This window comes from Coregonus clupeaformis, chromosome 2 (assembly GCF_020615455.1).
Source record: "Coregonus clupeaformis isolate EN_2021a chromosome 2, ASM2061545v1, whole genome shotgun sequence".
Taxonomy (NCBI): Eukaryota; Metazoa; Chordata; class Actinopteri; order Salmoniformes; family Salmonidae; genus Coregonus; species Coregonus clupeaformis.
Genome location: NC_059193.1, coordinates 5,162,714 through 5,306,892, shown reverse-complemented (window position 1 = coordinate 5,306,892; position 144,179 = coordinate 5,162,714). Strand labels below are relative to the sequence as shown.

Genomic DNA, 144,179 nt, shown 5'->3' with positions numbered 1-144,179 from the left:
TAACAGTTCAGACGCTATTGACGTTTTCACGAGAAGACCAATTTTCAGGATGTCTCATGGTCTGAAAAACACAGCTTTAGTGCTGCCAACCTTCACCACAGATGCAGAAGGTCGACATCGGCGGATGCAGTGGATTGAGACTCAGCCCATACAAAATAATACATCTCTATCTTAAACTGGCAGATTGATGGGGATTTTTGGATTATGCTAATTAGATTTCGGCGGGGCCGCGGACATCGACTCTAGGGGGTTCTCTCTGGAGCGGGCGGGTGGCGGTGTCAAAGACAGTACAGTATGAAGATAGGCAGAAACTGCTTCTCCAATAGAAATCCCAGATCACACTTGTAGGCGAAGTCATGGCGACATTGCCTAACTAAGATCATGTGCAGAAACACGTCATCGGGTATAATGGTCATCTTGCGCCAAACTACACACGTGCAGGCTGTCAAATCAAAGGCCCTTTGCTATAGTTTTTTTTGAGGAAAATGAAAATGTGTAAGTGTGTCACTTTCACGAGGTTGGAGTAACATGTTCAACTACTTAAAATCCTTGTTTGAAAAAAAGTTTGGCCCAAATCAGATGTTAGGTACGATATTTATTGAATATTATACGAATCCTATAAATTAAAATGCAATCAATTATTCATTTCTCAGAGATCCAGGATTACATTCCAACAAAATAATGTTGCAGGAATGCTAATCTTATGTTTCTAACTACAGAAATGATTTCAGAACAATCTGAGCTGTTGGGTGACATGGCTTGCTGAAATTACATGGAACGACCCTGATATTATGGTCACTGCTATTGCAATGCTAAGCAGCAATATTGTTCATGATGGAGATGCAGCCTGGCTTAGGAACAACGCATGCTACACTACATGACCAAAAGTATGTGGAGACCTGCTTGAACATCTCATTCCAAAATAATGGGCATTAATATGGAGTTGGTCCGCCCTTTGCTGCTATTACAGCCTCCACTCTTCTGGGAAGGCTTTCCACCAGATGTTGGAACATTGTTGCATGGACTTGCTTCCATTCAGCCACGAGAGCATTAGTGAGGTAGGGTACTGATGTTGGGTGATTAGGCCTGGCTCGCTGTCTGCGTTCCAATTCATCCCAAAGGTGTTCGATGGGGTTGAGGTCAGGGCTCTGTGCAGGCCAGTCAAGTTCTTCCACACCGATCTCAACAAACCATTTCTGCATGGACCTTGCTTTGTGGACGGGGCATTGTCATTCTGAAACAGGAAAAGGGCCTTCCCCAAACTGTTGCCACAAAGTTGGAAGCACAGAATCGGCTATAATGTGATTGTATGCTGTAGCGTTAAGATTTCCCTTCACTGGAACTAAGGGGCCTAGCTTGAACCATGCAAAACAGCCCCAGACCCTAATTCCTCCTCCACCAAACTTTACAGTTGGCACTATGCATTGGGGCAGGTAGCGTTCTCCTGGCATCCGCTAAACTCAGATTCCTCTGTCAGACTGCCAGATGGTGAAGCATGATTCATTACTCCAGAGAACGCGTTTCCACTGCTCCAGAGTAAAATGGCAGCGAGCTTTACATCACTCCAGCCGACGCTTGGCATTGCTCATGGTGATCTTAGGCTTGTGTGCGGATGCTCGGCCATGGAAACCCATTTCATGAAGCTCCCGACGAACAGTTATTGTGCTGACGTTGCTTCCAGAGGCAGTTTGGAACTTGGTAGAGTGTTGCAACCGAGGACAGACGATTTCTACGTGCTACAGCACTCGGTGGTCCCATTCTGTGAGCTTGTGTGGCCTACCAGTTCGTGGCTGAGCCGTTGTTTCTCCTAGACGTTTCCACTTCACAATAACATCACTTACAGTTGACCAGGGCCGCTCTAGCAGGGCAGAAATTTGACGAACTGACTTGTTGGAACGGTGGCATCCTATGACAGTGCCACGTTGAAAGTCACTGAGATCTTCAGTAAGGCCATTCTATTGCCAATGTTTGTCTGTGGAGATTGCATGGCTGTGCGCTCGATTTTATACACCTGTCAGCAACGGGTGTGGCTGAAATAGCCGAAACCACTAATTTGAAGGGGTGTCCATATACTTCTGTATATACACTGCTCAAACAAATAAAGGGAACACTTAAACAACACATCCTAGATCTGAATGAATGAAATAATCTTATTAAATACTTTTTTCTTTACATAGTTGAATGTGCTGACAACAAAATCACACAAAATGTATCAATGGAAATCAAATGTATCAACCCATGGAGGTCTGGATTTGGAGTCACCCTCAAAATTAAAAGTGGAAAACCACACTACAGGCTGATCCAACTTTGATGTAATGTCCTTAAAACAAGTCAAAATGAGGCTCAGTAGTGTGTGTGGCCTCCACGTGCCTGTATGACCTCCCTACAACGCCTGGGCATGCTCCTGATGAGGTGGTGGATGGTCTCCTGAGGGATCGCCTCCCAGACCTGGACTAAAGCATCCGCCAACTCCTGGACAGTCTGTGGTGCAACGTGGCGTTGGTGGATGGAGCGAGACATGATGTCCCAGATGTACTCAATTGGATTCAGGTCTAGGGAACGGGCGGGCCAGTCCATAGCATCAATGCCTTCCTCTTGCAGGAACTGCTGACACACTCCAGCCACATGAAGTCTAGCATTGTCTTGCATTAGGAGGAACCCAGGGCCAACCGCACCAGCATATGGTCTCACAAGGGGTCTGAGGATCTCATCTCGGTACCTAATGGCAGTCAGGCTACCTCTGGCGAGCACATGGAGGGCTGTGTGGCCCCCCAAAGAAATGCCACCCCACACCATGACTGACCCACCGCCAAACCGGTCATGCTGGAGGATGTTGCAGGCAGCAGAACGTTCTCCACGGCGTCTCCAGACTCTGTCACGTCTGTCACGTGCTCAGTGTGAACCTGCTTTCATCTGTGAAGAGCACAGGGCGCCAGTGGCGAATTTGCCAATCTTGGTGTTCTCTGGCAAATGCCAAACGTCCTGCACGGTGTTGGGCTGTAAGCACAACCCCCACCTGTGGACGTCGGGCCCTCAAACCACCCTCATGGAGTCTGTTTCTGACCGTTTGAGCAGACACATGCACATTTGTGGCCTGCTGGAGGTCATTTTGCAGGGCTCGGGCAGTGCTCCTCCTGCTCCTCCTTGCACAAAGGCGGAGGTAGCGGTCCTGCTGCTGGGTTGTTGTCCTCCTACGGCCTCCTCCACGTCTCCTGATGTACTGGCCTGTCTCCTGGTAGCGCCTCCATGCTCTGGACAGTACGTTGACAGACACAGCAAACCTTCTTGCCACAGCTCGCATTGATGTGCCATCCTGGATGAGCTGCACTACCTGAGCACTTGTGTGGGTTGTAGACTCCGTCTCATGCTACCACTAGAGTGAAAGCACCGCCAGCATTAAAAAGTGACCAAAACATCAGCCAGGAAGCATAGGAACTGAGAAGTGGTCTGTGGTCACCACCTGCAGAACCACTTCTTTATTGGGTGTGTCTTGCAAATTCCTTATAATTTCCACCTGTTGTCTATTCCATTTGCACAACAGCATGTGAAATGTATTGTCAATTAGTGTTGCTTCCTAAGTGGACAGTTTGATTTCACAGAAGTGTGATTGACTTGGAGTTACATTGTGTTGTTTAAGTGTTCCCTTTATTTTTTTGAGCAGTGTATATAGTGTACTTCAGTCAACGGTCCCCACTAGGTTACATTTTACTGGACTTGTTTTCAAAAGTTAATGCATCACAAGTTACTTGGAGTAGGCAATGAATTCGTTTGGATCTTTGTGTTTGCCATATGACAAGGAGTGGCAAGCAGTGGAATGATCGCAAACAGGTCTGGTAAGCAGGCTAATAATACTACAGATACTGAGAGGAATGTCTGAACGTGAGAGTGTAAAAAAATATATTGTTTCCCACTACAAAACCCCAAAGTATTAGCATAATCAGTGTAGGCTATAAAACTAAGGCTAATTTCACATTGCCCATGACACATCACACAGTCACAGTGCTTAACACAGATTCAACAGAAGGTTCATCTGGGGGTCAAATGTGGGATTCACCACTGATGGAAAAATCCATGGAAGCAGACGGACAGGCAGCAATTGGAAAGGGCTGCTGCTGTGCTTCGTTCTTCAATGTCTACGTCCCAAATAGCACCCTATTCTTTTGTAATAGTGCACTACTTATAACCAGAACCCTATGGGCCCTGGTCAAAAGTAGTGCACTAAATAGTGAATAGGGTCCCATTTGGGATGCACACAAAGTAATTCACAGTCATTTCTCTCAGGTCAGTGAAAATAATAATTACTGTTAATCATCTGCCTCCCTCCATCCCTCACTCTATCCATCCCTCCCTGTGCAATCACAGTGTGACACTGGTTAATTCAGCCAGATGGGTATTCTTCTGTTCACGCCAGGACAACCTTCTTCCTCAGTTTATAACACACAAAGAGAGGGTCATTTCCAACACTATACACTGAAATGTGTTTAATTAGTGATAATAATTAATGTATGAAAATATGGAAGAGCTGGGAATCACGATGCAAGGTCAGTCATGATTATTGATGAGGGAAAATGTATCCAGTTACATATCACAATATTTAAAAAATTGACAATATTATATCCCAAGTAACAATTTGTAAAATAAAAATACATAAAATCATATAAAATCCATATTTTTAAAGTGAGCCAACATGTTTTCAGCACTTTAATTTTTTTTGACTTCTCTCATGGTCTCGGCTCAGACATATAGTGAGCAATATGTTTGGAATATCAAATCACCATAAACATCGCAGTATCGAATCGCAATACATATAGAATCTTAATACATATCACATTGCCACCTAAGTATCGTGAGGTCCCTGGCAATTCCCAGCCCTAGTTGTGATCGAATCAAAGTAGTAATATATTGCTTTTTAATAGGTAGCCTATAAGATTGAAAGTACCTGATAAAGATTGAAGTGGTGGTGGACTTAACTCAATTAGTCTATTAATTGAGTAGCTATGTGGTTTAATTGAGTAGCTATGTGGTTTAATTGAGTAGCTATGTGGTTGGTACAGCAGAGACAGGGCCCTTAGTAGACTTTTGGAAAAAAATCTCACAAATGTATTAATAGCAGACGTGTCACATCCACAGCGGCAGGCAATGTGAACCTGAGCTGTCAAGTGGAGCGCTACAGCAGAGGAGTCTGCTGCACGGATCACGGGGAGAGAGAAGCTGGGAACATTCACGTCGGCCGGCATTGAACAGTAACACTACACAGACAGAGACACACACCTCAAAGAGCTCTGTTCTTTAGGAGTTCAGCTCTGGCATGGCTGCCCTCTCTGACCGATAGAGCTTTAGAGATGGCTGGTCTGGTGGCTGGTCAGTTACAAGCCTATATCCACATAGCCATGACACGTGTACTGGACAACCTGCCAACTTGGCCACACAGCCAGGCAGAATGGAGAGTGGGGTTGCTGCTCAGGGTCTCAGAGTGAAAGGTTACTGTCAAGGTTTTAGGAGGTGAGAAATACCATTGAACCTGACACACCGACATATATCAAGACTCTACTTAGATCCAAGGGGTCAAAGCAAAGAGGGTACACACACACACTAGTACAGACCTGAAAATAGCTTGTACGAAGTGTAAGCCACTTGTATGACTTGAGGCAGTGGTAACTGGGAAGCTCAATGTCAAGAACCTATTGACATACCCTGGTCTCATCCTGAGCAGAGCAGCTAGACTACACTAGACCTGACAGTTCCTCACATCATTAGTGGAACCTGCATTAGTGGAATTAGAACAGGCTGAAAACACGCGCTGAGTGTGCGTCAGGGAGGGAACATAAACATTCCGATTATCACTCACACCGCACACACGATTAGTCCCTACAGATTTATATACGGTACTAGCCTCGTCGAGTCGCCCCCATGGACTCCCCATTGACTTTCATTTGGAAACATTACATCACCATCAGCCCGTCTGCTTTATGGGCCTGAGGCTCATAGAGGATCTGTCCATTTTAATTTATGTAGCAAGGCTGAAGTAACCCTCTTCAATCATCAAATTAAACAACCCTGTTCAACCACTTCACTGTAAGTGGGCTCTGCACATTCATTGCATAGTAAGCCTACTTCCAACATTTAGTGGATTTTTCAGGAGACGTTTGCCATACATTGCCTTTCCAAGAGGGGTTGAATATAAATACTCTCAGCTGATAAAGTCACAGTAAATGTCTTTAAATTGTGTTTTTCAACATTTATATACAACAGGTTATTTCTGAGGAGCAATGTCTAACCATGAGCGGTGCAAGGTCACCAACACCAGTCAGGAAAGCTTGTTCCATCAGATGCTTGGGCCAAATCCCAAACGGCACCCTACTATACACCCTACCATTTGGAATGCAGCATTGTTGTGGCATCATCCTCAGACTGGACTCCGCCTCCTTGACACCTCCAGCACCTACAACACTCGGTTCTGTCAGACTGACCTAATCCTCCTTGACACCTCCAGCACCACAGCCCCTACAACACTCTGTTCTGTCAGACTGACCTAATCCTCCTTGACACCTCCAGCACCACAGCCCCTACAACACTCTGTTCTGTCAGACTGACCTAATCCTCCTTGACAACTCCAGCACCACAGCCCCTACAACACTCTGTTCTGTCAGACTGACCTAATCCTCCTTGACAACTCCAGCACCACAGCCCCTACAACACTCTGTTCTGTCAGACTGACCTAATCCTCCTTGACACCTCCAGCACCACAGCCCCTACAACACTCTGTTCTGTCAGACTGACCTAATCCTCCTTGACACCTCCAGCACCACAGCCCCTACAACACTCGGTTCTGTCAGACTGACCTAATCCTCCTTGACAACTCCAGCACCACAGCCCCTACAACACTCTGTTCTGTCAGACTGACCTAATCCTCCTTGACACCTCCAGCACCACAGCCCCTACAACACTCTGTTCTGTCAGACTGACCTAATCCTCCTTGACAACTCCAGCACCACAGCCCCTACAACACTCTGTTCTGTCAGACTGACCTAATCCTCCTTGACAACTCCAGCACCACAGCCCCTACAACACTCTGTTCTGTCAGACTGACCTAATCCTCCTTGACACCTCCAGCACCACAGCCCCTACAACACTCGGTTCTGTCAGACTGACCTAATCCTCCTTGACAACTCCAGCACCACAGCCCCTACAACACTCTGTTCTGTCAGACTGACCTAATCCTCCTTGACACCTCCAGCACCACAGCCCCTACAACACTCTGTTCTGTCAGACTGACCTAATCCTCCTTGACAACTCCAGCACCACAGCCCCTACAACACTCGGTTCTGTCAGACTGACCTAATCCTCCTTGACAACTCCAGCACCACAGCCCCTACAACACTCGGTTCTGTCAGACTGACCTAATCCTCCTTGACACCTCCAGCACCACAGCCCCTACAACACTCGGTTCTGTCAGACTGACCTAATCCTCCTTGACACCTCCAGCACCACAGCACCTACAACACTCTGTTCTGTCAGACTGACCTAATCCTCCTTGACACCTCCAGCACCATGTTCTGTCAGACTGGCCTAATCCTCCTTGACACCTCCAGCACCATGTTCTGTCAGACTGGCCTAATCCTCCTTGACACCTCCAGCACCATGTTCTGTCAGACTGGCCTCATCCTCCTTGACACCTCCAGCACCACAGCACCCTGTTCTGTCATTACACAGAGTGAGGAACAAACGTGGCAGAGTGACAACAAACAGCCACAGGGCTGGCAGTAGGCTGGAGTGTGTCTCTCTCTCATTGGTCACATTCCAAGAAAAGTGTTCATCATTAATATACACCCACATGCCCAACAGTTTCCTCTCTTTTTTACAATGACTCTTGCTCATTCACATTCCTGGCCTCATGCTACCTCTGGTGTTCTCTGAGCAGTTACAAAAAACATCAGCTGCACACTCTGGGTGTGTCTCAAATGGCAGCCTGTTCCCTATATAGTGCATGTGCGCTACTTCTGATCAGAGCCCTATGGGATTCTGGTCAAAGGTAGTGCACATTATAGGGAATAGGATGCCATTTGGGATGTTTACTCTGCCTGGCCCTCCATCCCCAATCACAGGTGACGGAGGGCGAGGGGGTGAGAGATTAGGATTATTTTTTTTGCCAGGCTCTCTCTCAGAAATTCTGACCAATGGTCCTGAGACAAGAGCCACCAAAACATAACAGTACGCAAGCCAAGAGCCATGAGACTGTGGAGCAGAGCCAATGGTCATAGGTAAGCTCTACTCTCTCACACTTACACTCTGGAGTGCTCACCCATCCCACCAGTCCAGGGCCAGGCAACACTACTGCTGCTGGCTCAATGTTTGTTCAGAGAGAGGGCGAATTTATGAATTAGAGGTAGTGAGATGGCCTGTGACACAGCTCTGGACTGAGAGGCTGCAGGATGGAATATTGATTTGGCAGGGCTAAGCTGGAAACCATGTAGATTGTGTGCGAGGCTTCCACTGGCTATCATGTAGAAATGTGTTTTAATCAACCCCACAATATCAATAGTAAAATGTTTAAATCAGGGCTTCAGTACTAGATGTTCAGTACAAACAAAGGATGGATCAACTGTCCTGCTTAGAGCCGGTGATTGTAACCAGGCTGCAATTAACAGCAGTCAGCCTTCTCTCTTCTCTCTAGGGACCTTCATCTGACGCACAACCATGACAATTACAACACAACACAGGCTGCACACACAGCCCCAGACCTATTACTGTAAGATAAGATGCTCTGTCATTCTTTGCAAAGAAACAACAGTGTGTGTGAGTGAGTGAGTGAGTGAGTGAGTGAGTGAGTGAGAGAGAGTGACCACAGTTTCCTCAGGTTGCAGTTACACCCTACAAGTGTGACAGGCATAGTCAAATAGGGGAAGCAATAATAGCTAACCCAAATGCTTATCAAAAGCATTATCATGCATAGGGCCTATTTTTAGAGATTTTAGTCTTCATAACATTGGAGTATTTCAGACTCTCCTTTCAAATGTCTGGGACAGTGAAATGTTAAAGAAATAGGGTTTATCATAGAATATAAGTAATCATCTTACAAATGATTTGATATGTAAATGCCTGGTTAGACACGGGAAGCTATTGTATAAGTCAGTGCTGCTGCTGTATGCACTACGGTCAGTCCAGTCAGTCCACACAGGAAATCAATGAGCCAGTTAAGTGCAAAGAAACACTCTAGGCACCAACACCAGGAGAACTGGCCTTGTGTATCATAGCAACACATAGCCTGTGGTTATGAACAATGCACATCTAATAGCAGTAACTTGCTTCCCTAGCTACAACATAACCTTGCACTTCTGAAATTGCAAGTTCAAAACCAGCCTAAACCTACATATGTACACAAAAGTAATCCTTTCTAGGCTACGGTAAGGCAATGTCAAAGGTCAGCATACAGCAAATGTTTTAGACTACGTGATCCTTAGCGCTCAAGTCCATGCAACAATCTCACAGAATCACCATGGCCCCATGACACAGGGTTGTGAGCTTGCTGATACGAGGCCATTACCTTGAAGGGTTTTCAACACGTGCCTATTAGACTAAGTGCCAAAGATTACAGCCAGTCCAGGTCAATACAATCAAACTATGACTCTAGGAGGTAAGCTATCTATGGCAGACAGCGTCAAACGGCATCCATCTAATGTATCCAGGCTTACAAGCTTAGATTTCTTACCTACTGCCGGAGCATCGTACTCATCTCCCAGCAGGATCTCTGGGGCAGAGTAGGCCAGCGAGCCACAGCTGGTGGTGAGCTTCTTCCCTGGCTGAAACTTGTTGCTGAAGCCAAAGTCAGTGAGCTTCACCAAGCCCTGCTTCTCAAAGAACACCACGTTCTCCGGCTTGAGGTCACGGTGCACCACGTGCAGCCGGTGGCAGTAGGAGATGGCATGGACGATCTGGGCAAAGTACTTCTTGGCCAGCTCCTCGCTGAGGCCCTCCTCGTGCTTCATGATGTAATCGAACATGTCTCCTCCATCGCCCAGCTCCAGGATCAGGTAGAGCTTGGTCTGCGTGTCGATGACCTCGTAGAGCCGGACGATGTTAGGATGCTGCACCAGCTTCATACAGCGCACTTCCTGGAACAGGTGACCCGTGGCAACCGTGTCCAACTTGGTCTTGTCGATGACCTTGACCGCCACCTTCTCCCCCGTGAAGACGTGGCGCGCCAGTTTGACCACGGCGAAGTGGCCCCGGCCCAGCGTCTTGTCCAGGTCATAGAGCCCTGCGATCTTGCCGTCATACCCTCGCTTGAAGCCTGCCATGGCTGGGGATGGGTTTTAAGCAGTCTCGTGGGTCCAGTTTACTTGAACACGTTGGATGTTAATGTCGTGCCCATGATGCCCGCTTCCTAAGAGTCACAATGAGAGAAAATCAAGTCAGAATATCAACAGAACAAAACTTCACTTAAAAGTGACTTTAAGGAAATAAGGCCTACCGCCTGACTCAAACCTTCAGCTTGGAACATTCTCACAGATTTGTACTGGGGTGTAATCATTACTTCAAACAGTTGCAAAACGTTCTGTTTTGCAACAGAAATTACTGTTTCTATTGGGCAGGTTCAGCAAACAGTTAGGGCCCTACCTGAATCTGTCCAATAGAAATGCTAGTTTTCGTTGCAAAACAGAACGTTTTGCGACTGTTTGGAGTAATGATTACACCCCTGATAGGGTCTAGCAGTGAAGCTGGTAGATACATGAGGAAAAAAGACAATTGTGATGTTGGACATATACCACAGTGTCCCCCGAACCACCCGTCTCAGTCTCCAGTATCTATGCTGCAATAGTCTATGTGCCGAGGGGCTAGGGTCAGTCTGTTGTATCTGGTGTAATTCTCCTGTCTTATCTGGTGTCCTGTGTGAATTTAAGTATGCTCCCTCTAATTCTCTCCCTCCCCTCCCGGAGGACCTGAGCCCTAGGATCAGGACTACCTGGCCTGATGACTTCTAGCTGTCCCCAGTCCACCTGGACGTGCTGCTGCTCCAGTTTCAACTGTTCTGCCTGCGGCTAGGGAATCCTGACCTGTTCACCGGACCTGCTACCTTGTCCCAGACCTGCTGTTTTCGAGTCTTTCTCTACAGCACCAGCTGTCTCGATTTAATATCTGTAACATTTAGCCTTAGACTCACTGAATTACAAAGTTGCAAGGAATTTTTACTGACTGGACAATTGTGTTTAGCCTATTTGCAGGTTATACTGGTAGGATTTAGTTAATGCAGTCATTAACCCCACATGGCTGTATGTATTCAAAGACACCCGTGCCTCAAAGACGATCCTTCATTCATAATCAATGGACGCTACAGTATTTCCCTCTTGAAAATGTAGCCATAACCGACACCACACATTTCTAAATACCTAGTTAGCTACAATGACAATGTACCTATGAATTGAAGCCAATACTGTACTGCTAATGCATGCATACAGGGAACATAACTACTAGTTACAGAAATTGGAAAGTATTTAGTTAGTTAACGTTATTATTTTAACTACCACACAATAGCTAAATAGGACCATCAGGTCAGGTGATTTGGTTGTCATGACAAGCTACAGTAGCTAGCGTACTAACATTTAAAGTGGGTAAAAGTTAGTTAACTAGCTATTTGTCAGAGAGGATTATACTTGGCTAGCTAATGTTTAAATTAGTTAGTCCATGGAAGCAGTTGGCTAGCTAGCTAACGTTAGCTTCCATCATGAGACAGAGAAACAGCTTGATAGGCCCGGTGTTAGCTACGTTACGGTACTAGTGCCTCGTTCATTCACCGAGTAAAGCGTTAGCTATCTAACAGTAGCTAACTAGTTACTTAACTAGCTAGGTATTACTGGGTCACAACATATTTTGACGTTGGATAAACTCAGCTGGCGGCGCCGATTCAATTGTAATTTCCTCAAATAATTGTATGAACGAACGTTGGTTAACGTAAATTGAGCTAACGTAACGTTACATCAAAGATACTGATAAATAACCTAGCTACAAGCTAACAACGGCTGGTCGGACTTACCCCTCTCTCTCCAGTAAACATCAAGACGAAATCCTTAGCTAGCTAGTAGACTGGATAATAAATCATGTCCTTCCTTCTACCCTCGATAAAGTGTATTATTAGCGAATCTTATCCTCCTCCTTTGCGATTACAAACAACACTCACACCATGCCTATGCCCAAACCTCATCAGTGAAACAAGGCATTGCAACGTTCCTGGGATTGAATTGCAGCCCTCATCGAATTCGTTCTCCTCCCAGAAACGGTTGCGGCGGCGCAGTAAGTGTGTTGGGCACATAGAGATAGATAGAAGACTCATTTTTGTATATGTGGTATTATAGGGTATGTGACAGCATGGGCAGCGCCATTGAGACTATCTCCATTTTAAAGTAGTCCATTTCTTCTTCATGATTGGCTGATCCCTCATGGTGAACCTGTTGGAATCATGTCCATGAAGTTAGAAGTTCCACCCAGTAGACTACATTAAAATGGTGGAAGCCCTCAATGGCGCTGCCCATGCAAATAAGGCCTTTTGGCCACTACTAGGCCTCTATCATTCTCTATGGTTGGGCATCAACCGCATTCATTTCTGACGTCAAAGAAACATAGCTTGCTGGAAAGAATCCCACAATGGTCCATACCAATGAAGAGGTCCGCATTAATAATTGTATTTCACCAAGGCAATATGTGAAAAAAAATACACATTAGTAGTTAAACACATCACTACTGAGCACAGTAACGCAGTAATGGACCTCCAATTTCATTAAAATAACTTCACCAGGATAAAAAGCACAACAGCCAACATCATCATGAGGCTGTATGTATGGCTTGGATATTCTGCCGTAGTTATAGCTAGCTGTAGTCCAAAACATGCATGCATACATACACATCTAATACATCTAATATACATCCAATGGGTATGACCATTGTCTTAGAAATTACTTGATCAGTACCATTTCTGCCAAAAAAATCGGGACATTACTGCCAATAACGGTAGATTTCCATAGCTGTTAAATATGAGACTGTGCTGCCCTCTAGTGGCTGACACTTTTTTACTGTAATTTATTATTTTTTGTAGGCTTCACAAAAGCCAGTTAGGCTCTTGCATAGAGGAGTATATAGTCACTTTTTTTTCTCAAAGGAATATTTTAAAAATCCACAGTTTGTGTTTTATAGACTAATGGTGTTTTAGATAATCTGCTGGCTACATAATGTGGATGATTTGTTTCAAGTATGTGTTGCATTTACCTTATGGGAAATCAGAAGGGTAGTGTTGCACTTACAATAAATACACCAGGCTAGAATATAAAGATAGTAGTAGGTGGATAGTTTATCAGGTATTTTACCAGGAAAAGGGGGGTTTCTGGTAAATTGTACCTCCCTCTCTCCCCCAGCTAGGCTATTAGGGCACACACTATATGGTTTGAATTTGAGTCACAAATCGCACTGTACTAAATAGGGAACGGAGTGGCTGTATTACCAGACTCCCCGGACACCTCTACAAGAAAGCTAAAACAACCGTACCTTCTGCATATGTGCTACTTTACACACAAATGTTTTTACATAGCTCCGGTAGCTCCATTGCTGCTTAGCCCTCTGTTCCTCAATTCCAATGTTATGCAGCAAAATATATGTGTACCGTTTTGGAATCTTAGATAAGTTACTTGGACAGTGTCCTTACCTTTCATATTTTTTTCTAAAAGTTATTGTCTATTTGGGGTCTTAGTCAAATTAATGATCTATATACTGCAAAAATGCAACCTTTCATCAGTTCTTGATTTGTAAACGTACATTTGATATTTCCCGCATTGTGGTCGAATGACAGTGCGAGTTTGATTGAATTATTGCGTTTATATTTTGGGCGGTAACTACGGTATGAAGCTTGAGGCTTTCCTTAGTTGAGAGTAACTTTTATTTTATGTTGTGCAGGTGCGTCTTTGGTGCTGACAGTCAAGAGTGGGCGGCTAACCACATTTTAGCTAGCATCTCCCCTATCTGCCAGTGCTGTTCTAAAAGGTGAGGAAACGCAGCGTGCTCAAAACTTGATAAAAACCTAGTTAGTAGGTTTATCTAGTTTGAAGTTTAGCTACCATCTCACATATCAGCAAATTAGCAACATTTTGCCGACCAAGCCAGCATCATGTCAAACGAATTAAGGAGAACAGCTTGCTAGTATGTGTTTTAAACTATTTCATGTTACAAGGTAGTTTCCTAGCCTAACATTAGGTAATTGTCAAATTTTGTCACAGTAGCTACCAACTAAAGTTATGCTTTTGTTCCATTGCAGTATAATTTCGGTCTCCCAATTGATTGTCTCACAGGAATGTATCAACAAACAGACGCAATGACCTCCCCAACAGAGACAATCGTGCTGAAAAGCACCTCAGTTTCCCTCAACGATCGGTGAGACTACCATAAGCCAGTGGTGATGAGTTTAGAGGCCACCTCCTGTACTCCATATCTTGCTAATTGCAAACCCTGTTATGACTAAGTGTCTTTTGTCTTATCAGTCATTCTTCCCCGTTGATACAAAATCATGAGTCAAAGGCCAAACCTGTCTGTTTGCTAGACATCTAGCTACAGCTGGTTAATTGGGGACTTCACCCCATGTACACAAGTGCATTGTATAGGCAGTAAGTGGCTGGGCAGGGGAATGCAACTACATGGTACAGTAGTATGCTAAGTATGTTCTATCCTCCTTTATCCCTCAAACCCTGCTCCTCCAAGCTTCACGACTATGCTGAAGAACAAGCAGCCGGAGCCAGTGGATGTACGAGCCAACATGCAGCAGCAGCAAGTGGCCAGTGTCCGCAACAGGAGACTGGCTCTGCAGATGGAGAACAGGACCTCTGTGCAGGCCGCCCTGCAGCCCAAGGTGAGGGAACTAACCATCCACTTTTCAACTTGTCTAGGTTAGTCTGTTAGATTAAGTGTCAGTGTCACTAATCCAAGGCTGCATTCAGTTCGATGCAACGTTCTGTGACGGTTTGTACTGAAGGGCACGTTTCCCCAAAATGGTGCGCACTGTTCTTCAACAGCCTTTGAGGTATGTTTGGTGGGTGTGGCCTGATCAATATGGGTGTGACCATTTTGAAATTTCAAAACTTGTGCTGCACACACTATACCATCTTTGTTCATACACAATCTCCCTCTGCCCCACCATAATCATACCGTTCTTCAACTGGTCGTTCAGAATTGTTTCCGTTGAATTAAACGTTGAACACTGTTCTGTCGTACTGAACGCACCACAGATCAGAACTACCCCAGTATCACTATTTTTTTTCCTTTTTAAGAAGAGACCAGAGAAATGAAAACGTGGACTAGATTAGAAGCATTGAAGTTTAATTTGAATTTTGAAACCAACGGCGCCACCTACTGGGCATGTCATGTCTTTACTTTCAGTTCATCGATTACATTTTAATGGCATGCACCCTAACTCTGTTGGTACGTTCCGATGTCCCACAGAGCCTGAAGCAGCGCCTGGGGAAGGGCAACGTCCTGACAAGGCTAGGTCGGCCCATGGGGACCCTGATGCGGGGGGCCACCAGAAGCCGAGGGTTTGCTGTAAGGGGACTGCGAGGGATGAACCGAGGAGCATTCAGAGTGCGTGGAAACAACAGATGGGGCTTTTTGAGAGGTGGCTATGCTTTCAGAGGTGGGTGTCCTTTTTGTTTTTCTCTGTATTTGGTGTACTGTGTTGTTCAACTGTAATACAGTTGGAGCCAGTTTAACTTTATATATCCCTCTCTCGTTCAGGTGTGAATCAGATGCGTGCCCGGGGAGGGGTGACTAAGCTTAGGTTTCGTCAGGGCCTGAGGCTGCAAGGTGGCCAGCTGAACAATGCTGGAGTGCTGGTGAGCCGCGGAGCCAGGAATGGACTGGGCCTGAGAGGAAGAGGTGCGAGAACTCTTGCACTCTCTTAACTGTGCATACTCTGCCCTCCCTTCTCCCACTGCCCTCCCTCATGTATTGTCGTCCCTACCCAGGCAGAGGAGCGGGTCTGGGCCTGCGGGGCCGGGGAGGGTTCCGGTGCCGAGGCATGGGCAAACCTGAAAAAATCCCCACCAAAGAGGAGCTGGACAACCAACTAGACAACTACATGTCAATGACCAAGAGCCACCTAGACGCAGAGCTGGATTCCTACATGGCCATGGCAGGCTCCGACTACATGGAGTAGGACCCTGCTGGAAGACTGAGGGAAGCAGCATCAACAAATGCATTGAGGCTATCCAGAGGTGCCCCTCACTGGAAACAGAAGGAAGTGACAACCAGGGTCTCTGGCTTATTCAGAACTATTGTTAGAAGAAGCACTATATGTGGTGGTACATACATGCCCAGAAGCATGTGTTATGTGGCTTAGTTAGAGCTCTCTAGAGTCATACTTGAACTGTTTCACACACTTCAGCTGTTACGTTATTTTTGTAATTTATTAATTTAATTTATAAGCTTAGCTCAGTGCTGAGCAGGGTGGTCTAAAACCTTGCCTAAGAAAGAAGTACGAAGGTCTGCAGGACTTGTTTAAGAAAAAATTACTTGTTCAGTAAAATCACAAGCAAGCTAACCAATTCTCTTTGCTCAGGTACATTATGAGTTCTTATAATATCCCAGAAAGACTTCACACTACATAGATTTGTTGTTTTTTGGTTTACATGGTTTATACTATGCACGGTTTTGTCATGTTTGGCACAATGTTATGTTACTTTTATTTATTTTTTTGGAGGGTGGGGGGGGGTCATCTTTTGTGAAAGACAACGGTACGTACCTCAGCTAGCCAGGTTTGCCTGCATTGTGGACTTATATAGACATGGAAATGTTGATCTATTTTAGCTGACAAATATTGCTTCCATTTGTAATAAGAGGATTAGTTATCCAACCTGTTCCTGTTGGGTCATTTTTTTTCATTCTCAAAAACATTCCCTAACTGTTACGAATATTCTTAAGGGTGTTTGCTTCATTTTTGTTATGTTTGACATTGTTTTAATAAAATTATTTTTAAAGGTGGCGCTACCCAATGATATAAACACTGTCCTGGCATGTCAAGAAATAGAAACATAGCTGCAGTACATTTACATTACATTTTACATTTTAGTCATTTAGCAGACGCTCTTATCCAGAGCGACTTACAGTGAATGCATACATGTTTTTTTGTGTTTTTTTCATACTGGCCCCCCGTGGGAAACGAACCCACATCCCATCCCAGTACATTATTGACCTTCAGTAGAAATGTAATTGTCACTCACAGCATAGACACAAGATCCAGAAAGTTACAAACTGACCTGAATGCCTGCTTGTCAGAGCACTTCAAGCATGTCACTCAGGTCAGGTGACATAGGGAGGAACTTCGATGATTTCAAGATGGCTACAATTCTGCCAAGACAAAACGTTTTAGATGGAAAACGGAAGTTTGGGATGAGTTATAAATCGGTTTTAGCTACTGTAAATATGCTTCTGGAACTCAACTGATAGCTAACGTTAGGCTACTAGCTAGCTACATAATAGCTAACGTCACAGAAGCTACATTATTTTTGCCATCTCATTAGAAGTTAATGACAGTCTGGAGTTCGTGCCCCTCTTACCAGCACAATGAGCGATTCCCGAATGTTCTCGATCTTCACACTGCTCCTGGTAGTACCTGCGTCACTCAGGTGAGTGTGCTGTGCAGCATTCAGCCATGTCACTGACTAAGCTGACGTCAAACCTCTGACATTTATGAATGTGTTGAAGTAGTTAACCAAACCATTCTATCATTTTCTTCCAGTGTCCATGGTGCTGCTATTTGTTAAGTTGCGTCAATTCAAATCTGGTATTTGGGACAAAAGAGGTCAACACGACTTCTTAGATATACTAGTATTTTAATTAATGCAAAACCTTCAATGGTAAATATGATGTTCGTATATACGGGTCCACTGAAATACCACGCAGGGCACTCAGAGAACTAATCCATTGTTACAAGTTCTTCTTCAAATACTCTGACAGAGATATTTCCCGCTCCCTGCTGGCCAATCAGAGTAGAGACTGAGCGTGGTTTAGACTTACTCAGCCTATCCGTTGGCGCACTGGCTGGTCCCAGCCCCTTGGCGCATCCCTGTTGCCAGGCATAAGTTGTTATCATAACAACCTGTAGAGTCAGCACTTTTTTGCAGTACCCATGTCCTTGGACGGTTCACAGATCACAAAGAAGCAGTGTAGTCTAGTATTTTGAGACACAAGTTCTTATCTCATCCTACCCCCTAACGTTCCTCACATGAATCACAGCCTGTTATGTGAAACAATTTATATCAGTATAGTACAAACCTATGCTTATCATTAATGCATTCCTTCTAAGCTATTCATCACATACAGATCCAATTATGAAAAAATAGAACCCCACAATCCCCCTTTTCACACCCACTGGGTGTGAACCCAAAATAAGAAAACACAGGGTTTCACTCATTAAAATACAATACAAACAAAAAGAATCACACTTTTATTAATAGGCAATAATGATACAAAAAAAATAAAAACCCTCAGTCCTTCCATCTACACCCAATTTACAAACGGTTGGCTACCAGTCACCCAGGAACTTCAAACCCTCACATAAGGAAAGACAAACATTCACAATGGTTAACTTGATTAATAAAGCATAAAACACAGGATTAATAGAACACAAAACATAAGATTATTCAAACATAAAACACAAACAGGGAAGTAAATGTTGGCCCCCTTTAGACACCCTCTAGAGTGTCACTCCACCAAGCCTGGTAGGTCATATCCTTCATTCCTTAGGTCGGAGTCCGGGATTGGGCCGTATCTCACCATCTGTTGGGAAACCACCTTCTCCATCTCCTTTTCTCACCAACCCTCAGACACAGGGAATAAGACAACATCCACAAAGAACAAGTATACCCATAGAAGCTATAACTTCACCCAGAATAGTTACAACAATAGTTTTCCATTTACCAAATATGTTATCAAACCAACCGTTTAGGGAACTATCAATACCAGAGTTCTCAGCCAGTTCGTTCGCCAACGTGGTGAGTCCCTCAAGCGCTTTGGTCACGGACCCGTCCAGTGCTGTGTTGTTTGGGGATGAAAGTACAGCACATATATCCGAACAGAACACAAACTCCGCCCCGCTCAGCCAACAGCATATCTAAAGCTATTCTATTCTGCCATGTCATTAAGCTAGTTGCCGCTGTCTGCTCAGCTAATCCCTTTATTGCATCACGAGTGTGGTTTATAAATCTTTGCTGGTTATAGTAAATATAATTTATCCAATCTATGTTTTTATTAATTGTTGACCAACAGAAAAGACTTGATTCAAACCCAGCTGCGATCTGATTCCTAGCTTTGAATTCTTCTGGAACCCCTCGAGGTACTCCTATCCCATCAATATGTATCCTTTCATCAAAGGATCCCGGGAGGAGGTCCTACTTTCTACGTGACAACTCACCAGTCTCTGACACGTTTGATTGTTTGCGTATGTAGGTGAGTTCACAATCAGTTATCACCACACAACCATCAGATGTCAGCACGGGCCTGGTTTTGGTTCCTAAAATCCTCTGGCTGCAACAAAGAGGAGAGATTAGTCATGGTCTCTTTAGTTGTGATATTCTCTGTGTGGGAGCAGGAGCTAAGATGCCCTACCCTGTATCCTATCTTACTAGTCCTAGAAAAACAATAAGAATCCCCTGAGACTTCAAACGGAGGCAACCTAGGTCGGGGTGACTTTGTTATCGGGGGATACAGATAGTGCAAGTTACTACAAGACTCTTTCACCACATTCCCAGGTGGCTTGCATGGGGGATAAACCTGACAGAGAGTCAAAGCCTGTCAAGGGGAACGGAGTAGTTGTTAACCTTGGTTTGGCTGTCCCACAGGCATAACAGTCCTCTTTAGACATAGTTCTTGCCGTATACTGAATCCATTCCAACCACAGGTCAAGATTTCTACACCCCGTCTCCACCTGTCCTACTTCCTTCAGGTCTATAGTTTGCACTATCTTCACCACAGCCCCGGTCTCACTACCTCCCTCAGAGAGGTTTACTCTATAGGGTGCCCCAGTTGAAGAGGATATCTCACTTGTTCAGGTCTGTAACCTGTTTTAGCATAATTCAGACTTTCAGACAGTACCTACCCTTATATGGGTCACACTGCCATTTCTGCCATTTCACACACCGTTCTGTCCCTAAACGGTGTATGGAGATTGACATATCCCCCCCCGCTCGGTATGAGCAACTACATAGTCCCAGGATGTACATGATGACATACATATATATCTCCCATCCTTTACGATACTACCAGCCAGTAGTCCCCAACTCCCCAACTGGTCCGCAAAGACCTCAAAAGGTGATGTCCTTCCCTACAGTCCCTAGTACTTCCCCTTTCCCTACGTCTAGCTGTCTCCTATGCCTTCGTAGACTGTGCTCAGGTATTATTTTATCAACTTGTGTTAGGTTAACTACTACTTCTGGCTGATCAGGAGGATCTGAGTGTGCTAGGAATATGGCCCCCACAATCAGACAGCTACCTACCGTCGGGAGACCTGTGAATCCCCACCCTCGCCCTGAGAACATGTCAGACGCCAGAGGCCAACCCATTGCTTTACCTTCTATCGAACTCACACAGGGATGATCAGACAGGGTAAGGGAATCTTCGTTAAGGAGCCAACCCCCGAGCCCTAGTGGTGATCGGTTCTTTCTCCTAACTCTGTGTTTGTTCACCAGGTGTAACTGGGTTTACCTTTTTGCAGTGTGTGACATGCACCCAGGTGGATCTAATAGGACTTGGTAGGGCCCTTCCCAACAGGCCTGCTTCCGGTTTTTCTTCTTTTAGGGACTGGATGCTCACCTTCTCCTTTAGTTCACCTGTGGGGCACAAAACCTCTGACATACGGGTGTGGTTAATAAACTATCTTCACACATACATGTTCAGCTCTCAATTTCTAATCTTTTTTTTTTTTTTTTTTAAGTATTTTGTCCTCTCCTTCGTATATATTTATTATTTAATCCTACCATCTCCTACCATACCATCCATCCCCCATTTGACACATGATTTGCCCATGTGTCAATATTACCACCTACCCAAACAATCACTTAGGTAATATTGGTAATTCATTATCCAATTGCCATCCCATAGTATACTAAACATGACCATTATTCTAAATATTTCATAAATGTTAGTAATCCCAAGTGTTCATTAAGTCCTCATGACATTCATTCTCATAAGAAATCATATATACCCCAAACTCAGCCAAAACCTAAAAAACTCCATAAAATTCACTGTGCGTGCTCCTCTAAGACCTATCACCCTTGACCTGCTGAAACCCCCCCAAAATTGAAACAACAAGGCTTTATAAACATCATACTAGGTGTGTTGTTTTTTGTTTGAAAAACCCAATTTGAAAAACAACAACCACAAATAGCCAGGCCTCACTTAATTTGGTAGCTCACTTTTATGACCTAAATACTTGTCACGGTTTCGGCCGAGGCTGCTCCTCCTCCTTGTTCGGGCAGGCTTCGGCGGTCGTCGTCCCCGGAGTACTAGCTACCACCGTTCGATGTTTCATGTTTGTTTGGTTTTGTCTGTTTGTACACCTGTCCCTTGTTAGTATTTGATTTGGTTTCCTATTTAGTTATCGTGTGTTGGGTCAGGTGTTATGTGTGATTGGTTTTTGTCTAGCTGTTGCTCTCGTTAATTACTCACGTGTTTTGTTGTTTTTTGAGAGTCCGCACTGTGTGCGCTATTGTCTTATTACGCACGTTGTTATTTGTGCGTAATTTGTATTTTGCCTCCCGGTTGGGTTGGCTGTTCGCCTGTTTGGTGCTGCCTTCATTTACTAAAGTCTGTTCACGAACGCCCGTGTTTCCTGCGCTTGATTTCCACACCGCATCTACACTCAGCTACTGACAGAATCACACATCACACCCATGGAATCAGCAGGAGCAACCGCGCCAACGGACATCATGGAGGACCGTCTGCGTGGGCAGGAGGACAGGATCAACCAGATCGGTCACGCCCTGGATCGGGTGATGAACACTCTCCACCGATGGGAAAGCAGCGGGGTACCCACGCCCCCACCTACCGGACCATCCCCATCGGTCAGTCCTCCTGTTCCCCTTCCGGAACCCAGCGGGATTCGGCTCTCGCTCCCGAGGGCGTACGACGGCTCCGCTGCCGGGTGTCAAGGGTTCCTGCTGCAAGTGGAGCTCTACCTCGCCACCGTACACCCGCCGCCCTCGGGACACGAGAGCATCTCCGCCCTCATCTCCTGTCTCACCGGCAAGGCGTTGGAGTGGGCCAACGCCGAATGGAGGAGAATAGATGCCGCTACTATTATCTACGCAGAGTTTTCCCGCCGCTTCCGTGCCGTGTTTGACCATCCACCAGAAGGGAAGGCGGCGGGGGAGCGTCTATTCTACCTCCGACAGGGGATGAGGAGCGCACAGGATTTTGCTTTGGAGTTCCGGACTCTAGCGGCAGATGCAGGGTGGAATGAGCGGGCCCTCATAGACCACTTCCGCTGTAGCCTCCGGGAGGACGTCCAGAGAGAGTTGGCATGCAGGGATACCACGTTGTCGTTTGACCAACTGGTCGACATGGCCATTCGGCTGGACACCCTCCTCGCCACCCGTGGACGTCCCGGGTGGGGGTTGCCCATTCCACCTTCCGGCACCTCCGAGCCGAGCCCTATGGAGCTCGGAGGTGCTGGCGCTAGAGAACGGAGGAGTAGGAACCCGAGGGGGGCCGTTCCCTGCACCAACTGTGGCCGTGGAGGGCACACCGCGGCTAGGTGTTGGGGAAGGTCCCCCGGTGGAGGTGAAGGCAGGCCACGCATTGGGGAGTCCTCCCAGGTGAGTAGGCGCCCTACTTACCCAGAGCTTTCTGTCGTTCACATAACCTTGCCTGTTTGTTTTCCACAGGTTGCACCTCGTTCCCAGCATAAGGCGCTAGTAGATTCAGGCGCAGCTGGGAATTTTGTAGATCGCCAGTTCTGTGTAGAGCTAGGATTCCTCTCCTTCCCGTTGATAAGCCTTTCCCTGTACATGCCCTAGATAGCCGTCCGTTAGGATCTGGGTTAATTAGGGAGGTCACAGCGCCCCTTAGGATGAAGACGCAGGGGGGTCATGAGGAGACGATTCAGCTCTATCTGATTGACTCTCCTGCGTATCCGGTGGTGCTGGGACTTCCCTGGTTGATTACCCATGATCCTACTATTTCGTGGCGAGAGAAAGCTCTTAAAGGGTGGTCTGTTCAGTGTGAGGGGCTATGTCTGGGTGTTTCCATAGGGCCGACCTCGGTGGAGAGTCCAAATCAAATGCCCGCACTGCATATTCCCCCTGAGTATGAGGATTTGACACTGGTGTTTAGTAAGACAAGGGCGGCGCAGCTGCCGCCTCATAGACAGGGGGATTGTGTGATAGATCTCCAGTTAGGAGCAGCACTCCCGCGGAGCCATGTGCATCCCTTGTCTCAAGAGGAGAGGAAGGCGATGGAAACTTACATCGCTGAGTCTCTGAGACAGGGATACATACGGGCCTCCACTTCACCCGCTTCCTCTAGCTTCTTTTTTGTGAAGAAAAAGATGGAGGTTTGCGCCCGTGTATTGATTACCGCGGTCTCAATCAGATTACGGTGAAGTACAGTTATCCACTTCCTCTGATTGCGACTATGACGGAGTCATTACACGGTGCTCAGTTCTTCACAAAATTGGATCTCAGGAGCGCATATAACTTGGTGCGCATTAGAGAGGGCGATGAATGGAAGACAGCATTTAGCACGACCTCCGGTCATTACGAGTATCTCGTCATGCCATATGGGTTAATGAATGCTCCCTCAGTCTTCCAATCCTTTGTAGATGAGATTTTCCGGGACATGCAGGGGCAGGGAGTAGTCGTGTACATAGACGATATTCTGGTGTACAGTTCTACCCGAGGCTGAGCATGTAGCCCAGGTGCGCCCGAGTGTTGAGGAGGCTGTTGGAGCATGACCTATATGTCAAGGCAGAGAAATGTCTGTTCTTTCAGAAGTCGGTCTCCTTTTTGGGTTATCAGTTGTCTGCGTCAGGGGTGAAGATGGAGGTTGACCGGGTGTCAGCTGTGCGTAATTGGCAAACCCCAACCACTGTGAAAGAGGTGCAACAGTTCTTGGGTTTTGCGAATTATTACCGGAGGTTTATCCGGGGTTTTGGACAGGTGGCAGCTCCCATAACGTCTCTGTTGAAGGGGGGTCCGGTGCGCTTGCGGTGGTCAGCTGAGGCGGACAGGGCTTTTGGGAGACTGAAGGACCTGTTTACCTCGGCGCCGGTGTTGGCGCATCCGGATCCCGCTTTACCATTCCAGGTAGAGGTAGACGCGTCCGAGGCCGGTATTGGGGCCGTCCTCTCACAACGGTCTGGCACACCACCTAAGCTCCGCCCCTGTGCTTTTTATTCTAAGAAGCTCAGTCCGGCGGAGCGGAATTATGATGTAGGGGACAGGGAGCTGTTAGCCGTGGTACAGGCCCTAAAGGTGTGGAGGCATTGGCTTGAGGGGGCTCAACACCCTTTCCTCATTTTGACGGACCACCGTAACCTGGAGTACATCCGGGCAGCTAGGAGACTGAATCCTCGCCAGGCCCGCTGGACTATATTTCTAGCCCGGTTTGTGTTTAAAATCACTTACATCCCTGGGTCCCAGAACGGGAAGGCAGATGCCCTGTCTCGGCGGTATGACACGGAGGAGAGGTCCGTTGAGCCCACTCCCATACTACCAAAGTCTTGTCTGGTGGCACCGGTGGTATGGGAGGTCGATGCAGAGATCGAGCGGGCGTTACGCACCGACCCAAGTCCTCCACAGTGTCCAGTGGGTCGGACGTACGTTCCGCTCGAGGTACGCGATCGCCTCATTTATTGGGCTCATACGTCCCCCTCCTCTGGACATCCAGGTATCGGCCGGACAGTTCACTGCCTTAGCACTAAGTACTGGTGGCCAACGTTAGCCAGGGATGTGAGGGTTTATGTCTCCTCCTGTTCGGTGTGTGCACAGTGTAAGGCGCCCAGACATTTGCCCAGGGGTAAGCTACAACCCCTGCCCGTTCCACTAACGACCCTGGTCCCACCTCTCGGTGGACTTTGTTACAGACCTTCCCCCCTCACAGGGGAATACTACCATCCTGGTCGTTGTGGATCGGTTCTCGAAGGCCTGTCGTCTCCTTCCCATGCCGGGTCTCCCTACTGCCCTACAGACCGCTGAGGCTCTGTTTACCCATGTCTTCCGGCATTACGGGGTACCCGAGGATATAGTGTCTGATCGAGGCCCCCAGTTCACCTCCAGAGTGTGGAGAGCCTTTATGGAACGGTTGGGGGTTTCGGTGAGCCTTACCTCGGGGTACCACCCGGAGAGTAATGGGCAGGTTGAACGTGTCAACCAGGATGTGGGTAGGTTTCTGAGGTCTTATTGCCAGGGCCGGCCGGAGGAGTGGGCGAGATACGTTCCGTGGGCCGAGATGGCGCAGAACTCTCTCCGCCACTCCTCCACCCAACTAACCCCTTTCCAGTGTGTGTTAGGGTACCAGCCGGTTCTGGCACCTTGGCACGAGAGCCAGATCGAGGCCCCCTGCGGTGGATGAGTGGGTGCGGCGCTCGGAGGAGACATGGAACGCTGCCCACGTTCATCTGCAGCGGGCCATCCGTCGGCATAAGACGAGCGCCGATCTCCACCGCAGTGAGGGGCCTGTATACGCACCTGGAGATCGAGTCTGGCTCTCGACCAGAAACCTGCCCCTCCGCCTGCCCTGCCGGAAGCTGGGTCGGCGGTTTGTGGGGCCATTCAAAGTCCTGAGGAGGTTGAACGAGGTGTGTTACAGGTTAGAACTGCCTATTGATTACAGGAATATTAACCCCTCGTTCCATGTGTCTCTCCTCAGGCCGGTGGTGGCTGGTCCACTCCAGGACTATGAGATAGAGGAGACTCCTCCGCCCCCGTTGGACATCGAGGGGGCTCCGGCGTACACTGTGAGGTCCATCCTTGATTCGAGACGCCGGATGGGGGGTCTCCAATATCTCGTGGGAGTGGGAGGGGTACGGCCCGGAGGAGCGGTGCTGGGTGCCGAGGAGGGACATATTAGACCTGTCCCTGCTGACCGAGTTCCATCGGGGTCATCCTACGCGCCCTGCTCCGCGTCGTCCTGGTCGTCCCCGAGGCCGGGATCGGCGCACGGCTGGAGCCGCGCGTCAAGGGGGGGGTACTGTCACGGTTTCGGCCGAGGCTGCTCCTCCTCCTTGTTCGGGCAGGCTTCGGCGGTCATCGTCCCCGGAGTACTAGCTACCACCGTTCGATGTTTCATGTTTGTTTGGTTTTGTCTGTTTGTACACCTGTCCCTTGTTAGTATTTGATTTGGTTTCCTATTTAGTTATCGTGTGTTGGGTCAGGTGTTATGTGTGATTGGTTTTTGTCTAGCTGTTGCTCTCGTTAATTACTCTCGTGTTTTGTTGTTTTTTGAGAGTCCGCACTGTGTGCGCTATTGTCTTTTTACGCACGTTGTTATTTGTGCGTCATTTGTATTTTGCCTCCCGGTTGGGTTGGCTGTTCGCCTGTTTGGTGCTGCCTTCATTTACTAAAGTCTGTTCACGAACGCCCGTGTTTCCTGCGCTTGATTTCCACACCGCATCTACACTCAGCTACTGACAATACTGCCTAACTTCACTACTGCTAGCCCTGGGCAACATTCCAATGAGATGAGCTAATCTCTTTCTCCTGGTTATAATCTAAAAATGGTAGTACACACAAAACATGATACAGATATCCTCAGTCTTAACCCATCAATAATTGTTTTTATCAATCTAATTCCTCAGAACTAATCCATAAAACCACTCAAAAATCCTCGAGTATACAATGATTATTTAATTGATTACCCTAACTCTGCTACATGTGATCTCATCTCAAATGATCCATTATCAATTATTTGTTCAACCCCCTAGGAAAATCTGTCTCCCCTTCTATTGTTCCTGTCCCCCCTGTAAATGTCATATTTCAGTTTTTAGCCAAAACAATCACGGTTACATCAAAAGTAATGCAATGTCTATATTAGGGTGTAAGGTAAATTATTCCTGTTTTCTTTTTTCAGCTAAACGTTTTATATCCCTCAATTAATAGTATTTTCTCCCTAATATATCTTCATACTCTTCTGCTTTCCATAAATTAGTAGTAGGGGGTATCCCTTGCCTTTCCTCTCCTATCCTTCTATCATTACTGGATCAATGATAATAACTGTAATAACTATCAATAATAATTGTAATAACTATTTCACATTAAATTGTGCCTTTTTTCTGATAATGTTATAATTGTAGCCTATTCCATCACTTTAGTTTAAATATAAGTTTGTTTATGTAACAAATCCAGAACCCACCACAGGCTGGCGCTATTCCCCCAGCACAACAGCCAATGCCACTTGCATCCCCGTAACCAAAATAAATTATCGTTCTAAAATGTACCAACTATTTATGTTTTCCCGCTAACCGATTTCAGTTCGCTATTCAATTTCTTTAACTGTTCTCTCTGATTAGGCCCTAATTAATAAAACAAATACTTGCTATCGTTGATAAGCATACATTTAATGATGTTCCTAACATTTGAACTCTCTCTCACCCTCCCCTTGCTCCTTCGGGGAAAGCGCATGGGGACCTTGTAACATATTTTCATAGACCTTTCTAGAATACTTCTACTTAAACTATCTAATCCAACCTTTCACATTTCTCAATCCACATAGTAATCTACATTTACATTTTACATTTACATCATTTAGCAGACGCTCTTATCCAGAGCGACTTACAGTTAGTGCATACATTATTCTTTTTATTTATTTTCATACTGGCCCCCCGTGGAAATCGAACCCACAACCCTGGCGTTGCAAACACCATGCTCTACCAACTGAGCTACCTCCCTGCCGGCCATTCCCTCCCCTACCCTGGACGACGCTGGGCCAATTGTGCGCCGCCCCATTGGTCTCCCGGTTGCGGCCGGCTACAGCAGAGCCTGGATTCGAACCAGGATCTCTAGTGGCACAGCTAACACTGCGATGCAGTGCCTTAGACCACTGCACCACTCGGGAGGTATAATCTAGTTATATAGCCCCAATGCGAAAGCTTTACTCACTGTCCCTACCTGTTTTCGAACCAGGAACCCTCTACATACATCGCCAGTCACTCCACACCATCTGCGATGCTGTCAAAGTAAATACTTTCATGTCGCATAACCAGCCACGTCATCACTCTCCGTCTAGCCAGCCCTCTCATCTCAAACACCCTAGTAGGAAAAATAAAACACACTCTCTAACAGCGTTCTGCATTTACCTCTATCATCGGGTTTAAAAACTAACGTAACAACATTAACCATCCTCTATTGCTGTAGTAAAGTCTTGTTTGGTTCAGTTTATTTATTACGAAGTGTCCATAATACTATAATAATACATAATCGAATTCCCCTCACACATACAGATTTCCCCTTATGCCATTGAAATGCCAAATAAACCATAATAGTTCAATGGAGCCCCCTATTGGCTCTCCACTATTGATACATTACTTCCATAACCACATTAGTTATGGTCCGATTACCCATTAAACCTTATCACATGATCAAACAATGGCACAACCTTAAACTCATATGGGGCGGCAGGCAGCTTAGTGACCAATAGCGCCGCGCCAACAACCGAGAGGTCGCCGGTTCCAATCCCCGAGCCGACCAGGCGAAAAATCTGCCGATGTGCCCTCGAGCAAGTCACCCAACCCCAATTGCTCCCATAAGTCGCTCTGGACAAGAGCGTCTGCCAAATTACCAAAAATGCAAATGTAAATATTCTCTACTTTCTCACCCATGACGTACGTCTACGTTCGGGTGAGCAAGTTCATACATATATATCGTCAGAAACCCACAGGCACCTCTCAAACAATGCCCCATGGTGTTCCCAGCCAACTCCCAGTCTATCATGGCTCCAAAAGCCACACTTTCGCTGTCTCCAGCTCCTCCCCTCGCAACTCTACTTTCCGTGTCCAGTGGGAGTAGGCTCTTTTGAGGAGCTGTTTTTTGTTTTAGTGTTTCCAATATTCTGCCGTTATTTAAAGTACTTTAGTCTATTTATTTAAATCAAATCATTCCCACCTAATTAGTTAAAGTTGGTGCATGTTTATATTTCAACGATAAACCAAATTATTTCAGTCTAATTGTTTAACCAGTATTTTGCAGGGTCAAACATCAAACGTTACATCAAATAATCAACCAAAAAGCCTCAACCCAAGCACCTAAAACCAGTATTATGCTATGTCTAACACCAAACGCCACAGTTCAATCATATCAGCTCAAACGTTTCAGTTCAGTCACACAATTCATCACTTTAGCTTTATGTTCCTAATTGTTATTAACGGGTTATATGGTTTAAGCAACCACAAACCCAACAGTTATCCCCAAATTATACAGTTTGGACAGCCACAGACGTATTTGATTCCCAATTAGTTTTCTATCAAGGTATACAGGTTTATCATTCACACTCTCATGCATACGACAACACTCGCACTGTCTAACTTTTTATAGTACCTCCTATGGGTGTCTTTTGTTAACGTTTGCACAATTTAAACTTTATTTCCTAATTGTAATTCTCATTATTTACTGTTTTAAAATATTCTTTGTATTCACAGCCAAAAATTGTACACAGTTAAACGTAGTATACAGTTATCACACAGCAAAAATAGTACACAGTTATCGCACTCACTCACAATACACAGTCATAATCCTATCACACAGTCAAATATGTCACACAGTCATAAATGACACACTTACACTCCACACACAATCTATTTGGGCACACAGCCTCTTCTATTTGGGCACACAGCCTCCTCTACTATCTTCAAAATACTCAGCTGAACCTAGCCGTACCCTCGAAGTTACGGACCTTGCCAGTCGCTAGTATTTATCTAAAATTTCCCGAACCTAGCCGTACCCTCGTAGTTACGGACCTTGCCGGTGTAATTCTTCGAACCTAGCCGTATCCACGTAGTTACGGACCTTGCCGATAGCAATTACTAAGTCAATTATTCCCTGTATCTTCGAACCTAGCCGTATTCTCGCAGTTACGGACCTTGCCGATAGATGTCAGTATTGTCTCCGAACCTAGCCGTACTCCGCAGTTACGGACCTTGCCGGTAGCACAAATACTCTCTGGTACCATGGTTTAACATCACATTCACCAAAGGTTTGCATGTCACAATATTGTGCTTATCTACTCATAATAGTTTCATAATTTAGTTCACTTACATCAGACAGGTGTTTCACAAAATTAATTTGGATAAAGCCAATGTGCAGAACTTTAGTTATATAACAATAGGTGTCTGCTTACCTTTTTTTTAGTAGTCCGGACTCTTTGTGAAACACACCGTCCAATGACAGAGATGTCCAAATGGGCCGGACGATATCCAGTGAAGTCCCTTTACCAGATCACGTCGGAGGTCACCAATTGTTAAGTTGCGTCAATTCAAATCTGGTATTTGGGACAAAAGAGGTCAACACGACTTCTAAGATATACTAGTATTTTAATTAATGCAAAACCTTCAATGGTAAATATGATGTTCGTATATACGGGTCCACTGAAATACCACGCAGGGCACTCAGAGAACTAATCCATTGTTACAGGTTCTTCTTCAAATACTCTGACAGAGATATTTCCCACTCACTGCTGGCCAATCAGAGTAGAGACTGAGCGTGGTTTAGACTTACTCAGCCTATCCGTTGGCGCACCGGCTGGTCCCAGACCCTTGGCGCATCCCTGTTGCCAGGCATAAGTTGTTATCATAACAACCTGTAGAGTCAGCACTTTTTTGCAGTACCCATGTCCTTGGACGGTTCACAGATCACAAAGAAGCAGTGTAGTCTAGTATTTTGAGACACAAGTTCTTATCTCATCCTACCCCCTAACGTTCCTCACATGAATCACAGCCTGTTATGTGAAACAATTTATATCAGTATAGTACAAACCTATGCTTATCATTAATGCATTCCTTCTAAGCTATTCATCACATACAGATCCAATTATGAGAAAATAGAACCCCACATATTTCAGGAGAGGACTACTCTACAGGTAGACCCATAGCTAGTTATATAACACTTAAATACAGCTCGGGTAGCTATAATAGTTTGGCCAGTAGTTATAGACCTAGCTATTACACTAAAACCTAACATTGAAGTTTCTAGCTATTGTTATGTCTTTATTTGCAGAGATAAGCACAACATCCCTTCATTGCTGGCAAGAGGAGGAGTTTTCGATTTTGACAGTGTGCACGGTGCAACCCCTTTCAGATGGTGAGGGTTAAGATAATTCCTATTTTCTTGAGCACTATAATACAAATCAATAACACATCTAAAGTATGGCATCCCCTCTCATGTCTTTGTCTCCTCTAGAAATCATGGGCACCATGTGACAGAACTGGATTCATAGTAAAGATCAACTGTGCAAAGTCCAACAAAGTTGAATACAAGAGGTAGCCTACCTCCTTTTTTGTGTATTTTTATTTGAATATTTTCCTAAATTGATGCTACTGCAACCGCCAGTTCAGGTCCGACTACAATTCTATCTTTCTCTTTTCTCAGCTGCCGATCCTCTCGGATGGAGGAGAGCCTATTCTGGAGGTTTGAGGGGATCATGATGTGCCTGACGGTAGTCTTGGTCCTGGTGGTTATAGCTCGTCAGAGAACCCTGGACCACCTGGCCTCTGAAAAGGTCCGCAGGCAGATCCTATCCATATAGAGACCGGGTGCTGTTGGCCGGCGCTTGTCCACTCTCAAATGTTCGAAGGACTTGAATGGCAGCACTTGCACCTTGGTATCTCTTTTGGGATCAGTATTCCATTTTGATCCCATGTCTTGTTGAGGCCTTATTTGTGAAATGTCGATGTGTAAGTATGACCCATACACTGCACAATAGTTATTGGTTTGAATTAATCTTACAATGTTTTCAAGTCATTACTCCAGTAAGGTTATAATATAAATAATAATATGCCATTTAGCAGACGCTTTTATCCAAAGCGACTTACAGTCATGCGTGCATACATTTTTACGTATGGGTGGTCCCGGGGATCGAACCCACTACCTTGGCGTTACGAGCGCCGTGCTCTACCAGCTGAGCTACAGAGGACCAGAGGTTAGTAACGTTGCAGCACAACATGTCTTTATGTTGTTGTCATAGTTAATATTGTTTCTGTGTCTGTGAATAGAGTATAGTCCTGCCTACCTATTCCATGTGTCTGTTTTGGGGATTTGAACATGTCAACTTGGTCTCACTTTCTGACAATGTCTCTCACATTGTCTTCATTGTCACCATAATAACTGAGTTGGTCCAACCAGAGAGACGAATACTACAAATATCTAGGCCTATGTCATATTGTTGAGGATATACAGTATTTTCATTTAAAGATTACTTTCTGAATAATCGGTATTGGCAGCTACACTGAATGCTGTAATACAGAGATTACATTTTTTTGTCTGTGATCAAAGTGCCTATGGTGTATTTACCAATGATTGGTCAATCACATTTGTGTGTGAAATTCAGGTCTGTCTAAACTATACGTATCTATTTATGGTGTCATTTGACAAGCGTTTCCTTTTGGTTACACACTAGTCATAAGATGGTTCTTCCGATTTCTTACGGTATTTATGTATTTTACAGCTCAGTTAACACTATTCCTAATTATTATGTTGCTGTAAGTGTGCAACAAATGTTACAATTTATTGCACTTTCTATTTATGACCAATCAAAAAAACAGTTGTTTGGGTATGTGCCCAATGTTTTTTTTAGGCAGTGAATATAATTGTGCTTTTTTCTGATTAAGTTGTGAAAGGAATTGGACAGTTTATCAATCAAAATGTACATAGAAAAATAGGCTCTTTTTCATATTTACAGAGCTTACCTTCTTTATATCTGTGCTGAATGCACAACAAACAATGGTAAAATTAGAGGCAAATTAAACAAAGAACACTTGAATGAAACAGGTCAGAAGAAGTATATATATTAGAAGTTAGCAAAGCAAAATATAAAAATCCTACACTATTCAGACAAAAATAAATGAACTATTACCATAACAAATATACATCACAAACACTTGAGGAAGAAGAGGTTGCACTTTGAGCCTCTTGGACAGTCACATAGTTGGCCGTACCGTGCTCCCTTTTTCACTGTGCAGTAGTCACCAACATTACACTGGAAAGAAAATAGAACAAAATTGATATGGTAGAATTTTCCAAATGAGATATTCACAAGGAAGGGGAAGTTGACGTGATACTTTTAAGTACCTTGGCCACTAGATGTCGCCATAAGACAGCACTGATCCCATCACAGTTCGTATTACAGTTTTTTCCAACTGCTTACACACGTTTTCAAAACTATGTCTCCTTTTTTCAAAACTCTACACACAATTCCCAAAACTGCACACACAAAATGCTAAATGCCTCACATCTCCTTCAAAATGTAACACTTCATTCAAAATGCCATAAACACATGTCAGAATGAAGCATTTGCATCAAATGGCAAACACTACTTTCATAATAGTACATTTTTGGATATACCATGTAAACACTGTTGTTCTAAATCTAAAGCCCTTTGGTCTTTCATAGGCTTATATATACATTCCAATACAATGTTCTACAGTGAAAGTAATCTGCTGAGAGGGGTAACAAGTACACTGTAAACACCAATGCAATGTAGAAACAGAAAATATTTATTAGGCCAAACATTACTGTTGTATACAGTAGCATACAACAAAACCATAAACATATGTAAACCAAAAGTATATTCTTTAGAATACAGTAAAGAACACAAAAGTGTGTGTGGGGTCCGGGGGGCAGTCCAGGAATTGGTAGGCGGGGGGGGGGGGCAGTCACCAGTGCTAAGCTACGCTTCATCTCTTCTCCGGGCTGGGTCTGGTCACAATACTTCGTCCACATCACAAGATACGTTTTCTCTTGCCAAACATCGAGGGAAGTATCTCCTAGCATGGCGTATCCAACCTTGGACAGAGGCAACCTCTATGTCCCCACATGCGTCCTCCATTGCCTGGAGAAGCGGCACGCGGGCATAGGGTTGGCAATCATACACTTTCCAGCGCCAGGCTGAGAAGAATTCCTCTATGGGATTTAGAAAAGGTGAATATGGGGGTAGGTACAAAACTACAAATTGTGGATGGGTGGCAAACCAGTTGTGGGCCAGAACAGCCCGGTGAAAACTAACATTGTCCCATATAACCACAAATCTAGCAGGCTCCTGATATGGATCAGGGACAAGCATTGTGTAAATTGCATCCAGAAAAGTGAGGATATGGCCGGTGTTGTACGGACCCAGTGTGGCATTGTGATGGAGGACCCCGTTTTGAGTGATGGCAGCACACATAGTTATATTACCTCCACGCTGTCCAGGGACATTGGTAATTGCCCTCTGTCCTATTACATTTATTCCGCGGCGCCTGGTTTTGGTGAGGTTAAAGCCAACCTCATCCACATAAATAAATGTACATGGGCATCCATCTCCAATACTCTCTGTAACAGACAAAAGGATATACAGATGAGTAAATATGGTATGTCTGAAGTACTGGAAGTAGTGTTGCATACATACCTCTACAAAGTCATGTCGCAGATTCTTGACTCTGTCAGAGTTTCTCTCAAATGGCACCTTGTAAAGTTGTTTCATCGTCACTTGGTGCCATTGGAGGATGCGTTGTATGGTCGACAGGCTTACAGCATTGATGTTGTTAAATATGGTGTCATTATTCAAGATATGCTCTCTTATCTCTCAAATCCTAATTGCATTGTTGGCCAAAACCATATTTATAATTGCAGTCTCTTGTACATCTGTAAACAAACGTCCTCGTCCTCCATGATGTCTTTGCCTTTCCACTCTGTACAGAATTCAAACACAGTATGTGTTCAGCATAGGAACTGTAAACAATGTACACAAAAATGTAGTACAGCATGATAACCAACCTCATTCATTCAATGCAGTGCAGTAAATGGATGGCTTAGAGTTACAAATGTTTATGCAATACTATGCAGTCATACGTATTTTACAGTACATTACTCTAATGCTAAAATAGTCATTAGATAGTTGCATACCTGTTCTCATTTCTGAAGGTTCGAATTATGGACGCCACTGTAAATCGACTCAAGTTGGGCTGGACTCTCAGTCCAGCCTCTCTCATGGTCAAACCGTGGTTGATCACATGATCAACAAGTGTTGCCCTAATCTCATCAGAGATGGCTCTCCTTCCTTCTCTTCTTTGCCCTCGTCCTCTTCCTCTTCCTCCTCCTCCTCCTCCTCCTCTCAACTCTTCATCTTTGAATTTGTCCTCGTTGTTGTCCCCTGCCTCTCCCTCCTACTCCTCTTGCTCTCTGTCCATTGTTGGCATCCATTGTTCAAAACAGTCCTATACTACAGTAAAGCAGTGATTGGTTAGTGATCAGTAAAGCAATTAGTGTTTGAACATTCGAGGAGAGTGTGTTTGACCTGGTGAATAAGTGTAGCATTTTGATTGGTTGTGTTTGGAAAAGGAAAGCAAGTCACTTCCTGTTAGATTTTTGTGTTTTAGGTAGAGAATTGTGTGTAGTGTTTTGAAAAAAGTGTTTTATGCAATTGACAACTGAGTCAAAGGCTGAGAAATAGCTTATGGTTTTGGAGATTTGGTGTGTAGTTTTGCACTTTGAGTGAGAGGTTTCAAAAATCGTGTGACATGAAAAGATTTTGTGTGTAAGCAGTTGGAAAAAACTGTAGTAGCCTACAAGATGGTCTGGCTTTTGTAGGCTTTTGCAACTGTACAACTCTTTCTAAGAACTTCATAACATAAACACAGCTCAAAGTTCCATCTGCTTATTATCTTCATGTTTTATTGTTTATTCTACAGAATATTATTCATCCAGAGGGAAAAACTCCATCTAGTCGTGGGGTTAAATGTACCCATTAGTTACTCGAAAGGCTGAGTATAATCTAAATCAGTTCTGAAAAGAATCCTTTGAGAGTTTGTTTCTTTAGTAGTTTCCAATGGTCTTCAAAAAAGTGACACAGCATAAGCTTTTGGAGTGTTTATTTTTTATCTCCCAGAACATGTTCTAGCAAGAATGTTCTAGCAAGAATGTAGTCTTGACCCGCAATCCAAAAGGAGCCCCCACAACCCACCAGAGGGTCTGACCCACACATTTGGGAAATCGATCACCTATTCAACTATTCACCTGTGGTGTCTGAAATAGCTTGCTTACACTAGGAAGGTGGCTTTGTCTTCTTTCCCACACAGCCATTCTTCGGTTTTGGAGTTTCTCTAGGACGTTATGAAGGACACCCAGCTTCAACACACACAGAGAAAAAGCTGTATTAACCTGTATTGAAATGGCCCTACAAATCTGTCGCCTCACAATAGACCATGTTTATTGGTAAATTGCAATGGCTCACTATGAATGTACAGTATGATAGGCCTATATGATCAAATAGTGTCAATAGCATTCCTTAATTGTATTGTACCCTCAACTAATATGTATTACTATAGCAGGTTACTCACCAGTTCCCTAGAGTCCTCTGTAACTTCAGCCTTTGGTAGCCTTTCCTCTGTCCATCCTGCAACCACATGGGCTGATTGAGATAGGATGTACAAAAAGTAAACGAACACCAGCAAGATAGCTGCTGATTTTGCCATGTCTGTTTCTAGTTGTTGTGGTTCCCCCCCTAGGGCTAGGTGGAACAGATGATCTAGTGTCTGGTCAAGAGAGAGGCAGATAACCTATGCACTGCGCTTGTAGTGGAAGGCGCTGTCCAAGGTGCTGAAAAGACACCCGCGGGTTGATTTGGTCATCTGGGTTTAGCCTCTTATCAGACACCCATCTAGTAAAGAAGTCACACACAGACGTCCCTTTATGTCATTAATCCCTGTATAGCAGACTAGTAGGCTACAGAAATAAACCACGAGGAAGATGCAAGGACAACATGTTTGTTTTCATACTGTGTCTTAGTTGTTTTAATTAATTGGATTGCATGGATTTCCCAAAGGTAGACTCCTAGTGACGGATAAGCATACATATGATCTAAAACGCATGTTTTTAAACATATTGACAGAGACTTTTTGGCACTTTGCGGTCCAACCCCACTGTGACCATGGGAAAGTGGCACAATTTTGTGAGTGAGATGACATTTCATTCGTCCCACTAAATACAGTAAATCACCTTATTATTGCTGTAGGCCAGGGGCAGACTGGGACCAAAAATCGGCCCTGGCATTTCTAACACACTGGCCCATTATTTTCCTTGAGCCCCCCACATCGGCCCATGTTTTTTTTCGAGACCCCTATTATTAGCCAGATAATTATCATTTTGCGCAAAAGAAAAACAAGTTAGACAGGCCCACTGTGCTAAAAATGGACCAGCACTTCTGGCCAGTCCGCCTCTGCTGTAGTCCGGTTACATAAAATGACCAAAAGACACCCCAGTCAATCTCTTGACTTCCCCCGATGTAATCTTTTCCTTATTTAGATGGATTAAATACCTCGGTAACGTCAGAGGGCAAGGATCTCGGACATGTATCATCTAAGGAGTTCCATGTCATGACGTCATGCAATTCTAGGTAAAACCTCTGTAGGGTTGGGAGAGAGAGAGAATGAAGATGGCATTTTGTGCTCTTTTTCTTTGCTGCCTAACACCTGTTGGCTTCATCAGTCAGACTGACCTACCTCTTTCCTCCCATAGTCTCACTCGTTTTATGAATAGCACATATTGCCAACAGATTAACGAGAAGGAATGTAAAACAAGATTGTATCAAAGCTTCAGCAAAACCATCTGCACTGCACACAACCATCTCATAACTCCTAAATATCTGCCCTGAGGGATCCCATACCAGACATTATGTAGACTAGGGTTCCTACTAGACTAGTGTTTCTACTATAGTAGTGTTTCTACTTTTACTCAAGTATGGGTACTTTTTCCACCACTGCCCTCTACCCCTGTGCATGCCCAGCCCCATCCCTCTACCCCTGTGCAGGCCCAGCCCCATCCCTCTACCCCTGTGCATGCCCAGCCCCATCCCTCTACCCCTGTGCATGCCCAGCCCCATCCCTCTACCCCTGTGCAGGCCCAGCCCCATCCCTCTACCCCTGTGCAGGCCCAGCCCCATCCCTCTACCCCTGTGCATGCCCAGCCCCATCCCTCTACCCCTGTGCATGCCCAGCCCCATCCCTCTACCCCTGTGCATGCCCAGCCCCATCCCTCTACCCCTGTGCATGCCCAGCCCCATCCCTCTACCCCTGTGCATGCCCAGCCCCATCCCTCTACCCCTGTGCAGGCCCAGCCCCATCCCTCTACCCCTGTACAGGCCCGGCCCCATCCCTCTACCCCTGTGCAGGCCTCATCCCTCTATCCTGTGCAGGCCCGGCCCCATCCCTTTACCCCTGTGCAGGCCCGGCCCCATCCCTCTACCCCTGTGCAGGCCCCATCCCAGAATGCATTAATACAGTAATCTCATCCTCACCGCTTCTTGGCTGTTGTTCAGAAAGAACAATACTGTCTCTGAGATCATGTCAGAATACAAAAGGAACTCAAATAAACAGATCCTGGCTATAAAGCCTCCTTACACCTCATTGGGGATTTCTCTGTTTTATTGTTAACGTATTATTCTCTCAAATGCTTTTCTAGGGCAGGGAAGATAATTAGAACCCTATTACTAATACATGGGTTGTCGTATTTCACATCTGCAGATCTTTAAACCATAGTCCATAAACCATTGACCATAGAGAATAGAAAAAGCTACCATGGTTGTAGAAAGCATTATATTTTCATAACAGAATATCGAACAGAAACAACAAATACTTGGAAAATATGGATTAAAAGATACAAACAGCATGTATAATATACAAATTTAGTTTGTATAAAGTCAAAACAAGATGGAATATGTGGTGTATACTGGCTTTGTGCTATTATTACTCTAAGGGACACATCTTACAACTTGAGACGTGCATACAACTCAAATATTCTTGTGGGAGATTTTTACAAATTCAAGTTATGGGCTTATTTCACAAGTTAGGATTAAGGATATACTATGTGTTTTTCCAACTATAGCATAGAAAGTCAGTGGTGGAGTATCTCATGCTGTGTCCATTTGATCCTTAGAAATGTCAAATTCCAGAATATTGGGTCAGTTTTCTGCTCAGTCCAGTTCTAGAATATTGGGTCACTCTGCTCAGTTCAGGGTCCTGAGTATCTGTGAGAATTGAGAAACACATATTAGTGGAGAAAATAAACAAGAGGTTTATGACCCTGTCTCCAAATCATTAAAAAAAGCTTTTTCAAAGGAAATTGTCAGCAATTAACTTTGTTTATTTTCAAGACCCTTCAATTCTAGACGGGGTGAAAACTTATGGTTACATAGGTGCCCTTCGGCATTCGTCCAATTTGGGACCTTCACATGAATGTCTTGAGAGAGATATCTTTATGGCTATGAGCCTATGAATGATGGGAGTCGCCAATAAAGTGGTCATGGTATTTGACCTTTGACCTGAAGGTCCTGGGTTAACTTCCTAGTGTGTACTTGTGTACCATTTACATTTTAGTCATTTAGCAGACGCTCTTATCCAGAGCGACTTACAGTTAGTGAGTGCATACATTTATACATTTTTTTGTAAATATTTTTTTATACTGGCCCCCCGTGGGAATTGAACCCACAACCCTGGCGTTGCAAACACCAAGCTCTACCAACTGAGCTACATCCCTGCCGGCCATTCCCTCCCCTACCCTGGACGACGCTGGGCCAATTGTGCCCTGTGTACTATCAATGCACGGCACTTTTCCACGTTCATTATGTCCTGCAACCTGCATAGTATTGAGGAGAAGGGAGAAAGAAATAATAATAATAATATGCCATTTAGCAGACGCTTTTATCCAAAGCGACTTACAGTCATGTGCGCATACATTTTTACGTATGGGTGGTCCCGGGGATCGAACCCACTACCCTGGCGTTACAAGTGCCATGCTCTACCAATTGAGCTACAGAGAAAGACAAATAAATTTAAAGAAAGTTGTGTACCTGTGTATGTTCTGCAGTGCTTGTTCTCATTCACAGTAATCGATGGAGTTGGTGAGCAGCCAATCCGAGGAGGAGCGCTGGGCATGGGGAGCCAATCGCTAAAGCCTGATAGGGGTCAGTAAAAGGTCATTAGAACATGATAAACTGCAGAATGGAAACCAAGTGTTTTAAGAACATTATTCACTGGGTTTAGTGTTTGCATGTTTCATCGCTGTCTTGGCAAGTTTGGTCCTCATGCAGAGACCTCCTGTCTCTGTGAATGCTGGAACTATGTGACAGTTCAGCATTATTTACCCCTTGTGTTTACTGAAATACATTTTTCCTGCTCAAACGTGACAAATCTATATATGGAGGCCCAGATAGAGACGTTTGGAACGGTAAAAAAGCAGTGTTCGGTGAGGGATTACAATGATTATGGTATTTTTGGTATTTTATTAGGATCCCCAGTAGCCGCAGCTACTCTTCCTGTGGTCCACACAGAACATGAAACATGACATAATACAGAACATTAATAGACAAGAACAGCTCAAGGACAGAACTACACACATTTAAAAACAGCACACCAAGTCTACATATCAATACATACACACAAAATATCTAGGTCAAATAGGGGAGAGGCGTTGTTGTCAGAGCGTCAGTGAATGCGGTAGGCGAAGTCAAACTCAGGACACAGAGCTTACTGGAAACGTACTTTACTCGAAAGTAACCAGAGTATAAACAACCTCCACACAGGGAGGAAAACAACCCGCACACGAACTACTGCCGATGACGAATACAATCACACACAACACACAATGAAAGACAGAGGGTATTATAGGGAAGACAACACAACATAATGGGAAACAGGTGTACACAATAAAGACCAAACAAGTCAAACACAGAAACATAGATCGGTAGCAGCTAGTACTCCGGGGACGAAAAACGCCGAAGCCTGCCCGAGCAAGGAGGAGGGGCAGCCTCGGCTGAATCCGTGACAGTTGTGCCGTGAGGAGTTGCTTTATCTGTTTTTTGAAAAGAGATTTGCTGTTCATTTGAGCAATATGAGATGGAAGGGAGTTCCATGCAATAATGGCTCTATATAATACTGTACACTTTCTTGAATTTGTTCTGGATTTGGGGACTATGAAAAGACCCCTGGTGGCATGACTGGTGGGATATGTGTGTGTGTCAGCGCTGTGCATAAGTTGACTATGCAAACAATTTGGAATTTTCAGCACATTCATGTTTCTTATAAAAACAAGTAGTGACGCAGTCAGTCTCTCCTCAACTCTTAGCCAGGAGAGACAGGCATGCATAGTATTAATATTAGCCCTCTGATTACAATGAAGAGCAAGACGTGCCGCTCTGTTCTGGGCCAGCTGCAGCTTAACTAGGTCTTTCTTTGCAGCGCTTGACCATATGACTGGACAATAATCAAGATAAGATCAAACTAGAGTCTGCATGACTTGCTTTGTGGAGTGTGGTGTCAAAAAAGCAGAACAGCTCTTTATTACGGACAGACCTCTCCCCATCTTTACAATCATTGTTCTGACCATGACAGTTTACAATCTAAAGTAACACCAAGTCATTTAGTCTCCTCAACTTGTTCAACAGCCAACACCATTCATTAACAGATTCAGATGACGTCTAGAGCTTAGGGAATGATTTGTAGAGATGTTCAGGACCAGTTTATTACTGGCCACCAATTCCAAAACTGACTGCAACTCTTTGTTTCACTGACTTCATTAGTTGTGGTTGCTGACACGTATATGGTTGAATCATCAACATACATGGACACACAGGCTTTGTTTAATGCCAGTGGCATGTCATTGGTAAAAATAGAAAAAAGTAGAGGGCCTAGAGAACTGCCCTGTGGTACACCACACCATTAGAGAAGCTTCCGTTAAAGAAAACCCTCTGAGTTCTATTAGATAGATAGCTCTGAATCCACGATATGGCAGAGGTTGAAAAGCCATTAAAAAAAGTTCAATAATATCAAAGGCTGCACTGAAATCTAACGGTACAGCTCCCACAATCTTCTTATTATCAATTTATTTCAACCAATCATCAGTAATTTGTGTCATTGTAGTACATGTTGAGTGCCCTTCTCTATAAGCATGCTGAAAGTCTGTTGTCAATTTGTTTACAGAGAAATAGCATTGTATTTGGTCAAAAATATTTTTTTCCAACAGTTTGCTTTGTGGTCATATCATGGAGGCATGACAGGACGAGGGAGTCCATGGACATTAACGTTTACATTTGGTTATACATCATCACGTTTACAATACAGTAACACACCACTGTATGACATGGAGAAGCTGCCATATTAGATGAGAAGCATTAGGGACATTAGACAGAATCAGACATACTGACAAATGGAAACAAAATAGATTTGCTTTCAGTCTGCAGACCTTATCCAAAACAATGGGTTTTCCTTCATTTTATACATTGATGGGGATGTCAATTAGTTGTGTGTGCTGAGATAGGAAGCATCCATAATGCCAAACATACTGTACCTTATTCTCAAGATCTTTCTCCTCCACATTCTTCTTTCCTCCTAGAATTACATACAAACTATAGTCCTCCTCATGGCCGGTGGTATTACCTTCAAAGAAGACAGACATCAACGATGTTGGTGAGGAAAATCACAAAGTGAGGCCACATTAACACATTTACATTTACATCATTTAGCAGACGCTCTTATCCAGAGCGACTTACAAATTGGTGCATTCAACGTATCATTTGAACTAGCCTATCTGGTTAACTGGCTTACTGAACATTTCGTAATCAAAGGTGGCGTTGTAGTCGTAGTCTGGCGTTTGGGTAGAATAGTCGTCAATTTCCTCCTCAAAGTCCTCTTGGTTTGCTGTGGAAGAAGGGAAGAGAGTGAAATGCTATTACCAAACACCTGGTCAGCCCTGAAACTAAAAGCCATCTATATCACACCTCATATCCCATCATGTCTTTCACTGAACTACATTCCATGTCATTGATCTCCTCAACATCTCCTATTACAAACATATCAGATACACCCAACATGTGAATTACGTGGTGTGTTATTTGCACGCAAACAAAAGCCCTTGTTCCGTTAAAGGTGGATTCTGAGTTTGGAGAGCCCCACCTCATTTGTTTGGTGTGCCTCAGGGGAGAAATAAACTCTCAGGAGTTACACCTCATCTTCCCTGCCAGGACAAACAGAGACATCTCCTGTGAGTTATGGAGCAGAGACACAGCAGAGGAGAACAATGAAGCCGTATGGAGGCAGGAGGGAGGTCTGGCCCCCAGGGGGATACATCCTGGAGCTGGCAGCAGGACAATACACAGAGGATCTGGAACTCCATCCATCAGAGTCTATACCAGTAGATGACAGCCAAGGGTAAACTGCAGAGCAGTGAACTACACTGTGACACCATGCAGAGCAGACTGGTGTGAAACAATGAGCATCAGGTTTCCCTGGTGGAATCTCCTCGGCTGGTGAAACGAGATGTCACATGTCTTGTGAAATCCTTGGTTGAGCAAGGCCACATGTGAATGGCCGTATGAACGTTTGGATATGTTTTAGAGACAGCGATTTCCTGTCCTATGATTTAGGGCCACATATTGAGCTTGAGATACATCAAACAATTTCTCAATAATTGCAGAGGTAATAAAATGCTCTTGGAGAGTTGGTTGACAAACATGCTCAAGAAATGAGAGGTCGACCGCACAGTATGGCTTTACCACCATCTTATTCAACCACATGGCCTGTATGATAGACTAAACTTCATGAAAAAAGCTTAAATGAACGTAAGAGGAAATGTCTGCCCTTCAGACCTAAAGATCTAATGGTGGGTCATGTGGGGACAGTCCTGATGGGGAATTGAAGGGCAGAAAGGGGGATCTGGCTGCTGCTACTGTACCAATGCCAGACACACACAACATGGACATAGCAAAGAGAGGGGTTTGGCTGAAAGTTAGGGATGGGAACTCTCACAAAATCATATTTGAGGTGTGTGAGGGGGGATATTCCTGACCTCTCTCTCTCTCTTGGTCACAGGTCTCAAACACAATGGCAGGAAGGAACCTTAGTGGGACAAAATAATCATCTTACAATGATTAGACTTTCCAAGTGAGTAACATAAAGGCAACCAGCTCTTTCCAGAAATCTGGAAGTCCCTACACAAATACAAAAGGGAAGTTCCAGCACTCTAATAGTAATAATGATCAAATAAATAACACCTTGCAATGCTATTGATGAGAGTTTCTAATCCAGTCACCAGGTTTCTGGGAAAAGTCCCAAACATTCCTCCAGTGTGCTGCAAGAATGCAAGTATGGATCCATGTCCGTGGAGGCTGCTGAGGGGAGGACGGCTCATAATAATGTCTGGAAAGGAGCAAATGGAATGGCATCAAACACATGGAAACCATGGAAACCATGTGTTTGATACCATTCCACCTATTCCGCTCCAGTCCTCCCCAATTAAGGTGCCACCAACCTCCTTTGATCCATGTACTATTAAACAGTTTTTGCAATATGAAAAAAATAACTCAATGCTTTGTCGCTGTGGGTAAGTTGGTCTTGTTGGTTTTCACTCATCCCGGTAACCTGATGATCAGTTTTGATTTGATAGGAGGAGCCTGTATACTCTTGTCTCGACAACAAGCTGAAACAGCTCACATTGAAAGTCTGCTAACACTTTGGCAGCCGTACCCTACTGGCACTGGAGAGTGTTTACAATTACACTCTCTATGATGAGAGTCAACCACAGGTTCTTCAACAACTTCCCAGAACCACAGACTGCAACATGTCACGTCTTGCATCGGTTTCTGCACTCAGACCATTGGAAGGATGATTTAGGGAAACGCTACTACTCTCCAACTGTAAATCAGGTGACTTCTCCTAATCCGCTGACATGATAAGGAGAAGTGGGTTTTGCTTCTGGTCAAATGGGCTGCTAAAACCCCATGTTCTCCAGAATCCCCTAAAGGTCTTCATCATCACTACTATCACTGTAATCAATAACCTTTGTATTGTCTTATTTGGCTATATGAGGACGGCCTTCAAGAGCTTTATTCACCACTCCCATAGGTAAAGTCTGTGGTGTCTTGAGTTCTCACCACCATCAGAGCTCAGTTGTAATCCACCACTGGCCCATCATCAGTGTAACACCCCACAAGGCTTCAGTTTCTGTCCCTCCGAGAACCTGCTCCAACACATGGAGAAAACATTAGCCCTGCTCTGCTACCCCAATCCTCAGTTTCCTTCCCAAGCTCCTACCCCAATAAATTATCTGGGCTGCTTTGATAAGATCTCCCAGAGTGATGGCCAACCAAAGGACATGCAGAGAGGCACTTGGAGGGAGAATGACAGATGTTCACTGGCCAACTCAGCATGACAACTTAGAAAGGTCATCTTCTAGGCATGCTACATCTTGAATTGGTGTACAGAGAGGCTGACACTCACTGGCTTGAATCCCTCAGGATTTTATTCTATACCACAGCATTACAGTATTTATGTATCAGGGAGTAGTCTGCAATACATTGATCAAATTTGATGCAATACTTAATTTGTAAACATGTTCACTGATAGATAATAATCAAGCACCTACATTTTTTCTAATCTAAATGAAAAACAGAAAAATAAACAATTTCAATGCCCCACATTGTTAGATTCTGTTCATTATATTTCTGTGTTGAGTACATTGAAAGGTGATTTTCCCTTAACTGTATGATCGATGCCAGATACAGGAGGCCAGTCCCTGATGAGCATAGGCACTGTTTGACTCTCTCTGCACTACAACCAAATCAGATAGGGTCTGTTGAAGCCCTGTGCCATGCATTCACTCACTCCAATACTGTCAGATAGTAACTGAGGTTTATAGATATCACCCTTTCTCTCAATCTCCTCTGTGTGCTGGAACATAGTCCAGTCAACTGTAACTGTAAAGCAAAACTCAAACAAAGTAACACAACGAGCGTAACAAAGGCACAGCCTGTACATGACTTGTGTACAAGCAATGAATGACAGTATCAAGGGTATCTGTGGATGATTTGATTCATTTTATTATTATAGTGTCATGCATCTTCAAGATTGCCCAGCCCACATGTATTTTCTGTAGCCAAACCAAATAATCATATATATATATATATCAAATGTATATATAATGAGTATACAAAACATCAAGAACACCTGCTCTTTCCATGACGTAGACTGACCAGGTGAATCAGGGTGAAAGCTATGATCCCTTGTTGATGTCACTTGTTAAATCCACTTCAATCAGTGTAGATGAAGGGGAGGAGACAGGTTAAAGAAGGATTTTTTAGCCTTGAGACAATTGAGATGCATTGTGTATGTCTGCTATTCAGAGGGTGAATGGGAAAGACAAATGGGGTATGGTAGTATGTCCCAGACACACCGGTTTGAGTGTGTAAAGAACTGCAACTCTGCTGGGTTTTCCACGCTCAACAGTTTCCCGTGCATATCAAGAATGGTACACCACCCAAAAGACATCCAGCCAACTTGACACAACTGTGGGAAGCATTGGAGTCAACATGGGCCAGCATCCCTGTGGAACACTTTGGACACCTTGTAGAGTCCATGCCTCGACGAATTGAGGCTGTTCTGAGGGCAAAAGGGGTTGCAACTCAATATTAGAAAGGTGTTCCTAATGTTTTGTACACTCATATATATATACTCTCTATATATATATATATATATATATATATATATATAGTGAGAGTTCAGTGACCAGCCAGAGGAAGACGACACAACAGCACCCTCCTCAGGGGATAGGTACTCAGTGTAAAGCCACTTAACACACAGCTGGGCTCACTAATTGCTTGGTGTCTTCCTCTATATAGGTGTGCCAGGAGAGGAGCTGAGGAAGGATTGGGAGTAGAGACGGGGACCTGTGAGGACGTCGTATTGGCCTACCTCAGAGAAAGCTTCTTCGCCTGGGGCACCTTTCCTCTCTGTTAACCAAGGCAGACTATAGAAAGAGCAAAGCGTTCCTCCTGTAACTGTATGTGTAGACGATAGATAGTCTAAAGACAGGAGTAGCCGTTTGTTGTTTTGCTTTCCCGTTTTGGGCCACTGCCTTTTGGTCAACGGCTTAGTTTGTTTATTTTTTTGTTACGCTGTTGTTTGAGCGTTGGACGTTACCCTGTATTGGAATTATTTTGTCGGGCGAAAAAAATCCTGTTCAGTAACAATACAAAAGAAAAGGAACCAGAACCTGAACTGCCTCTGGTCTGTTAATATCATGCCTCCGGCTGGTGTTCGGGTGCTTCGGACAAGCTGATCCGTTCACTATTTATTTATTTATTTATTTATTAGAGTTTGGGTTTTAGCCATGTCTGAGTCGACCATTTTTCTTTGTAACTAAGGGTTAACTTGTATTTGATCATGTTGACATTGCATCATTACTTATTTATAAATATGTGTTGTACATCAGCTTCCATAAATATGGCATTGAGATCCTTTGTCCAAGGGTAATTTGTGTGTTTTATCCCAATTGAAAACCTTTTTTGTTATTCAGTCTTCTGGCATATTGATAAGGTGGTTCCATAACCTAATAATTTCACCCCTCAGTCTTATTTCACAGGGCTCCTATCCCATGTCTCCTTGAATAGCAAGGCTTGGGGCGGCAAACTTATATACTCTCAGAAAACATCTTATGGCTCTATTCTGAGTGCGGTGGACCTTTGAATGACCCCTGTCCATGTACAGTATCTCTCTCTCAGGACTTGCATCTCCTGCACTCCTGCAGGTTCACTTTGTTTCTTTTCCTTTCATGCTCCATGAGCCGGTGTCTTAGATATGATACAGAATGGCAAGACTAGCAGGTGGACTTCCTCTTGATAAATCATATCGCAGTAGAGATGTTTTCATTTACTTAAATAAAGTGGCTTGTCTACAATGCTTTTTAATATCAAGCGATAGAATTTGTAAGACCTTGACAGACTATAAAACATGCATCACTGCTAAAAGCTATGGTAAGTTATAGCTAGCAAATTGAATAATTCCTCTGGTCTGTCGTCTGGTCTGTTTCTTACAGCAGTATGAATCACCCAACAGAACAGTTAACGACCAGCATGGAACAAAACTCTCACAGCGCTAGAAGCGTGCTTCTCGCAAACTCCACATACTAATAAAGACAAACGTCTGCATCTGACAGACTCCCAGAGACAGCAGCCAAAACAAGACCAACAACAAGAAAGAGTAAGACTAAACAAAGACAAGGTGGTTTGTTGGAGGCCTTCCCCAGGCCTTCCCCAGCATTGTAAGTGTATACTTTGGCTGGATGGGGGAAAAAAGTACATCCACAGAAAAAGCAGCCGGGTGGAGTCCACAGGGGATCCACAGAGCTCCTTGATTATTTTCTCTCTAGAAAAACGTATCAGCTGGTGCCTGAGAAAAGTCATCACTGCCCGCAGTAGGGTTACAACAACACTGTACGTGGCTATTTAAAACTACTCCACAGTGTACTAGATATTGTTTCTAGGAATGCCCAGGGCATAATGCCTCCTCCAAACCATACCCTAACCCTGTCTAACAGTTCAGCCATCCTCACTTTGGGCACCGGCTTCAGATGATAGCAAACATTCCCTCTTGGTGTCCTGTTTAAACACCCCTGCATGGGGTAAGTGGTGCCCTCTTTGATCCACTGTTGATAAATTACCCCGAGGTCCACCAGTGCTCTAGCCATTTCAAAGGTCAGTGAATACTCACCCCAGCACAAGGGTAGCAGCAGCGCCCCGGTCACCCAGAGAGAGAGCAGTCGCCTGTGCATACTGGAAGGGAGACAGACACAGAGTGGGAAGGGAGAGCCGAACGCAGACACTGTGGTTTGTGAGTAGGGGTGTGTCTGATTGTGAGTGTGAGCACGCTGGTGTGGCAGGGAGGGCGGGCTAAAAGAAAGCCAAGAGGGAAGAACTTCATATAGGATATTTTCTCTCAGTCTTCATTTCTTCTTTTTATAGAGGTAAGAGGGAACTAACTAAGAAACTAAACTCCAGCCGACAGATCCTGACATGTGGCTGTTGTGTAATCTACAGTTTGATCTTGACAGGGGACAGTTGATTTGTGCTGTTTGTGTTCTTCTCATCTTTATTAGGGGCCCTCATTGTCTGAAAGCAATGACAGGATTTTGCCAACATGTCAACTTGACTCACATATCATAAGACTAATTATTACTATACTGAAAACTGGAAGTTGATTATCTTGTTTCTTGATTTGTTATGCTGTACGATCACTGTTACAGGCACAGTCAGAAGAGGACTGGCCCACCCTCAGAGCCTGGTTCCTCTCTAGGTGTCTTCCTCGGTTCCTGCCTTTCTAGGGAGTTTTCCCTAGCCACTGTGCTTCTGCATCTGCATTGCTTCCTCTTTGGGGTTTTAGGCTGGGTTTCTGTATAGCACTTTGTGTCAACTGCTGATGTAAAAAGGGCTTTATAAATACATTTGATTGATTACAGAACAACGTAGCCAAGGGCGACATAAGAATTTTGTCTTAAATCTTTGTCTAGAATCTATTCTCTACTGTTTGTCTGGCAGCCTTGCTTTGACGATCCCTTCTGCTGACGAATGGTCAGAAGAGGAGATGGAGAGAACGGTAAAGAGTGATGAGAGGAGGAGATGGAGAGAACGGTAAAGAGTGATGAGAGGAGGAGATGGAGAGAACGGTAAAGAGAGATGAGAGGAGGGGATGGTGAGAACGGTAAAGAGAGATGAGAGGAGGAGATGGAGAGAACGGTAAAGAGTGATGAGAGGAGGGGATGGAGAGAACGGTAAAGAGAGATGAGAGGAGGGGATGGTGAGAACGGTAAAGAGAGATGAGAGGAGGAGATGGTGAGAACGGTAAAGAGAGATGAGAGGAGGGGATGGTGAGAACGGTAAAGAGAGATGAGAGGAGGAGATGGTGAGAACGGTAAAGAGAGATGAGAGGAGGGGATGGTGAGAACGGTAAAGAGAGATGAGAGGAGGAGATGGAGAGAACGGTAAAGAGTGATGAGAGGAGGGGATGGAGAGAACGGTAAAGAGAGATGAGAGGAGGAGATGGAGAGAACGGTAAAGAGAGATGAGAGGAGGGGATGGTGAGAACGGTAAAGAGAGATGAGAGGAGGAGATGGAGAGAACGGTAAAGAGTGATGAGAGGAGGGGATGGAGAGAACGGTAAAGAGAGATGAGAGGAGGAGATGGTGAGAACGGTAAAGAGAGATGAGAGGAGGAGATGGAGAGAACGGTAAAGAGAGATGAGAGGAGGAGATGGAGAGAACGGTAAAGAGAGATGAGGAGATGGAGAGAACGGTAAAGAGAGATGAGAGGAGGAGATGGAGAGAACGGTAAAGAGAGATGAGATGGAGAGAACGGTAAAGAGAGATGAGAGGAGGAGATGGAGAGAACGGTAAAGAGTGATGAGAGGAGGAGATGGAGAGAACGGTAAAGAGAGATGAGAGGAGGAGATGGAGAGAACGGTAAAGAGAGATGAGAGGAGGAGATGGAGAGAACAGTAAAGAAAAAAGCCTTAGGGGGTCGGATCACACTCCTCCCTCCTCCCTCTTCCTCCCCCGCTCTACTCCGTCTTCCTCCCCCGCGCTACTCCCTCTTCCTGGGATTCTGAATAAACAAGGGCAGATATATGGGACAGTACTGTATCCCTAGCTCCCCTAACCTCTCTCTCTACGTCCTAACTAGTCCCAGCTGTTTGCTGGGGGTGTGAGAGCTGGACCGTGGGTGTGGGGAGATGGTCAGGGAGGATGTGCCGGACACATACACTCACACACGCATGCACGCACTCACACACACACACACACTCACACGCACACACACACACAATCAGAATATCCCTCATACGTCATTCCAGGAGAGTCAATGTTCCTAGAAGGGTGAGCATTTCTTCTGTTTTCTTCCCTTTACCTCAAAGCTATAAAAAGTCCATTATTTCACCTGCCTTTACAAGTGGAAACCTGCTACTCATTATGCCGCCTGTCAATCATCATAACCATAGACTGTAAACCATGGGTGGCCCAAGTGACCATGTACCTATATTTACCAGCTTAACAGATTCAATATGAAGGTATTATTCAATCAGGTGTTCATGTGTACCCAAGGGAAAACAGGACAAGGCTTCACATGAGCACATTAATCCCTACCTGCTGCTGGTTCACTCTGTGGTCTTTAAGGGTGTGTGAGTGTCTACTGAAGCCTGTCTGAACATGTTCATATGCCTATTGCCTACCAGTATTGCCTGGGCCAAAAGAGATGCCTTTGAGGAGTAAACTAAACTTCATCCTCCTTGAATATTCTTTTTTTTTGAAGGGCCCTAATGCATTTAGGTAGGTTATAATGCCTTTTCAAGCATTCATTTATAAATGGAAATATCAGCTTCTGTCAATCATAGGTCGTAATAAGATATGCAGTCACTGACACACTAACCTGCAATTACTGTTCATAATGTCATATACCAAGTCCTGTAGGGCCCTGACATGTTTCCTGGTGTTTTACTGTACAGACAGGCTGGAAGTCCTTCCTGCCTGGCCCAGTGAGCCCTCTGCTCTGACACGAAGCAGGCATTTATCTTATGTGGCCCCCCTCTTCTCTCCCTGTCCTCACTGTCCCCATCTGCAGTTGGTCGCTCAGCAGGGACGCAATCCTGGCAATCTTCTCTATCTATCAAGATCTAACTCTCCACAGGGAGGTGGTGGTATGGTTTATCTCTCCACAGGGAGGTGACGGTATGGTTTATCTCTCCACAGGGAGGTGACGGTATGGTTTATCTCTCCACAGGGAGGTGACGGTATGGTTTATCTCTCCACAGGGAGGTGACGGTATGGTTTATCTCTCTACAGGGAGGTGACGGTATGGTTTATCTCTCTACAGGGAGGTGGCGGTATGGTTTATCTCTCCACAAGGAGGTGACGGAATGGTTTATCTCTCCACAGGGAGGTGACGGTATGGTTTATCTCTCTATAGGGAGGTGACGGTATGGTTTATCTCTCTACAGGGAGGTGACGGTATGGTTTATCTCTCTACAGGGAGGTGACGGTATGGTTTATCTCTCTACAGGGAGGTGGCGGTATGGTTTATCTCTCTACAGGGAGGTGACGGTATGGTTTATCGCTCTACAGGGAGGTGACGGTATGGTTTATCTCTCTACAGGGAGGTGACGGTATGGTTTATCACTCTACAGGGAGGTGACGGTATGGTTTATCTCTCTACAAGTAGGTGACGGTATGGTTTATCACTTGATTTGAAAGAATATCTTCATTCCTCTCTCTGCCCTCTACAGCACAGGATGATGAATAAAATATTTGTTTGTACCAATCTATGTTTTTATAACTGGTAAATCCAAGGCCCCAGGGAGAGAAAATCCTTCTAATGCAGTTAGACCATGAACAGATAAGACCACCGGCCGACAACAGTACAAACCAAACAGTGGGGACCCTCATCATGGGAGAAAGACCATGCAGAATGGTATGGTATGACATGAGAGGCTGGTAATCTGAATCCTCACTGTGCCAGCCTAACAGCTAAACAGCAGGCTTAAACCACCAGCATCACCTGCAGCTCTATGACACCTGGGCTGGCCATGCTCCAACTCTACGAGCCACGCTGAAATTTCATCCCCCCAAAACTCCCCACCTACCACTAAAATAATAAGCCACCGAGACGTCATCTCTGCTTATGGATAATTACCATGTGAAAGCTGCCTCACCCAAGACGCTGCCAGTCCTGATGTTTTCACCACACAGACACGTGGTGAAGAAGGCACAACAGCCACTCTTCAACCTCAGGAGGCTGAAGAAATGTGTCCTATCCCCAAAGGCCCTCAGTGTTCTACAGGAGCACAATTAAGAGCGTACTGCCGGGCTGCATCACAGCCTGGTACGGCAACTCCACCAACGCGGACCGCAAGGCGCTACAGAGGGTGGTACGCTCAGCCCAACTCCACCACCGCGGACCGCAAGGCACTACAGAGGGTGGTACGCTCAGCCCAACTCCACCACCGCGGACTGCAAGGCGCTACAGAGGGTGGTACGCTCAGCCCAACTCCACCACCGCGGACCGCAAGGCGCTACAGAGGGTGGTACGCTCAGCCCAACTCCACCACCGCGGACCGCAAGGCGCTACAGAGGGTGGTACGCTCAGCCCAACTCCACCACCGCGGACCGCAAGGCGCTACAGAGGGTGGTACGCTCAGCCCAACTCCACCACCGCGGACCGCAAGGCGCTACAGAGGGTGGTACGCTCAGCCCAACTCCACCACCGCGGACCGCAAGGCGCTACAGAGGGTGGTACGCTCAGCCCAACTCCACCACCGCGGACCGCAAGGCGCTACAGAGGGTGGTACGCTCAGCCCAACTCCACCACCGCGGACCGCAAGGCGCTACAGAGGGTGGTACGCTCAGCCCAACTCCACCACCGCGGACCGCAAGGCGCTACAGAGGGTGGTACGCTCAGCCCAACTCCACCACCGCGGACCGCAAGGCGCTACAGAGGGTGGTACGCTCAGCCCAACTCCACCACCGCGGACCGCAAGGCGCTACAGAGGGTGGTACGCTCAGCCCAACTCCACCACCGCGGACCGCAAGGCGCTACAGAGGGTGGTACGCTCAGCCCAACTCCACCACCGCGGACCGCAAGGCGCTACAGAGGGTGGTACGCTCAGCCCAACTCCACCACCGCGGACCGCAAGGCGCTACAGAGGGTGGTACGCTCAGCCCAACTCCACCACCGCGGACCGCAAGGCGCTACAGAGGGTGGTACGCTCAGCCCAACTCCACCACCGCGGACCGCAAGGCGCTACAGAGGGTGGTACGCTCAGCCCAACTCCACCACCGCGGACCGCAAGGCGCTACAGAGGGTGGTGCACTCAGCCCAACTCCCCATTGGGTGCAGACTGCCTGCCCTCCAGGACACCTACAACACCAGGTGTCGCAGGAAGGCCAAGAAGATCCTCTGGGACCTCAGCCACCTTAGCCATGGCCTGTTCTCCCTGCTTCCATCACTCAGACGCGGGCAGTATAGGAGCATCATGGCAAAAACGGTCAGACTGGCCAATAGCTTCTACCCCCAGACCATCAGGCTGCTGAATAGCCACCACTAGGCAGCTACCTGTGACTACTAAATGTATCTAATCTAACATCTGTGTGTAGCTGCTGAGGGGAAAGCCTCATGGGTGCTCTGTCTATCAGCACCGGTGACACTGCTGCCATCGTGGAAGGTATAAAGGGTAGCTGAGGAGAATTCGGTGACCCGGGGATGTCAAGGCTGGGTTGCAAAACTGGGGCCAACCGTTTCCAGTAAGGAGTGATGACCCCAGAGTTACTGTCTCAACTTGTCTGTGTTTTTCTGCATTATCTTGTTGTGTTTTTAACACAAGGCACATTGATAACAAAAAAGAAAACTGTACAAAATGTATCCATTTGAAGCCCTGGGTTTAACAGAATATACTGTATATGGTTCTTATTATTTGCAACATTCATTCCACCCTCAAAATGTGCAGGTTGGCATTTATTGTCATGAATCTTGCCCTGGAGGCAGCTCTGCAGAGTGGTCCCTAGCTAGCACAGCCACAAAGTCATAAAATCTGATTTTAACCCTAACCTTAACCACACTTCTAACACTAATGCCTAACCCTAATCTTAAATTAAGACCAAAAAGCAAATTTTTGTTTCTGTGAATTTTTACAATATAGACAATTTTTGACTTGGCAGCTGGCCCATCTAGCGGAAATTGCTCAGTTCTGTCCCCAGTCAACCTGCTCAAAATGTATTCTTGCAGGCTGAGGCAAATTTGGTATGATCTCATTCAAATAATGTGGACAGTTGGTATTTCATGGGTTTGGTTAGAGATAATAAAGTCTCTAACCAAGTCATAACAGAGAGAAATACAGTATGACCAGATATGAGTCATTCACTTGCTGAGTGGAAAACTGCTCATCAAGCCTAAGTAATGTTTAAAGGTTAATTTCTGAACTGTGTTCCCTCTTTCTCTTTCTCTTTCTCACACTCTCTTTCTTTTGTTATCTCCAAGACAACCTTACTATTGTGATGAAGATCTGTCACGAGATCGTTGAAGCGGGAACGGTGAACGATGGCATGAAGGGAAACTCCAGCCAGCCAAGCGATCATTGGGTAAACACAGGTAAGTTGAGGACACATCATCTCTCCTCTTTCTCTATGTCTCAAAAACAATTGATAGATACTGATACACAGAACACAAATGGGTACATTTAAAGACAAAACGACTTTCCTTTTGTTACACATGTGGACAGGGTCTGGATTATGTTATTACTTCAGTGCCCCTCCTGCCACTCCTGTCTCATTCCATGCCATGTTCTGTGTCACTGGATTATCGGTAGGCTTTTTGTGATAAGGGTCTTAACCCGCTTGACCAGAGACAGTCTTTGGTTGTTATCAGACCCATCACTGACCGTAGAGTTCTCTCTGGTTTATCAATGGATCTCTATTTGACAAGCCTCAGCCAAACAGGCAACATGGTTTTGTTCTTCAAACTGGGCTCTGTCTCGACAAGTCTTTGAAGTCACTGTCTACAAAGAGGGCCAGTACTGGCATTACGGGGCTAGTTGTTGGGGAATATGAGTCATTGAAGGCAGATTAATCTATGCCAACACAGTGTTAGCTAGGCCTGCGGCTATGGTGAGGAATCGGTCATGCCATGCAATATGAAAGACCTTATTGACAAACTGATGGTGGGGGGGACTGATATGGTAGACTAAATCATTTAGAATCTGTCATATGGAATTTTCCCAACTTGAGACCGTTCATTGACTACCCTATGAAACAGTATTTCTTTAGTGCTTTCTGACTTGGCAGAGGGACAATAGTGCATTCATGATTATTTTGATATCCATACAGGACATCTCTTAGTGCAGTATAGAATCTGAAATATAACAGGAAGTACAAAACTGCTCCATCCCAAACCACCTTATGATGGAATATTGGTCTTCATATTTGTATTAACCTTTTCATATTTTTATTATGTTTGCTTCTTAAATTACTCATAGTATTGTATGTTTTTATGACGTTGTATTTAATTGTTTATTTATTTAACCTTTATTTAACTAGGCAAGTCAGTTAAGAACAAATTCTTATTTACAATGACAGCCAACCAAAAGGCCTCCTGCGGGGACGGGGGATTAAAAATAAAAATATAGGACAAAACACACATCACGACAAGAGAGACACCACAACACTACATAAAGAGAGACCTAAGTCAACAACACAACATGGCAGCAACACATGATAACAACATGTAAGCAACACAACATGGCAGCAGCACAACATGGTAGCAGCCCAAAACATGGTACAAACATTATTGGCCACAGACAACAGCACAAAGGGCAAGACGGTAAAGAAAACAATACATCACGCACAATACATCACGTTGTATGTTTGAATGTTGTACATTTTATAAATTGTGTTCATGCAGGGCTCCCTTGAAAAAGAGGCCTTGGTCTCGATAAAATAAAGGGTAAATAAAATCTACAGCATTTTTACTACTTGGATTTGCACTTTTGAGAGAATTATGGACTTCCCCGTTTCAAACACCTGCGAGCCAACATACTCCCACATTACCGCTAATATCCAACTCCCTAAATCCCCACCCTACTAAACACACACATCCCTGGACAAGGAGTGCCCTAAATGCTTGAATCAAAGAGCGCTAACCTGTCAGCAGAAACATTCACACCAGTCCCCCAATGAGACATCTATTAGTATGATTTGGTCCTCTGTAGCACAGCTGGTAGAGCACGGCGCTTGTAACGCCAAGGTATTGGTTTCGATCCCCGGGACCACCCATACACAAAAAAATAATGTATGCACGCATGACTGTAAGTCGCTTTGGATAAAAGCGTCTGCTAAATGGCATATTATATTATTATGATTTACTTGAGGCAGACTTGTTCCACAGTCCTGGAAATCTTTCTGTCCCAGGGCCTTTGCTTTTCATCTCTCTCTCTCTCTCTCTCTCTCTCTCTCTCTCTCTCTCTCTCTCTCTCTCTCTCTCTCTCTCTCTCTCTCTCTCTCTCTCTCTCTCTCTTCACTGTCTCTGTTCAGCATCTAGCAAATGAATAATGATAATGCAGCCTAATGAATAATGATAATGCCACCTAATGGGAACAGGGGGAACATTACTGGCTCCATGTTGATAAATGAACACACATCACACTAAAATACACAGCATCAACTACCACATCCCATAGATTTATTATCTCAATCACAGTGGAGGCTGCTGAGGGGAGGACGGCTCATAACAATGGCTGCAACGGAGCAAATGGAATGGTATCAAACATGGTTCATACCATTCCATTCACTCCCTTACACTCCATTCCAGACATTATTATGAGCCGTCCTCCCCTCAGCAGCCTCCACTGGTATTGGATGATATCGCTAGGGTCAGTTGCCGTCTTCAGCAGCTCCTGTGGACAGCTCTATGATTAGGGGGCTCTTGACTGAGTGTACAAAACATTAGGAACATGTTGACTCCAATGCTTCCCACAGATGTGTCAAGTTGGCTGTATGTCCTTTGGGTGATGGACCATTCTTGATACACACGGGAAACTATTGAGTGTGAAAAACCCTGCAGCGTTGCAGTTCTTGACACACTCAATCCGGTGCGCCTGGCACCTACTACCGTACCCCGTTCAAAAACTTGTTTCGTACACAGTGTAGACAGTCTTATTCCCTTAGCCTCAGCCCTTGCTTGAAGCATGGCTGGGTTTTGTTACCTTCACTCCCTAATAGACCAGTTGATGTGGGAAATGTTGACCCATCTGGTCCGGCGTCTGAGCCCTGAGAATGCCTCCCCTCAGATGCATGTCTATATTAATGCACAGTGACGTGAGTATTTATTTTCCCATTAACTGCAATTCCAAAGACACATGCCTTTGAAAATGTAGCTCTTTCTATGTAATATTTTTGTACTGTGGACTCTGAGCCCAAGATTTGGGGTAAAACACTCAAAGCCACGCAAGGCTTTGTAGGTTTCGGAATCTGCCGTCTATAGCAAGTATGCACACAAACGGTGCTCAAACATGCACTGTGTGTTCAATGTTTATCTTGGGCTCAGAGTCCACAGTACAAAAATAATAATATTATCTGCGATCACATAGGAGGAGTTCAATTTTCAAAGGCATGTGTCTTTGGAATTGCAGTGCAATGTCTCTCCTTCTGTTGTCTTTCTGTTGACAAAGCTGTTTGTTCCGCCAGTAAACCATGAGCAGTGTGTTCAGCACCCTCTAAACGAGACGGTCCATGAAAGCCCCTGCAGACACTGCAATACACATCTGGAAGGAGTCACACTGATGGAAATTAGCTGGGGGTCAAAGGGCAGGGGTCATGGCATAAATGACTGACACCCAGGTGCTGGGAAACAGTCTCTATTGGAGGAGTAAAACAAGCCATCAATTGAGTAGGAAAATGTGTGTGTGAGTGTGTGTGTGCGTGTGCTTATTGCATTACTCTGATGGTGTTAACAAAGTTCTGACTTCAGCTATTCATTCATTTCCTAATGGCTGCTATGTGTTACAAAGGAGGGGTGATAAAGTATATTCCAGAAGTGATCTGGATACAGCACTGTATTCACTGTGGCATTAACCAGGGCACTCCAGCCCAAAGACAGTGAGATTCCCCTTTCTAATGTGATTCAACGGCCTATCATTACATCGTCAGGCGACGCCATAGGAAGTAGGAAGTGAGGTTCCCATGACCTATCGTTGACCCTTTGTGGAGAATTAGGACTAAGGCAGAGTCATAAATGGGAGATGGTGTCCCAGTCTGTAAGCTATTTTAAAGTGCTGTGAACACAAGGCCGTAAATGTATATAGAAATAGTTCAAAACGCAAAGCATGTCAAAAGTGAGACGTCTGAGAAAAAAACGAAAAAACCCGCACACTGCTCTTGCTAGTATCACTGCTCTTTATTAAGCTTTACATATCAGAGCTCTGACGAAGGCCTTGAGGCCGATACGTAAACCTTAATAAAGAGCAGTGATACTAGTAAGAGCAGTGTGAGGGTTTCTTCTTTTTTCTCATTTTATTCAACTGTTACCAGGCACCTGCCACAAAGATAGCTCAGATGTGCGAGTGCCTTTTTGAATTTTGAAAAGTGAGACATCGAAACTCACTAACAGCTGTAGCCCCAAACCGATTTTTGGGAGATGAATCAAATGTTAGGCCGTCTGAGCTTCCATCTGATTCATCCGATTAATATAACCTTTTCAGCAAGTTCGTCTGAGTGGAAAAAAGAGTAAGCAGAGGCCTCTAGAGGCAAGCCATTGAGCTCAAGGTCGGCACACCATGACCGTCAGGCAGTTTAGTCCATCAGCCCATTACATTGTGTTGCCTGACATCTAGTGAGCATCATTGATACTACAACCCAAACACAGTACAACACATCATCAAATAGAGATTAATGGAGTAAAATTGAGTAAAATGGAATTCATATTATCTTCACACAAAGTATACGGTAGCAGTATTGATATAATGAAGAGATGACATACCTCATCTAGTAAATTGTGTAGCTATAATCTATATGCATAGGTTCCTACTAGGAACTAGGCTAGTGTTGAAATGGGGTGGGGGCGTCACAGAGAACTATGAAGGAAGATAGTGAAGCGCAATAGACACTTTTGCCACACTGGAGGGAAATCAGATCTTCAGCATAATAAGCCTAGTTTTAGCCTGGGTTCCCGTCTGTTTGTGCCAACATGCCACACCTTTCAGTTGCCACTCATCGTCATACATGACAGAATGGAGTAGGTAATAGCCCACACAGATCTGGGACCAGGCTAGCCTGGGTTGCCCAGCCTAGAATGAAATGACTTTGTTTTTAAATATGGGTTGATTACTTAGTTTTTAATTACATTTTTGATTTATATTAGCCATTTAGCAGACGCTTTTATCCAAAGTGAGTTACAGTATGCATTCATTTTTTACATATGTTTGGTTCCGGGAATCGAACCACCATGCTCTACCAACTGAGCCACAGAGGACCACATTTAAAAAAAATTAAATACTTGAAAATAATTGTCTATTCTTACTAGCACTGACTTTGCTGATAGCTGCTTTATCAAGAAAAGTTTTACTTGCAATGACTTTGATGTGTGGTTGTCTTACCTACCTTGACCTGACTGTAAAGTCGCTCTGGATAAGAGTGTCTGCTAACTTAACAAAATGCAAATGTATTTTATATTGAACATTACAAAGTGTCAAAATGTGGATTATACATTACATTTATTATAGTATATAACCAATTGGGAAGGTGCTATTTAACACATACGACTGGGAAAATCTATACTGAACAAAAATATAATGTTTCATGAGCTCAAATAAAAGATCCCAGAATTTTCCCATACGCACAAAAAGCTTATTTCTCTCAAATTTGTACACAAATTTGTTTACATCCCTGTTAGTGAACATTTCTCCTTTGCCAAGATAATCAATCCACCTGACAGGTGTGGCATATCAAGAAGCTGGTTAAACAGCATGATCATTACACAGGTCTAAAATGTGCAGTTTTGTCACACAACACAATGCCACAGATGTCTCAAGTTTTGAGGGAGAGTGCAATCGGCATGCTGACTGCAGGAATGTCCAGCAGAGCTGTTGCCAGAGAATTTAATGTTAATTTCTCTAAAAAAACGTATTCTGATTGTCTGGGCCTGGCTCCCCAGGCCCACCCATGGCTGCACCCCTGCCTAATGTATTTATTTAAATTGACTGATTTCCTTATATGAACTGTAACTCAGTAAAATCATTGAAATTATTGCATGTTGTGTTTATATTTTCGTTCAGAATACTTGAACACCCCTCCATCTGGTAATTAGTGAAAACTCCTATATCATCCATGAGAGGCAACTTCTCCCACATGCTGACCTTTGACATCACCAGCATTTTCGGCAGTTTAATGCAACATCAAAAAAATATTATTTATAAAAAGCAATCTAATATGGTTTTTGAACACAATAATTTGTTTGCGAGCATGATAGCTGTCTCCTGAGTGGCGCAGTGGTCTAAGCCGGCCGCGACCGGGAGACTAATGGGCGGCGCACAATTGGCCCAGCGTCATCCAGGGTAGGGGAGGGAATGGCCGGCAGGGATGTAGCTCAGTTGATAGAGCATGGCGTTTGCAACGCCAGGGTTGTGGGTTCGTTTCCCACGGGGGGGCAGTATAAAAAGATATGTATTCACTAACTGTAAGTCGCTCTGGATAAGAGCGTCTGCTAAATGACTAAAAATGTAAAATGTCTGTACTTTTAGTTTATGTTTGACGCAGCTTGTTTGCTATTAGCCAATCGGCGTTTCTCAACAAGTTAAAAATCACGTGAATGCATCCAACTAGTATTTATTACTTCTCAACTAGAAATACCACCTTCCTCACTTGGTTATGAACACAGCATTACATCAACTGTCGATCCTTGATAATGGCGCCAATGAGAACAAAGAGGGGGAGTATCCTAAGTTTAAAAGTGGGGTATTAATCATCTCATTGGTTGACCTGTATTTAATGACCACGCAATCCTGACCAATTACAACTACGACCAAGCCATATTATGTAAATTTGGGTTGTCCCTGTTGAATGGCGCAATAGCTGGCCAATAGTATGATTAAAAACAGAGAGACTTAATATTTATGTCAAAGAAGGCGTGTCTTAGAAAGGGGGTTGGGTGCGAGGTAACATGGTGGTTTAGTTATCGCCTATCAGCCATAGACAGAAGAAGGTTGGAGTGACTGAGAGCTTGAGTGTTCGGCTTTTTATTTTCAGTTTTCCTTTGTTTTTTAGCTTTCGTTTGTCTTCAAAATGGAGATGGAGAAGAGGATCAGTTTGGAGTTGAGGAATAAGACCCCAGCCGAGGTATAGTATTATGTATTTATTTATTTATTTCCGAATGCATTTTGTGAAGGATGACGACTCAACCATGGATGCGAAATGACGATGCTCGATACTCTTTAGCTAGCTACGTTATAGTATATAACTGGCGTGCCAACAAAATATCTGATAATAAATCACATATGGGTGGTTACTACAAAGAGGATGCGATAGAAATCGATTCTGACTAAAATGGGATCAGACTTTTGATGGTGGCGCGACTTGCTCTGGCTGAGTTAGCGCTACCAAGGGCATCAGCTAGCTAGCTACATGTAGCTAGCGCCAATGCTGGCTAGCTAGAATCCTAACCAGTATTTAGTTAATGGAGTTCATGTTTTCCCAACCCAAATAATGGCGATGTTAAGAATTAGCAAACACTATTGGTAGCCACCATGGACTGTAGTAGCCTAGCTAGTTAGCCAGCAATGCCCTCTCATAAATTATCCCGGACCCTGGACTTGCTAGCGTAGAGCCGACCAGCTCCATGAGTTGTTTTGAAGAACACAATAATAATAATATAATATGCGATTTAGCAGACGCTTTTATCCAAAGCGACTTAGTCATGCGTGCATACATTTTTTTCCGGGGATCGAACCCACTATTTTTTTCCGGGGATCGAACCCACTACCTTGGCGTTACAAGCGCCGTGCTCTACCAGCTGAGCTACAGAGGACCACGGAGTTGTTTGCGCATACTGAATCAAACTGGCTTGTGTGAAAGTAGTGTTTACTTGGTATTTTGAACAGCGAGCTAACTGAATTTGCGTTCTCCGCAAATACAAGGTTATCAATCACATAGCTAGTTACAATATGCGCCCGCGTGGCGTTTTGCAAGATAAAGTTGTGCCGAATGCCGCCCATCGTTGTGCGGATAATAACTATGTAGCCTGGTGTTATTCAACACTTCTTCGTGGATCAAATGTTGCATCGGTCGATACGAAGTGCTATGAAAGTGTTGGCCAATTGCTGCACGCTGGGCCGTTGACTTTGGAAGGGATATGAATAGCACATGATACATTTAAACCTCAAAAATAAATGTTACTTTATGGCTAGCTAACTAGGTCCGCTAGTGTTACTTTGTAGTTAGATATCGTTGCTTGCTGTAGTTCGCGCAGTAACAATTAATGACTATTCTCTGACTGGGGATAGTGACCTCGCGCACTCTATGATCATGAGCTAACTTTAGTATGATGAGGTGGAGTAAAAAGAAGGATGTTGACATTCTCAAGCGTAGTTCAAAACTAATACTAGTATGCTACGTCCTAAACGGGCATTTATTAATATTCTCTATTTCTTGCCCATTATAGCAACACGTTCATAAAAACAAACTCGGTGATTCTGTATCATTTACCAGTAATTCAAATTGTTCCACAGGTGGCTGAGCTGGTGGTGGACAACTGTCGGTCCAGTGATGGAGAGGTGGAAGGGCTGTCAGATGACTACAAGGAGCTGGAGTTTCTCAGCATGGTCAACGTGGGGCTCACCTCCCTGGCTAAGCTGCCCTCACTGCCCAAACTGCTCAAGGTGAGCAACATCTTCAGTCCATGGCCATATTTTGCCACGGGTCATGGAGAGGTTCAAATGGTTCACCCACAGTTTTGAATATTTAATACAAGTAAAATGTATTAATCAGTGTGTAGCTACATACTATAGTAGTCAGTTGGAGAACGTGTAAGATTTTAAGCCACATTTATTTGTTGACTATGTACTCTATAATACTTGTGAAAATAGTATTTTTTCAGATGAATCACTGTCTGTCCTCTTCAGCTGGAGATCAGTGATAACATGATCGTTGGAGGTCTGGACCAGCTGTCTGAGAAGTGTCCCAACCTGACCTACCTCAACCTGAGCGGGAACAAGATTAAGGAGCTCAGCACTGTGAAGCCTCTGGTAAGGGAACCCCCATAAACACACCTGGTAGACCCAACAAAGTACTGTCCCCTTAATGGATTCCAACCACAATCATTATTACAGCATCACGTTGTGATTGCAGCAAAATCTGAAGAACCTGAAGAGTCTGGACCTGTACAGCTGTGAGATCACCACTCTGGAGGACTACAGGGAGAGTGTCTTTGAGCTGCTGCCACAGGTCACCTTCCTGGACGGGTACGACCACGAAGACAACGAGGTGCCAGACTCAGAGGCTGACGATGGTGAGCAACGACAGGGCTGGGAGGGGACGGACTGGGGAAAGGCTGAGGGCTGGGAGGTAAGACTTGAGACTTGTTCCCTTATCCTAGAGCATTACAAAGAATTAACCCATTGTTGTCCTCTCCACAGATGACAACGAGGGTCTAGACTCAGAGGCTGACGATGGTGAGCAACACAGGGCTGGGAGGGGCCGGACTGAGGAAAGGCGTGGAGGAAAGACTTAAGACGTGTGCCCTCGTCCTAGAGCATTACAAAGAATGAACCCAATGTTGTCCTCCCCACAGATGATGATGACGACCACACAGCCGGCCCCACCAGAGATGGGGACGATGATGAGGATGAGGATGATGAGGGTTCAGAGGGCGAAGAGGTGGGACTGTCCTACCTGATGAAGGATGGCATTCAGGTAATCATTCATCCAAACCCATGTGCAGCTAACAATCCCAGTCCCTTAGAGGATACACACCAGACAGTCCCTTAGAGGATACACACCAGACAGTCCCTTAGAGGATACACACCGGACAGTCCCTTAGAGGATACACACCGGACAGTCCCTTAGAGAATACACACCAGACAGTCCCTTAGAGGATACACACCAGACAGTCCCTTAGAGGATACACACCAGACAGTCCCTTAGAGGATACACACCAGACAGTCCCTTAGAGGATACACACCAGACAGTCCCTTAGAGGATACACACCAGACAGTCCCTTAGAGGATACACACCAGACAGTCCCTTAGAGGATAACACCAGACAGTCCCTTAGAGGATACACACCAGACAGTCCCTTAGAGGATACACACCAGACAGTCCCTTAGAGGATACACACCAGACAGTCCCTTAGAGGATACACACCAGACAGTCCCTTAGAGGATACACACCAGACAGTCCCTTAGAGGATACACACCAGACGTCAATTTACATTTATTTCCTGATTCTACACATTGAAAAGGCGCAGTTCGTTGAAGTTCAGTAAGTGATTACCACCCTTGGCGGCGTTGACAGAAAGCGGATGTTTCAGATTTTCAGGGATAGTATTTAACCTAACTTCCGTTTCCCCTTAAACGGAAGTAGGGACTCCGCTTAGGTGTCTTTCTACACCTGCTACATTAGGTTAGGGGATTACCGCAGCCAACTGCTGCTTTCTATCCTTTGGCATGTTGGGTCTAAAAGGCCTACAGGAAAAGAGAACTCCTAATCATGTTGATTTGAAATGTTCTCTGGCCCTTAGGATGAGGAAGATGATGATGACTATGTTGAAGAGGAGGAGGAAGAGGATGGAGTAGGAGTCCAGGGAGAGAAACGGAAGAGGGACACAGAGGACGAGGGAGATGACAGCGATGGAGATGCCGACTAACCCCTCTCCCCTCCTGCCACAGAGCATGGGATCAGAACTAAGCTAGAAGAACAGGAAATCGTTTTGGATTTTTTATTTTTGTATACCATAGATATTACTGTAGAAGCTAAGTGTTTCATTTGTTTTTTTGTACATGTTCCATACAAAAAGGGAAGCAGTTTTGAATTCCATACAAAAAGTGCTTTTGTAACATCACAAATGTGGATGTGGGGTGGGCTATAGCATCCAGACAAGGTGATTTTTAACTCTTGGCAAAATGTTCTGGTTGCATGTAGTGGCACGTTTGGCCCATTTCAAGTCAGTCTGGTTGTGATTGTCTGCTATGCTATGTTCACCCGTTAAAGTCCCCTATTGTAAAGTCTTGCACCCGTCCCATTAGGGGAAAGCGTAGACCCTTGCCAACCTCGTTATTCTCCCAAGACTTTAGTTGTCAAGTGAAAAGCTCAATGTGCTGTCTGGGTTTATATAAGAGGAGGCTGGTGGGAGGAGCTATAGGAAGACATGCTCTTTGGAATGGCTGGAATGGAATCAACGGAACGGTATCAGCCACATCAAACATATGGAAACCACACGTTTGACTCCGTTCCATTCTAGCCTTTACAATGAGCCTGTCCTCACACCAGCCTCCACTGGTTTATATGTAGATGTGTGGCCAACAAGTAATGTTTAACAGTGACCCGGGCAGAAGGGAACCATAGTGAGTCGTTAGCCCTTCCTGTCTGTTCACCTACACCACACACAACCCCATATGTAACCTACCCATGCTGTATTGTAGGGATTGCTAACTGTTTCCTCAGTACTTTGTTTAGGACCTGGGATTTGATACCTTAATAGTTTGTCAGATCGTGTTGTCATCAATTCACTTTTTATTCCACAGTCAAACAGCTGATTTTGTAAGGGTATTTTTTTTTGATGTATTGTGTTAGGGCTCCAGATGACTCTGGGTGATGTAGTTTTCAGGTCTCTCTGGGTAATGTCGTTTTCAGGTCTCTTACTATAGTGCTGATCTTCATCAAGGAAGCCCAAGAGGTGGGTTTAAATAGCTCATTCATAATCAGGCTACGCTGAGTTAATTTTGGACCAGTTTAGTGATATTCTGAAGCTCAGGTGGACCCAATCTCTCAGAAAGACGATAAACGGGAACGCAGTTAATCATCTCAAATCTGTCCAGAATCCAACTTGGTACCCTAAACTTCTGTCATCCCAATGAAAACCCCTTTTTTCCCCCTGTTTAATGGTTTTACTGAGCAAGAATTGTAAACTTGTTTGTATGACGATATGTAAATAGACCTTTGTTTTATCGTACTTTTCTGTGTAGTATTTGCTTATTTTCTTTGTTATTTTTTAAAACATGCAATATCTCTGTCCTTTTTAAGCACAGGTCAGGGTGTAAAGTTTCAGACCCTGACGCTCAACATGGTTTATTTTTTGGCCTCCGCTGTTGACAAAGTCATGGTTTGGAATTTGTTAATTAATCTTCTGAAGTGTTTTTAAATAAAATTAATTCTTACAATATTATTCAACTTTTTTTCCTTTGCGCTATTTAGCAGGCTTAGTACTAAAACATTACCCTCCAGATTAATAACACTGTTTCTGGTCATGGGTCAGTTTTATTCTTATGTCTAATGGATGTGTAACCCATCAGTAGGTCTGAACTCTGAAAAGAGGCCAGTTGAAGATGTTAACCAGATGGTGGCGCTATAGACCATAGTTTAACAAAGAAAGCCCAGTAAACCTCAATCCCATGGCAACATTCAGCTCTCCTACAGTTCATTATGTATTGTGCGGCATCTGGTAGCTGAACAAAACTGAAAAGCCCCAGAACTGACACTAGCCCTAATATTAATCAGGTCATTATAAATGTTTTTGAACTGTCTAAATTTTAGAACTAAAGCGGCAATCAGCATATGAAACTAACAAAGCATTTCCCCGCCCCTGTTTTGGTAAAAAGCTGAAGGATAGGGCTGGAGAAATGTCACCACTAAAATTCATAGCGCTATGGATGCAAGGACCATCCATAATATCTAAATTATAGTTGAGGCTATATAGTATATATTTACTTTGTTTATAAATATTGTAAAACTAGCTATTTTGGGTTCTGCTGTGGTACGACAGTTGATCTAAGCTCATGAGGCATTTTATAAGTTATATTCTTCAAGAATCAATGGGTACATATCAATTTATTTAACAAATAAATATGTATCAGCTAAATAAAAAATGTCCTGAAATTAATATAGGTTATGACTTCGAGACTCCAAAAAGCAGCCGATTATTCCAGGCCCTGAGCCATCGCTGGGCTGCAGCAGCGAAAGATTCAGCAGGCTACTGGCATTACACATCTGGATAAAAGACTACTGTAGCTCTGTTGGCATAACTTTTATAGATAATTCGACAATTTTGGAAACAGAAGTTCTATAGGAATGACGGAGTCCATCCAAGTCATCTTGGTGCCTGGGCCCTGTCCTTGCATTTCAAGGCCGTGTTGAGAATTATTTATCAGTGACCCAAGCCCTGCTCAGATAATCCCTACCATTGTGTTGCTGAGCTGTCGTAGTGATGCTGCAAATGTACATTTTCCCAGGGGTGTTGGCAATCACAGTGTAAGTAACCTAATTTATGTTACTCTAAATTCCTCTGTCAATCCGACAGCAATTGTCAGCAGAAGTCATGTGCCTATGAACCTGAGTTATGCTGTTAGCACTGAGACGTTTTGCCCTAGTAGGAAGCCAACTGTAAGCAGTTCACCCTGCACTATCAGTTCTAATATAAATATTGCTGTCATGTCTACCTCTGATAAGCCTCCCTGTAAAGCAATAAAAACAATCAAGAATCCCAGAAAATCGCTAAAAATTGCCCACATTAACATATGTATGCTAAGAAACAGGGTTAATGAAATCGATAACTTACTAGCAACAGAAAGCATTCATATACTGGCTATATCTGAAACTCACTTAGATAATTCATTTGATGATACAGTGGTAGCAATATATGGTTATATCATCTACAGAAGAGACAGGAATGCCAATGGAGGAGGTATTGCTATTTATATTCAGTCATATTCCTGTAAAGCTTAGAGAGGATCTCATGTCAAATGCTGTTGAAGTAATATGGCTACAGGTTCACCTGCCTCACCTAAAGCCTATTGTTGTGGGAAGTTGCTATAGACCACCAAGCGCTAACAGTCAGTATCTGGATAATATGTGTGAAATGCTTGATAATGTATGTGATATCAACAGAGAGGTATATTTTCTGGGTGACCTAAATATTGACTGGCTTTCATCAAGCTGTCCGTTCAAGAAAAAGCTTCAAACTGTAACCAGTGCTTGCAACCTGGTTCAGGTTATCAGTCAACCTACCAGGGTATTTACAAACGGAACAGGTACTAAATCATCCACTTGTATTGATATATATATATAATATAATAATATGATATAGTCTGAGTGTACAAAATATTAAGAACACTTGTTCTTTCCATGACATAGACTGACCAGGTGAATCCAGGTGAAAGCTATGATCCTTTATTGATGTAACTTGTTAAATCCACTTCAATCAGTATAGATGAACGGGAGTGAGGTTAAAGAAAGATTTTAAAGTCATGAGACAATTGAGACGTTGATTGTGTATGTGTGCCATTCAGAGGGTGAAGGGGCAAGACAAAAAATGTCAAAGTGCCTTTGAACAGGGTATGGTAGTAGGTGTCAGGCGCACCTGTTTGTGTCAAGAACTGCGACTCTGCTGGGTTTTTCACGCTCAACAGTTTCCCATGTGTCTCAAGAGTAGTCCACCACCCAAAGGACATCCAGCCAACTTGACACAACTGTGGGAAGCATTGGAGTCAACATGGGCCAGCATCCCTGTGGAATGCTTTTTGACACCTTGTAGAGTCCATGCCCCTACGAATTGAGGCTGTTCTGAGGGCAAAAGGGGGTGCAACTCAATATTAGGAAGGTGTCCTTAATGTTTTGTACACTCAGTGTATATCAGAGTATGTCACCCCAACAATTTTTGAAAGGGGAGTTTATAGTAATATAGTTGAAAACGTTATATTATGTATTTTATTTGTTGTGTTGTTTCCTGATTTGACCCCAGGAAGAGCAGGCGCTGCCTGGGCAGCAGCTAATTGGGGATCCTAATAAATGCTAAATACTAAATCAGCGGGGTTTTGTTAGTTAAAAGCATATGACTGATTAGCCCTGTTTGTGTAATGCTGTGTAGCTATCTGTTATCATCATCCCTGGCCCCTACATAGTCTGATAATGGCGGTGTTCTGTGATCCGTCTCAACATCTCTGTTAATAGCGTACATCCACCCCAGTAGAACAAAAGCTCGGCCTAATCCCCAGGCCAGAGGGATCACAGCCCAGTGTATTGAGGTGAACTGTGGCTGGCAGAGTGACAGACAGAGCAGCTTAGCGATCCGAGCAGGGCACCACACTAAAAGGTGGCAGTCCCACCACAGCTGGCTCACGCCGGGCGGCACCACTCATTAACAAGATGAGAGATTTCCCTCCTTCATCCCCTTCCTCCCTCCTCACCCACCACCCACCTCTGCCGGCCCAGCGCCAAATAAGCCAGCAGCCGCCTCTTCCTCCCGCTGCTCATCGGAGGGATTCAGCCGGCCCAGCGCCCAATCCCACCCGGGGATCATAACTCATTGCACTTTTGAACACATTCCAGAGTCACAAAAGCGGCTGTCAAGTCTGCGTGTAACATCTGCTGGGCTCTCCCTCCCACCACCACCTCCCTACCCTCTGTCTCCCTAGCCTTTAGACGCATTGCATCATCAGTGCTGGACAGAGGAAGGCACTGTAACAGCAGAGAGAAGCAGACTCCACAAGGTGACCCAGGGTGACCTCCAGGATGACTCCCCCCATGGCATGTCCAATGTCAGGGTCAGTCAGTACCCCACACCGCCCCTGTCCCTGAGCCTCCAGGTTCCCTGCCTGGGGCCATGCAGGGGTGGGCAGATCACCAGGGCACAAAGTACCCCCATTTAGGGCTCCTCTGGGGCACTTCCAAGGGCAAGAGATGCCGCTTCATTTAGTGGAGGCATCCAGGGGTGTCGTTACTCAGTGATATGATGAATGACGCTCTGTGGACTGTTTGAGGGAGCTGTATGAAGTTGATACTGTGTGATGGCCACGTGCACAAGAGATTAAACTCAATCAGATTGTTATTACAATACACAACAATTTATAGATTTTTATATATCAGAATATATCAGACTATGTCACCCCAACACTTTTGGAAAGGGGAGTTTATAGTAGTATAGTTGAAAACTTGATTATCTCTCAATACAAGGGGAAATTGGTTTCACAGCAGAATAATCCATAAAACAGAAAACATTACACTAGCAGAAAGACAATGGATTGTGTCTTTGAGATATGCTTACTGAAAACGATATTACCACACCGTGATCCTACCCTGTTCGTGTTCTGTGTTTGAAAGCTGAAGAGGGTTAGGGCTGTCTGCCTGCTGTTGAATAATTCACAGCCACACACAATAGCACAGACATTAGAGCTGTCATTGTTGTCCAGTTTGGGAGGAAGCGCAACTTAACATTGTCGAGAGAGAGAGAGAGAGAGAGAGAGAGAGAGAGAGAGAGAGAGAGAGAGAGAGAGAGAGAGAGAGAGAGAGAGAGAGAGAGAGAGAGAGAGAGAGAGAGAGAGAGAGAGAGAGAGAGAGAGAGAGAGAGAGAGAGAGAGAGAGAGAGAGAGAGAGAGAGAGAGAGAGAGAGAGAGAGAGAGAGAGAGAGAGAGATGGGGAGGTGTAGAGACAGAGAGAGAGAGAGAGTGAGAGAAAGAAAGATGGAGAGAGAGAGATGGGGAGGTGTAGAGAGAGAGAGAGAGAGAGAGAGAGAAGGGACTCTCATCAGAGTCAGCATCTCTGGCCCGATCGTATGGAGGCGTTGTCCACTGCAGTTACATAACTCTGTCATCATGCATTCTATAGCTATCCCAGGCCCTATAAATCCCCTCCGGCCTGGAATCACACACAGACACATACCACATACACTCAGGCCATACGATACGCATATACAGTATACTACTGCATGTCAACACAACACAAACAAATACACTCTCTAACTTCTGCTATCGCTATACGTACACACTGTTATATTGCTCATCAATTTATTATTCACGTTTTATTTTTTTGTCCTCAACTACTTCCCTCATCGCAACACAAATACGAACACCCATTCACGCACACACACACGCACACACACACCTCCTGCATTAACCTTACCCTCCTCCCTCCCTGTGTCTCTAAGCCAGCAAATCACAGCACTCGGGCTGCTCCATGCCTTATATGGACATTCAGCTTTTAGGGGGAAGGTTTTTCCCCATGAGCCGATGCAGCTATGCTGGGCTTTTTGTCTGCCTGTCTACCTTCCATATGCACACAGGGCTAAGCATGGTTAACTTATGTATAAATTATTAATGGATGTCAATGGGGGATTTGTGATTTTTCTCTTCTTGAAAAATCGTTCTCCGTTTCCACGCACAGAAGCAAGCCAGTGCCTACTTACAGAGGGTCACTCACTGGAGCTTCGGCTGTCTTTTAAGACTCTGACAGACTGCTGACACAGCAAAGAAGGGAATCTCCCTAAAGGAGGGTATCAGCAGATCACATCCCTGGAATCTGTCTTTACTGTGCACCGATAAGTACAATTAAACACACACGCACACAAGCATACACACACACACACAAACATTCAAACACAAACACTGCCTGTGTCCTCATGCACAGCCCACTGCTCCTACCTCCCTGAATCCCCCAGAGAGCCCAGAGACTGTGTCCCATCCCCAGAGAGCCCAGAGACTGTGTCCCATCCCCAGAGAGCCCAGAGACTGTGTCCCATCCCCAGAGAGCCCAGAGACTGTGTCCCATCCCTAGAGAGCCCAGAGACTGTGTCCCATCCCTAGAGAGCCCAGAGACTGTGTCCCATCCCTAGAGAGCCCAGAGACTGTGTCCCATCCCCAGAGAGCCCAGAGACTGTCCCACTCCCAGAGAGGAGCAGAGTCAGACAGACAAGCAGCTGGAGGGTGTCTCCTCTCCTCTCCTCTCCTCTCCTCTCCTCTCCTCTCCTCTCCTCTCTTCTCTTCTCTTCTCTTCTCTTCTCTTCTCTTCTCTTCTCTTCTCTTCTCTTCTCTTCTCTTCTCTTCTCTTCTCTTCTCTTCTCTTGTCTTGTCTTGTCTTGTCTTGTCTTGTCTTGTCTTGTCTTGTCTTGTCTTGTCTTGTCTTGTCTTGTCTTCTCTTCTCTTCTCTTCTCTTCTCTTCTCTTCTCTTCTCTTCTCTTCTCTTGTCTTGTCTTGTCTTGTCTTCTCCTCTCCTCCCCCTCCTCTCCTCCCCCTCCTCCCCTCCCCTCCCTCCCCTCCCCTCCTCCTCTCCTCTCCCCCCCCCCTCTCCTTCCCTCTCCTCTCCTCTCCTCTCCTCTCTCCCTCTCCTCTCCCTCTCCCTCTCCTCTCCCTCTCCTCTCCTCTCCTCTCCTCTCCTCTCCTTCCTCTCTCCTCTCCTCTCCTCTCCTCTCATCTCCTCTCCTCTCCTCCCTTCCTCTCCTTCCCTCCTCTCCTCCCCCCTCTCCTCTCCTCTCCGCTCCCCTCCTCTCTTCTCCCCTCTTCTTCTCTCCTCTCCTCTCCCCCTGGACCTGGAGGCTCAGCCTAACACTATCTCTCTCCGTCTCAACCAAATCTCCATGGTGATCAAAGCTAAAATAAATCCCTCCTGAACACAACACAGCACATTCACAAAATAAATAATCTTCTGATGGGGTGAGGGAAGTTGCAAATAGTCCGAGGCAAAATCAGATGTAAGCAAAGTAAAATCAAATGAACTTGGATAGAGCTAGGCAAAACAACATGTAAAGAGAATGTAAAAACGAAATGATAGCCTACTTTAGCGCCCAATGATCTCATGACTTGGGGCTCTATTCAATCTGTAAGGCTGAAGCGTTACAAATTCCGCGATATAAATTTAAAGGTAATTTCCGATTGAGCTGACATGCAGTCTACGCTAAAGCGAGAACATTGCCTTTAAATTTGAATCACGCTGTAAAGCAGAAATTCCACAATGCGGATTGACTAGAGCCCCTGGTCTCTTTACATGATGCAGACCTGTATGAATCGCAAGCTCAAGAATATTGCCAAGTAACATATTGTCCTGCAATAAAGTTAGAGCCACAGCATTCTTTGCAGGTGTCATGGCGTATGAACCCTCACAAACTTTGTCAGTTGTAGTTTCCCAGAGATGTAGGCTCTGCCATGAAGCATCTCTTCACTTCTAAGGCAGAACACCTTGTTGTGGTCCTTCCAATTCTGGAAGGCAAGTATATGCAAATCAGAGGCAGAGCCAGAGAGCAGCAGCTTTGCATGGTTTCCACAACATGAGCTCTGTACCCAGAATGCTTTTTGGCAGGACATCTGTCTCACTCCCATCATGCAGTGCGATAAAATGAAAACGGCTTGAGCTGGACTGGACCACCAATGTGGAAACAGCATTAGAGTAGAATTTAATAGGAGAAATGTGCACCATATGCTGCAGTATACTTTGATGTGGTATAACTCAATATGGTTACATGGCAAGGAGAGATGTCTCTAGCAGAACATAGATGGAGTGGTATATTGTGTTTGGACACACTTAGCACCAGATAAAGAATGTTATTTTTCTTTTTTTAAATATTATTTGTAAAAGTTAAAAAAAAAAAAAAAATTGTTGGGGGGGATGGATCATCTTAATATTGCAGATAGATTGTATCTTCTATCAATGTAATTGTCTGCATCACTTCCAATCCCCCATGTTTTTTATATATATACTCCCCTTTATTACTTTTCAACCCCGCCATCCTTTCCCTACTTGGAGTAAATTAGTGAACAACAATGCCCAGGCCTCTACTTCCAGCCTATACTTACTATCTACACCTTATGGACAGAGTTAATTTTACAATAATTCTATTATATATATATATATATATATATATATATATATATATATATATATTCTTTTTTTTTTGCTCCTGAACTTCTTCTACTCTCAACCTCTCCGATCATTTTCATGATGTCCATCCGGTTTGCTTCTATATGCCATATCTTTCGAACTGTGCTCTTTCCCAAAAGCTCCCAACATACAACCTATATACTTATTATGGACACAGTATGCTTACATTATTAGCTATCTTTGTTATTATTTGTTGTTATTTGTTATTAGTCCCATCCTTCAACTCTATTCAATACCTCCCATCTATCTCTTAACACCATCCATATAGGATTTCTATTTGCCATATATATTTCAACCGTACTGTGATGTTTTACAAAAGTTCTGAACCTTTCTATTCTCATTGCTTCTACAGATTGTGAATTAAAAATAAACATTTTTGCTAAAAGTATTATTATATTATTGATTGATTGACTATGACTTTTCAGATCACCCAGTAATGCTATCTGCAAGGTTAGCTCCAGGTAAATATTGCAATCCTTTAGCCATTCCTGGACCTGTGTCCAAAAACAAGCTACAAATGGACAGAACCAAAACAAATGATCTAATGATTCTGTCTCTTCACAGCAAAATCTGCAGAGCTGGGAAGATTGTATCCCCCATATAAATAACATTCTATTGGTAGCAAGAATTTATATAATAATTTAAATTGAAAGATTCAAATTTTTGAATCCGGTGTCGTTTTGCGTGTCAGTTCATAAACACTATGCCATGGGATCGGTACGTCAAAGATCTCTTCCCAACTATTTTGCAATCTATATGGGACGGCTGTCAATCCTTTGGTCCTTAAGTGAAACTGATATACTTTTTTATTTATCACAGTTTTCCTTAACCAATTATGTTCTTTAATGCAAGGCCGACAGACAAGTTCCTTACTTTCTCCCCCTTCCACTTTCCTCTTCCACTTTTGCGGTAAGGCTGCAATTATTTGGTTGTAATTTTGGGTAGAGCAGACATTTCCATATGTTTTTGTTAGCTGCATGTGCGACATAACTCCACCAGTCCTACCGATGATATCATTTACGAAGATTATACCTTTTTTAAACATTCTGTCAAAAAATAAAGGTTTTTTGTCAATTAGTATATTTGAATTTAACCACAATATTTGTTGCATTATTTGTTCTGTCGTTTCTGGAGGATTAAATTGAAATTGCAACCAACTTTCTATGGCTTCTTTTAGAAATAGTGATATTTGGGATTATTTGGGCTATGTAATACTTTATTACATTATATAGCATGGATTGCGTAAATGTTTTGACAATCCTGACTATTCATGTTTGAGAAAACACATGAAAGACAGAGTTCTTGGAACATCAGTCACAAGGAGATCACAGGCCAGTCGGATACATTTTCTGATTTTTTTTCACCCCCAGAAACTGTAGTTGGAGTGAAATGATGGAACTGAGCCAAGAACGCTCGACTTAAGAACTTAGGCTGCTCTGAACAGAGCCGTGACACCGTCTGAGACAGACAGACCAGACCGTGTGTGTTGCTGATAGAGCATGATCGGCTCCGGCTCTGTTATTTCTAGACACAGTCTGTGACTAACCGCACACAGCCGAGTGGAATCAGGAAGAGGCACCCGTGTTGTAGACATTCTTCATCTTCCTCTTTCTTGCTCATAGTTTGTATTCACTGAACCCTAATGTTAATTGGGGGTAACACCAGCCTGGTCTCATAGAATAGACGTAACATAGTACATGTAAATTCGGAGCACTCAAATTAGTATGATATGTTACGTTTTGGTATGGTTACATAAGACAGAAGGTTACTTAAGGCAAAAACAAAAGGAGGGTGGTTGGTTATGGTGGATGGGTGGGCGTATAACGCAAACGTCTAGCAACCCAAAGGTTGCATATTCGAATCTCATCATGGACAACTTTAGCTAATTAACAACTTTGCAACTACTTACTACTTTTTAGCTACTTAGGTAACCCTTCCCCTAACCTTAACCCTTTAACTTAACTCCTACCCCTAACCTTAATTCTAACCTTAAAGGAGTTTTTACTCACCAATGTAACAACATAGTGTGGTCAAAGACTTAGTAACTTAGTTGTAGTCACGATCTGGTTACCTATACAAACATAGTTATGTCTTTGGGATATTACATATTTATAAACTTATTTCTGGATATCTTCTTGTCACGATCGTTGAGAGACGGGTCAGACCAAGGTGCAGCGTGAATAGCGTACATGTTTATTAACTCAATAAACATACAACAAAACAAGAAACAACGTAACGTGAAGTCCTCCAGCTATACACAGGCAAGCCTAAACGGAACAAGATCCCACGCACCACTGGTTTGGTGCGGGGAGCAGGTACGGGCCGTGCCGGACTGGATACACGCACCACTGGTTTGGTGCAGGGAGCTGGCACAACCCGTCCTGGCCGGATGCCCACTTTCGCACTACACGTGCGGGGCACTGGCACAGGACACACTGGGCTGTGAATGCGCACTGGCGACACAGTGCGTATCTCCGCATACCTAGGTTCCTCAATGAACACACGCTCCTTTTGTTGCCTGACCAACTCCTCTCTCCGTGCCTCCACTACTTCCTTCTCCCTTTGAGCATCCTGTAGTACCTCCCTCTGAACGGATAACTCCTGCTCTCTCTGAGCTAACAGCCCCCGTAACGTGGTGGCCTCCTCTCTCAGACTGCTCCAGTCCTTCTCTCTCTCTCGCCAATTCTCCTCCAGTGAGGACTCCTCCGGGAGCCCCCACGAGTTAGGGAACAGAACCTCCTCCGTGTAAAACTGTTCCCATTCCTGTTCCCATGGTCGTAGGGACTCCAACTGGAACCCCACCGGGTGCAGTGGTCGGGGCTCTTCTCTCTCGATTCTCGACCACCCCTTTAGCCCCCCCAAAACATTTTCTTGGGGCTGCCTCTCGGGCTTCCTCCTCGGCTGGCGCCGTCGGTGTCGCCGTTGCTCCTCTCCTACCCGGGCTTCCTCTGTCCGTTCCCAAGGACAGCGATCCATCCCAGCCTGGATCTCCTCCCATGTCCAAGATCCCTTACCATCCAGGATCTCCTCCTATGTCCAGGATGTCTGCTCCTGGCCATGCTACTTGGTCCTCGTTCGGTGGGATCTTCTGTCACGATCGTTGAGAGACGGGTCAGACCAAGGTGCAGCGTGAAAAGCGTACATGTTTATTTACTCAATAAACATACAACAAAACAAGAAACAACGTAACGTGAAGTCCTCCGGCTAGACACAGACAAGCCTAAACGGAACAAGATCCCACAACTAAGGTAGGCAACCAGGCTACTTAAGTATGATCCCCAATCAGAGACAACGAGCGACAGCTGCCTCTGATTGGGAATCACACCCGGCCAAACATAGAAATATCAACCTAGATCTGCAACATAAAAAGAGACTAACATAGATCTCAAATAGACATTCACACCCTGACTCAACAAACAAGAGTTCCATAGGTCAGGGCGTGACAGTACCCCCCAAAGGTGCGGACTCCGGCCGCACAAACCTGACCTAACAGGGGAGGGTCCGGGTGGGCTTTCAGCCTTGGAGGCGGATCCGGCTCCGGGCGTGACGACCTCTCCCTCTCTGCCTCCCCGTTGCGGCCCTGGTCTGGTCTGGACCTCGGCGCGATGCTTCCCCTCTCCTTCCTCCCACGATGTACCAAGCCCTGTCTGGACCCTGGTGTGGGAGACCCCGAACCTGGAGAGGGGCTGACTTCTGGGTCTGAAGTGGAGCCGCTGACCGGAGCTGAACTGGAGGTGTAACTTTGCATTGGGACTTTTGATGCAAATCCATATGTTACATGTGGTTACGTTTATGCTACCTACCCTTTAACCCTAACCCTAACCCCAAGCCTAGCTAACGTTAGTCACCTAGCTAACGTTAGCATTAGCCACATAGCCACCTAGCTAACGTTAGCCACAATACATTTGAATTTGTAACATATCATATGAAATTGATGATGGATATCCACAAATTAATACATACCATACGAAATGTAACATATCATACTAAATGGAGGGAGACAGATTTACATGTACTATGTTCCATCTACCCCTGAGTCCAGGTTGGTAACACATGTGTGCTAAACAAATACCTCAAGGATGCTTGAGGTGACCATGAGATGTTTCTCTTCCTCAATGTGTAAGTCAACGCGGAGCGTCACTCATAAAATCATATACACCCATTAGACACGTGGTGACAGGAAGCTTCTTCCTGTCTGCTACGCTGTTGGATAAAGTGTTGACATCTGGAGTCTGACTGCAGTTAGTCACGGAGCAGAGCAGCGTCATTCCTAATTAGAGGAGGCAGAGGGACCTCTCTCGTGTTTAATGAGCAGGGCTTGGCATGAAGGAGGCCACAGGCGCCTGCTGCCCTCTCAGAGGAGATTCTGCCCCCCGGAGTGTCAGGATCTCCACAGGCCGAGAGAGAGAGAGACAGCAAGAGAGAGAGAGAACGAGAGAAAGCAAGGGAGAGAGCGAGAGAGAGAACAAAACAGAGAGAAAGAGAACAAGAGACATAGCGAGAGACAGAGAGAGAGAGAGACAGAGCGAGAGAAAGACAGTGTAATATGTATACGTATTTAAGTGTGCATTGGGCAGAGAATGTATTGCATGTATTCCATTCATACAGTAGCCTTCTCGCGGCTGTGTTCTGGCTTCTTCATTTCTGGGGTGTATTTTTGTGTCTTGCAGTCTCATTGAAAATCACTGTCAGTATCTGTTCCTCTTCCCGCCTCAATGGTGCTGTGAACATTGGTGCCACATCTCACCCAGTTTTAAAGAGGTGCCACCATAACACAGTCCGCCATGCTGTAGGCCCAGCTCTCTGTCTGTCTGGGCCGGTGTGTGTGTGGGTGTGTGTCTGTGCGTGTGTGCATGTACATATCTACAGACTGGGAGAGAGAGTGTGAGTGAGTGTCGTTTTAAATGCTCTAGGCGGCGGTCTTGAACTGATTTGGTTAAAAATAAAGAAAGTAATCCTCCATTTCTTTTGTTTAGCACAATTTATTAAAATGGAACCCTGAGCGAGCAGGATTTAAACCTCTGAGTCTGTGTACAATTCCTTCTCCATTTCCATCAAGTAATCCACCTAGCTCGTACTCTGCTATTGTATTCCTATGGTACAATCTTCCTCTCATCCATAATGTACAAGAATTAGGATTTTGTAAATGGCTGGGGGACAATCATTGTAGTTGCTGAGTAACTTTCCTATAATCCTCTTGGTATTTAAGGCTGCGGTAGCTACTGTTTGGTGCCAGACCCACATTTGGTGAACAAAATTGGAAGGGAAACTGAAAATATGACAACATAAACATATCATACATAAAAAGAAGGAAGACATTTCACCTTACAGAAATAACTCATGATTGAATGTTATGCGTTTTTGTGTGACCATGTGTGGCCAATATTGGCTGGATTTCACAACTTGTGACCACACCTCCTGTATCCTGGTCCTGTATGGATCAGTTGGTAGAGCATGGTGCTTGCACCGCCATGGTTGTGGGTTCGATTCCAGGGGCCACCCATACGTAAAATGGATGCATGCATGACTGTAAATCGCTTTCGATAAGAGTGTCTGCATATATTAATATTATATCCCAGAATGCATTGCCAGATGTAGAAGACGTTAAGTTGATTTGGTGTTTGATGGATTGTTTAGGTTGGAGTCGGTGTGACCAACCATTTCACACATGTGAAAAGGTTGTCAGAACAAGTAGGCTGACGTTTACATTGTCAACTAGAAAATATGAAACATTCTTATTTACATTATCAATGTATTTCAATGGGAATAGTTTTATTACCTTGTACAGCCATATTATCTTTGGCATAGCTTGAAGATGGTATTATTGCTGCCATAAATACAATGCTTGGATCAATCACTTCCTACCTCAGCATTTCCTATGAAAACCACCCCTATATTCCAGTAGGGCATTCTTCTCAAAGGACATACAAAATCATTTTATTACAATTCTCGGCTAGGTTTTGACTTAAAAAAGCACACATTCATTGTAGAACAATGGTTGTCTGAATTAGGCTGATTGTTATAATTGCACAAGTGGTTGTGTCTCAAGTACTTTGAAAGTCCAGAAGTGATGAACTTCAGTGCAAAGCAAAGCCACTTCCGTTTCCATCATAATGCAACGCAATAAGCAAATACAGCAACATCCTTTGAGATGATTAAAACTGCTCCAAGAATGTACAGTGCATCGGGGGTCATATCAATCTTTTCAGGATTGCACAAACATTAGGTTTTGTGTTCAGCCTCACACAAGATAGTACTTCATCCCAGATAAAACTAAATGACACCAACAATAATAGACGTACTAGTAAACATATTTTTTATGGCCTATTCAGTTAAATGTTTCCTGGGGAAAGCTTTGTTTTCTGTTGTCTTCTTTCTAACATCTTTCTCACCTCACCCTCTTTTATGTCCATTCATAAAATCCAACTTCAGTGATTTTTGCCTTCTGTTATTGGGTTGTGGTTGAACAAACAGAATAAAACTACAATATGCATAGTTTCAAGTTGAGCATTCTAAGAGCGTGAACGTTCTAGAATGCCCTGCCCATTTTGTTCTCTAAAGCCTGCCTTAAATCATCCTACAAAAGCATTTTAAACAAATAAAAAACACAAACAATGATAATAACATAATCATAACACTGTTTTTTTTGTCTGTTTGACAGTCCAGAGCGAACCATTTCCACAGCACTGTGCAAACACATAACATACGTTAGTTAGCTACTGACTATAAAACAAGTTGGGGTGCTCTGGCGAGGCGCACTGTACATTGGCTGCTTCTCTCTCTCTCTCTCTCTCTCTCTCTCTCTCTCTCTCTCTCTCTCTCTCTCTCTCTCTCTCTCTCTCTCTCTCGCTCTCTCGCTCTCGCTCTCTCTCTCTCTCTCTTCTCTGACATAAACCCTATAAGACCTTAAGTAGGACAGGGAGGTCAGAGGTCAAGCATTAGCATCACTGTTAGCTAGCCGGAGGGATGTATTCATCAACAGCATTGTTTACACACATTGTACCTTTGAAAAGCTCAGATTTTCAAACAGTAGCGAGCCGAGTGACTGTCTTAGGTATCAAGGTGTTGGAACTGTGCAGTCTGTATGTTTCTAGACACAGTAGCTTGTCGTAACAAATATGTAGAACAGAGTGAAAAGCCATATTAGACACATCTGTTCTCTCCAGTTTCTACCCGCCAGTTTCATCCTCTTGTTTTACAGCCTTCCTTTATAGTGCAATTCTGTTATTATTACTATTTTAGCAAATCACTTACAAGTGGTTCCTCTCCTCAGTACTGCATCTGACCTCTATGTCACGTCTCCCACTTATACCATACACACACACAGACGCCATCCCGGCTCCATGGCTCTACAGTAGCATGATAATCACCACTCATACCAGACACACACAGACACCATCCCGGCTCCATGGCTCTACAGTAGCATGCGAAACAATGGCTGCAGTGGCAACTGGCTGAAGACAACTGGCTGTAGGCCTACAGGAAAGGAACAGCCCTGTCCTAGTATGTACCATCTAGTAACAACACAACCCAGACAGACGTCATCCATTTTGACCGTGTCATATGGCTCATGGAACAGACAGAAACACCCTAAGGAACGTCAGTGCGTTCTGACTCTGTGAACTGGTTCCCCGACCTCCCCTTGTCCCTGTGAATCATAATGGTCCAGCAGAGATGAGGATGCCGCTGAGCTCCATTCCCAGGGCAGCAGCAGAGGGAGGGAGGGAGGGTGGTGTACTGTACTGTGTACAGTGGACTGCTGTTGGTTTTTGAGCGGTGCTCGTTGGGAATCTGGCTCAGACCAACCTTCCAGTGTGTTGTGTAACAGAAAAAGGAAAACATTCACATTCCGAACATGCGGGGCCGGTCTGGACACCATGTTTCCCTTCCTCTAATCTGAGTTTTCCTCAACCACTGTGTGTCTATCCCTGGAGAGGAGAGCCCTTCTGATTCCCCGGCCAAACCCTACATGTGGAACATCCCCTCTTTGACAACCAATGCAGAGGAAAACATCGAGAGAAAAACCTGACACTGCAGTATCACAAGGTCTTTCAGCAGCCGGTCAGTACAGAGAGACAGGATCTCTACTGGACTCCCTGGCCAACATGTACCTCAGACCCTAGATTGCCCCCCACACCTTCATCAAGCAGACATGTAAGGGCACAATGGTTAACCACAGGGGACGTCGTTGGGCAACTGAATGTCCTCACTTTGTCACAGCATCAATAAAGTGAAAGGACACAGAAGGGGAGAAACAGACATATTTTACAATATTGTGGCTTTGCATGTTTAGTAGTTTTCTTTTGCTGAGGGATTCATAGTCAAGTCTGTGTTGAGTTCTCTGACGGTCACATCATGCTCTTCCTGTAGTCAGTCTGCTTGCCACTGTTGGAGGGCGTGAGGGGTGATAGGGAGGTGGGGGTGGTGGGCAGGGAGTCCAGCTGACGATAGAGCGCCCTCAGCTCCTTCACCTCCTCTAGAACCTCCTTGGCCTGACCCCATGTGGACGCTGCCTCCTTCAGCAGCCTCTCAGCCTCCGCCCGGGCCATGTCTGAGGAACCCCTGGAGCCCTTGGAACCTGGCGAGTCCTTCCCTTTCCCCTTCGCCCCCTGCACCTCCTCCCCCTTTGCCCCCTCCTCCCCCTTCGCCCCCTGCACCTCCGTCAGCAGCTCCTGAGTTCTCTCCAGCTTCTGAGCGATGAGGTCCTGCAGCTGGCTGATGGGCGGCAGGTTGCCTAGGGGGGCAGAGGTCGCAGAGCGGGGGAGGGGTGTCCTGGGTTTGGTGGCCCGTGTCTCGGAGTGCGAGAGGATCTCGTCCATGGAGGCGCATCGGCTTTTCTCGGCCGGTGTGAGCCTCTTGCCCGGCTGAGGGGTGCAGGATTTCTCCATCGGGCTCTGAAGTTGCTGTTTATCGTCCCAGGCTACCGCGGTATCGCGCGGCAGACTCTGGGACTTCCCAGTGACCTCTGCGGGAGTCACTAGGCAGATGCTACTGATGGCACCCTCTGTTTTGGACCTGAGGCAGTCGAGCTGGGTGGATTTGTCCAGGTTGACCCGGAAGCTCTTGTCACAGGTGTCCTGGCCGTCTGTGCTGGGGCTGGCCTCCTCCTGGATCAGGTCAAGGGTCAACATGCCGTCAGAGGTAGAAGTGGAGGTCTGGATACGGAGCAGGGAGAAACAGTCTGTTAGTGATATCAGACACAGTGAGAAAGACTGAGATCAGGGTAAGGCCCATTGTGATTTAGTTAAGGTAGGAAATGAATCGGATTAAACTAATCAAAAATCCCTGTTGAAAGTAGTTTGATCATTACCATGTCCAACTGACTCATTGAATTAAAGCTCAATTGACCGAGTTGGAATTGTCTCCAACCAGCCGTTGTGGTAATAAGGAGACATAAGACAAGACAGGCCAGGAGAAGCAGGATACCTACCACAGCCATGATGTGTCCTCGTGTAGGCAGGCGCCGTGTGTGAGGGATCTTAGCCCGGTCCCGTGTGAGATGGGACAGAAGGTTTTCATCCTCAACCATGACCTGAAAGAAAGAAAGAAAAAAGAAAGAAAGAAAGAAAGAAAGAAAGAAAGAAAGAAAGAAAGAAAGAAAGAAAGAAAGAAAGAAAGAAGAGAGAAAGAAAGAGAACAAGAGAGAGAGAGAGAGAGAGAGAGAGAGAGAGAGAGCGAGAGAGAGAGAGAGAGAGAGAGAGAGAGAGAGAGAGAGAGAGAGAGAGAGAGAGAGAGAGAGAGAGAGAGAGAGAGAGAGAGAGAGAGAGAGAGAGAGAGAGAGAGAGAGAGAGAGAGAGAGAGAGAGAGAGAGAGAGAGATAATGAAACAGTCACATGTGGAGTGAGGGGATTGACATGCTTTCACATTAGCCTGAGGGCTGTGTTTGTGTTGGAGTGGGTTGGGTAGTTTATTGATCATTATTATCGGCCTAATCATTGATTGATTATCTACAGGCATGTGATTCACTGGGCGAAATGGGCCACAACATATTGCATAAGGCCTTGGGAAACAGGCCGCTAACCTATAGCTAACCTATAGCTAACCTATAGCCACACTGACGACCAACACCTCTACACTGTCATCTAGTGATAACACCGTCTCCACTGATGAAGCAAGTTCAGCTGGAGTGTCGTTTATTCACTGGCTAGTAGGACTAAGCAACATGTAATCTTTTATCCGCTGGGATTTTATGTCTAATATCAAAGTCATATTGTCAATTGCATCTGAAAGCTTTTAACCATTTACATAATCAGGTGGAAGGAGAAAATATGGAGCAGACCAGAATATGTGCCCTGTGACTACACCCAGTCACCCACCCTAAGAGCCTTGTGTCCTCAATACAGAGTCATGGGGTTGAGTATTGAATTTAGGTCTTTATGTGACAACATGTGGCTTATCTGTATTTTAGGAAATGGAGGTTAGGGGTTTTAGAGGGGAGGCTAGCGGTTTTACAGGGGTGGTTAGGGGTTTTAGAGGGGAGGTTAGGGGTTTTAGAGGGGAGGCTAGCGGTTTTAGAGGGGAGGTTAGGGGTTTTAGAGGGGAGGCTAGCGGTTTTAGAGGGGAGGTTAGGGGTTTTAGAGGGGAAGTTAGGGGGTTTTAGAGGGGAGGTTAGGGGTTTTAGAGGGGAGGTTAGGGGTTTTAGAGGGGAGGCTAGCGGTTTTAGAGGGGAGGTTAGGGGTTTTAGAGGGGAAGTTAGGGGTTTTAGAGGGGAGGTTAGGGGTTTTAGAGGGAAGTTAGGGGTTTTAGAGGGGAGGTTAGGGGTTTTAGAGGGAGGTTAGGGGTTTTAGAGGGGAGGTTAGGGGTTTTAGAGGGAAGTTAGGGGTTTTAGAGGGAGGTTAGGGGTTTTAGAGGAGAGGTTAGGGGTTTTAGAGGGAGGTTAGGGGTTTTAGAGGGGAAGTTAGGGGTTTTAGAGGGGATGTTAGGGGTTTTAGAGGGAGGTTAGGGGTTTTAGAGGGAGGTTAGGGGTTTTAGAGGGGTGGTTAGGGGTTTTAGAGGGAGGTTAGGGGGTTTTAGAGGGGAGGCTAGCGGTTTTAGAGGGGAGGTTAGGGGTTTTAGAGGGAGGCTAAGCGGTTTTAGAGGGGAGGTTAGGGGTTTTAGAGGGAAAGTTAGGGGTTTTAGAGGGGAGGTTAGGGGGTTTTAGAGGGGAGGCTAGCGGTTTTAGAGGGGAGGTTAGGGGTTTTAGAGGGGAAGTTAGGGGTTTTAGAGGGGAGGCTAGCGGTTTTAGAGGGGAGGTTAGGGGTTTTAGAGGGGAGGTTAGGGTTTTAGAGGGGAAGTTAGGGGTTTTAGAGGGGAAGTTAGGGGTTTTAGAGGGGAAGTTAGGGGTTTTAGAGGGGCGGTTGGGGTTTTAGAGGGGAGGTTAGGGGTTTTAGAGGGGAGGTTAGGGGTTTTTAGAGGGAGGTTAGGGGTTTTAGAGGGGAGGTTAGGGGTTTTAGAGGGGAGGTTAGGGGTTTTAGAGGGAGGCTAGCGGTTTTAGAGGGAGGTTAGGGGTTTTAGAGGGAGGTTAGGGGTTTTAGAGGGAAGTTAGGGGTTTTAGAGGGAAGTTAGGGGTTTTAGAGGGAAGTTAGGGGTTTAGAGGGAGGTTAGGGGTTTTAGAGGGGAGGTTAGGGGTTTTAGAGGGGAAGTTAGGGGTTTTAGAGGGGAGGTTAGGGGTTTTAGAGGGGAGGTTAGGGGTTTTAGAGGGGAGGTTAGGGGTTTTAGAGGGGAGGTTAGGGGTTTTAGAGGGGAGGTTAGGGGTTTTAGAGGGGAGGTTAGGAGTTTTGGGTGCAGGCAAAGTAGAGTCATTCCATTACAGCAAAGTACCACTCATTCCTCAAGCTTTAAAGGATTTCATTTGTTTGCCAACATGATCCATTATCCATCTCCGGTGTTGGACATAACACAGAGTGGGTTTAAATGGTGATTATATGATGCATGCAGCTGTTATGTTCTGCCAAACATACTATAGTGTTATTTTGTTAGCTTGTCGCTCCACAATCATGGAATGTATGCAGTTACAGCTATGACCTGCCTTATTGCTTTCTGACATGACAACCAATGACAAAGCCCATACTCATCCAGATGTCTTGTTCATCTTCCTTTGACAAAAACCAATTGATCAGCAATTGTCCCAAATCCAATTGTCAACATGTCTCTAGTGCATCTATTGTAGGACAATATTCTAAAGTCAATCTAGCATTTCTATGTGGTACAGCCGACCAGGAGGAATCCACAGATTGAATAGAATTTTGGAGGATAAAAAATTTAATTGCTTCCAATCATGTGACTGTCTTGTCAGGGTAATGCGTTCAGTATAAGGGTGTATTTAAGGGCACTAGGTTAGCTAATATACACATACATTATTTGTACACAACACTTTCAAACAATGCTAAATTGTGATTCAATGCGGTTTTATCAACATAGATCTACAGTATGTGTGTACCATCATGTAGGACTCCATCTGCGATAACCCTACAGTTGAGAGCAATGAAACCCCATCCTGATGGAAGAGTGAGTCCCGTCTCTGATGTCATCAGGCTATTGAGCAGCAGAGATACTGGAGCCCTGGAGGTAACTGATACCTCTCACAGTGCTGGTGCTGTTGTTCTGAGCCCATCCACACGCCTGACCATTTGTCCTCTAAAATGTTTGTTTTTTATGTGAAAGTCGCTCAATTCTGTATTCATTCTGTATCTTTAACAGTGATGTCATGGATTTGGATAGTCAGAGTGAGAGTGTTTCTGCTTCTCCTATTTATAGATGTGTGATAGGGACCTGTAAAGTTTGGGCCATCTATAGCTGTGTGATAGGGACCTGTAAAGTTTGGGCCATCTATAGCTGTGTGATAGGGACCTGTAAAGTTTGGGCCATATATACAGTGGGGAAAAAAATTATTTAGTCAGCCACCAATTGTGCAAGTTCTCCCACTTAAAAAGATGAGAGAGGCCTGTAATTTTCATCATAGGTACACGTCAACTATGACAGACAAATGGAGAAGAAAATAATCCAGAAAATCACATTGTAGGATTTTTTATGAATTTATTTGCAAATTATGGTGGAAAATAAGTATTTGGTCACCTACAAACAAGCAAGATTTCTGGCTCTCACAGACCTGTAACTTCTTCTTTAAGAGGCTCCTCTGTCCTCCACTCGTTACCTGTATTAATGGCACCTGTTTGAACTTGTTATCAGTATAAAAGACACCTGTCCACAACCTCAAACAGTCACACTCCAAACTCCACTATGGCCAAGACCAAAGAGCTGTCAAAGGACACCAGAAACAAAATTGTAGACCTGCACCAGGCTGGGAAGACTGAATCTGCAATAGGTAAGCAGCTTGGTTTGAAGAAATCAACTGTGGGAGCAATTATTAGAAAATGGAAGACATACAAGACCACTCATAATCTCCCTAGATCTGGGGCTCCACGCAAGATCTCACCCCGTGGGGTCAAAATGATCACAAGAACGGTGAGCAAAAATCCCAGAACCACACGGGGGGACCTAGTGAATGACCTGCAGAGAGCTGGGACCAAAGTAACAAAGCCTACCATCAGTAACACACTACGCCGCCAGGGACTCAAATCCTGCAGTGCCAGACGTGTCCAGGCCCGTCTGAAGTTTGCTAGAGTGCATTTGGATGATCCAGAAGAGGATTGGGAGAATGTCATATGGTCAGATGAAACCAAAATAGAACTTTTTGGTAAAAACTCAACTCGTCGTGTTTGGAGGACAAAGAATGCTGAGTTGCATCCAAAGAACACCATACCTACTGTGTAGCATGGGGGTGGAAACATCATGCTTTGGGGCTGTTTTTCTGCAAAGGGACCAGGACGACTGATCCGTGTAAAGGAAAGAATGAAAGGGGCCATGTATCGTGAGATTTTGAGTGAAAACCTCCTTCCATCAGCAAGGGCATTGAAGATGAAACGTGGCTGGGTCTTTCAGCATGACAATGATCCCAAACACACCGCCCGGGCAACGAAGGAGTGGCTTTGTAAGAAGCATTTCAAGGTCCTGGAGTGGCCTAGCCAGTCTCCAGATCTCAACCCCATAGAAAATCTTTGGAGGGAGTTGAAAGTCCGTGTTGCCCAGCGACAGCCCCAAAACATCACTGCTCTAGAGGAGATCTGCATGGAGGAATGGGCCAATGTGATTTTCTGGATTTTTATTCCTCATTTTGTCTGTCATAGTTGACGTGTACCTATGTTGAAAATTACAGGCCTCTCTCATCTTTTTAAGTGGGAGAACTTGCACAATTGGTGGCTGACTAAATACTTTCCCCCCCCACTATAGCTGTGTGATAGGGACCTGTAAAGTGTGGGCCATCTATAGCTTTGCGATAGGAACCTGTAAAGTTTGGGCCATCTATAGCTGTGTGATAGGGACCTGTAAAGTCTGGGCACTCTATAGCTGTGTTACAGGGACCTGTAAAGTTTGGGCCATCTATAGCTGTGTGATAGGGACCTGTAAAGTCTGGGCCATCTATAGCTTTGTGATAGGGACCTGTAAAGTTTGGGCCATCTATAGCTTTGTGATAGAGACCTGTAAAGATTGGGCCATAGCTGTTTGATAGGGACCTGTAAAGTTTGGGCAATCTATAGCTGTGTGATAGGGACCTGTAAAGTTTGGGCCATCTAAAGCTGTGTGATATTATAAAGCTACAGAGAGAGGAAGAGGGGAAAGATATTATAAAGCTACAGAGAGAGGAATAGGGGAAAGAGATTATAAAGCTACAGAGAGAGGAAGAGGGGAAATATATTATAAAGCTACAGAGAGAGGAAGAGGGGAAATAGATTATAAAGCCACAGAGAGAGGAAGAGGGGAAAGATATTATAAAGCTACAGAGAGAGGAAGAGGGGGAAGAGATTATAAAGCCACACAGAGAAGAAGAGGGGAAAGATATTATAAAGCTACAGAGAGAGGAAGAGGGGGAAGAGATTATAAAGCTACAGAGAGAAAGAGGTAAGCTACAGAGAGAGGAAGAGGGGAAAGAGATTATAAAGCTACAGAGAGAGGAAGAGGGGAAAGAGATTATAAAGCCACACAGAGAAGAAGAGGGGAAAGATATTATAAAGGCCATCTATAGCTGTGTGATAGGGACCTGTAAAGTTTGGGCCATCTATAGCTGTGTGATAGGGACCTGTAAAGTTTGGGCCATCTATAGCTGTGTGATAGGGACCTGTAATGTTTGGACCATCTATAGCTGTGTGATAGGGACCTGTAAAGTTTGGGCCATCTATAGCTGTGTGATAGGGACCTGTAATGTTTGGGCCATCTATAGCTGTGTGATAGGGACCTGTAAAGTTTGGGCCATCTATAGCTGTGTGATATTATAAAGCTACAGAGAGAGGAAGAGGGGAAAGAGATTATAAAGCTGCAGAGAGAGGAAGAGGGGAAAGAGATTATAAAGCTACAGAGAGAGGAAGAGGGGAAATAGATTATAAAGCTACAGAGAGAGGAAGAGGGGAAATATATAATAAAGCCACACAGAGAAGAAGAGGGGAAATATATTATAAAGGCCATCTATAGCTGTGTGATAGGGACCTGTAAAGTTTGGGCCATCTATAGCTTTGTGATAGGGACCTGTAAAGATTGGGCCATAGCTGTGTGATAGGGACCTGTAAAGTTTGGGCCATCTATAGCTGTGTGATAGGGACCTGTAATGTTTGGGCCATCTATAGCTTTGTGATAGGGACCTGTAAAGATTGGGCCATAGCTGTGTGATAGGGACCTGTAAAGTTTGGGCCATCTAAAGCTGTGTGATATTATAAAGCTACAGAGAGAGGAAGAGGGGAAAGATATTATAAAGCTACAGAGAGAGGAAGAGGGGAAAGAGATTATAAAGCTACAGAGAGAGGAAGAGGGGAAAGAGATTATAAAGCTACAGAGAGAGGAAGAGGGGAAAGAGATTATAAAGCCACACAGAGAAGAAGAGGGGAAAGAGATTATAAAGCTACAGAGAGAGGAAGAGGGGAAAGAGATTATAAAGCTACAGAGAGAGGAAGAGGGGAAAGAGATTATAAAGCCACACAGAGAAGAAGAGGGGAAAGAGATTATAAAGCTACAGAGAGAGGAAGAGGGGAAAGAGATTATAAAGCTACAGAGAGAGGAAGAGGGGAAAGAGATTATAAAGCCACACAGAGAAGAAGAGGGGAAAGAGATTATAAAGCTACAGAGAGAGGAAGAGGGGAAAGAGATTATAAAGCTACAGAGAGAGGAAGAGGGGAAAGAGATTATAAAGCTACAGAGAGAGGAAGAGGGAAAATATATTATAAAGCTACAGAGAGAGGAAGAGGGGAAATAGATTGTAAAGCCACAGAGAGAAGAAGAGGGGAAAGATATTATAAAGCTACAGAGAGAGGAAGAGGGGGAAGAGATTATAAAGCCACACAGAGAAGAAGAGGGGAAAGATATTATAAAGGCCATCTATAGCTGTGTGATAGGGACCTGTAAAGTTTGGGCCATCTATAGCTGTGTGATAGGGACCTGTAATGTTTGGGCCATCTATAGCTGTGTGATAGGGACCTGTAAAGTTTGGGCCATCTATAGCTGTGTGATAGGGACCTGTAAAGTTTGGGCCATCTATAGCTGTGTGATATTATAAAGCTGCAGAGAGAGGAAGAGGGGAAATATATTATAAAGCCACACAGAGAAGAAGAGGGGAAAGATATTATAAAGGCCATCTATAGCTGTGTGATAGGGACCTGTAAAGTTTGGGCCATCTATAGCTGTGTGATAGGGACCTGTAAAGTTTGGGCCATCTATAGCTGTGTGATATTATAAAGCTACAGAGAGAGGAAGAGGGGAAAGATATTATAAAGCTACAGAGAGAAGAAGAGGGGAAAGAGATTATAAAGCTGCAGAGAGAGGAAGAGGGGAAATATATTATAAAGCTACAGAGAGAAGAAGAGGGGAAAGAGATTATAAAGCTACAGAGAGAGGAAGAGGGGAAATAGATAATAAAGCCACACAGAGAAGAAGAGGGGAAAGATATTATAAAGGCCATCTATAGCTGTGTGATAGGGACCTGTAAAGTTTGGGCCATCTATAGCTTTGTGATAGGGACCTGTAAAGATTGGGCCATAGCTGTGTGATAGGGACCTGTAAAGTTTGGGCCATCTATAGCTGTGTGATAGGGACCTGTAAAGTTTGGGCCATCTAAAGCTGTGTGATATTATAAAGCTACAGAGAGAGGAAGAGGGGAAAGATATTATAAAGCTACAGAGAGAGGAATAGGGGGAAGATATTATAAAGCTACAGAGAGAGGGAGAGGGGAAAGAGATTATAAAGCTACAGAGAGAGGAAGAGGGGAAAGAGATTATAAAGCTACAGAGAGAGGAAGAGGGGAAAGAGAGGGGAGGTGCACCGAGGGGTGTGTCTCACCTCATCCAGGATGCTGTTCTTGGATCTGGTAATTGCTCCATTTAAGGCGTTTATCCAGGACTCCTTCTCCTCTGGACTAACAGCCAGGAACACTAGGTTAGGGACCTGACAGACACAAAGGAGAGAGAGAGAGGGAATGTAAGAAGCCAGGGCCTTGCACAATATTGTGTTACTGAGCATGAAGGGAGTGTGGAAAATCCTAACATGCATAGTTCTCAGTAAACCACTTGTAAGGGATACCTTCAGATAGGTACCATTCCAGAAACCCATTCACTCACGCACACATTCACGGACAGATATGACCATATGGTGCTCTTTCTCCCGCTGTGGCTACAGGAAACTGCAGCTGTGTGGAGAATCTGAGAATCTCTCTCAGTCTGTGTCTGTCTGTGTGCTGAAACACAAGCTTCCTGGCCTGACAACCCAACATGATACTCTATCCTCCTGCTGCTCTGGGGGGTTCTGGGAGAGCCTGCAGATGGTGTGTGCGTGTGCAAGCACGTGTGTATAAGCACGTGTGTGTGTGCCGCTTTGTGAGTGCATGTGTGTGTTAGGGATGGGCATGAGTTATCGAGTACTCATACGGAAGTCAAAGCTTGATCTTTAACCAGAGATAAAAAATAATAATATTACTGTAAAACTATTTTTTGGATTGTGCTTTGTGGCTGCCCGAACAGGAAAGAGAAATGTTGTGTGGAAATGTTTTGTTGTCTTGAAGACAACGTTAATTTGCTTTGACTCTAGTGTTCCATTTGTACATGTGCATTTGCAGGGCACAACAAAAAAGAAACCTAGCCAAGCATCATTCAAGTTAGGCCTATAGATTAATGGGCACATCTTTTTTTCCTGTGCGGGCCTTGTGTTCTACATATAAAAGAAAATAATGATTTAGTACTCGAAAAAAAAATAAGAGTACGCAAACATAAAAAAAACGTCAAATGCCCATCACTAGTGTGTGTAGGGGACATGGGGGAATCACTGCCTCACCATAAGAGCCTTTTCATGTATCAAAGGTGAACTGGACTGGTAAACTGTCAGATTTCAAATGGTCTACAAGCATTGGAAATGTGACACTTTCACTCTGTTTCTCAAGTTAGTCTGTCAATCAGCGTTGGTGATCATATACTGGGTGTAGGAGTTGGAGGTGTGGTGAGTCTGGAACACAATGTCCCTGTGAAAGGGAGGGAACAGAGGGAGGGAACAGAGGGAGGGAACAGAGGGAGGGAATAGAGGGAGGGAACAGAGGGAGGGAACAGAGGGAGGGAATAGAGGGAGGGAACAGAGGGAGGGAACAGAGGGAGGAATAGAGGGAGGGAATAGAGGGAGGGAACAGAGGGAGGGAATAGAGGGAGGGAACAGAGGGAGGGAATAGAGGGAGGGAACAGAGGGAGGGAACAGAGGGAGGGAATAGAGGGAGGGAATAGAGGGAGGGAACAGAGGGAGGGAACAGAGGGAGGGAATAGAGGGAGGGAATAGAGGGAGGGAACAGAGGGAGGGAACAGAGGGAGGGAATAGAGGGAGGGAACAGAGGGAGGGAATAGAGGGAGGGAACAGAGGGAGGGAATAGAGGGAGGGAACAGAGGGAGGGAATAGAGGGAGGGAATAGAGGGAGGGAACAGAGGGAGGGAACAGAGGGAGGGAATAGAGGGAGGAATAGAGGGAGGGAACAGAGGGAGGGAATAGAGGAGGGAACAGAGGAGGGAATAGAGGGGGGGAACAGAGGGAGGGAACAGAGGGAGGGAAACAGAGGGAGGGAACAGAGGGAGGGAATAGAGGGAGGGAACAGAGGGAGGGAATAGAGGGAGGGAACAGAGGGAGGGAATAGAGGGAGGAACAGAGGGAGGGAACAGAGGGAGGGAATAGAGGGAGGGAATAGAGGGAGGGAACAGAGGGAGGGGAACAGAGGGAGGAACAGAGGGAGGGAATAGAGGAGGGAACAGAGGGAGGGAACAGAGGGAGGAATAGAGGAGGGAACAGAGGGAGGGAACAGAGGGAGGGAATAGAGGGAGGGAATAGAGGGAGGGAACAGAGGGAGGGAACAGAGGGAGGGAATAGAGGGAGGGAACAGAGGGAACAGAGGGAGGGAATAGAGGGAGGGAACAGAGGGAATAGAGGAGGAATAGAGGGGAGGGAACAGAGGGAGGGAATAGAGGGAGGGAATAGAGGGAGGGAACAGAGGGAGGGAACAGAGGGAGGGAATAGAGGGAGGGAATAGAGGGAGGGAACAGAGGGAGGGAACAGAGGGAGGGAACAGAGGGAGGGAATAGAGGGAGGGAACAGAGGGAGGGAACAGAGGGAGGGAATAGAGGGAGGGAACAGAGGGAGGGAACAGAGGGAGGGAATAGAGGGAGGGAATAGAGGGAGGGAACAGAGGGAGGGAACAGAGGGAGGGAATAGAGGGAGGGAACAGAGGGAACAGAGGGAGGGAACAGAGGGAGGGAATAGAGGGAGGGAACAGAGGGAACAGAGGGAGGGAATAGAGGGAGGGAACAGGGGGAGGGAATAGAGGGAGGGAATAGAGGGAGGGAACAGAGGGAGGGAACAGAGGGAGGGAATAGAGGGAGGGAACAGAGGGAACAGAGGGAGGGAATAGAGGGAGGGAATAAAGGGAACAGAGGGAGGGAATAGAGGGAGGGAACAGAGGGAACAGAGGGAGGGAATAGAGGGAGGGAACAGGGGGAGGGAACAGAGGGAGGGAATAGAGGGAGGGAACAGAGGGAGGGAATAGAGGGAACAGAGGGAGGGAACAGAGGGAGGGAACATAGGGAGGGAACAGAGGGAGGGAACAGAGGGAGGGAACAGAGGGAGGGAATAGAGGGAGGGAATAAAGGGAACAGAGGGAGGGAACAGAGGGAGGGAATAGAGGGAGGGAACAGAGGGAACAGAGGGAGGGAATAGAGGGAGGGAACAGGGGGAGGGAATAGAGGGAACAGAGGGAGGGAACAGAGGGAGGGAACATAGGGAGGGAACAGAGGGAGGGAACAGAGGGAGGGAATAGAGGGAGGGAATAGAGGGAGGGAACAGAGGGAGGGAACATAGGGGAGGGAACAGAGGGAGGGAACAGAGGGAGGGAACAGAGGGAGGGAACAGAGGGAGGGAACAGAGGGAGGGAACATAGGGAGGGAAACAGAGGGAGGGAACAGAGGGAGGGAACAGAGGGAACAGAGGGAGGGAATAGAGGGAGGAACAGGGGGAGGGAACAGAGGGAGGGAATAGAGGGAGGGAACAGAGGGAGGGAACAGAGGGAGGGAACAGAGGGAGGGAATAGAGGGAACAGAGGGAGGGAACAGAGGGAGGGAACATAGGGAGGGAATAGAGGGAGGGAACAGAGGGAACAGAGGGAGGGAATAGAGGGAGGGAACAGAGGAAGGGAACAGAGGGAGGGAATAGAGGGAGGGAATAGAGGGAGGGAACAGAGGGAGGGAACAGAGGGAGGGAATAGAGGGAGGGAACAGAGGGAACAGAGGGAGGGAATAGAGGGAGGGAATAAAGGGAACAGAGGGAGGGAATAGAGGGAGGGAACAGAGGGAACAGAGGGAGGGAATAGAGGGAGGGAACAGGGGGAGGGAACAGAGGGAGGGAATAGAGGAGGGAACAGAGGGAGGGAACAGAGGGAGGGAACATAGGGAGGGAACAGAGGGAGGGAACAGAGGGAGGAAACAGAGGGAGGGAATAGAGGGAGGGAATAAAGGGAACAGAGGGAGGGAACAGAGGGAGGGAATAGAGGGAGGGAACAGAGGGAACAGAGGGAGGGAATAGAGGGAGGGAACAGGGGGAGGGAATAGAGGGAACAGAGGGAGGGAACAGAGGGAGGGAACATAGGGAGGGAACAGAGGGAGGGAACAGAGGGAGGGAATAGAGGGAACAGAGGGAGGGAACAGAGGGAGGGAACATAGGGAGGGAACAGAGGGAGGGAACAGAGGGAGGGAACAGAGGGAGGGAACAGAGGGAGGGAACAGAGGGAGGGAACATAGGGAGGGAACATAGGGAGGGAACAGAGGGAGGGAACAGAGGGAACAGAGGGAGGGAATAGAGGGAGGGAACAGGGGAGGGAACAGAGGGAGGGAATAGAGGGAGGGAACAGAGGGAGGGAATAGAGGGAACAGAGGGAGGGAACAGAGGGAGGGAACATAGGGAGGGAACAGAGGGAGGGAACAGAGGGAGGGAATAGAGGGAACAGAGGGAGGGAACATAGGGAGGGAACAGAGGGAGGGAACAGAGGGAGGGAACAGAGGGAACAGAGGGAGGGAATAGAGGGAGGGAATAGAGGGAACAGAGGGAGGGAACATAGGGAGGGAACAGAGGGAGGGAACAGAGGGAGGGAATAGAGGGAACAGAGGGAGGGAACATAGGGAGGGAACAGAGGGAGGGAACAGAGGGAGGGAACAGAGGGAACAGAGGGAGGGAATAGAGGGAGGGAACAGGGGAGGGAACAGAGGGAGGGAATAGAGGGAGGGAACAGAGGGAGGGAATAGAGGGAACAGAGGGAGGGAACAGAGGGAGGGAACATAGGGAGGGAACAGAGGGAGGGAACAGAGGGAGGGAACAGAGGGAGGGAATAGAGGGAACAGAGGGAGGGAACAGAGGGAGGGAACATAGGGAGGGAACAGAGGGAGGGAACATAGGGAGGGAACAGAGGGAGGGAACAGAGGGAGGGAACAGAGGGAGGGAACAGAGGGAGGGAACATAGGGAGGGAACAGAGGGAGGGAACAGAGGGAGGACATTGTCTCTGGGCAGAGACATAGGAGGTGGGAGGAGCTAAGTAGAGTCAAAGAGGAACATAGCTAATGACTAAGGACAGGGTGTACAGTGTGGTGGCCCGGTCCGGTGAGCCGGGTCAGGTGAGTGTCAATCAGCTTGTCAATCTGGCTGCTGTAACCGATCTGACTATGTTAATAGCCGGCTAAAGTACCGTGAAACTCATCTCAACAGTGTGTTTTAGATGTAAGTATTGATTGTGTTGCTATTGTGGTACAGTACTTTGAGGTACAGGTTTGCTCTTTGCAAGGTTCTAGATCTGGGTTCATGTGGGGACTTCCGGTGGACTCACCGTATTGCCTGGGATTCTGGAGCGCAGCAGGGTGAACTTGCTGTGGTTTTTCTTGCTGCGGCTCTTGGCCTTGCGGAGCTCCTCAGAACGCTCGTAGTCCGTCAGGTCAACCACCTCCTGGATCTTATTCTCATCCTTCACCTGCAGATAGACACAATGGACAGATGGAGATGTTTCAGATAGACACAATGGACAGATGGAGATGTTTCAGATAGACACAATGGACAGATGGAGATGTTGAACATAGACACAATGGACAGATGGAGATGTTGAACATAGACACAATGGACAGATGGAGATGTTGAACATAGACACAATGGACAGATGGAGATGTTGAACATAGACACAATGGACAGATGGAGATGTTGAATATAGACACAATGGACAGATGGAGATGTTGAATATAGACACAATGGACAGATGGAGATGTTGAACATAGACACAATGGGCAGATGGAGATGTTGAACATAGACACAATGGACAGATGGAGATGTTGAACATAGACACAATGGACAGATGGAGATGTTTCAGATAGACACAATGGACAGATGGAGATGTTGAACATAGACACAATGGACAGATGGGTGTGTTGAACATAGACACAATGGACAGATGGAGATGTTTCAGATAGACACAATGGACAGATGAAGATGTTTCAGATAGACACAATGGACAGATGAAGATGTTTCAGATAGACACAATGGACAGATGGAGATGTTTCAGATAGACACAATGGACAGATGGAGATGTTTCAGATAGACACAATGGACAGATGGAGATGTTGAACATAGACACAATGGACAGATGGAGATGTTGAACATAGACACAATGAACAGATGGAGATGTTGAACATAGACACAATGGACAGATGGAGATGTTTCAGATAGACACAATGGACAGATGGAGATGTTGAACATAGACACAATGGACAGATGGAGATGTTGAACATAGACACAATGGACAGATGGAGATGTTTCAGATAGACACAATGGACAGATGGAGATGTTGAACATAGACACAATGGACAGATGGAGATGTTTCAGATAGACACAATGGACAGATGGAGATGTTTCAGATAGACACAATGGACAGATGGACATGTTTCAGATAGACACAATGGACAGATGGAGATGTTGAACATAGACACAATGGACAGATGGAGATGTTGAACATAGACACAATGGACAGATGGAGATGTTGAACATAGACACAATGGACAGATGGAGATGTTGAATATAGACACAATGGACAGATGGAGATGTTGAATATAGACACAATGGACAGATGGAGATGTTGAACATAGACACAATGGGCAGATGGAGATGTTGAACATAGACACAATGGACAGATGGAGATGTTGAACATAGACACAATGGACAGATGGAGATGTTTCAGATAGACACAATGGACAGATGGAGATGTTGAACATAGACACAATGGACAGATGGGTGTGTTGAACATAGACACAATGGACAGATGGAGATGTTTCAGATAGACACAATGGACAGATGAAGATGTTTCAGATAGACACAATGGACAGATGAAGATGTTTCAGATAGACACAATGGACAGATGGAGATGTTTCAGATAGACACAATGGACAGATGGAGATGTTGAACATAGACACAATGGACAGATGGAGATGTTGAACATAGACACAATGGACAGATGGAGATGTTGAACATAGACACAATGGACAGATGGAGATGTTGAACATAGACACAATGAACAGATGGAGATGTTGAACATAGACACAATGGACAGATGGAGATGTTTCAGATAGACACAATGGACAGATGGAGATGTTGAACATAGACACAATGGACAGATGGAGATGTTGAACATAGACACAATGGACAGATGGAGATGTTTCAGATAGACACAATGGACAGATGGAGATGTTGAACATAGACACAATGGACAGATGGAGATGTTTCAGATAGACACAATGGACAGATGGAGATGTTTCAGATAGACACAATGGACAGATGGACATGTTTCAGATAGACACAATGGACAGATGGAGATGTTGAACATAGACACAATGGACAGATAGGGTTGAACATAGACACAATGGACAGATAGAGATGTTTCAGATAGACACAATGGACAGATGGAGATGTTGAACATAGACACAATGGACAGATGGAGATGTTTCAGATAGACACAATGGACAGATGGAGATGTTTCAGATAGACACAATGGACAGATGGAGATGTTTCAGATAGACACAATGGACAGATGGAGATGTTGAACATAGACACAATGGACAGATGGAGATGTTTCAGATAGACACAATGGACAGATGGAGATGTTTCAGATAGACACAATGGACAGATGGACATGTTTCAGATAGACACAATGGACAGATGGAGATGTTGAACATAGACACAATGGACAGATAGGGTTGAACATAGACACAATGGACAGATAGAGATGTTTCAGATAGACACAATGGACAGATGGAGATGTTGAACATAGACACAATGGACAGATGGAGATGTTTCAGATAGACACAATGGACAGATGGAGATGTTTCAGATAGACACAATGGACAGATGGAGATGTTGAACATAGACACAATGGACAGATGGAGATGTTTCAGATAGACACAATGGACAGATGGAGATGTTGAACATAGACACAATGGACAGATGGAGATGTTGAACATAGACACAATGAACAGATGGAGATGTTGAACATAGACACAATGGACAGATGGAGATGTTTCAGATAGACACAATGGACAGATGGAGATGTTGAACATAGACACAATGGACAGATGGAGATGTTGAACATTGACACAATGGACAGATGGAGATGTTGAACATAGACACAATGGACAGATGGAGATGTTGAACATAGACACAATGGACAGATGGAGATGTTGAACAGCAAGCTGAGACTCCAATACAGACGTCAACTTGTACAGAATGAACTGTATGAACTGTAATAGCGTATTCTGTGTCCCTGAAAACTGTGAGAGAGATACAAAGGATGTGTCCGATGTGATGTGTGAGGCTGTTTGGTGTAAAGGTGGGGATGGCATGCAAGAAGCCACTGAAATCTAATCAAAGGTAATCATCCAATAATGCTGCAAGGTGCAGATAGGGCAGGTGGCCATCAATTCTCCGGTTCGGAGCATGCTGGACTAATCACAACGGGCACAATCAGCCCCCCCATCCCACTTCCTAGACACAAACTCCCTCCTGTTCCGTGTTGTTAATAACTGTTAATAACTGGTGTTATTAATCTGACGGCCCCCACCCCCACCCCACCACCAAACACATCCCAGGACAAAGGCAATAGACTGAACAGGCAGCACCCAGTGACAACACAACAGCTAATTGGATTAAGGTCAGACATGGCTTTGTGTCCACAACAATGCTTAAACCACATCAGACCACTTTTGAGGTCTGGGAAAAAATTGAGAAGTTTAGATTTTTGGGTGTAGTTACCCTTTAATTCAAGTGCACACATAGCAAGAGGCTGTTGTTTAGCATGTTTTTGTAGCGCACATATAATGTTCACTTGCTTACAAGTTTCAAGTTTTATTAGTCGTAAAAAATACTATGATAAACTATTTCAAATCTTGTTCAACTTTTGTACATAAATGTGCCTCAGTGAGTCAACATAACGCTCGCTGCCTCTAGTGATTTTAGTTCTCTGATCCCTGGTGGAGCCATACACACTCCTTGGAACAATCAAAAGGCCTGAAGTGTTTGCATTGAGATAAGGAAGATATCTGTGTCATGAGCCCTCTCACTCCACCGGGTTACCACCTTAATGTGTTTCCACTATCTTCCACTCTGCTCATCTCTCTCTCTCTACTCAGCCTAACGAGCTCCACCTGTCCCTGCTCTGCTCGGCTCTAATTACTCTGCCAGCTGCGCTGCATTACCCACTAACCTCTCCCAGTATTTAAAGTCCCGTCTTTCAGCTCTCCTTTGTCAGATCGTCTGCAAAGCTCACACCCGGAACCTGTGTGCTCGCGCTTCTGGCTCACCCCTGTTTTGTGACCCCGGACCTGCCTGATTCTTGGATACTCTTCTGCCCCAGGAAAACCAGACCTGCTTTCTGCCATTACGACTCCTGACTACTCTTCGACCCGGTAACTCTGACCAGCCTTCTGCCTTGCTACAACGTATTTGGATTTCCCTTGAACTGTACTTCTGCCTGTTTTCTTCCCGCCCGTTGTGTCTGTGTTTCCTCCCCCCAGGACTTCTGGACCACCAACCACCGGCGTCATCGGACGCATCGCTGCCACTGGGGGAGGCACAGACCCAGCACATCGGACGGGATAACCCCTGGAGCCTTCACTCACTCCCCTACATCCCTTTCCCCTTAAGTTTAAATAAACTTTCTGGTGTGACGCAATTGTGGTCCTCTTGTCGTCTGTCTGAACCGTGACAGTACGATCTGACCATCATGGACTCAGCGCACACTTCCCCCGACATGGAAACCGAAGAACCTGAGCAACCCACCGCCATGCTACGCCTGGAACACACTGAGAGAGAGCTAGGCCGCATGAGCGGCGACATCACCTCTCTGCTTCAGGTCGGCTACCAACAGCATCAGCAGTTCCAGCAGCACCAGCAGCAGTCCCAGCAGCAGCAACAACAACTCGCCAGGATCATCCAACTCCTCACCAACCTTACCCCAGCCAGTCTGCCCACCAGCCCTGCCTCCGAGTTACCTGCCCCGGTCATTTCAGCCGCTGCCCCGGAACCCAAGATTGGAAACCCCGAGCGGTTCAACGGCGATTCTACCCAGGTCCGGCCATTCCTGACTAGCTGCCGACTTCAGTTCTCCTTGCAGCCAAGGACCTTCGCCACGGAGGGGGCTAGGGTCGGGTATGCCATCACTCACCTGACGGGCCGAGCTCGACTCTGGGGAACAGCAGAGTTCGAACGTCAAACCCCCGCATGTGCAACCTTCGACCTGTTTGCTGAGGAGATGCTGAAGGTGTTTGACCTGGATTCACCAACCGCAGAGGCGTCTCGTGAACTGTTCAGTATTCGACAAGGCAGACGTACAGTCGCAGACCATTCCATCGACTTCCGAACCCTGGCAAGACGAAGTTCTTGGAACACACCATCGTTGGTGGACGCGTTCTTCCATAGCTTGGCTGACTATATCAAGGACGAGTTGGTCTCCCATGAACTGCCTTCCACTCTTGATGAAGCCATCGCACTGACTGTCCGGATCGACAGAAGGATACAGACCCGTCGTCGTGAGAGGGGGCGCCAAGGTCCACCAACTACCGGCATTCGGAGAGATCCGACTGGGCTCCTGTCAGCTACTGCCACTCACCCAAGTCAGCTTGATCAGTCTGAGCCTATGGAGATTGGGCGAGCCTCTCTCACTCCTGCAGAGCGCCAGCGCCGCTTCACCTCAAACCTCTGCCTCTATTGTGGAGGTGATGGACATCGTGTGGTAACCTGCCCTTTAAAAGCCGAAGCTCACCGGGCATAGGGGGAGTCCGGTTGAGCTCAATGACCACCCAGTCCTCCGACCGCAAACCCTTGCTGCAAGTTCACCTCCGCCTCTCTGACTCTACTCACACCCTGGCTGCTCTGGTGGATTCTGGCGCCGAAGCCAACATAATGGACATCAAGCTGGCACGCCAACTGGGACTGGAGAACCTCCGTTTGACACCTCCTATTCCTGCCCGGGCACTGGACGGACACTTACTCGGATCGGTCACTCATGTCACGGCCCGGTCTTGATGGGTCTGTCCGGGAAACCATCAGGAAACTATCCAGTTTCACCTGCTCCCCTCTCCAGGCCAACCCCTCATCCTGGGTTACCCATGGCTCCGCCCGGCACAACCCTCAGCTCGACTGGGTGACCGGGGTGATCAGGGAGTGGGGGAGAGGACTGCCACCGAACCTGCCTGCTTGCTGCCGCACTACCCCTCGGCCAGTACCTACTAACTCCGCCCCTGACCTCTCCCATGTCCCAGAATGCTACCATGGTCTCAGAGAAGTGTTTAACAAAGCAAGAGCCACATCTCTGCCCCCTCACCGACCGTTCGACTGTGCCATCGACCTCCTCCCTGGAACAGCCCCTCCTAGGGGCCGTCTTTTTCGTTGTCTGCTCCTGAAAGAAGGTCCATGGAGGACTACATCAATGACTCTCTGTCCACAGGATTGATCCGTTCATCTTCATCTCCGGCTGGTGCTGGCTTCTTCTTTGTGGGGAAGAGGGACGGATCTCTTCGCCCCTGCATCGACTACAGGGGACTCAACGACATCACAGTGAAAAACCGTTACCCTCTCCCTCTGCTCACCTCTGCTTTTGAGTTGCTCCAGGGAGCCACTGTTTTTACCAAGTTGGATCTCAGAAACGCTTACCACCTAGTGCGGATCCGGGAGGGAGATGAATGGAAGACCGCATTCAATACACCAACAGGCCACTACGAGTATCTGGTTATGCCTTTTGGCCTCACCAATGCTCCTGCTGTGTTCCAGGCTCTAGTGAATGATGTACTGCGGGACATGTTAAACAAGTTTGTCTTCGTTTACCTGGATGACATCTTAATCTACTCCAGAAACCTGTCTGAACACACCCGCCATGTCCAGCAAGTCCTTCATCGTCTTCTGGAGAATTCCCTCTACGCCAAGGCAGAGAAATGTGAGTTTCACGTCAAGACAGTGGCCTTCCTGGGGTACATAGTGGCAGAGGGAAGTATCCAAATGGATCCTGCCAAAGTATCAGCAGTCACGTCATGGCCAGTTCCGGAGAACAGAAAGAAGCTGCAACAGTTTCTGGGGTTTGCTAACTTCTATAGAAAGTTTATCCGGAACTACAGTACCGTTGCTGCCCCTCTCACTGCTCTAACCAGCACCAAGCAACCCTTCACCTGGACCCCAGCAGCCGACAAGGCCTTCAGTACCCTCAAGGTAAGGTTCACCTCCGCTCCCATCCTCCAGATGCCTGACGTGGACCGGCAATTCATTGTGGAGGTGGACGCCTCGGATGTGGGAGTTGGTGCTGTGATTTCTCAGTGGGCTGCGGAGGATAGGAAGCTCCATCCCTGTGCCTTTTTCTCACGTCGGTTGTCCCCCTCTGAGTGCAATTACGACATAGGGAACCGAGAGCTGCTGGCTGTGAAGCTTGCCTTGGAAGAGTGGCGTCACTGGCTGGAGGGGTCCACCATTCCATTTCTCGTTTGGACCGATCATAAGAACTTGGAGTACATCCGCACGGCCAAACGGTTGAACTCCAGGCAGTCCCGCTGGGCCCTGTTCTTCACCAGGTTTAATTTCACTCTGTCATACCGGCCTGGATCACGCAACACCAAGCCAGACGCCCTCTCCCGTCAATTCCAGAAGGATGACAACCCCTCCAAGGATCCTGTGTCGATTCTGCCAAGTCCCTGCATCGTAGCAGCTCTGACCTGGGCTGTTGAGGAACAGGTGCTGGAAGCTCTCCGTAACCAGCCCGGTCCCAGCACTTGCCCAGCTGACCGCCTTTTGTCCCCGAAAACCTAAGGTCCCAGGTCGTTCAGTGGGGACATGACTCCCGCCTAGCTTGTCACCCTGGCTCCACCCGCACCTACAACCTGCTCGCCCAGAGGTTCTGGTGGCCCGCTCTGAGAAAGGATGTACGGGAATCGTCCAAGCCTGCCCCATCTGCAACCAACACAAGTCGTCCTGCCAGCCCCCCAGCCGGATTGCTGCAGCCCCTGCCTGTGCCCAGACGTCCCTGGTCTCACATCGCCCTTGACTTTGTCACGGGGCTGCCCCCTTCAAGGGGCAAGACCGTCATTCTCACCATAGTTGACCGATTCAGCAAGATGGCACACTTCATTCCCCTCCCCCAAGCTCCCAACCGCCAAGGAGACCGCCCAGGTGGTCCTGGAACACGTCTTCCGGATCCACGGACTGCCAAAGGATGTAGTTTCTGACCGTGGTCCACAATTCTCCTCCGCTTTGGAAGGAGTTCTGTCACCTGCTGGGAGCCACAGTCAGTCTGACTTCCGGATTCCATCCCCAATCCAATGGGCAGTCAGAGCGGGCAAATCAGGAGCTCGAGAAGGCACTGCGATGCATGACTTCACGCAACCCCCACTCCTGGTCGCAGCAATTGACATGGGTGGAGTACGCACACAATTCTCTGACCTGCTCTGCCATCGGTATGTCCCCTTTCCAATGTGTTTATGGATACCAGCCTCCTCTATTTGCCAGTCAGGAAGGGGAGGTTACTTGCCCATCTGCACTTGCGTTTGCCCGTCGATGTCGCCGCACCTGGTCACAGGCCCGAGCCACACTTCTCAGATCCGTTGCCAGCTACACTACCGGGGCCAACCGTCGGAGAATCCCGGCTCCCACCTACCATGTTGGTCAAAGGGTGTGGTTGTCGTCAAGGAACCTGCCACTCAGGGTGGAGTCGCAGAAGTTGGCACCTCGGTTCATTGGCCCATTCCCTATCATAAGAGTGATTAGCCCAACTGCTGTCCGGCTCCAACTGCCTAATTCCATGAGGGTGCACCCCACTTTCCATGTGTCTAAGATTAAGCCCATTCATGAGAGTCCGCTGGTCCCTGCTGCGCCTTGTCCTCCTCCTCCACGGCTCGTCGATGGTGGTCTGGTTTACACCGTCCGCCGCCTGCTTCGGTCCAGACGGAGGGGTAGGGTCTCCAGTACCTCGTTGACTGGGAGGGCTATGGACCTGAGGAAAGGACCTGGGTGCCAGCTAGTCGGATTGTGGATAGGACTCTCATCACCGCCTTCCACCAACGGCATCCTGATCAACCTGCAATCCGTAGGGGCCGCCCCAGAGGGATCCCTAACCGTCCTGCCCGCTCGGCTTCCTGTCCTGTGCCTGATCCTGTCTCGGGACCTGTCCCATCTCCCGACCACGGCCCTCCGGCTTCCTCCGAGATGAGGGCGTTCGCTCGGACCGTTCGGAGGAGTTCTAGCCCTCCTCCGGCTCCCCTCCTCCCGCCCGGCGTGGTGTTGCTCTTGGGACTTCTGGGGCCGTCCCTTGGGGGGTTCTGTCATGAGCCCTCTCACTCCACCGGGTTACCACCTTAATGTGTTTCCACTATCTTCCACTCTGCTCATCTCTCTCTCTCTACTCAGCCTAACGAGCTCCACCTGTCCCTGCTCTGCTCGGCTCTAATTACTCTGCCAGCTGCGCTGCATTACCCACTAACCTCTCCCAGTATTTAAAGTCCCGTCTTTCAGCTCTCCTTTGTCAGATCGTCTGCAAAGCTCACACCCGGAACCTGTGTGCTCGCGCTTCTGGCTCACCCCTGTTTTGTGACCCCGGACCTGCCTGATTCTTGGATACTCTTCTGCCCCAGGAAAACCAGACCTGCTTTCTGCCATTACGACTCCTGACTACTCTTCGACCCTCGGTAACTCTGACCAGCCTTCTGCCTTGCTACAACGTATTTGGATTTCCCTTGAACTGTACTTCTGCCTGTTTTCTTCCGCCCCGTTGTGTCTGTGTTTCCTCCCCCCCCCCAGGACTTCTGGACCACCAACCACCGGCGTCATCGGACGCATCGCTGCCACTGGGGGGAGGCACAGACCCAGCACATCGGACGGGATAACCCCTGGAGCCTTCACTCACTCCCTACATCCCTTTCCCCTTAAGTTTAAATAAACTTTCTGGTGTGACGCAATTGTGGTCCTCTTGTCGTCTGTCTGAACCGTGACAATCTGTTAGTTATCTAGTTACTAAGTTGATGGCCAGAAAGCCAGTCAGAAAAAATATGAATTCATGTGCTTATAAAATGGGTTTATAAGAATACTTATCTGTGCTTTCAGACAGGAATAACAATTCAAAAACAGAAATGGTCATTGTTTATCCTGTGTAAAAAATATATTATATAAAACCATTATTTAAACTAAATAAACATGCTAACATTTGGGTGATTTAAAGTGTTTACTGCATTACAAAGGATTTGATTACAGCTATACGGCACCGCTGTTGGGAGATATGTTGTTGCCCTGGGTGGGTGAGTTGGGCTGTGGGTTTAGGATTGAAAGAGTAGATGGCACTGGACAGAAGGTTTTGGAAGATATCATACCCCACGGCCTCCCCCCTCCCTCCCAACACATGTCCCCCTCAGCGCTGACACTCACTTTGGTTTTAATCCCCCCCCACACACACACACACACACTCTGTCACTTCTGATCAGGGAGAGTGGGGAGGGAGAGAGGGGGAGGGGGGTTCCAGAGCCGACGTGATGTTGGAGCTCAGAGCTACAAAGCCAGACTGGAATCTGTCTTCCTCTTTCTCCGCGACAGTCTGATCACCACAGACTGTATGCATGATACTGTCTATCCACAATACTGTCTATCCACCACACTATCTATCCACAATACTGTCTATCCACCACACTGTCTATCCACCACACTGTCTATCCACCACACTGTCTATCCACCATACTGTCTATCCACCACACTGTCTATCCACAGACACCAGTTCCTTCCTCTCTCTTCTTCTGCTGATGAAAAAGCAAATCTTGTCACATGAATTCTGACCCCTTTCAGTCACACGACTCTTGGGAAGTCTCACATCAAGCTATGATGATGACCATGTCACCTTGCCATCTTCTATGACTTCCTGTTGTTCAGTGGAGAGACACCCCGTACTGTCCACTGTATGATTTCAGGAGGGAGAAGACCAGACATGGCGTGACCATGCTACGCCTCAAACATCACACTGGTTTGTTTACTGTCAGAAAGCCTCTCTCTCTCAACTGGTTCCAAGCGCACACCAGGACCCGCGCTGACGTCACTTGACCCCTCAGCACAACAAGGCCCTCGCTAAGTGGCGATCAATTTCCATTAGTGGAGCAGGACGGAGACTGATCAAACTGTGCAGCCGCTGTAGGACACACGCATGGCTGGACGCATGGCTGGACCTGGGAGACAGCAGGGCAATGCCAACGCTAGTCCAGTCAACTTTCACTCTAAACAACTCTTCTCTCTCAGAGCTGCCTCCAGAACGCAGTGGTCAGCCCAACATCGTCACTCTTCTTAGAACTCAAAGGCAGCATATTGCAAGTCAGCTATGTCTGAATCTGCTGGATAGAGTGGGAGAGAGGAGGGAGGGTCACATAATACTGGTTCAGATGGGTTTAGTGGTCAGGACAGGAGATATATTAATACTGTTTCTGTTCGGTTTAGTGGTCAGGACAAGAGATATATTAATACTGGTTCAGTTGGGTTTAGTGGTCAGGACAGGATATATATTAATACTGGTTCAGTTGGGTTGAGTGGTCAGGAAAGGAGATATGTTAATACTGGTTCAGTTGGGTTGAGTGGTCAGGAAAGGAGATATATTAATACTGGTTTAGTGGTCAGGACAGGATATATATTAATACTGTTTCAGTTGGGTTTAGTGGTCAGGACAGGATGAGACTCGTTGAGGCTAGGTGACCTCTGCTAGCGTCAAGACAGACTAGGGTCTCCTCTGAGGCCTGGGGAAGCCTGTCTGATGTAGCCTCAACAGAGCCAGAACCTGAGCCGGACTCTGCTCACGTGACGTGTCACAAGTAGGCGTTAACCAAACAGTGGGTTTGTTAAGCTTGGAACCCATATCTGCTTGTCAAGGAACATGGAGAACACATAGTCCCCTCGTCAAGCTTGGTTTGGACTCTTTTGTGAAGGAGGCCCTATTTCAAGACCAGCCATTAAACTCCAGAGGGGGAAAAACAACAAAGCACTGTGTTCTGTGGCCCTGATACATGCCTAGGAAGAAACGGATCTCAAAGCGCCATCTTGTCCGGCTTTGTTGGAGGCTCTTTTGTAGCATGCAGCTATTCCGAGGCTTGGTCCTGGCTATACATAGACCCTCATAGAATCTCTTGAGTGGGAGAAACCCAAGTGCTTGCCACACAAAAGATGCTGGTGCTAATTTTGGCTGATGACGTGCTGTACCGACAAACTACGGGGGACCTTTTCCGTTGCGGATTGAGGGGGGTGTCGTGAATAATTAACAGCCCTTCTGTATTGCATTAAGATGAAAGTAGGGTCATCCCTTTTCAAGGTAACACTTTCCAAAAGGATGAGGCCCCTTCAAATATCCCCCAACGATACTGATGAATACAAACTCATATATTGTGGATATCTCTCCTACCACTCATGATCATATATGATACATGTTTTCCAGTGGTATAAAGTATATCTATGAGGTCACAAGCAGGCCTGAAACACATCTGATTATGTACCATGTAACCACTAAAGTGCAGCAAATACACTATAATCACTCATAGGATGAGTTCCCTTAAGGTTAAAGGGCAAGTGCTTGGGTTAGAAAAACTGAATTCACTGCATCTTTCCTCTACATGATGGAACCATGCATTTTCCCTCTGTGTATTTACAAGCATTATTCCACATAATATATAATAATATATGCAATTTAGCAGACACTTTTATCCAAAGTGACTTACAGTAATGCGTGCATACATTTTACGTATGGATGGTCCCGAGAATGGAACCCACTATCCTGGTGTTGCAAGCTACCAAGTGAGCTACAGAGGACCACCATGTGGTACTGGGCGGAGGTGGAGCCTATGAGGCTAGCCCTGTAATTGGTGCATTCATCTCCCCAGGGGAACATTTTAGCCCCCTGCATAGGTGTTGTATTTTTTATATTCTAATCCCCGGAGTATCCTGACTTCAACTAACACCTGATGCAAGACTAATCTTGACCGACAGGGTGATCAATCGAGGATGATGACAGTGATGATGTGCATTCATGGGTATAATCGCCTCTAAAAAGTAGGGACCCTTTAAGCTCACTGGCTCGTGTCCATGTAAATTCTGGTTTATGAGGACATATACATGGATTCTAGTTCACACCAGCTGCCGCCAGGGGACATTCTCTAGAACATCCAAAAACCTTTAGCCACATCTGTACAGATCAGGATGCCCACCAGATTCAGCGAGCGTCTCTAACTACAACATTCATAAATGATGAGACATCCAGGCACTAAAACGTGAACCCACAGACTCTCAATCTCCCTTCTATAGAAAGATCAGATCACCCAGGGAAGGTGTGCAGTATTAGCACATCTCATTAAAGTTGCATGGAGTAGCGTTTGGAGGCTATCAGTGAGGTGGGAGGGATGGGAGCATGGCAACATGCCCTGGTGATATCAAAGCTACAGAAATAGCCCCAGTAACACCTCCTGTAGCCCCTCCCATAGCCACGACTTGGCAGTGGTCTCTGGCACTTGTTCAACAGAGGAACAGGTGAGGACAGGGAGGGAGGCAGGGGGTGGGAGATCCAACCGTTAACTGTGCTTTTGAAAAGAAAAACACAGCTGCTCCAGAAAAGAAATAAAATGTTTGGAGAACACCCTTTATCCAGAGGCAGAATGGAATGAGACGCCACGTGAGCACAGAGAGACGAACAGCGCGAGAGATTCGTTTCCTCTGTGCTTGGAAAGGAAAAGCAGTATGGTACCCACGAGGCTGACTTCTGTCTCTCTTTATCTCCCTCACTCACTCACTCTCTCTCTCTTTCTTTCTTTCTTTCTCCTTTGTCAGGATGGGATATTGAGCAATGCCCACTCCCAGCGCTTACTGAGTTTAGGACAAACTAAAGGAATGAAAATGAAGACAAATAGCCATTTAAAACTCTCTGTCCATGTTGTGTGGCATACTGTAATCACTGTGTTAGGAACAAACCTAATTCTGCCTTGTAAAATTAAGGTAATTTTCAACACACTTGCATAATGTTCAAGTGTTAATAACCCGCAACACCTCAGTTTCCAATATACAGTATGTCTATTTCAATTACACTGAGAATCCATTATGTGTCTACAGTATTTGAGAAAACAAATGTCCTCCTACATCACTAGTATGAGTCACCGTGTCCATGTGAGTCACAACCCCCCTCCATCTGTCTGGATCAGCTGAGCGATGGCTTTCCAGACACAGTGCTCATAGCAGGTGAGGTTCCTAAAGCCATGCCTGGTCTGAAAACAACCACTAGCCTCGTAGACCCCATCAGATCAGTGTTTGCAGAGATTAAGGTAATAGGTGGAAGCAATAGAGGAGAAACTCCCCTGAGCCTATTGAGATGCTAGGTGGAACCATCATCATATAGCTTCCACCCATCCGGTCCATTCAGATCTTTAAAACACAATAGAAGTAGCTAATTGTCAGTGGCACACCACAGCCAAGCGACACCAACTTGTAGCAACAGGTAGAGGTAACACATTCACTAAAATAGAGGTAGTGTATGCTCATATGTAGACAGACATAACAAGCCCTTGTCTCCACGGTTCACTCGCTGTACTACACTGTAATACAGGGGACTCTCTAAATAAAATGTGACTCATGTACTACTTCCTTTAATAAACAGTGGTTTCGTGCACTACTAGGTGGTAGAGAATCTTGGTCTCTCCACATTAACACTGTTTTCTCACTTCAGTGGTGTAGGTCTCAGGAGAACCCAGCCAGTTAGTGACAGGTACAGCCACAGACAGGGTGATGAAGGGTCAAATGATAATTGTGTCAAAGCCCCAAAAACATTATCTGACAGTATTGAATTAATCGTTTCAAATTCATAAATCACCTCAACCTTTATTTCAGTTGGGTGCTACTAACACACAGGAGGGGTGTGAGTAATAGATTAGGCTACTGATCCATGGTGAGAACCTGTCCCCCTGAGTGTAACCCTAATTACGAGGTTTAATGCAAATAGTGAGGTCAGATGTGGTCCGGCAGTCTCAACATGAGGAAGTGGAATGGACACATAGGGTGCCGTTGATGTGGTTCTAGAACTAGACGTTGGCATATTTGTATTTATTTGTTCATTCAAAGTGAGAAGCCTGTCTGAACCAAGCCATGCAAATACCTTGTGTCATATTTAGAGAGCAAATTCAGTGGGACGCACCAGCTCCTTTTTGCCTAAGCTCAGTTGGAGATTACAATAGCAGGTAAGGATGGTACTCTCCAAATGCAACCCTTATAACCCACGCAGCAACTTACTGTATACTGACCTTTTACACGGGAGCAATGAGGTACCATTGTCATAAATCTGGTCATACACTGACATGCATGAGGAAACAATTGGCTAATGGCGATGCTGGTAAACGCTTGGGTTTGTTCCATTGTTTCACTGCTGTATAGTAAAAGGCTTTTCCATAGAGGGAGTATAAGTGGTGGTGTTCAATAGGAGAACCTGCAGGGTCTGGCAGGATCCCATTACAGGGATGAGTCAGACACAGCTGACAGGGAGTCATAGCATTCTGATATCATCTAATGCTGGGCCTCTAACCAAACCTTTTCCAATTGTTTCTTATAATCACCATCATCCCACACTTCCCATCAATCCGAAATTGAAATTCCCTTTCAAGCTTTTTTCTGTTTCCAACATTACTATGGCCATGAAGCAATATCCATGACCTACAGCACCAGCCTGTTGTTTTGGAACCAACGGAGGCCCGCCTCAGTAATGGTGAGGGGAAACACTGCTCTTGATCTGGACTACTTTTTTCAAGCAAGCAGATGGTTGCTCTCATTACCGTTTCAGCAGAAAAACATTCTGAGCTCACGAACTGTTAATTACATTACTAGAACTATCCATCTTCCATACAATCTTGTTTTGAGCTTTACAACAACATTCTGTGTGTAACGTCTAGGCAGTTGCCTTCAAACTCTTATCCGTATTATAACCCCCTAAAAACCCTTTTTAATTGAAAGATAATTTGGTCTTGTTACATTGCCCTTACCACAACTCCCCCAGCCAGTGGATGACATTTGAGTTAACATAGCATTTCTGGCAATCCTGAAGTGTGACCTAAATACATTAAAATGAGGGAAAGAGTGCTGAGCGTTTACAGCCGTTTGACTCCATCATCATCCTCCCTGCCAGAGTTTAATGGCCCTGATGCAAATGCTGAAAGTACAGCAGCTCTGGCATCAGGCAGTTTGGACCACTACATTAATGAGTCATGCTCCCCCATCTTCTAGAACCTGCGGAACACCAAGCCATTGAGGTGTCACTATAAACTAGCCTTTGCTATCCACTTTTGAAATTTAAGGCTCCTCATTTGGGTTCATCCTTGACTCAATACCAGTCTCCGACACAGTCTGCTGTATTCAACAACCCTTTATCTTTGTAACACTGGGTGAGTCCTAATGCACAATGTGCAAGCAGCACACCCATAACATATGCATCTGGGCGGCAGGTAGCCTAGCGGTTAGAGCGTTGGGGCAGTAACCGAAAAGTCCCGGGTTTGAATCCCTGAGCCGACGAGGTGAAAAATCTGTTGATATACCCTTAAGCAAGGCACTTAACCCTAATTGCTCCAAATAAACTGGCCGTGACCCCACTCTCAGAGGGAGTTGGGATATGCAAAAAACACATTTCCAATTCCCACATATAATACACATGTGTGAAATAGGACACATAGACGCACCCACCACACTACTATTATTACCAGAGACAGAGTGGTTTCTGTTAATCTCATTCACACCTTGAGTCCAGCCCATGATTACATTCAGCATGGCATCTTTCCGGCAGGAGGATGTGGACTTGTGGTCTGCCCCGTGCCAGGCTTTGGAGGCTTTCTATAGGTTGGCATGGAAACTAGCAGCCCATCCTCATCTAACCCACTACTCCCCTCACCCTCCTGATGGGCAGCTGGAGGCACACTAGCACAGACCCACCACTCCCATTCAGAACACAGAGGGAGAGAGAGGGGAGGTAGAGGTAGACAAAGAGTAAAGGGAGGTGGAGATACAGGTAGCGAGAGAGCAGAGAGAGAGAGAGAGAGAGAGAGAGAGGGAGCAGAGAGAGAGAAAGAGAGCAGAAAGAGAGAGAGAGAGAGCCGAGATGCAGAGAGCAGAGATAGAGAGAGCAGAGAGAGAGAGAGCAGAAAGAGAGAGAAAGAGAGCAGACATAGAGAGAGCAGAAAGAGAGAGAGAGCAGAGAGAGAGAGAGAACGAGAGAGAGGGAGAGCAGAAAGAGAGAGAGCAAGCAGAGAGAGAGAGAGAGAGAGAGAGAGCGAGCGAGCGAGCAGAGAGAGAGAGGTCTGGGGATTAAACAATCATCCAGATTGAATTACCTCTGTCCAATCAAAGAGAGAGAGAGAGAAATAGAGAGGAAGACAAACAGACAGCAGTAGACAGCGTTGGCTTTACTCCCTAACATGAGAAAGATACTTGCATGGCTTTACTCCCTAACATGAGAAAGATACTTGCATGGCTTTACTCCCTAACATGAGAAAGATACTTGCATGGCTTTACTCCCTAACATGAGAAAGATACTTGCATGGCTTTACTCCCTAACATGAGAAAGATACTTGCATGGCTTTACTCCCTAACATGAGAAACATACTTGCATGGCTTTACTCCCTAACATGAGAAAGATACTTGCATGGCTTTACTCCCTAACATGAGAAAGATACTTGCATGGTTTGCGTTGTGTGTTTGTGTGTGTGTTGTTTGTGTCATTGCTATGCTATAACACTAAAAGGCCCACTCCCAATGACACACTTTCCTGGAGCTGACCCCCAGCGTGCTATAGCCTGGCATGAGAGGCCAGTTGGCAAACACCAGCGAGCATTATGCCAAAATGCCACACAAAGAAGTGCACTTCAAAAGGAAGTATGCTTTGTTCTGTCTCTGTTCTTTTTTCTATCCCCTCTGCCTTTCTTCCCCACATTCTCCTCCTTTCTCTCTCTTCCAACTCTCTTCCCCCCTTCGTCCCTCGCAGACAGAGAGAGAGAGAGAGAGAGAGAGAGAGAGAGAGAGAGAGAGAGAGAGAGAGAGAGAGAGAGAGAGAGAGAGAGAGAGAGAGAGAGAGAGAGAGAGAATGAAACAGTCACATGTGGAGTGAGGGGATTGACATGCTTTCACATTAACTGTGTAGGTGTTGGAGTGGGTTGGGTAGTTTATTGATCAGTATTATGGACCTAATCATTGATTAATTATCTACAGGCATGTGAGAAAGATAGGGGAGAGCAAGAGAATCAGGGAGAGTGAGAGAAACAGGGAGAGTGAGAGAAACAGGGAGTGTGAGAGACACAGGGAGAGTGAGAGACACAGGGAGAGTGAGAGAAACAGGGAGTGTGAGAGACACAGGGAGAGTGAGAGAAACAGGGAGTGTGAGAGACACAGGGAGAGTGAGAGACACAGGGAGAGTGAGAGAAACAGTGAGAGTGAGAGACACCGGGAGAGTGAGAGACACAGGGAGAGTGAGAGACACAGGGAGAGTGAGAGAAACAGTGAGAGTGAGAGACACAGGGAGAGTGAGAGAAACAGGGAGAGTGAGAGACACAGGGAGAGTGAGAGACACAGGGAGAGTGAGAGAAACAAGGAGAGTGAGAGACACAGGGAGAGTGAGAGAAACAGGGAGAGTGAGAGACACAGGGAGAGTGAAAGAAACAGGGAGAGTGAGAGACACCGGGAGAGTGAGAGACACAGGGAGAGTGAGAGAAACAGGGAGAGTGAAAGAAACAGGGAGAGTGAGTGACACCGGGAGAGTGAGAGACACAGGGAGAGTGAGAGAAATAGGGAGAGTGAGAGAAACCGGGAGAGTGAGAGAAACAGGGAGAGTGAGAGAAACAGGGAGAGAGAGAAACAGGAGAAAGTGAAGTAAGTACTTTCTCCTCCTTTCTCTCTTTTCCAACTATCTTCCCCCCTTCGTCCCTCCCTCCTCCCCTCCCTTCCTCCATTGCATTATTCCCTTTAGACAAACATAAAACATCTCCTCCCCTTCAGGACAAAGCGATGGCTAACGGACTGCTTGGGGTAGGCTTATGTTTTAATTCAAATGTAAGGAGCTAATTCTTTATGTGCCTCAACACTGAATGAATCACTGAGCAGGTTGCTAGAATGGTTTAATTGAAGAAAAGCTATGGTTGTGAAGTGAAATCCACCCGCTCTGGGACTGATCAGGCTCATCTACAATTCAAACAGATGATCATTCTCACAGTACTTTCCCTCATACCATCCCCCTGACTGACTCAATTAGAACAGGTTCAGAAAGAAGGAACTTGTGCAAATAAACACTGCAGCCTTTAGTTAGGAAGTAAGATGATACCAATGAAGAAGCAGAATGTATAGTGTGGGGCTGTGGGCTAGAAACGATCTCAAAATGGATCTAGTGCTTAGCAGTGTTGAGGAGAGAAACTGCAGCACATGCTCCACTTCAAGATAGCAAATAATGTGCAGAGCGTTTCAGAAACCCACTGGGTGATGCGGTTATCAGCTAAAGTGAAAGCACACTGCCATACATGACTTGATAACTCACAAATCAAACAAAATAGGTTTGTGTGCATCCCAATGGACTAAGACCTCATCAACCCAATGGGACTAAGACCTCATCAACCCAATGGACTAAGACCTCATCTCAGGCCATCAGTATCTCTATCAAACATATGTGTGTTTGTCTAGTGAATCCATGTCTAGAGGGTATTCTAGTATTGAGATAACAGAGGAATGATAATGACTGAACATCTCCCTCTGCAACTGGATCCTGGACTTCCTGACGGGCTGCCCCCAGGTGGTGAGGGTAGGCAACACCACATCTGCCATGCTGACCCTCAACACGGGGGCCCCTCACGGGTGCATGCTTAGTCCCCTCCCGTACTCCCTGTTCACCCAAGACTGCGTGGCCACGCACGACTCCAACACCATCATTAAGTTTGCCGACGACACGACGGTGGTAGACCTGATCACCAATGATGATGAGACAGCCTATAGGGAGGAGGTCAGAGACCTGGCAGTGTGGTGCCAGGACAACAACCTCTCCCTCAATGTCAGCAAGACAAAGGAGCTGATTGTGGACTACAGGAAAACGAGGGCCGAGCACGTTCCCATTCACATTGACAGGGCTGTAGTGGAGCGGGTCGAGAGCTTCAAGTTCCTTGGTGTCCACATCACTGAGAAAATGTCAATCCTGCTGAGCGCAAACTTGAACGTTGTGAAAATTCTGTGCAACTTCCGGCGCGCGTTTACTGTGAAAACTGAGGCTGTACCCACTTTAAGTTAGTTTTAACAGTGGTCAAGTGATCATAATGTAGGCCTACCAGAGGCCTACCATAAAAACCAATGGAGAAAATGCATCCCATAGCATTTTAACATGGAAATAGCTGTTCTATTGTTCAGCCTACAGTAGCAGCCAATGTGTGGTGTTCAATGTAGGCCTACATTCCATGAGACTTTTGAAAGAAACATGCAGGGCTTGACATTAACCTGTTTATCCACTTGTCCTTCAGACAAGGAGGTGACTGAACATGTTGTTGTGTTGTTTGATGCAAGAAACCACTTTACTAAATGAAATGCATCATTATTACCATACCATTATTACAGAGAATCAGACATATTATGCTTCCCTCTGCTTATTGGCTACCAAAGACCAAAAAAAGCTCTTTACCTGACTCACTTTTCAAAGATGTCTAGAAATGCACATGTTTTGTGCTCTTGTAGGAAGCAATCACTCCCCCATTGCTGACTACAAATTATATATAACTGAGCTAATAACTCACTAACTAGCAAAGGATATGAACAAATGTACAAATGTGCACACGTCGCTACATGTAGCTTTCGCTTTGATCTCAAAACAAGTGCATCTACTCACGACTGCTCATGCTGTAAAAACAGTCCAGTTCAAAGTGAATGGCACAGATCCATATATGGCAATTGTCTATTTGCATATAGACCTACTGCAGCTCTGATTGGTTATGGCACACCAGTCTGTGTAGAGTACGGGCCTTAGTTTTGCATACTAAGTCTTGCATAGTTAATTTTGTTTCGGTATGTTGCATTGAAAGTGGCTAATATTGTGTTGATTCGATCACAATTCCCACAGTAAAGGGAAACGTTGATAGTGTTAACTCTAGAATGTTTAGTGAAGTTCAATCTCATGCTTCTCTGCGCGGGCTGATATTTCTTCTGCGCGGCAGTCCTGGGGGAGCTGCACGCCCGCGCGCAGCTTAGAGGGAACATTGCTAAGGACCTATCATGGTCCAAACACATCAACACAGTCGTGAAGAGGAAACGACAATGCCTATTCCGCCTCAAGAGGCTGAAAAGATTTGGTATGGAACCTGAGATCCTCAAAAAGTTCTACAGCTGCACCATCGAGAGCATCCTCACTGGTTGCATCACCGCTTGGTATGGCAACTGTTCGGCATCCGACCACAAGGCGCTACAGAGGGTACTGCGTAAGGCCTAGTACATCACTGAGGCCGAGCTCCATGCCATCCAGGACCTCTATACCAGGCGGTGTCAGAGGAAGGCCCTAAAAATGGACAAAGACTCCAGCCACCCAAGTCATAGACTGTTCTTTCTGATACCGCATGGCAAGCGGTACCGGAGCGCCAAGTCTGGGACCAAAAGGCTCCTTAACAGCTTCTACCCCAAGCCATAAGACTGCTGAACAGCTAATCATGGCTTCCTGGAATTTATTTTATTCTTATTTATTCTTTTTTTTTGCACTGACTCTCTTGCACAGGCTCAACTGGACTCTAACCACCCACTCACACATACTACACTGACACTCCAACACACACGGACACGGACACACACATGCATATTGACGCCACACACACACACACACACACACACACACACACATACATTCACATTCTTTCACACTTCACATATGCTGCTACTACTCTCTGTTTATTATCTATGCATAGTCACTTTACCCCTACCTACATGTACATATTACCTCAATTACCTCGACTAACCCGTACCCCCGCACATTGACTCGGTACCGGTACCCCTTGTATATAGCCTCGTTATTTTTATTTATTAGCAAATTTGTCTTAATTTTTAAAAACTCTGCATTGTTGGTTAAGCGCTCGTAAGTAAGCATTTAACGGTTGTATTCGACACATGTGACAAATAACATTTGATTTGATAGACTTAATGGAAAAAGGTTTCTTGTTGTGTGCTGGTATTACCTAGGGTTTTGTCTTTTGCACAAAGTGCTCATAAAATCCCCCCCATGTCTTGACGAGTCATTTGAAGAAGAGAGGTTAGGTGTCCGTTTCTGAGAAGAAGTACTGTTTGGTGCTCTGACCAATAACCCTCTAACACACAAAGCAGAACAGAGACAAAGGTTGTTTCAAAATACCCCAGAGGGAAGAAACGTCTTCCTTATTTGGGCAAAGAACTACAGTCAGAAGAAGGAACTAATTCAGTCAATATGTCCATGGCTCATATCTGCCAGTCTAACTTGGTTGTCTCTTTGGTTGAGGACAGTCTAAGCATCATAATGAAGTGGGAAACGGTACTGTGGTTAGGTATCTAAAAAGTGTAGTGAAACACAACAGACATCATAGTGAAAGTGGACAGAGACTGAATCAGAACATTACAGACGTCAGGCTGGAACAGGTTGGTAAGCGAGGTGAAATCGGAGCTCTCCCACTTGCCAGTCCTCGTTCCTCACAGCTGTCCCAACTAAGGGGAGGCCTTTAATCTCAGATCTCCTTGAAACCTGACCCCATGCCTGCATTGTCATGAAAAATAATGCTGGGTTGACATTTGGCCCTAAAAGCCACTTGAGGAAAGTCAAGGAAGGCACTTTCTTTGTTGACCATAGACTTTAGACCTACCTGCTAGCCATTTAATATGGACCCAAGATACTTGTTGCGCAGGGTCATCAGTTACAGATCTGAAATAATAGGATTTGGCCTACCCGTTGGCTGCATAGAGTTCCGGCCATATTGTTTACAGCCATCAGATTCTCACAGGTCTATAAAGACCCTTGGGGAAGTGTAGGGAAAGGGGGCTAGCAGGTTGATTACAGACTGGACCTGAGACTCATGCTCCCTCCAATGTAAATCTCTCTCAGGACTGCTGACACTTAATAAGTCATGGCAGTCAACTCAAGTAAAGGCTTGATAGGTGAATATATGAGCTGCACTGACGTCACCCACCTTAACAGGCCCCCTGACAGAATGTCAATGGGAAATTATCATGAATTCAACATTTTATCAAGCTAATGTTCTATCTGGTGGGGTTTCCAACGGGAAGCTTTCCTTTGCCATTGTTTCCTAAGGTTTGTTATTTTGGGGTACTTAGCTCTGGGCGGTTTTGTTTATCATTCTGTGACAAATGACTGAAAATTGCAATAAATTGATACGGTTGGTGATTGGTTGGCCCCTCTTACATTTACATTTTAGCAGACGCTCTTATCCAGAGCGACTTACAGTTCGTGAGTACATTTTTCATACTGGCCCCCCGTGGGAAACGAACCCACAACCCTGGCGTTGCAAGCGCCATGCTCTATCAACTGAGCTACAAGGGACTCTTCAAGTGACCAAAACCCTGGAAGGCATTTCTTTGCCACATATGCCTTGATATTCAACTCTCAGAGGCTACTTTCCCTCAAAGCTGTGAATATGTTAGGATTGATTAGATCACAGTTTGGAATCTTCAGTGTCTGTCAGATTCCGCAGTGATCCCTGGAGTTCTGTTTACAGTTGGAGCAAGGTGTTAAAGTGCTCCCTTAGAAGCAGCCAACACATCCTCCTGTAAGCTTCAGCTGAGCTTGGCAGAATACTAATACCCTGCAACTCTAAAGCAAGCCCAGCAAGAGAACTGTCAGCGCCCGATCGCAGTCAGTGTGTGTGTGTGTGTGTGTGTGTGTGTGTGTGTGTACGTGCATGCGTGCGTGCGTGTGCGTGTGTAGCAAATTCCCTGTAACTCTCAGCTAAGCGGTTTAAAACGGCCTCCTCTGCCTTGTATCAAGCACCACATTGACTCTGACTATGTGGCTCATTATTGCCTCTGTCTAATATCTGGAGCAATCACCCTGACACATCACAGGCTGGCTCTGTCACTATGGTTACCAAGACTCTCATTAAGGTCTTAATACGGCAACACCACAACCATGAGGGTGCTGTTGTGTCTCGTAGCTATGCCTGGAGCACCCTTCTGTTCTCAGTATATTACCATCTAGTGAGCCTGACCACGGCAGTTTCTGCATGCCTTATTACCATCTAGGGTCATCTCTCTGACAACTCCTTCTGTCACAAGGCTAGACCGATGTGCTAGAGGTTTCTGGAGACTTCCTAGCTCAATTAATAAACATTCTAGGGCTTTTATGAGCGCATATTTGAGATGGGGATACTTTATACTCTTCTCTCAAGCTGTTTTGCTGTGGACAACTAATAGAGTAATACATCAGACTTCAGCCATTCAGAAGTACTCTAACTGACATTTGACTGCAATGATAACAGACACTTTAGGTCAAAGAACCAAACTATAGTGTAGAGCAGACATACAGTGGAGTATTATCTGGAATAGTTTTTTAAAATCTATAACGTTGGGTTCTGTTTCCTGTGAGGTGGAAGGTGTGCTGCAGCTCAGGTTTGATGCTGACAGGGCGAGAAAGAGAGAGACAGAGAGAGACAGAGAGAGAGGAGAGAGAGAGAGGCGAGAGAGAGAGACAGAGAGAGAGGAGAGAGAGAGAGAGAGAGAGAGAGAGAGAGAGAGAGAGAGAGAGAGAGAGAGTCATAGAGAGACAGAGAGAGGAGACAAATTTGACCCCAATAACTACAGTGGGATATGCGTCAACAGCAACCTTGGGAAAATCCTCTGCATTATCATTAACAGCAGACTAGTTCATTTCCTCAGTGAAAACAATGTACTTTACCAAATTACGGTAAGACAGACCACGTATTCACCCTGCACACCCTAATTGACAAACAAACAAACCAAAACAAAGGCAAAGTCTTCTCATGCTTTGTTGATTTCAAAAAAGCTTTTGACTCTATTTGGCATGAGGGTCTGCTATACAAATGGATGGAAAGTGGGGTTGTGGGAAAAACATGTACACAAACAACAAGTGTGCGGTTAAAATTGGCAAAAACATACACATTTCTTTCCACAGGGCCGTGGGGTGAGACAGGGATGCAGTTTAAGCCCCACCCTCTTCAACATACATATCAAAGAATTGGTGAGGCCAATAGAACAGTCTGCAGCACCCGGCCTCACCCTACTAGAATCTGACGTCAAATGTCTACTGTTTGCTGATGATCTGGTGCTTCTGTCACCAACCAAGGAATGCCTACAGCAGCACCTAGATATTCTGCACAGATTCTGTCAGACCTGGGCCCTGACAGTAAATCTCAGTAAGACAAAAATAATGGTGTTCCAAAAAAGGTCCAGTTACCAGGACCACAAATACAAATTCCATCTAGACACCGTTGCCCTAGAGCACATAAAAAACTATACATACCTCGGCCTAAACATCAGTGCCACAGGAAACTTCCACAAAGCTGTGAACTATCTGAGAGACAAGGCAAGAAGGGCCTTCTATGCCATCAAAAGGAACTTAAAATGTGACATACCAATTAGGATCTGGCAAAAAATACTTGAATCAGTTATAGAACCCATTGCCCTTTATGGTTGTGAGGTCTGGGGTCCGCTCACCAACCAAGAATTCACAAAATGGGACAAACACCAAATTGAGACTGCATGCAGTATTCTGCTAAAATATCCTCAGTGTACAACGAAAAACACAAAATAGTGCATGCAGAGCAGAATTAAGCCGATACCCGCTAATTATCAAAATCCAGAAAAGAGCCGTTAAATTATATAACCACTTAAAAGGAAGTGATTCCCAAACCTTCCATAACAAAGCCATCATCTACAGATAGATTAACTTGGAGAAGAGTCCCCTAAGTAAGCTGGTCTTGGGGCTCTGTTCACAAACACAAACAGACCCCACAGAGCCCCAGGACAACAACAACAACAACAACACAATTAGACCCAACCAAATCATGAGAAAACAAAAAGAGAATTACTTGACACATTGGAAAGAATTAACAAAAAAATGGAGCAAACTAGAATGCTATTTGGCCCTAAACAGAGAGTACACAGTGGCAGAATACCTGACCACTGTGACTGACCCAAACTCAAGGAAAGCTTTGACTATGTACAGACTCAGTGAGCATAGCCTTGCTATTGAGAAAGGCCGCCGTAGGCAGACCTGGCTCTCAAGAGAAGACAGGCTATGTGCACACTGCCCACAAAATGAGGTGGAAACTGAGCTGCACTTCCTAACCTCCTGCCAAATGTATGACCATATTAGAGACACATATTTCCCTCAGATTACAGAGATCCACAAAGAATTCGAAAAAACAAACCCAATTTTGATAAACTCCCTTATTTACTGGGTGAAATACCACAGTGTTCCATCACAGCAGCAAGATTTGTGACCTGTTGCCACAAGAAAAGGGCAACCAGTGAAGAACAAACACCATTGTAAATACAACCCATATTTATGTTTATTTATTTTCCCATTTGTACTTTAACTATTTGCACATTGTTACACTGTATATATACATAATATGACATTTGAAATGTCTTTATTCTTTTGGAACTTCTGAGTGTAATGTTTACTGTTAATATTGATTGAGCGAGAGAGAGAGAGAGAGAGAGAGAGAGAGAGAGAGAGAGCGAGAGAGAGAGAGAGAGAGAGGAGAGATAGGAGAGAGAGAGGAGAGAGAGAGAGGAGAGAGAGGAGAGAGAGAAAAAGTCAGAACCCTGTTGGCACACCAGCCCCTGAGGGATGATAGATGAGGTTTGGCAGGAGGATACAGAGATTTATGTGAAGCCTTAAGTGAACCTGCCATTTTTTAAATGGGAAAAGCCCAGCCTCAAGCACACCCTAGTACACAGACACACACACACACAAAGCTTTGGAGCTGCTGATTTGGTCCAGTCAGTCTGAGTGGATCCAGAACAGAGGAAATGTGCTGGTTCTGTTTGCATTTGAAAAGTAAAAAAATAAGTGTTCAATGCTCCAAAAAATGTCAAGGTGTGTAAATGTTAGCTGTTCAATGAAGAGAAGTTACTTACCTCTTTCTCTGAGATGTAAAGTTGGTCCCCTTTGAGTATTACAAAACGATTTTTCCATATCTCCCTAAATATCCCTTTGCCACAGAACTTGCGAATCCAACCGATTTTGTCTGGCTGCGTGGGATGCTGGTTTGTGTCCTGGGGTCCCTGCATATTCAATGAAAGCAACAAAGTAGCAGTTAAGACATTAAATTGTCAGAGCACCTCGTTTAGATTCTAAACGGGGAATGAACAGACAAGAAAAAGAGGAGAGTCTTTTAGTGAGGCGACTCAGCCCCCTGTCATTTCCTTTGTCATGTAGATGCTGTCACATTCCTTGCGCGCACCGTTTTTCTTGGGCTAGTGTTTTTGTCACCATCTCATGATCTCAGTTAGGCTACACCGACCACGTTAGCTAATTGCATTCCAAGAATAAGGCTAGTTTTAAAGGCCTCTGATTCCGTTATACACAAAAAGGTTTGTATTTTACAGCATCCACAACAAGCATTTCATCAGAACACTTTTAAACTCTACATTGCTAGATCTCTAGTCGAATATCATTTAGTTAATCAAGTTAAGATAGGCTAACTGGAGAATGACCCCCACTATGAATAAAGAAAGCAAAGCAGCATGTCTAACAAATGCATCACTTTGGAGTTTGGACACAGACTTCGCTACAAAGTAACGGAGTCAGTAATGTATCAAGTATCATTGACGTGTTTATTAAACACAACACTCGTTACATTGTAGCTTTTTGTTACATTCTTTTGAATAGCAGCTAACCACAAACCCGTTATTACATTGTAGCTGAAGTGATCATCACTGGCATCGTTTCAGAACCTTACCCGTTTTGCTGAATTGTTTTTCTTCATTGTGAAGGATAGGACTGTCGATTACTACCCACGACTTCACCCAGTTATAAATCCGTAATTTTACACAATAGGCTGATGCCAAGAATCGCCGTATATGGCCGTAAAGCTCGAAAGCCGTCAGTAGGCTATGTCTTGCCCCTTTTCTCGCCGCCTCCCTACGTTGGAACACTTCAGTTTTCTCCCTCTCTACTCCTTTGTAGTTAGACCTGAATGGGGTTGGTCTAGCTGTGCTCTCGCATGCTCTGAACACTGAACTGAATTGGTAGTGTCTAGTTACGCGGATGAGTCCGTTTCATTGCCTCCCCATTGAGTCCCTCTCGCTCTCCTCTCTTCTCCGAGACTTCGGTTATTACAGACCTTGCAGCTGGGGACTGGATAGGCTGCTCCCCGGCTCTGTAACTCGACGGCTCCATCTATCTAAAGCCCAAGCTGTAGGCCTACCAAGTATTGATGTCATCATAGAAAATAAGGAATGAAGGCACGAGTTTAGTGTGCGAGACACTCATGTGGAAATTACAGGCTGTAGAAAGTGGGGGTGTATGGGAGGGGGTGTTAGGCTACAAGTTAAGTGATGTCTAGAAAATTAAAGATGCACTCTCAAACTTTTGTATAATTTCAGTTGGAAGTGGTGATCACCGAGCCAAAAGTGGTCCCCGTTTTTTGTGTACTATGTCATCAAATAGTGTACTAAGTCATCCATTTCGTATGTGTTACATCCTGTGCAATTCGTATGATATGTTACGAATCCAATTCGTACTATACTATATGTTACACATTTGTTGTGTTTAAGATTCTGGAGTGCATCTTTAATTATGTCATGATATTCAAATGACCCTTAAGATCTCACAAAAAAATATAAATAGACTAGAAAATTATACGAAGATAAAATCTACGTCTGGGCTATAGGGTGGAAAATATTATACCTGTGATGTAATAGTCTGTCTCATCAAAAACAAAATGGCCACTTGTTGTTTGCAACCTTTGGTGACCCTCTTAGGTTTCCAAGAATATCTGAGGAAGCTTATCGCTTAAGCCCCCTTTCCACTTTCACACACTCTAGGATAGGCCTACACCAATATGAATAGACAAGATTGTTGTGCCTGAAATACGTTTTTCTCCAGCAACATTGGCAATGTTCTATGGCATGGACATCTATTCTCTTATGTTATCTCAGGACAACCTTTATACAAAATTGCTATTCTTTGTTTCCTTGGTACAATTTCTGTCTTTATCAACATGTCCAACAACCAAAGCACAGTGCCCTGTATTTTGAGGTATTAAGCAGTATCAAACATTGTTAAGCGGCTCGAGTTCTGAGTCACACGTAACACAGATTTGGGAACCATTTGGACTGAAAGACATGTAGTCAGTACTTTTGTCTCTGTGATTTGTTGTTGTTAGCATTGGGAGGGATTAGGTGTAGATAGCTGTGTGGTGGGATTGGGTGAGGGCTTGGCTGGAGAGCTAAACAAGGATTCAATGCCCCTGGATGTCTGGGTCTGGGACTTTATGAATAGAAAGGCTAGAGGATAGTAGTGAAAAAAAGGGTAATGATTACGCCTCATTACAATACTATTTAACAGCCAAGTTCAATTGTCTGTTCCATGGTTGGCCTCAGTCCTCCTCTTGCTAACCCAGGCATGTCACTACAGCCAGGGAACACGGAAGGGAACACCATTATTTTAATTTCCCCCTAAAACAAATATTTTAATTAAACTGAGTCACTACTGAATTGACACCAAACCATGTAAAGTATATCTCCAAAGATTTGTCAGCATGTTTGCTTCATTAAAGTGGTCAGTCAATATGACTGTGTGTATTTTAGGGGTTAACAACACATGTAAATACACTTAACAAAAATATTAATGCAACATGCAACAATTTCAAAGATTTTACGGAGTTACATTTCATATAATGAAATCTGTCAATTGAAGAAAATTCATTAGGCCCTAATCTCTGGATTTCACATGACTGGGAATACAGATATGCATCTGTTGTTCACAGATACAGTACCTTAAAAAAAAGTAGTGGCGTGGATCAGAAAACCAGTCAGTATCTGGTGTGACCATCATTTGCCTCATGCAGCGCAACACATCTCCTTCGCATAGCGTTGATCAGGCTATTGATTGTGGCCTGTGGAATGTTGCATTTATATTTTTGTGTAGATTTGGTTACAGTTGGACGTGTGATGAACCTGTCAAGTGTAGACTTTGATTCTCTCCTTGTTCTTTCTCAGGACAGACTCTCACTATTCACTGCACAGACTGAGCAGAAAGTCTGAGCAGAAAGAGACAGAGGGTAGCGGGTCTACTGTCTCAAGATTCATCTCTTTCTCCCGCAGTCTCTTCTCACAATCTCCTATCATGGTTGATGAAAAAAGGAAATCTGTCCGGGAATAGGATGGAGTAATCACAGAATAGTCCCAGCAGCATGACTCCTGCTAATCCCACCCAGCAGTAGTGTTAAAATGCACCCCTGGCCCGGTATAACACAAGGCTCTTGCGCAACTACACCGGAAATCAGCTTATAGACTAGAGCATGACCTCACTTCACGGGGTCCAAAGGAGGCATTGTGTGTGTGTGTATGTGTGGTGTGTGTGTGTGTGTGTGTGTGTGTGTGTGTGTGTGTGTGTGTAGACCAGTGAGTGAATGGTCTAATGCTCTAGTTTACAACAGAATGTAGCCTTTTGTTGGACCAAAGCCACTTTCTCCTCTGTCACTCACTCTCCCTGTTTCTCTCACTCTCCCTGTTTCTCTCACTCTCCCTGTGTCTCTCACTCTCCCTGTTTCTCTCACTCTCCCTGTTTCTCTCACTCTCCCTGTGTCTCTCACTCTCCCTGTTTCTCTCACTCTCCCTCTGTCTCTCACTCTCCCTGTTTCTCTCACTCTCCCTGCGTCTCTCACGCTCCCCTATCTTTCTCACATGCCTGTAGATAACATAATACTGATCAATAAACTATCCAACCCACTCCAACACATACACAGCCCCATGGCTAATGTGAAAGCATGTCAATCCCCTCACTCCACATGTGACTGTTTCATTCTCTCTCTCTCTCTCTCTCTCTCTCTCTCTCTCTCTCTCTCTCTCTCTCTCTCTCTCTCTCTCTCTCTTCTCTCTTCTCTCTCTCTCTCTCTCTCTCTCTCTCTCTCTCTCTCTCTCTCTCTCTCTCTCTCTCTCTCTCTCTGTCTCTCTCTCTCTCTCTCTCTCTCTCTCTCTCTCTCTCTCTCTCTCTCTCTCTCTCTCTCTCTCTCTCTCTCTCTCTCTCCCCCTCTCTCTCTCCCTCTTTCTCTCTCCCCCTCTCTCTCTCCCCTCTCTCGCTCCCTCTCTCTCCTTCAAGGACTAATCACAACCCCCTTCACCCCCAAATGCCTCTGCCATCCTCCCCCACTGATAAGATCAGAGCCCTTACATCAAGTGTTCACCTTCAGACGCTGATTGTTGTTTCTCAAAAGGTCATCCCTATAAATAGAGATCACTCTTCACCTTGTCAAGTGTGTGTGTGTGTGTGTGTGTGTGTGGGTGGGTGCGTGTGTGTGCGTGCGTGCGTGCACATGTTTATTTTTGTGTATCTTTGAAGGCCAATCGAGGCTGATTGTCTTGAAGGACCATGGCTGCAGGCAACTTAAAACTGTGGCCCTTCTTTACACAGCACAGAGAATGGAGAGCACTGGTTAGCTAGGGTGGTATTAAAGGGCATCTCACTGACTGGATTTCCTCAGAACTCAATAAAGCCTTAAAGTGATGCTCCAAAGGTTCTGTATCATTTCAGCCAGTAGTTTTGAAAGTAGTGCTCACGAGCCAAAACGGGTCTCAGATGTTGCACAATTGTGTACTACGTCATCCATTTCGTATGATATGTTACGAATTTGTAAATGCTTAAGATCCCGGACTGCATCTTTAACTACCACAAACTTCAGCTGTGGCCAACAGGTAAACACTCCTGGAAGAACAGATGTGAACACAAAGCTTGTGTGATGGCATAGTAAATATCTTTATTAGCAACAGACACATGTCTCTTAAAAGTGAAGCATTATCAATCAAATATTTGTTTAAATCCAAAGCCTTAAGATGAACCCTGGTTTTATCTATACTTAGCCTTTTTCCATGATTATTTCTGACACCAAAATAACCAAAATGTTTTGTCTACATCCTCATGGGCTTGAAATCAAATCCTTTGCGATAAGAAGATTGAAAGGTTGTCTGGGTCTTATCACAGAGAACATGTGTTAGATACAAGATTGGAGAACCCAAACAAAAGACTTAACTATGTTGTAGTACAGGGTTCTTCAATTCCTGTCCTGGAGGGCCGAAACACTTCTGTTTTTTATTTCTACCTGGTAGTTAATTGCACTCACCTGGTGTCCCAGGTCTGAATTAGCCCCTGATTAGAAGGAGAGGATGAAAAACAGAGGTGTTTCGGCCCTCCAGGACCGGAATTGAAGAACCCTGTTGTAGTACATCAAAACATCTTTTAAACCTGTTACCTCTAACTAACTTCAAATGTAGGCAGTCTGCACTTCCATGCTTCAACTGTTGGACTAGGTTACAACGCATTCAATTTGTAAACATTTTGCAGAGTAGTGCCATATGGTGCTCAGTCAGACGCTGATTCTAAAGCTGTTTTGTGATATTCTACTCAGAAAGTACTGAGTTGAATAGACTTGTGGAAGCATGGAACTTTGCTCATTTACTGATTGCTCCAACAAGTGTTATAAATTGGACCATACACTAGGTCAACCTGGTCTCAGAGCATTATTTATTATCATATTATTCTGTATGTAAATCCGAGACACCCCATTTAGTATGATGTTACGTTTCGTATGGTATGTATTAATTTGTGGATGTCCATCCCCCATTTCGTATGATATGTTATGAATTACAATTCGTATTATATGTTATGAATTCGCAAAACCTACAATATGTTAAAAATGTACAAAATGTACAATATGTTACGAATTTGAGCTAGATGGCTAGGTGGCTAACGTTAGCTAGCTGGCTAATGTTAGCTAAGCTAGTGGTTAGGGTTAGGGTTAAGGTTAGGGTTAAGTTTAGGAGTAAGGTTAAATGGTTAAGGTTAGGGGAAGGGTTAACTAAAAAGGTTAAGGTTAGGGTTGGGGTTAGGGGAAGTGTTAGCTAACATGCTAAGTAGTTGCAAAGTAGCTAAAAAGTTATGTAGTTGAAAAGTTGTCCATGATGAGATTTGAACTCGCACCTTCACGTTTTTGCCTTAACTAGTCATCTGTCACCATACCAAACATAATCAAACAAAATCTAATCAAATCAAATGTATTGGTCACGTATGTCACGATCGTCGTAGGGAATAGACCAAGGCGCAGCGTGATGAACGAACATGTTTAAACTTGATTATCTTTAGTGATAATAGACAACCAACAAAACAAGAAACGACTCGTGAAGTCCACGGTAACAATGAGCAACACGGAACAAGAACCCACAAACACAAAGGAAAAACAGACAGTTTAAATATGGCTCCCAATCAGAGACAACCAACGACAGCTGACACTCGTTGCCTCTGATTGGGAGTCACTCTAGCCAACATAGAAATAACCACAACTAGAACTACCAACATAGACATCCAACACATAGAATGAACACACCCTGGCTCAACATATAGAGTCCCAGAGCCAGGGTGTGACAGTACCCCCCCCTAAAGGCGCGGACTGCGACCGCGCCTCAACTTGAACAAAACAGGGGAGGGCTGGGTGGGCATACCTCCTCTGCGGCGGTTCTGGCTCCGGCCTTGCCCACCACCCTCCAATAAACCCCCCATAGCGCCCCTGGTCCAGTCTGGCCCCGCTGGCTGGAGCTGAACTGGACGTAGCAGGAGCGGTTAGCTTCAGCTCCGTAGTGGAGCAGTTGACCGGTACCTTACCAGGCACCGGTGACCCAGGCACGGGTTGTGCTGGACTGACGACGCGCACCCCTGGCTTGGTGCGTGGAGGAGGAACGGGCCTTACCAGGCTGACGACGCGCACCCCTGGCTTGGTGCGTGGAGGAGGAACGGGCCTTACCAGGCTGACGACTCGCACCCCTGGCTTAGTGCGAGTAGCAGGAACAGGCCGGGCCGGGCTGGCGACGCGCACCGTAGGCTTGGTGCGTGGAGCAGCAACGGGCCTTACCAGGCTGACGACGCACACCGTAGGCTTGGTGCGTGGAGCAGGGACAGGCCGGACCGGGCTGGCGACGCACACCGTAGGCTTGGTGCGTGGAGCAGGGACAGGCCGGGCTGGGCTGGCGACGCACACCGTAGGCTTGGTGCGTGGAGCAGGGACAGGCCGGGCTGGGCTGGCGACGCACACCGTAGGCTTGGTGCGTGGGGCAGGGACAGGCCGGACTGGGCTGGCGACGCACACCGTAGGCTTGGTGCGTGGAGCAGGGACAGGCCGGACCGGGCTGGCGACACACACCGTAGGCTTGGTGCGTGGAGCAGGGACAGGCCGGGCTGGGCTGGCGACGCACACCGTAGGCTTGGTGCGTGGAGCAGGGACAGGCCGGGCTGGGCTGGCGACGCACACCGTAGGCTTGGTGCGTGGGGCAGGGACAGGCCGGACTGGGCTGGCGACGCACACCTTAGGCTTGGTGCGTGGAGCAGGGACAGGCCGGACTGGGCTGGCGACGCACACCGTAGGCTTGGTACGTGGAGCAGGGACAGGCCGGACTGGGCTGGCGACGCACCCCGTAGGCTTGGTGCGTGGAGCAGGGACAGGCCGGGCTGGGCTGGCGACGCACCCCGTAGGCTTGGTGCGTGGAGCAGGGACAGGCCGGGCTGGGCTGGCGACGCACCCCGTAGGCTTGGTGCGTGGAGCAGGGACAGGCCGGACCGGGCTGGCGACGCATACCGTAGGCTTGGTGCGAGGAGCAGGGACAGGCCGGACCGGGCTGGCGACGCGCACCGTACACTTGGTGCGAGGGGCCGGAACAGGCCGGACCGTACTGGGGACACACACCACTGGCTCTACCTCGGGATCTGGAACGGGCCGGACCGGACTGGTAACACACCCCAGTACCTCTCGCCGTGCCTCTACACCTTCCTTCCCTGCTTTGACCAGTGGCCCCCGTAACCTGGTGGCCTTCTGAATCCGCCCCTTTTCTGCCTCCGTCAGCCCCGTCGTCCATGCCGTGTGCCCCCCCCTAAAAAATTTCTGGGGTTGCCTCTCGCCTGTCCGACGTTGACACTGCTGACGCCGCTGCTCCTCTTTCGCCAGGGCCTTTCCCGGCGCTTCCTCCCATGTCCAGTCCAAGTTCTGCCCCGGGACACGCTGCTTGGTCCTTACTTGGTGGGTTCTTCTGTCACGATCGTCGTAGGGAATAGACCAAGGCGCAGCGTGATGAACGAACATGTTTAAACTTTATTATCTTTAGTGATAATAGACAACCAACAAAACAAGAAACGACTCGTGAAGTCCACGGTAACAATGACCAACACAGAACAAGAACACACAAACACAAAGGAAAAACAGACAGTTTGAAAATATGGCTCCCAATCAGAGACAACCAACGACAGCTGACACTCGTTGCCTCTGATTGGGAGTCACTCTAGCCAACATAGAAATAACCACAACTAGAACTACCAACATAGACATCTAACACATAGAATGAACACACCCTGGCTCAACATATAGAGTCCCAGAGTCAGGGTGTGACAACGTACACATGGTTAGCAGATGTTATTGCGAGTGTAGTGAAATGCTTGTGCTTCTAGTTCCGACAGTGCAGCAATATCTATCAAGTAATATCTAACAGTTCCACAACAAATACCTAATCCTAAGGAATGGAATAAGAATATATAAATATATGGGTGAGCAATGTCATTATCAGAGTGGCATATGCTAAGATGCAATAGATAGTATAGAATACAATATATACATATGAGATGGGTAATGCAAGATATGTAAACATTATTAAAGTTGCATTATTAAAGTGACTAGTGTTCCCTTTATTAAAGTGGCCAGTGATTTTCAAGTCTGTATGTAGGCAGCAGCCTCTCTGTGCTAGTGATGGCTGTTTAACCGTCTGATGGCCTTGAGATAGAAGCTGTTTTTCAGTCTCTCGGTCCCAGCTTTGATGCACCTGTACTTATCTCGCCTTCTGGATGATAGTGGGGTGAACAGGCAGTGGCTCGGGTGGTAGTTGTCCTTGATTTTCTTTTTGGCCTTCCTGTGACATCGGGTGCTGTAGGTATCCTGGAGGGCAGGTAGTTTGCCCCCAGTGATGCGTTGTGAAGACAGCACCATCCTCTGGAGAGCCCTGCGGTTGTGGGTGGTGCAGTTGCCATACCAGGCGTGATACAGCCCAACATGATGCTCTCAATTGTGCATCTGTATAAGTTTGTGAGGGTTTTAGGTGACAGGCCAAATTTCTTCAGCCTCCTGAGGTTGAAGAGACGCTGTTGCGCCTGTCTGTGTGGGTGGACCATTTCAGTTTGTCAGTGATATGTACGCCGAGGAACTTAAAACTTTCTACCTTCTCCACTGCTGTCCCGTCGATGTGGATAGTGGGTTACTCCCTCTGGTGTTTCCTGAAGTCCACGATCTAGTCTATGAGGCCAGGCTGACTAAGTTAAACAACTTGGTATGTGTCTTAGTGGGAGGACATTGAACTGCTCCACCACTGGATCCTGTGGACTGGATTAGGTGGAAAAGGGATAGATTAGGGCCCATGCATAGCAGGAGTCATTTTTGTGGGCGCTAGACAGGGGCGCAGATGGCCTGGGTTTATAAACCAGCAATGTAGGGCAGTGGGGCTGGGACATGACAGACGGGAGGCCAGGGGAATGGGATGGGGGCTGGTGTGACTGGGGACTCAACATGGGGGCTGGTGTGACTGGGGACTCAACATAGGGCTGGTGTGACTGGGGACTCAACATGGGGTCTGGTGTGACTGGGGACTCAACATAGGACTGGTATGACTGGGGACTCAACATGGGACTGGTGTGACTGGGGACTCAACATGGGGGCTGGTGTGACTGGGGACTCAACATAGGACTGGTGTGACTGGGGACTCAACATGGGGGCTGGTGTGACTGGGGACTCAACATAGGACTGGTGTGACTGGGGACTCAACATAGGACTGGTGTGACTGGGGACTCAACATGGGGGCTGGTGTGACTGGGGACTCAACATAGGACTGGTGTGACTGGGGACTTAACATAGGACTTGTGTGACTGGGGACTCAACATAGGATTGGTGTGACTGGGGACTCAACATGGGTGCTGGTGTGACTGGGGACTCAACATAGGACTGGTGTGACTGGGGACTCAACATAGGACTGGTGTGACTGGGGACTCAACATAGGACTGGTGTGACTGGGGACTCAACATAGGATTGATGTGACTGGTGACTCAACATGGGGGCTGGTGTGACTGGGGACTCAACATGGGGGTGGGGGGAAAGGTTTGGTTCCTTGGCCTGGGATTTGGTAGTCCAGATCAGGATACTGCCAATGGGATTAGACTGGTAAAATCCCTGGCCCTCCATTCACCGCTCCGTCAATAGATTTGATCTTACTGGTCATCAGAAGGGTAAGTTAAGTATCAGGATCATCAAGCCCCACCCCTGCCCTTCCAAAATGAGAATGAAATAAACCCTCCAGCCAGTGATGCGTAGATAGATGCCCAGCGATTCTGAGATGTGAAATCTGATTGAAGTCTTCTAATTCTCTCTAATCTTAATGCGAGGCAGATGTTGAGAGAAGGTTGATCCACAGGCGCCATGCAACTGATAATTTCATTACCCAATGGAAGGCCAGAGGAAAGGTCTGAAATGGGTCATGGGTCAGGCTCTCACATGCAAGTGTTGTTTAAAACCAGCTTTGGGGTCTATTTGGTTGAGGAATGCCATTTGCGTTTGAGCTGGCGATTTATTTAGATTAGGATTATTATGATTCATGGATTAAAATGCAAGTAATTTTCTTTACTATGTTATACAAAATGATTGACCTTAAAGCTAGGATCTGAATCTGATCAGTTTCTCACAGCAGGAAAATAATCCTGCAGCACATGAAATTGGAATTATTGTGTGGATTATAATTAATGGACATATTTGTGTTGATACATTTTTCGTTGGTAAATCAAGTCTGACATTTTTAAGTGGAAATTACAAACTTTAGAAGCCTTTTAAACCTTGAATTCACTACACGTTTGCATTTCCTGCTATGCAGGACATTTCCTATAACAACAGGATGATCAATTTAAGCCGCTTTATCCATATCTCTGGCTTTAAACAATACTAAAGCATCAAGTGGCTATGAATGTGTAATGGCTATAAATACAACGGTTACAAATAGTTATGGTGGTCTAATGGTTGTGTATTGCTCAGTTCAGGTTAAGTGCTGGTGTGAGTCATGTGAGGAAGCTTCTCAGAACCACAATGTACAAAAGACGTCATCACAAACCTTACAGAATGTACCTCTATCTTCAGCCATACCAAGTTCATAGCTCTGTATTGCGGTGGCAATAAAAAACGCATATTTTACTACCACTGCAAGTCCATTCTCCACAGAATTAGCCAACGCTGGCAAGATTGATGGACCCGTAAATCCAACATCAGCCTATAGGGCTATTCTGTATTCAACCACCTGTACAGTATTTTTCTAAGGTTAAAACACATTATTTGATAGCTCTGAGCTACTACTGTTTCCTGAAAATGATTTGCTGAATCAGACCGAAATCTGCTCAGGGGTGTTAAACGAAACAATTTCACTGAGCAACATCTGCTATTAGATTCCTGAGAATAACCTCAGGAAGATATGAGTCAAAGCCACTTTCTTGTGATAAAAGCAACGTGGACACCAAAAATAGAGGATAGGTATGACACAGTCAGGTGGTTCTGAATGGTCTGCATTCTGATGGTTTCCAGAGGAAGTGAGAGAGGGGAAGAGGAAGTCAGATTGGCCACTTCATAGCATGTCTGTGAAGAAATCTGATTTACCATCAGACTCAACGTTGTGAGTGAGATGTTTGACATACAGTATCATGACATTACTTGTCCTCTCCTTAAAGGACCAAACTTATTGTTACGTTACACTGTGCATACAGTTCACTATCTGGGTCATCCTGTCCCCCCCAGACAGTCGCCCAGGGCATCAGAAACTCACAGTCACATTTTGAGTGGGCTGACTCTGCAAAAACAAGGGAGTCAGTCCGCAACAACAAACCCTTCTCCGCCCTCCTCCGTTGGCCAATAGTGCTCCACTTCCTCCTGTGTTGATCCACTTCTGAAGAAAAAACAAACAGCCATCTTCCAGTTAGGCCATTAGACGGTCAGAGGTTAGGGGGAGAATTGTAACAGCTGTTTCTGGTTACAGCATGTCTGAGTACTAACCTTAATTTTCCATAATGTTTACTAGTTTCATGGGCTTTTTTCTTGTATTGTGTCATTGTAGATCAAGGAGTCACATGAAGAATGGTGGAGTTTTTCATATGACACCTGCTAATGAACAATGTGTCCTAATGATTCCTTTCTGTTCCATTACACTCCATTCCAGCCATTCCATTCCAGCCATTATTATGAGCCGTCCTCCTCTCAGCAGCCTCCACTGATGTATCCTCTCTCATATAGTTGTGTTCACATGGTAGATTTTCCAGCAACCCAAGTGGGCTCTTCAGCTTGTTTAGTTCCCTGCACTCCTTCACAAAACACAGACTGAAATGACCCTGTACTGCTAGTTTTCCCTGACATGTCATTTTAGACACCCCAAATAAACAGCCATGCCAGAGAAACCTTGATGATTTAGAGGCTGGTTTGGTTCTGGAATGTGAAGAACGTGTTATGGGAAGAGCTGTGTGGTCTGTCAGTGTGTGTGTGTGTGTGTGTGTGTGTTTGTGTGTGTGTGTGTGTGTGTGTGTGTGTGTGTGTGTGTGTGTGTGTGTGTGTGTGTGTGTGTGTGTGCGTGTGCGTGTGCATGCGTGTGTGCTTGCGCGTTTGTGTGTGTGTGTTTCTACCCTGAATTAAACGTTCAGTGTAACAGTATATTTTCTTCCCGGCCTAAAGCTACTGGACAGGAGGAGAGTTGAATATGGAGTAGTAGTCAATCTGTTCTTACGTACCCCTTCCTGGATTACATTAAACACAAAGTCCCCTCCTGGACACACACACACACACACACACACAAACACACACACACAGAGAGAGATTGTATTTTAGCCCTCCTGGATTAAGGCATGGACAATGGACAGTATCTCCAGATTACCCCGCTGCCTCCTCACACACATAATGTACATCATGAGACCGGGAGACCCATGGGCGGTGCACAATTGGTCCAGCGTCGTCCAAGGTAGGGGAGGGTTTGGCAGGGATGTGGGTTCGTTTCCCACGGGGGGCCAGTATGAAAAAAATACAAAAAACATGTATGCATTCACTAACTGTAAGTCGCTCTGGATAAGAGCGTCTGCTAAATGACTAAAATGTAAATGTCAATCATTCATTCTCCTGCATTCAGACAAAACACAATTGAGCTGGCGTGTTGAGCTGTAGCAGTGGCACTGACAAGGCCTTGCTTTAGCTACATACACAACGAGGTGTGAAGTCTTGTTGTTGAAGTGTGTTGAAGACTAATTGAAATCATCGTTAGCTTAGTCATGAAGGGGGCAAACAAAACAATGTGAGCATAAATATGCTAAACTAAGCAACTCAGTGTTATTCAGTTGCTAATACAAGGACAATCATTTTTTTGAATGGATCAATTCTGTAGGATGTTGTGATGTGTATTTTATTTTATTCCTCTTGTGTTAGTTACTATTTAAATTTGTATTGTTATTTTTTTAAAACTCTGCATCGTTGGGAAAGGTTTGTAAGCAAGCATTTCATTGTAAAGTCTACATCAGTTGTATTCGGCACGTGATAAATACAATTTGATTTGATTTTGATTAAATGCACAGTAAGAAGAAGACAAACAGAGAGTGCATCTTTTGGAGACAACGTGGGGTTTTATCTGTGACAGAATCTGAATCCGTCCAGCATATTTATGACTCACACACACCTCTCTTCTCTCAGAGTAGGACAACCGGGAGAACAACTTTTCTGTTTAATCATATTGACATTCACTTGATTTGAGTTCCTAACAGTTTACAGCATATTTCCTGTCACTGTCTACTGTAATTCACATATAAGCTACGTCGGACCAGGTTGGATAGAAGTAAACCCACATAGAGCATATTTCCTGTTACCTGGGTAAATGGTACACAACTCTACTGTAAGATACCTTGTCATTTGGCACAGTGATGCGTGACTCTGACAGTACCATTAAATGGTTTATTGTAATGGACACTGTAAGGACAGTGGCACCTTGAGCAACACCTCCATACTGGCTTTCAAATACATTTTATTATTGTATCAATCACATGTACTGTTTTATTATGATGAAAATTTGATATTGATGTCATGCTCAAATTTGAATACATTTTATCAATCATGTGCTTTGGCCTGCTAGGGGTATTCTGGGATAATGAGCTGATTCCAAACACTGCGGGGGATAGATAGACAGGGGTTGTGCTCTGCTCCGGACAGTCATCTATTATTAAAACATATTTTATTATTCATAGGGCCTGGAACAGGAGAGGTGATAAGTCTCTCTCTCTCTCTCTCTCTCTCTCTCTCTCTCTCTCTCTCTCTCTCTCTCTCTCTCTCTCTCTCTCTCTCTCTCTCTCTCTCTCTCTCTCTCTCTCTCTCTCTCTCTCTCTCTCTCTCTCTCTCTCTCTCTCTCTCTCTCTCTCTCTCTCTCTCTCTCTCGTTCTCTCTCTCTCTCTCTCTCCCTCTCTCGCTCTCTCAATTCAATTCAAAGGGCTTTATTGGCATGGGAAACATATGTTTACATTGTCAAAGCAAGTGAAATAGATCAACAAAAGTGAAATAAACAATACAAAATGAACAGTAGACATTACACTCATAAAAGTTCCAAAGGATTAGAGACATTTTAAATGTCATATTATGACTATATACAGGATATACAGTGTTGTAAAGATGTGCAAAAGGGAAAATAAATCAACATAAATATGGGTTGTATTTACAATGGTGTTTGTTCTTTACTGGTTGCCCTTTTCTTGTGGCAACAGGTTATCAGTCTTGCTGCTGTGATTGCACACTGTGGTAATTCACCCAATAGATATGGGAGTTTATCAAAATTGGATACGTTTTTCGAATCCTTTGTGGGTCTGTGTAATCTGAGGGAAATATGTGTCTCTAATATGGTCATACATTTGGCAGGAGGTTAGGAAGTGCAGCTCAGTTTCCACCTCATTTTGTGGGCAGTGTGCACATGGCCTGTTTTCTCTTGAGAGCCAGGTCTGCCTACGGTGGCCTTTCTCAATAGCAAGGCTATGCTCACTGAGTCTGTACATAGTCAAAGCTTTCCTTCATTTTTGGTCAGGTATTCTGCCACTGTGTACTCTCTGTTTAGGGCCAAATAGCATTCCAGTTTGTGCTGTTTTTTTGTTAATTCTTTCCAATGTGTCAAGTAATTATATTTTTGTTTTCTCATGATTTGGTTGGGTCTAATTGTGTTGCTGTCCTGGGGCTCTGTGGGGTCTGTTTGTGTTTGTGAACAGAGCCCCAGGACCAGCTTGCTTAGGGGACTCTTCTCCAGGTTAATGTCTCTGTAGGTGATGGCTTTGTTATGGAAGGTTTGGGAATCGCTTCCTTTTAGGTGGTTGTAGAATTTAAAGGCTCTTTTCTGGATTTGATCATTAGCAGGTATTGGCCTAATTCTGCTCTGTATGCATTATTTGGTGTGTTACGTTGTACACGGAGGATATTTTTTCAGAATTCCCATTTTGTGAATTCTTGGTTGGTGAGCGGACCCCAGACCTCACAATCATAAAGGGCAAGGGGTTCCATAACGTATTCAAGTATTTTTAGCCATATCCTAATTGGTAAGTCAAATTCTATTTTCCTTTTGATGGCGTAAAAGGCCCTTCTTGCCTTGTCTCTCAGATAGTTCACAGCTTTGTGGTAGTTACCTGTGGCACTGATGTTTAGGCAGAGGTATGTATAGTTTTTTGTGCGCTCTAGGGCAACGGTGTCTAGATGGAATTTGTTTTTGTGGCAATTGGACTCTTTTTGGAACACCATTATTTTTATCTTACTGAGATTTACTGTCAGGGCCCAGGTCTGACAGAATCTGTGCAGAAGATCTAGGTGCTGCTGTAGGCATTCCTTGGTTGGTGACAGAAGCACCAGATCATCAGCAAACAGTAGACATTTGACTTCAGATTCTAGTATTGTGAGGCCAGGTGCTGCAGACTGTTCTAGTGCCCTCGCCAATTCGTTGATATATATGTTGAAGAGGGTGGGGCTCAAGCTGCATCCCTGTCTCACCCCACGGCCCTGTGGAAAGAAATGTGAGTGTTTTTTTTGCCAATTTTAACTGCACATATGTTGTTTGTGTACATCGATTTTATAATGTCGTATGTTCTTCCCCCAACACCACTTTCCATCCATTTGTATAACAGACCCTCATGCCAAATTGAGTCAAAAGCTTTTTTGAAATCAGAAAAGCATTAGAAGACTTTGCCTTTTTTTGGTTTGTTTGTTTGTCAATTAAGGTGTGCAGGGTGAATACATGGTCTGTCATACGGTAATTTGGTAAAAAAAACAATTTGACATTTGCTCAGTACATTGTTTTCATTGAGGAAATGTACGAGTCTGCTGTTACAGTTTTTTTCAATTGCTTAAGCACAATTTTGAAAACAGGGCCCGGTTTTTCAAACCCCTTCACACAATTAGCACAACACTACACCACAGTAGCACAACACCTCAGATCATTTGCAAAATTGAACACTTTTGTCAAAACTATACAATGTCTTATAAAAACCTTATTTTGTTGTCATAACATAAACCCAAACATCATATGGTCTGATTCTGTTTGAATCAGTTAAACACTCCTGTGCTCAACCTAAAACACTTTTAGCATTTACACAGAGAAAGTGTAAAAATAAATTCACATTTACATTTTTACATTTTACGTCATTTAGCAGAAGCTCTTATCCAGAGCGACTTACAGTTAGTGCATACATTATTCTTCTTCTTCTTTTTTATACTGGCCCCCCGTGGGAATCGAACACCACATGACCAACACCACATGACACCAATTGTGCAGACTAATGAAATTATTTATTTATTTTCATGTACTCAAGTCAGTCAATACTGAACATTTCAACAAAACATTCATAACACATTTTTTTCCAGTTTTCATACAGTATTACTGAATGTACCATTGTACTGTAAGCTTACAGTAATACTGTAACATAAATTACATATCCAGTTCAGTACCGAATAAAAAATAAAAATAACCTAAACATCTCTCCACCTAGCTGGATCTGGCCACAGGGCCTCGTCAACATCACAGGCTATATTTTCATTTGCAAGGCAATGTGGGAAAAATCTTTTGGAGTGACGAATCCACCCTTGTATGGATGCTGCTTCAATTTGATCACATGCTTTCACCATAGCTTGAATGAGGGCCATCTGGACATAGGGCCGGAGATCATAAACCTTCCCCCGCCATGCTGAGAAGAACTCCTCGATGGGGTTTAGGAAGGGGGAGTATGGTGGAAGGTATTGAACTGTAAATTGTGGGTGTTGATGAAACCAGTTTTGGACCAGAGCAGAACGATGGAAAGCTACATTGTCCCAGACGACAATGTATTGCATCTGGTCCCTTTGGTTTGCTGCTGTGATAATATTGTGTAATCTGTCTAAAAATGTAAGAATGAGGTCAGTGTTGTAAGGACCCAAGTTGGCATGGCGGTGGAGGACCCCATTCTGTGTAATGGCAGCACAAAGGGTAATGTTACTCCCACGTTGCCCTGGTACATTGACAATAGCCCTGTGGCCAATGATGTTTCTTCCCCTTCTTCTCACTGTTGTCAGGTTAAATCCAGCCTCATCAATGTATATAAACTCATGCGGGACTTCCTCCGCATCCATTTGCAAAACTCTCTGAAATACAGCAAAAGATCACATTGTGTAGATCAATTTACTGTAGGTCTGCTATACAGTAAAATTACATGTACAGTAAAAAGGTTATGTGTGCAGTACACAATACTACAGTCAGTGAACAAAACATACCACCACATATTCACGCCGCAGGCCTTTCACCCTGTCTGAATTTCTTTCAAATGGCACTTTATACAGTTGTTTCATCAGAACTTGATGTTTTTTTAAGGATACAGGCTATTGTTGACAGAGAGACAGACCTGTTGGACATTATTGAACATTTGGTGATCATTGACAATTTGGGCTTGAATTTCTGATTGTATTATTGGCCAAAACGAGGTTTATGATCTCTCTCTCTTGCTCCTGTGTGAATATGGGGCCCCTCCCTCCTTGGTGTTCTCGACGTTCAATCCTATGTTGGCCAAACAAAATACAATAAGCTTACTGTAAAATGATACAGGAATAGATACCAAAACTGTTGATATAGTACATGCAGTAAGCTATGGATTTTCTGTTGACAGAAGATACGTTTCTCACCTGTGCTCTTGACGAAATGTCCGAACTATTGATGCCACCGTGTACCTGCTTAGGTTAGGCTGTACTCTCAGTCCAGCCTCCCTCAGTGTTAGTCTGTGGTTTATTACATGGTCCACAATTGTAGCATGAATTTCGTTACACAGATTTGGTTGTCCTCTTCTTTGTGCATGTCCTACCCCTCCTCCAGGTCTTCCTCTCCCTATCCCTCTTCCTCTTCCTCTGACACTTACCTGTTGCCTTTTTATAGTGTTTAAACCTGATTGATGTGTCTACAATTAAGCACCAGTGTGTGTGCACACCTGGTGGCTGTGTTTAACCAATTGGTTCATGGGTGTGTTCATTTGAAAGCCTTTGCTTTGAAATTGCAAGGAAATGACATCATGATACATTTCTGTGTCAAATGCATACAAGTGTGTTTAGTGTTTTGCAAATCACTGTGTGTAATGTTTTGGAAAAAGTGTGAAGCTAACAATGTGCTTACAGTTGTGCAAATCTAGGCCGGTGTTTTGCTCCTTGAGTGTAAGGTTTTGCTAATTGTGGGAAAGTTTTAATTTTAGTGTGTAAGAAATTGAAAAAACGGTAATAATAATGCAGAGGATTTTCCCAAGGTTGCTGTTGATGCATATCATACGGTAGTTATTGGGGTCAAATTTGTCTCCGCTTTTGTGAATTGGGATGATCAGTCCTTGGTTCCAAATATTGGGGAAGATGCCAGAGCTGAGGATGATGTTAAAGAGTTTAAGTATAGCCAATTGGAATTTGTGGTCTGTATATTTTATAATTTCATTTAGGATACAATCAACACCACAGGTCTTTTTGGGTTAGAGGGTTTGTATTTTGTCCTGTAGTTCATTCAATGTAATTGGAGAATCCAGTGGGTTCTGGTAGTCTTTAATAGTTGATTCTAAGATTTGTATTTGATCGTGTGTATGTTTTTGCTGTTTGTTCTTTGTTATAGAGCCAAAAAGATTGGAGAAGTCGTTTATCCATACATCTCTGTTTTGGATAGATAACTCTTCGTGTTGATGTTTGTTTAGTGTGTTCCAATTTTCACAGAAGTGGTTAGATTCTATGGATTCTTCAATTACAATGAGCTGATTTCTGACGTGCTGTTCCTTTTTTTTCCATAGTGTATTTCTGTATTGTATTAGTGATTCACCATAGTGAAGGCTCAGGTTTTCTGGGTTTCTATGTTTTTGGTTGAATAGGTTTCTCAATTTCTTTCGTAGGTTTTTGGATTCTTCATCAAACCATTTGTCATTGTTTTTAATTATCTGATGTTGTCTGCTTGAACTGTAAACATATTTGATAGGGAAGCTGAGAGGTCAAATATACTGTTTAGGTTTTCTACTGCCAAGTTTACACCTTCACTCTCTCTCTCTTGCCCATTTTCTCCCCCCCCCCCCTCTCTATCTTTCTCTCTCTCTCTTTCCCTCTGTTTGTTATCCTTTCATAGGCAATGAAACCGACTGCACATCATATGATAACAAGAGTGAGTGAGAATATGTATTTTGGTGACCAGATAACAGGAAAGGTGACTCATCGGTCACTACACTCCAACATTCATGGATCTGGTCTCAGGGACGGCTAACTCTGGAGTTTCCTTCGATCTCCACTGAGTTAGGTAAACCTGCTTTTAGTTTTTTTGCACCTTACTTGTAGAATAATCTTCAAGGTTCTCTGAAATTGGATGTCATGGTTCCTCTAGGGCAATTCAAAAGGCTGATTGAGGACCTTTTTACTGAAGAATGTGTTTGTTTTCTATGATTGTGTTTTGCTTTTTGTGTATTGATGTGTATATTGATGTGTATAGTGTATATCAGGGATGGGCAACTGGCATCCCAGTCCCGAGGATCAATAAAAAATAAAATTAGTAACTAGAACAGTAGAATACACAAGGTGCAATTTCGAAATCAACAGTTTTTCTCTTGTTAAGTCATTCACTCAATTAGCCATGTCAGCTAACAGTTTTTAGATTGGTAAATTAGTCTAGCCAGCTAATCATGGTCGAATTACGGACCGGGGTCCCCCATTGATTTTGTAAGTCACTCTCAATCAGATATCATATTAACATGGCATAAGTCAGGGCAAAAGGAGTAGAATTGCATCAAATTTGTAGAATTGCAGGAAATTAACTGTAAAACATAAATTGTTTCTCTCTGCAGTCAAGAGGTGGGCTTCTAAAATATTTTGTTCGTAAGGTGGGTGGGCCCACCAACAAAAT

General features: G+C 45.4%; 5 protein-coding genes across 8 annotated transcripts in view; 3 read left to right on the top strand and 2 right to left on the bottom strand.

Moving 5' to 3' along the window:
- The window catches only part of LOC121542626 (SNF-related serine/threonine-protein kinase-like), a 61,565-nt gene extending 49,289 nt beyond the window's left edge, over positions 1-12,276 (bottom strand). Inside the window, exons 1-2 of one of the 2 annotated variants that reach the window (XM_045226025.1) lie at positions 12,195-12,276; positions 9,710-10,384 (exon numbers count right to left, since the gene is read on the bottom strand). In XM_045226025.1, coding sequence (XP_045081960.1) covers positions 9,710-10,298 — 589 coding nt within the window. In that variant the 5' untranslated portion in view covers positions 10,299-10,384; positions 12,195-12,276. Of the gene's footprint in view, positions 1-9,709; positions 10,385-12,031 lie in introns of both variants that reach the window. The other variant, XM_041852063.2, reaches the window with a different exon arrangement.
- A 1,636-nt stretch (positions 12,277-13,912) lies between these two features.
- Positions 13,913-17,010, top strand: LOC121542320 (chromatin target of PRMT1 protein). Of its 2 annotated transcripts, none has more exons than XM_041851720.2 (6): positions 13,913-14,025; positions 14,331-14,412; positions 14,737-14,884; positions 15,475-15,664; positions 15,766-15,906; positions 15,996-17,010. In XM_041851720.2, the coding sequence occupies exons 2-6, from the start codon at positions 14,333-14,335 to the stop codon at positions 16,184-16,186; spliced, it is 750 nt and encodes a 249-aa protein (XP_041707654.1). In that variant the 5' UTR covers positions 13,913-14,025; positions 14,331-14,332; the 3' UTR covers positions 16,187-17,010. The 2 variants fall into 2 exon arrangements, with proteins under 2 accessions (XP_041707654.1, XP_041707655.1); XM_041851721.2 differs by having other exon boundaries at positions 14,297-14,412.
- Positions 17,011-31,213: 14,203 nt separating this feature from the next.
- On the top strand, positions 31,214-31,905 carry LOC121543755 (protein JTB-like). Its single transcript, XM_041853909.2, is given in 4 exon segments — positions 31,214-31,284; positions 31,286-31,313; positions 31,413-31,492; positions 31,602-31,905. Coding segments are annotated over 4 exon segments (336 nt in total). The 3' UTR covers positions 31,759-31,905.
- A 29,793-nt stretch (positions 31,906-61,698) lies between these two features.
- Positions 61,699-65,939, top strand: LOC121542625 (acidic leucine-rich nuclear phosphoprotein 32 family member E). 2 transcript variants are annotated; one of them, XM_041852061.2, is made up of 7 exons: positions 61,699-61,889; positions 63,278-63,427; positions 63,671-63,793; positions 63,897-64,056; positions 64,184-64,219; positions 64,339-64,460; positions 65,286-65,939. In XM_041852061.2, exons 1-7 carry the CDS (start codon positions 61,836-61,838, stop codon positions 65,409-65,411), a joined length of 771 nt encoding a protein of 256 aa, XP_041707995.1. In that variant the 5' UTR covers positions 61,699-61,835; the 3' UTR covers positions 65,412-65,939. The 2 variants fall into 2 exon arrangements, with proteins under 2 accessions (XP_041707995.1, XP_041707996.1); XM_041852062.2 differs by lacking the exon at positions 64,184-64,219.
- Positions 65,940-79,803: 13,864 nt separating this feature from the next.
- Positions 79,804-124,907, bottom strand: LOC121542624 (pleckstrin homology domain-containing family O member 1-like). The gene is made up of 6 exons (XM_041852059.2): positions 124,442-124,907; positions 123,618-123,764; positions 96,814-96,954; positions 91,763-91,867; positions 83,835-83,936; positions 79,804-83,559 (listed from the first exon to the last, which is right to left on the bottom strand). Exons 1-6 carry the CDS (start codon positions 124,466-124,468, stop codon positions 82,753-82,755), a joined length of 1,329 nt encoding a protein of 442 aa, XP_041707993.2. The 5' UTR covers positions 124,469-124,907; the 3' UTR covers positions 79,804-82,752.
- Between the last annotated feature and the right edge of the window lie 19,272 nt (positions 124,908-144,179).

Coding starts and splice junctions, on each gene's coding strand:
- LOC121542320 (XM_041851720.2), top strand. CDS start 14,333: ATGTATCAACAAACAGACGCAATGACCTCCCCAACAGAGACAATCGTG. Junction 14,413..14,736: donor TCAGTTTCCCTCAACGATCG/GTGAGACTACCA, acceptor TGCTCCTCCAAG/CTTCACGACTATGCTGAAGA. Junction 14,885..15,474: donor AGGCCGCCCTGCAGCCCAAG/GTGAGGGAACTA, acceptor GATGTCCCACAG/AGCCTGAAGCAGCGCCTGGG.
- LOC121542625 (XM_041852061.2), top strand. CDS start 61,836: ATGGAGATGGAGAAGAGGATCAGTTTGGAGTTGAGGAATAAGACCCCA. Junction 64,057..64,183: donor AGACTCAGAGGCTGACGATG/GTGAGCAACGAC, acceptor TCCTCTCCACAG/ATGACAACGAGGGTCTAGAC. Junction 64,461..65,285: donor TGATGAAGGATGGCATTCAG/GTAATCATTCAT, acceptor TCTGGCCCTTAG/GATGAGGAAGATGATGATGA.
- LOC121542624 (XM_041852059.2), bottom strand. CDS start 124,468: ATGAAGAAAAACAATTCAGCAAAACGG. Junction 91,868..96,813: donor CCAGAATCCCAGGCAATACG/GTGAGTCCACCG, acceptor TGTGTCTGTCAG/GTCCCTAACCTAGTGTTCCT. Junction 83,560..83,834: donor GAGGACACATCATGGCTGTG/GTAGGTATCCTG, acceptor CTCCGTATCCAG/ACCTCCACTTCTACCTCTGA.